At 22.0% G+C, this 143804-nt stretch overlaps 10 protein-coding genes and 1 long non-coding RNA gene across 21 annotated transcripts; 6 read left to right on the top strand and 5 right to left on the bottom strand.

Moving 5' to 3' along the window:
- Positions 1 to 570: 570 nt before the first annotated feature.
- LOC107996243 (diacylglycerol lipase-beta) lies at positions 571 to 14932 on the top strand. Its single transcript, XM_062072135.1, has 15 exons — positions 571 to 1068; positions 3969 to 4067; positions 6582 to 6794; positions 7699 to 8015; positions 9283 to 9426; positions 10326 to 10494; positions 11118 to 11241; positions 11322 to 11465; positions 11582 to 11693; positions 12499 to 12591; positions 12695 to 12849; positions 13523 to 13669; positions 14250 to 14368; positions 14455 to 14649; positions 14742 to 14932. The coding sequence occupies exons 2-14, from the start codon at positions 3973 to 3975 to the stop codon at positions 14630 to 14632; spliced, it is 2010 nt and encodes a 669-aa protein (XP_061928119.1). The 5' UTR covers positions 571 to 1068; positions 3969 to 3972; the 3' UTR covers positions 14633 to 14649; positions 14742 to 14932.
- On the bottom strand, positions 3042 to 4013 carry LOC133665751 (uncharacterized). Its single transcript, XR_009828998.1, has 2 exons — positions 3848 to 4013; positions 3042 to 3486 (listed from the first exon to the last, which is right to left on the bottom strand). It is a non-coding gene; the product is annotated as an uncharacterized LOC133665751 (long non-coding RNA).
- A 2282-nt stretch (positions 14933 to 17214) lies between the features above and the next one.
- Positions 17215 to 19932, top strand: LOC107996244 (RNA polymerase I-specific transcription initiation factor RRN3). 2 transcript variants are annotated; one of them, XM_017054204.3, is made up of 8 exons: positions 17215 to 17387; positions 17607 to 17810; positions 17926 to 18145; positions 18233 to 18341; positions 18457 to 18609; positions 18684 to 19166; positions 19240 to 19418; positions 19534 to 19932. In XM_017054204.3, exons 2-8 carry the CDS (start codon positions 17607 to 17609, stop codon positions 19863 to 19865), a joined length of 1680 nt encoding a protein of 559 aa, XP_016909693.1. In that variant the 5' UTR covers positions 17215 to 17387; the 3' UTR covers positions 19866 to 19932. The 2 variants fall into 2 exon arrangements, with proteins under 2 accessions (XP_016909693.1, XP_061926943.1); XM_062070959.1 differs by lacking the exon at positions 17607 to 17810 and having other exon boundaries at positions 17216 to 17387.
- Positions 19933 to 22190: 2258 nt separating this feature from the next.
- LOC107996242 (uncharacterized) lies at positions 22191 to 38187 on the top strand. Of its 3 annotated transcripts, none has more exons than XM_062072136.1 (20): positions 22191 to 22387; positions 24836 to 25222; positions 27038 to 27162; positions 27325 to 27491; positions 27564 to 28463; positions 28550 to 28716; positions 28831 to 28870; positions 31430 to 31597; positions 31814 to 31949; positions 32984 to 33181; positions 33289 to 33423; positions 33537 to 33713; positions 33785 to 33936; positions 34602 to 34684; positions 35020 to 35352; positions 35435 to 35702; positions 36119 to 36201; positions 36284 to 36503; positions 36753 to 37186; positions 37931 to 38187. In XM_062072136.1, the coding sequence occupies exons 2-20, from the start codon at positions 24981 to 24983 to the stop codon at positions 38058 to 38060; spliced, it is 4158 nt and encodes a 1385-aa protein (XP_061928120.1). In that variant the 5' UTR covers positions 22191 to 22387; positions 24836 to 24980; the 3' UTR covers positions 38061 to 38187. The 3 variants fall into 3 exon arrangements, with proteins under 3 accessions (XP_061928120.1, XP_061928121.1, XP_061928122.1); XM_062072137.1 differs by having other exon boundaries at positions 22197 to 22387; positions 24850 to 25222; XM_062072138.1 differs by lacking the exon at positions 24836 to 25222 and having other exon boundaries at positions 22197 to 22387.
- Positions 38188 to 38687: 500 nt separating this feature from the next.
- Positions 38688 to 42487, top strand: LOC107999202 (aquaporin-11). The gene is made up of 5 exons (XM_017058897.3): positions 38688 to 38970; positions 39444 to 39674; positions 40187 to 40461; positions 41106 to 41244; positions 41949 to 42487. The coding sequence occupies exons 2-5, from the start codon at positions 39494 to 39496 to the stop codon at positions 42143 to 42145; spliced, it is 792 nt and encodes a 263-aa protein (XP_016914386.1). The 5' UTR covers positions 38688 to 38970; positions 39444 to 39493; the 3' UTR covers positions 42146 to 42487.
- A 432-nt stretch (positions 42488 to 42919) lies between these two features.
- Positions 42920 to 49909, bottom strand: LOC107995199 (sentrin-specific protease 7-like). Of its 4 annotated transcripts, XR_009828999.1 has the most exons (15): positions 48211 to 49909; positions 47945 to 48114; positions 47829 to 47868; positions 47465 to 47585; positions 46449 to 46652; positions 46187 to 46321; positions 45897 to 46073; positions 45674 to 45825; positions 45486 to 45565; positions 44820 to 45152; positions 44485 to 44737; positions 44226 to 44308; positions 43915 to 44134; positions 43393 to 43716; positions 42920 to 43007 (listed from the first exon to the last, which is right to left on the bottom strand). XR_009828999.1 is itself a non-coding variant. In XM_062072141.1 (14 exons), the coding sequence occupies exons 1-14, from the start codon at positions 49240 to 49242 to the stop codon at positions 43474 to 43476; spliced, it is 3243 nt and encodes a 1080-aa protein (XP_061928125.1). In that variant the 5' UTR covers positions 49243 to 49909; the 3' UTR covers positions 43215 to 43473. The 4 variants fall into 4 exon arrangements, 3 of the variants coding, with proteins under 3 accessions (XP_061928125.1, XP_061928127.1, XP_061928126.1); XM_062072141.1 differs by lacking the exon at positions 42920 to 43007 and having other exon boundaries at positions 43215 to 43716; XM_062072143.1 differs by lacking the exons at positions 42920 to 43007; positions 43393 to 43716; positions 44226 to 44308 and having other exon boundaries at positions 43980 to 44134.
- Positions 49910 to 51422: 1513 nt separating this feature from the next.
- Positions 51423 to 66012, bottom strand: LOC107995208 (1-phosphatidylinositol 4,5-bisphosphate phosphodiesterase). 2 transcript variants are annotated; one of them, XM_062072140.1, is made up of 20 exons: positions 65700 to 66012; positions 65424 to 65483; positions 64939 to 65079; positions 64784 to 64863; positions 64196 to 64331; positions 63333 to 63433; positions 63083 to 63249; positions 62346 to 62556; positions 61107 to 61365; positions 60322 to 60510; positions 58146 to 58311; positions 56242 to 56399; positions 55260 to 55463; positions 54557 to 54755; positions 53834 to 54004; positions 53617 to 53757; positions 53040 to 53214; positions 52722 to 52925; positions 52128 to 52374; positions 51423 to 51909 (listed from the first exon to the last, which is right to left on the bottom strand). In XM_062072140.1, the coding sequence occupies exons 1-20, from the start codon at positions 65868 to 65870 to the stop codon at positions 51841 to 51843; spliced, it is 3249 nt and encodes a 1082-aa protein (XP_061928124.1). In that variant the 5' UTR covers positions 65871 to 66012; the 3' UTR covers positions 51423 to 51840. The 2 variants fall into 2 exon arrangements, with proteins under 2 accessions (XP_061928124.1, XP_061928123.1); XM_062072139.1 differs by having other exon boundaries at positions 51423 to 52374.
- Positions 66013 to 67616: 1604 nt separating this feature from the next.
- LOC107995207 (sodium- and chloride-dependent GABA transporter ine) lies at positions 67617 to 90862 on the bottom strand. Of its 3 annotated transcripts, XM_062071763.1 has the most exons (12): positions 90438 to 90862; positions 88713 to 89532; positions 84045 to 84241; positions 77427 to 77561; positions 76136 to 76361; positions 75682 to 75949; positions 74577 to 74805; positions 74124 to 74236; positions 73858 to 73998; positions 73114 to 73314; positions 71100 to 71276; positions 67617 to 71019 (listed from the first exon to the last, which is right to left on the bottom strand). In XM_062071763.1, exons 2-12 carry the CDS (start codon positions 89516 to 89518, stop codon positions 70849 to 70851), a joined length of 2664 nt encoding a protein of 887 aa, XP_061927747.1. In that variant the 5' UTR covers positions 89519 to 89532; positions 90438 to 90862; the 3' UTR covers positions 67617 to 70848. The 3 variants fall into 3 exon arrangements, with proteins under 3 accessions (XP_061927747.1, XP_061927749.1, XP_061927748.1); XM_062071765.1 differs by lacking the exon at positions 90438 to 90862 and having other exon boundaries at positions 88297 to 89434; XM_062071764.1 differs by lacking the exons at positions 88713 to 89532; positions 90438 to 90862 and adding an exon at positions 87493 to 88290.
- A 49-nt stretch (positions 90863 to 90911) lies between these two features.
- LOC107995202 (endocuticle structural glycoprotein SgAbd-4-like) lies at positions 90912 to 100306 on the top strand. Of its 2 annotated transcripts, XM_062071766.1 has the most exons (4): positions 90912 to 91031; positions 93130 to 93281; positions 95421 to 95833; positions 99406 to 100306. In XM_062071766.1, the coding sequence occupies exons 3-4, from the start codon at positions 95822 to 95824 to the stop codon at positions 99868 to 99870; spliced, it is 477 nt and encodes a 158-aa protein (XP_061927750.1). In that variant the 5' UTR covers positions 90912 to 91031; positions 93130 to 93281; positions 95421 to 95821; the 3' UTR covers positions 99871 to 100306. The 2 variants fall into 2 exon arrangements, with proteins under 2 accessions (XP_061927750.1, XP_016908048.1); XM_017052559.3 differs by lacking the exons at positions 90912 to 91031; positions 93130 to 93281 and having other exon boundaries at positions 94448 to 95833.
- Positions 100307 to 103436: 3130 nt separating this feature from the next.
- On the bottom strand, positions 103437 to 106544 carry LOC107995204 (larval cuticle protein 65Ag1-like). The gene is made up of 2 exons (XM_017052561.3): positions 106357 to 106544; positions 103437 to 104137 (listed from the first exon to the last, which is right to left on the bottom strand). The coding sequence occupies exons 1-2, from the start codon at positions 106366 to 106368 to the stop codon at positions 103745 to 103747; spliced, it is 405 nt and encodes a 134-aa protein (XP_016908050.2). The 5' UTR covers positions 106369 to 106544; the 3' UTR covers positions 103437 to 103744.
- A 15708-nt stretch (positions 106545 to 122252) lies between these two features.
- LOC107995203 (larval cuticle protein LCP-17-like) lies at positions 122253 to 124303 on the top strand. Its single transcript, XM_017052560.3, has 2 exons — positions 122253 to 122370; positions 123554 to 124303. Exons 1-2 carry the CDS (start codon positions 122260 to 122262, stop codon positions 123935 to 123937), a joined length of 495 nt encoding a protein of 164 aa, XP_016908049.2. The 5' UTR covers positions 122253 to 122259; the 3' UTR covers positions 123938 to 124303.
- Positions 124304 to 143804: the final 19501 nt, after the last annotated feature.

Below are 143804 nucleotides of genomic sequence, written 5' to 3' on the forward strand. Positions count from 1 at the left end.
CTAGTAAGTGAAATAGATATTTAGATATTATTATATACAAGAATTAAAAATGACTGCATACATTATAATTAAATTCTTTACATATCTACAAACGAGATAATTCATGATCATAAATAAATTCAAAATATTTTTTATCATATACAAAATATAATCATTAATCACAATAATGAAAATTTATCTTATTAATTAATTATTATTATCTCATTCATTTAATAAATAAGCATGATATACAAAAATTGTTAAAGAAAATTTTTTTCGGAATCATTTTTATAAAATTGATATATATATATATATATATTTAATCTTTCTTTCTTTTCATTAAGCAAAGTTAGCATAATTTTCATATTTTAGTGAATAATTATACATTTTCTATCGCATTAAAAAGTAAAAATAAATTTTTTATTTTTTATTTGCTCGATGATCATAATCATGAGCTTATTTTAATTTTTATATGAAACACAGCCACAAAAGTTGTCGAAATACTAAGGGCAATACTTGCTCCTACCATTACCTGTCCGTGCTATTGCTTTTTTTTCTTCTACTTCTTCTTCTTAAGCGAAAGAACGGTGTGATTGGGAGGAACGAAGGGAAAGTACTGGATAGTCACCGCCAACCAGCTCGCGAGATTCGACGCGGGATGCTCGCTACTCGAAACAAGGTGAACGGGTTTACGAGCGCATTGTGTGTGTGCGCTTTGCTGTCGCAAGTCGAAACTTTTTTCCGCCAGTCATGTTAAATCGCGCTTCCTTCTAATCACATCGGGCACATAAAATATCATTTAGCTCGTCGCATATTTTGCTAGATCAGCAACTGTTCATCGACATTATCACATTTCGGATTGTTCAAGTTCTATTAATCGTGAACGAATACGATTATGATATATATTTCGGTGCACGTGGGCTAAAAATCATCCCTTGTTAAAATATATCAAAAATTCGTCGTCTGAAAAAAGTTGAAGAAGTCTGCATCTTGTTTCTTGGCTGTATATACTTGAATACCGGATTGTTGTAGAAACTGGCACTCTTGTGAATGATTCAAAATTCTACAGTGAAACGCTTTGTTCCAGAGGTGAATATGTATTTAAAAATTTAAATGTTCTCATTTGAGTCATGTTTCTCATAATATGTCGATTAATGTAATGAAAATCGAAAGTATATAATATAAACGTAGAAATTCTCTGTCTTGTGAAGAAAATATTACTTATAGACTCGTTTAAAAAATGAATATGTATAAAAACTTCAAAAATTTCAAAAATTTCAAAACGAAATATGAAATAATAAATACGATACATATGTGCCATATTTATGTAGAAGATTTCGAAATTATAAGCTTTTTAAATAAATTTTTTAAATAAATTTTTAAATCAATATGTATAATATATATATCATTTATTTATATGCATTGATATTTAAAAGTATATATAAAAAATATTATTTATTTAAATTTAACAAATAACTTAATAACTTAAATAATAACTGAATAAAAAATGGAGTTAGACTGCATATTATAGCTTATTAGCATTTAATGTCTATTTATGATGTTGTATACGTAATAATTATAAATTATTCTAATGTATTCTAATGTAAATTATTTTTTACAATTATATTTATTGCAAAATAAAAAATATTTTTGTATGTTTAACAATAATATTGTTATTTTATATTATAATTTTTATATTTTATTAAACATCAAATAACATCATATAGCAACGCAATTTTCGAAATATGATTTAAGTAAAAAAAATATCTATACATTTCTTCTCATAAAAATCTTATTTTTATCTCAATTTTTATAAGAGAACTAAACATGTTGTACATATAAATATATATATATAATTTCACGCTTTGCTTAATGTTATCAATTCATCTAAAAATCATTATTAAAAAATCACTTCTAAGTTATGATTGTAAAAAAGATATTAAATATTCTTAATTCTTAAAATAAAATTAATATTCTTAACGAAATTAAATTTAAATGAATAAGTTACAAAAAAAATTATATTTAAATGTATAATTAGTAAATACTCATATATAATTCTTGAATATATGGATCATTCATAATTCTCAACATTTTTTTGTATTTTTAATACGATATTCAATAATAATTTTTATTAACTATTATTTTTATTAATTATATTAAGTACATACATATTATTAATTTTTTCTTTTTTTACTTTGATTATAGTTGTTTTAATTGTTTTTATCTGTATATTCTTCATTGTTTGATTTTATCAAATATTTAGATTTTTTTAATTTTAAATTAGTTTAATACGGTTCGGAATATAAAAAAAATAATAAAATATTGTGTATCATAATATATAAATTATTAAATTATAATATGTATATGAAATAGTTAATAATTAATAACATTCGTAATTAAATTTTGTTCAAATCTTTAAATTTTATTAATAATACGAAAAATGTTAAAAATTATGGTCTTAATTTTCAAAATAATTTTTTCCTTTGCAAATATTTTCACTTTTGCTTTGTTAACGAATAATTAATGAAAAACACTAGCCAATCACAGAACGCGTAAAATTATCGCGCCACAATTATAGTGTTAGGTATATATCGGCGGTGAGTCGTCAGACTTGAACAAAAAGTTGAAACAAAATATGTCGAGTCTTGTCGTGATGGTAATAAATGATAAAGTTGTTTGAAATCACACCAAGAATCATCAGTTATATAACTCAGGCATAAGAGAATAATTCAAATAACTGATCATAAATATAAAAATATAAATATAAACATAAAAAACTTTTTTCTACACTAATTATAATGATCAAAATAATTCTCTTAATTAAAGAAAATAGTTTCCTTACATAATAAAAATATTATTAATATTAATATTATATTAATAATGTCATTGGTATTGAAAGAAAATAGAATGTTTTCGAATAAAAAAGACATATGAACCTGAAATTATTTCTAGAATTTAAGATGTAAAATTGATCTTTATTTTAGGGTCAGGGTCCAGTTATGAATACCGTAAAGTTATGTCAATATTCTCAGATGTAGGATAGACAAAGACTTTCTCTCAAGCGCTTTCTCTAGTTTGTAATTTACTATCAAGAAAAATACATATATTTGCCATAATATATACAAAGGATTATCAAATTCTGAAAATTTATAATCATAAAATATCACTGCTTAATTTTACGTGTTTTTTCAATCTTTGAATCAGATATTGTAGAATTTTATTGATCTGATTTTTAAATATATAAATCTTTTCTTTTTGTCATTTGTTCCTTCTTCATGCACATAAACATTAAATTCTAAAGAACGCTACCCATGCAAGACTTAGACTATGAATACGTACATTTGAGAGTAAAACTCTGGAGAGTTGCTCTCATGAATATTTCTCGCAAATATACACTGCATTGAAAGTAACTATCCGACAGTAACTTTCATTAGTAGTAAGTTTATTTCCAATCAAAATTATTAATTGATAATTGATGAATTGTCATTTGGAGATCTCAATAAAAATCTAAAAACGAAAAAGAGAAAAGAGTTACATTAATAAAATTTTATAATAATAAAATATGTGTTCAATTAACAACAAAATATTTTAAAAAAAATTTTCAATCAGAGATTTTAATAAAAAGAATTGATCAAATTTTATATCGATGAAATATGTTTAATTAATAACAAAATATTCTTAAATTCACTTATTAAAAAAAAGTTTGATAGTTAAAGCTAAGTAACCTCATTTTTATTATAAATTTATTTCATATATCTTTGTTATTATAGACTAATAGAACTTATTATTATATATATTTATAATTAAGAATTTTTTCTATTTTAACCTTTTCAAATATTTTCAAATAAATCGAAATTTGAAAATTTACCTTGATAAAATCAAGGTTATAACTGAAAAAAATGATAATCTTCCACTTGCAAGAAATATTCTCGAAAGTATCTCCATCTTTGTAAAGAAAATAATCTTATAAATCGTTATATTCTCTACAGAGAAATGCCGGCGATAAAACTTTTCGGCAGAAAATGGTTGACTGCAACCGATGATTGTGTTTATCCAGGTCTCTTCGAAGTTTTCATTCGAATCGCTTGGTAAGTAATAAGTTGATTAATTGAATTTATTTCTATTTTAAATATAAGTAACATAATAATAGAATTACAACAATTAATAGTAATATAATTAACTATTAATAATAGAATTAAATCTAAAAAAAAATCTTCAGACATTGTAAAACCGATACGATAATTCCAGTTCAAACAAATCAAATTTAATGTAAAAAGTTTATTTAATATAAATTGTATTCGTTATAAATCTATTAATAAAAATAATTTAAAATGAAAAAAGTCAAAAATTATATATCAAAATGAAATTTCAAACATTCAATTAAATTCAATCATTTATTCAATACATATTATATAATTATGTGTTTTATAACTTCAAATTACTAAATAAAGTACATATAGTATAATTTGCTCATTATTACAAGATTGGATTAACAACATAAAAATTATTTTAACATTAATAATTACAAAAATTGCAGATTGTCAATTTGATCTTTTTAATTCTATCCAAAATAAGAAAAAAAAAAAATTAAATGTGAAATTAAAGAGGAAAATTCGACATTATTTTTTTACTGTTTGTAATACAAATTCATTGAATTATAATTGAATTTATTATCATTTTTATTTAAATTTGTAAAAATATAAAAATTTTATTTTTCGTATTTTAATGACTCGTTGTTAATCAATACTTAAAAGTTAAACATAAACATATAAGTCATTCATTCCATCCAAAATAATTTCAGAAATTTATAAAAATAATTTCATAAAATTCCATAACAGAAATAAAAAATGTATTAGTAAGATATTAATTATATCTGTATGAGTTTTGAAATCAAAAGCATTCGAAAGCTTTGGAATCAACTTTTAAATGAATAAAGTAAATAAAATAAGTAAAGTAAATTAATTTTTAAAATGATAGAATATTATTGAATATTTTAAAAATTTTATTTTAAAAATTTCAAAATTGATGATTCTGATTTTTATTAATTTTATATAATTTTATTGTAAGCAAAAATGAGCAGAATTATTATAAATGTTTTTTATCCTCTTCAATCGTCTTTCATATTACTTGTCTATGATTGAATTAATAAAATTGCGATAGAAATTTAAAAAAAAATAGTAAAAATTTACTATATAATTAATATTTTTAAAATTATTTTTAAAATATATGTTGTAAGAAACATTAAATTTGCTTTTTAAGTTATTAAATAATGTTATCTATTATTTATTTAAAGTCAGAAATTAAATGTTAAAATATCATATTGATAATAATAAATAAATCTTAAAAATCTCTTTTTATTTTACAATTTAAAAAAATAAATAATTTAAAATTTTTTAAATAATTACAAAATAATTGCAATAAATTCTTTAGAAAATTGTGCAAATTTCGTGCTAAAGTAAAAATATCCGTAAATTGTTGACTTCTTGTCTTGTTTACTTTATTAACAATGAATTTAAATTCATCACTAATTAATCACTAATTACTATCAAGTTTTTCTTATCACGCTTTTCATTCGAGATGAGAAATCATTATAACTTAAAATCATTATATAATTATCATATAATCAAATGATATTTATATATATAGGAAAGAGTAAAAAATATATTTATTTTTAAAACTATTAAAATCGATTGATTCTTATTTTAAATAATTATTAAATTTTTCTCACGAATTATAAATAAGACATTCTAAATATTTCATTAATTATATTGTCTGTATGAATATCTTGTTGTTTTATTTAATCAAAAATTATTCCAATATATCATTTTCATCTTTATTCATCATTTCATTAAATATTATAATTCTTCATATTAAATTTTAAATTCTTGAAAAAAAACTTGTAAATTAAAACTTTTAAAAAGAAAAATTATCTTTTATAAGTAATCCAATACTATAAATTTTTTATGTGATATCTTTCAAAAAACGAAGATGTTCTTATTTTTAATTAGAATATATGTTAAATATATAAAAATAAATATATAATGTGTTAAAATAAATAAAATAAAATTCAATCATGTGATATGCAGTGATTTTCAACGCAAAATATAATATATATATATATATAATATATTATATAATATATATAAATAATAAAAATTCAATAAACGCAGACAATAAAATTGGATATATATTATAAATATATATCCAATAATATATATATATAAATATATAATATAATATGATATATAAATATAATATGATATATAAATATATATATTATTCTATATATATTATAATTTCTAAATCTTTTCTATTTTGCTAACATTATAAATAAGGACAATAAATAAGTAGAGAAAAAAAGAGAGAAAAATTTTTATTTTTGCAACGAATAAAATGTGATGCAATAAAAAAAATTTCATTTTGAATTTCAAGATGAAAATCATTTTTATTTTTTTTTATTTACAGATTTTTATTTCCACTTCAAAAATCATGCTATAATATGCTCTTTATATTTATTTCATACAATTGTTAATATTCGGAAAGTTATTGAATAAATTCTAAATCATTTGAATTTTTATATAATTGATTCTAATTATTTATAGGTTAATCCCAATTATAATAACTTGCATCAAATATTACGAATATACATGGAATTGCCAATCGGGTGGAGTATTAGTTCGTGTGTATCTCTTAGGAGAAGGTTCATTTCTTATTATATCTATACTTCTTCTACTTATTATCATAAAATTGAGTTCAAGAGGATCTATCATGGAAACGCAGGCTCGTAAATACGTTGAACCATTTTTAGCAATTAAGTAAGTAAATATATAAAAATTATATAATAATTTATGTATCATTAATGAATTATTATTATTATTAACATTTATTATTATTGATAAAGTTATTCATTATAAAATATTTAAAATATTTTGTTTTATTCCAACATGTTTCATATTATAATATATTAATTTATGGTTTTATCGAATAACATTATCTTCTTTTAAATATAATTTTTTTTTAACAGTACTGAAATTACGCATTCTAATATAATTGAAATAAAAAATTTTTTTTATATCTAAGATTTATTAAGATAAATTATTTTTATGATATTGATATTTCATACATATTTCATATGCAATTAATGTATATAATAAAAAAGACATAATTTTTCATATGAGTAATTTTTTATATTAAAAAGCATGACATGAAATGTTATAAAATTACTTTTTATAATTTCATTAATTATTTAATTCTATTTATAGAAAAGTTGATATTAATATTCTAATAAAGAGATATTATATTTGCAATTATTATAAGAATTATGAAAGAAATTTCACATCTAATTTTAAACTAATATTACATTAAAATATTGCATTAAAAATTATTGTTTTTTTAATAGAGCATGTTTATTACATTAGATATTTTTAATAATTGCTAAATTATGTAACGAAAAATATTCTACATATTCTTCAATTACTTAAATATTTATTTTTAAATTAAAAAAAAAGAGTATATTTTCAGGTTTCATTTTTGAGAAAAATTAATTTGACTTAAAAATTTTTATTTAGAAATTATATTAAAATACTGGACAAATTTATCAATTCTTTTAGAGGCTATTTTTAAATAAAATACAAGAATTTTGAATATGCGATCAATCAAATTTCATAAGATTTAAATCATAATGCAAAATATATTTAAAAACGTATCTTTTGCTTACAGGATATTATTAATTTTACCTGAAATAGGATGGAACATTTTAGGAACATTATGGATGTATGGATCAAGCATCAAATGTAGTTACGAACACTATACGATGTCGGTTGTTCAAACATTGGTGTTTTTCGATTGGGTTCTTATAGGTCTTACTATTGGCGGCTTGGCATTGATTTTCGATCCGATAGGTTCATTAAATAAGAGATATTTAGAAAATTCAATGGAACATGCCAAAATCTCAAAAACCTGGTTACGGAGATTAAAATATTGCTGGTGGATAAAGAACGATGAGAGCGCTAAAGACACTCTTCAATATGCTGCTGGTGAGACATAGGTACGACTGGCCTAGAAAAAGTCCTGCTGTAATTGAAATTAAAACATCTATTTATATCATATGTTTTTTATTTTCAATACCGAGAAAAAAAAAGTCATTTGAAATTATACATCGTTTTTCTATAATTAAATAAGTAAAAATAAGTAAATTTAATGCTAATTAGATATTCAGATAATTTTTTATCAAATAGAAATTTAATTCATTTATCTATTTTATAATTATAATCAAAGTTATTTATATTCCAAAGTTATATAAATAAAAAAAGATAAAAGTTCATTGACTATTTCAAGTAAATAATAACTTTTATATGTATTGCTATTATTTCTAATAATAAATGAATAGCTTTTTGATATATATATGATATAAATTTATGATGTTATGATAGATGAATATTTTTAATTCGATTTTGAGTTATATTCTAACGATTCTTTACAAAATTGATATATTATATAATATAATATCATATACAAATATGCATGGAAATATTAATTATAAATAATAACATTTCATTAAAAGTCATGGTATTGATTTCTTTCTATTTATTCTAATTTTTTTTTAAAACACAGGACTTTTTTCCGAAAAATTAATGTATGCATGAAAATCAAAATTTTCCTTTTTAACAATAATGTGTATTATTCTTTATTAATAGGAAAGAAGAATATATAGTAAAATCCAACATAAATTGTAAATTAATAATATAATTTGCAAGTCATTCTTTTTTCTTTTATTTTCTTTTATTATGATAAAATTACAAAAATTTAAAAAAAAATTTCAACTTAATTTTGATAAATTAAGAGAATTTTTATTGAAATACATAAGATGAGATATATTTCTTAAAAGAAATATTATCACAAAAAAAATATTACAATTAATTTAATTAAGATTAATTTAATTAAGATATTGTTCAAAGTTTCAGAATGAAAAGGATTGTTTGCATTTGATTTTAAACAAAAAAATGAAAATAATAATTTGTAATTAATTAAAATTAATTGTAATTAATTAATTAATTTTTTTTCGTTTCAAAATGAAGTTTGTATATTAAAATTTTATTTAATAAATTATAATACTTATTTATTAAATTTTTTTTAAATATATGTGATAAATTTTTTTACGAACAGTATTTATATTTATATTTTATTATGTAGTAAATGTAGTAAAATATTATTTCTTACAATATGTAATATATTACATATTGTAAGAAATAATATGATATAATAATATCATAATTTTAATATTATAAAATAATTATTTTATAGCTTTGTTATGCGCTTTAAGCCGTGGGACGGATTTAATTCCTTCGGATGTAATCGCAGGACTTATCTTGCTAAGAGTTCAAGAAAAGCGAGAGCGTCATGAATTACGTCGAATAAATTTACACCCTACTCCAGTACGTACTTCCGGTATGTATTTTATTTTTTTTATTATGATTTTAATTATTATCAATTTAATTTTATTTTAAAATTTTAGTCTACAAAAATTAGTCCACAAAAATTTATGATGTATATGTATATTTAATTATGTAGAATATTCTATATTCTACAAGTAAATTAAGCAAAGAAAAAATTTTGTTTCATTACTATCTCTCGAATATTTAATTTTAAATCAAGTTACGTATCATGAAGTTGATTACATAACATGAAAAATCTCAGCTCGGATTAATTTTTTGCGGTTGTGAAATATTTATTATTACTAATATGAAATATTTATTTTTACTAATATTTTCAAAATATATTCTATTTTTAGAATATAATAATTTTTTCGAAAATATATAAAAATAATTTTATTCGAAAATATTTATTTAATAATATATAAAAATAATTTACTTAAAAATAGAATATAATATAATGAAAATTTTTTAGAATATATCAAAAGCTATATTTATTTTAAATATTATAATTTTTCAAATTATTTTTATATTCTATTTTTATATTTCTTTTCAATAAAAGTTTTATTTTTTATCACAAATATAAAACTATTCGAATTTATTGTACGATTTATTTTAAAAATTCTAAAATAAAATGATATTTTCATGATATACATTATATTTTTTAAATACTTTATAACTATTAATGTAATTAAATGTTTAACGTTTTAATGTATGTAAATGTTTAATGTAATTAAATTAAATTAAGTTAAATGTAATTAAATTACATTTTCTTTGGAATTTTAAAAGATTGTACATTCTATTCTAATTATATATTCTACAATTGAATGATTTGATGAATGTATTAAAAAAATATAAATCTTAAATTAAAGATATAAAAACGATTTAAAAATGATGTATAAATTATTATTCTAGACGCAGCTGTAATTTTTAAAAATATGCCAAAGTGGATGTCCTTGGAAAATGCAGTTCACTACATGATGCTTTCAGAGGCCATTTACGGATGGCTATTTATGTTATATTTACATAAATGTTCTGGATGTTTTTATCTTATGAAAAATTTGACTTGCTGCGGTTGTTTTCGGTAAGTGTACAAATTTTATATAACTTTATTATTATTATATATAAAATATAAATAATATTATAAAATATAAATAATATTATAAAATATTTTAAAAAGAAATAAATATTTATATTGTAAAGAATTTAAATATAATTGCATTTTTTGTTGTATATTACATAATACATTTCATAATATAAAAATCATTTCAATTCTTATATTTAATTTATTGATTGATTTCTCGATTTGAAAAATTTTTGTGTTTGTATTTATATATTATAAAATATAATAAATTCTATTATTGTTTTTATATTATATTACAATTACAATTCTATAATAATTTTTTAAACTATTTATAAATAATTAAATGTTTGAAAGATATATAATGACATAATAAAAATTTATAATCTTCTGTAATGAAATTTTTAGATTTATTTTTATATAAGATTTATAAAAAATATAAAAATTAAATTAAATAAAATAATGTAAAGATTCAATTAATAATCAAAATTAAAATATTATATAGTAATATTGTAATCCTAGAAAAAATGCAAATTTTTCATTTACAAATTATTAATATTATAACTAATTATATATTAATAACAATTATAATTTAATGAATAATTATGTATGTTGCTTAATTATAGAAGAAAACGTATTCCAATTAAGGGTGACAATTGTTGTTATTGTTACTTAACTGGAGTGAAATACTTATCAAAATTATCCACTGATGATATTCTATTTGCATCATTTAAAAATAATTTATGTGAGGTATTTAAATGATATATTACATGTTTATATGCATAGTTCATGTATTCAATAAAAACAAAATCTGTATTAAATACTTTCAGATACCATTTTTTGTAATAGTAGATGAAAAAACAAATAAAATTGTTATAATTTTACGAGGCTCTCTCTCGTTGCGTGACGTAATAACCGATATTACTGCAGATTCTGCTATTTTCGAATGTGAAGGTGTTCCACCAGGTGCTCAGGTAAATATCGAAGTTAAACATAAAAGATTTTTTTATTTGCATTTAAGGAAATTTATACATTATATTTGTTGAATTATTCATAAAGATAGTAATCAAGGAAATAATTATATATATAGGCACATAGAGGCATGATACAAGGAGCTAAACTGATATTGAGGCAGTTAGATAATCACAAAGTTTTAGAACGAGCATTTAATATGTATCCTCATTATGATTTATTAATTACAGGTAAATAAAAATATTAAAAGATAATAAATCTTGGAATTCAATTTATATATAAAATATTTTATATTTCATTTTTTCATATTTTTTTTTAACATTTTTGTTATTTTTATTTTTAAAATATTCATTATAATATATTAGATATTCATTGCATAATGTTTTTTGTATTTGATGATAATTAAAGATAATTGAAAATAATAATGAAAATATTTATGTATAAAAAATGTAGTATAAAAAATGATTAATTATATTTGACCATTATATTTTTTTTATTTATTCTTTTCACATTGTATATTTTCTATTTGGAGAAGTAGTAAATATATAGAATATTTATTCAAATATTTACATAATACATATAAAATACACATAAAAAAATGTTTTAGAAAACAAGAAATATATGCAACTAATATATTAAAAATGTTTATAAGATTTCAAATTTTTTTGAGGTTTTAACATTGAAAATTTTAATTTTTTACTTAAATAAAAAAAGAAAATATAAAAATAATAATAATAGGAAAATTGCATATTATATCTATTGTTATTTTTGAAAATGTATATGCATTTAATGTTGTAATTATTATTTATATTTATTTATATATTTCAATTTATTTTAATTATAATTTGTGTATTTCAATATATATATACTATTTATTAAAAAAAATTTTATATTAAATAGTGAAAAATTTTATATTTAAAAAAAAATTATTTAATATATATATTTAAATTTACATTTATGTTTTACTGATTGTGGAAGTTTTATGCTTCTTTTAAGCATTTTATATAATTTTTTATAAAAATGTTTTATTTTTAGGTCACAGTTTAGGTGCTGGTATAGGTACACTTTTAGGTTTTTTATTACGTCAACGATATCCATCTTTAAAAGTTTATGCATTTGCTACACCAGGTACATATTTTTTAAATATTGTGAAGTTTTATTTACATAATTTATCTTGTAATTTTTTTGTTATAACAACACTTTAATTAAAAAATAAATATATCCTGTTTAGCGGGCCTAGTTTCCAGAGAACTTGCTAGGATATCGGAAGAATTCATTTTCACAATAGGAATTGGAGATGATTTTGTGATGAGATTGAGCGTTGATAGCATAGAAAATTTACGAACACGTTTACTCATGGTACTTCGTGCTTGTCGATTACCAAAGGTACAATCATCATATTTAAAATATTTTAATTACTAGAGCAATTAAGTTTTGTATAGGGAATATCTTATTATAATTTCACAAAGCATAAATTTTGGAAGTCACTACAAGTATCGATTTATATATAAAAAAAAAAATTAATGAAATATTGATATTTATTTAATTAACATTTATTTATTTAAATTTATTTCAAACATTTTTTTATATCTTCTATATTTTCTGAGATATTTGGTAAGATTAAAATATATTTTATATATATACTACTATAAAACAATTCTTTTGATTAACTGATTAATTGATTTAATTAAATGATTTTATAATAATTAACGAAATCTTTGTATTTGAATATATTTTCAAATATTTTCTTGATATTAAATATATTATATATAATATCATTTAAATTTCAATTTTTTTAAATAGAAAATTAAATTATTATAAAATCTTTCATAATTTATTCAAATTCAGATATGCATGCTTTATTTCTATTTACAAAAACGAAATTTGAATTTGAATTTTATTCAAAATTGTATACATATAAAACATTAGAAATTTAAATGAAATTTAAAAATGATATTAATAATTTAATTTATTATTATAAATTTATTATTATAATTTATTATAATTTTATAATATTTCTAAATTATCACAATAAATATATGTCATGCCAATTTTTCAGTATAGAGTAGTATTAAATGGACTAGGTTACGTTTTATTTGGTATTCCTGAAAAAGATCTTGAAAAAATGTGGAAGCCCAATAGTGTGATAAAAACTATATCAGGAGAATCACCTTTACTCAACGATCGAAATATAAATAGACTAGAGGTATATACATTATTTTTTACTAATTTTTTTTAATGAAATTATTTTTTAAAAATTAAAACATAAATAAGAAAAAAATATTAAAAAAAATATTAAGCCAAATGGAATATTTAAAATTAGATATTTAATTTGTTTTGATAACTAGGTGTATTTTAATATTTTTATTTTTAATTTTAAATTTTAAATTATTAACTTAAATTATTTTATATTTTATTAAATTTTAATTTAATTATTAAAATTATATAATATTAATTTAAATTTAATTATTATTTTGTTGAAAATTTTAATTTTTAAATTTTATTTTATATTATATTAAGTTTTGAATTTTTTAAAATAATATAATATTCAAATAATATTCTATAAATGAATAATTTAAATATTTATTACATAATATTATATAACGAATTAATTTGATGCCTCTGGAAAATCAAGATTTCAAAATTTTATTAATTTCAAATATTATTTTAATATATATAAATGTACATATATATTAAGATATATTTTAGATATTTTGTTAGACAATGTATATAACAAAAAGATAGTATTTTATAATATATATAATAAAAAAAAATTTATATTATAGGAAAATAGAATATATGAACCTGATTTTACGAAAAGGAGATTTTCTCAAGTAAGATTATACACAAGCGGTAAAATACTCCATATAACTGAACGCAATGTTGATAAATCAGATGGCAAAAAGTATATAAAATTTATTTTATATATAACATTATGCAAAATTGAACAATATTTTGAAAATATTTAATATGTAATATTTTTTCTTGTAGAAAGAAATTAAAAATAAAAGAAAAAACATTTGAAATGCGATGGGCACAACCAGAAGAATTTACAGAATTGATTGTAATGCCACGAATGTTATTGGATCATTTACCAGAAAATGTAGGAAAAGTTCTTAATAGGCTGGCAGAACAACAAAAAAATCTATCACAAAATATTGATCTTTGATTTTTATGACAAAATATGTATGCAATGAAAAACAAATTATACTATTGTATATTATATTTTTGAAATCATATAATTTTTTGTTAATGATTTTTCCATTTTTTTTTTTTAGGAAAATATATATATATATATTTTTATTTTGTAATGTTTTGAATTCTATTATAAAGGAAGAATATTATTATACAAATCTCAGGGTAATGTTAATAATATTTTATAATAATATAAAAATGAAAATTAAAAATAGTTAAAATTGTAAAAAAATAAATAAATAAATAAATAGATATTTTAAGTTTCATAAAAATATTTTCTCTATTATCATTTCTATTATCACTTATTACTTTCCATAGAAGTCTGTTTTTATGCATTGACATTAATTCTATGTTTATTTAAATTTTTTTTTTCTATATTCTTTTTTATAATAAAAATTACTTTTTTTTTGTATTTATCTTATATTAAAAACCAATTTAATATTTCAATATATATTTGATTAAAAATTTATATTTTATTAAAAATGATATTCGATATTTGTAATATAATAATATTAATAATATTATTAATATAACATTTTATATCTGAAAAATTTCATATGTAATGTTGATATTTTATTAAAAACTTTTTCCAAAGAATTGTATTTCTCATGATATTGCGTTAACAATTTAAAAATGAATATATAATGTAATGAAATTAAAAAACAAACAAATCCAAAATTGATGACAATATTAGTACTGAATACTCATACAAAAATAAATTAGATATAAAAATTGGATAAAAATTCTTTCTTAGCTTTCATATTTCTAATAAAATATTAAATAATGAAAATATAATACAATCATACTTAAATTATTTTAATTATTTATAACGCGCTACTGGCTTTCAATGTATTTGATTACTCAACAATAAATAAAATAGGAAGTTATAAAATAAATGTATATACTTTAAATTATATAAAAATATAAAAATAAAATAAGAAGCATAATTCAATTTCTGGTTAAAAGATTTAAAGCAATAAAGTATAAACAGTAATATTTAAATAAACAATCAATATAAAATAATAAAAGTTCACAAATAATACATAAGTAATTGAACAATGTTTTTAATAATTTATAACAGGTACTTATCTTTATCGTTATATGTTCTGTTATCTGAATTTTCAATAAATAATGTTATAAGCATTGATTCATCTAGTAGCTTTTTAATTGGTTAGTGCAGTAAAGTTCGTCTATTCAAAAATTATTGCATAAATTGTATATTTCTAATATCCAATTTTTATGTTAAAAATCTATATATAAAAAATATAAATAATATAAATAATATATAATAAAATATATATAATAAATAAAAATTAATAAAATGAAAAAAGATTAAAATTTAATGAAAAAATTTCAAATGGAAATAAATTTAGAAAGATTATGAGTTAAAAAAAGCATCAATATATAAAATAATTAAATAAGATAAAAATTCAAAATAAAAAAAAAAATTTAAACGTATATATAATATATATTTATAATATACGCATACACCATATACAGATATATATCATACTTATAATATATATTTAGTAAAAACATAGTAATAATAATGTTCAAATCAAATCAATATAATTTATCACCATAATTATTATAGCAAGCATTAAATATTTAATATATTTGCAAATAAAAAAATTTGTATTATTTTTCGATTTAAATATCATTATATAAATTTCATTATATATATATATATATATATATATATATATATATGTGTATTTAATTGTTTATTATATTTATTCTTAACTTTATATAAGTAGTAAAAAAAGAAAGTGAAAAGATTTTTATAAAATTGAAATCATATTAAATAAATATACATCATAACAATCTTTTTTTTATGAAACTATGTATTATATAAAAATGTTATATTATATTAAAAAACTATATATTATATTATACATATAATAATTTTACTAACTATAGTATAATATATATAAAAATAAAAAAACTTTTTAAAATTAATACCAACTTTAGAATATGTAAAATTTTTCTTGTTTATTTAATATATTATTGATTAATATTATAACATTATTATATTTATTTATAATATAAAATTTTTAATTGATAATCTAATAATTAGCAAAATATAAAACTATATACAGAATATTTAAAATTTTCTTAATTTTTTTTATATTTTTTTTTTCAATTTTTCCGTTACAAGAATTTTATATTCTATATAATTTATTTTGTATTTGTGATATATGTAAATAAATATATATACAATATTATAATATTAATTATATACAATATAATATTAATAAATATACAATATTAAAAATTTTTTCAAAAATTAAAAATATGGATTTAAGAAAGAATTTCATAATATTTATATTTATATTTCAAGAATTTCAAAAATTTTGTGATATACAATTTTGAAATAAATTTTTAAATTTTTATTTTCATATTTTTATATATTTAAAAATAACTTTATATTTTACTTGAAATGTTTTTTTTATTAGTTTTTTTATTATATTTTTAACAATATTAAAAATTAAAATATTTCAATTTTAAATTTATCGATTTATCTATAGTATAAATCGATAATGTAGAAACTATATCATTACAAAACTATACATGTTCAATAGCGGTTATCCGGCCACATGTAAGAAAGTATATATAGAAATATTAAGAGCTATTTAATCAGTAATATAAATTCAAAATGTAAATAAATATATAAATTGAAATTATTAAAAATATTATCATATTAAAAAGTTATACATATACTTTTAAAAGTAAGTAGTTATTTAAAAGTTTATTACCTTATATCATAACCTTCTTATTTATCTTTTTGCACACGTGTGCTTGACAGAATTAATAAATATTAGATGTATTACAAGTTGTATTTTAATTATTTTAATAGCAAATACAAATATACATAATTTTATTGTATTAAAATAAAGTTTTTAAAAAAAATTATTTCAAGTAATAGATATATAATATTTTTTTAACAGATGTCAGTTGTATCTTCAAGAGTTAGTAGTGTTTCATCAATTTTAAAAACTCCTGGAATAAGATCACAACTTATTAGACAATCTAATAGAGTATATTTTAAACTTCCAAAAAATCTTAAAAGTATTATCTACAATTTTGAAATTGGTAATGGAACAAAAGATTACGAAGATTTAATATGTACTTTACGAGATTCAAATATAAAGGTATATATTATTGTAATTGTTATTAAAATAGGATAGCTATTATTATATTAATTTTATTTAGTTTAAAATATTTTAATATTTCTGATTTGTTTCTATTATTTTTTTTATATTTTAGGATACAGATTTAATAGAATTTTTATCAAATGTAAGACAATGTATATCATTACTTAGTCCTATTCATAAAGTATTTGTAGAAACGCTTTTACAAATAAAATGGACAAATCGTTCGTTAGATATGACATCTGCTTATAAAGCATTTATTGAAGATTTAATTTGTATGCAAATTCATTATACAAAAAATGTAATAGACAATTTAGTTGAACAATTTAAACCAGGTATATTTTAAAATAATTATAGAAATAATAATTATATAAAAAAATCTTAATAAATTTATTTTTAATCGAAAATTTTATTTTATGTAGATGAAAAGGATAATATTGAATGGAAAAATGGAGAATGTAGAGAAGAAGATATTCAAAGATTGAATCATATACATGATATTCTTCAAAAAATTTTAGAAGTTGTACCAATGTAAGGATTTGTTGAAATAAATATATATAATATATGGAATAATATGTTTCATATATAATATGTGAAAAATAAATAAAACTTCAAATAATAACTATTTATATGAAATCTGTTTTAGGTCTAGTAAAGTTCTACTACAATCTCTTAGAGCAAGATTTCCATATATTGTTCATGAAACTCATACACATGAAGTTTATGTATATGCATTAATTCAAATAATAGAATATGCACCACAATTACGATCTGATATTTTATCTCTAATTATTAATAGGTAAATTATTACTATCTTCAAATTTTATCAATTTAGAATAAAAGCACTTTATGATGAGTTTCTATTTGTAATAGATTGATGGTATTAGATGTAAACATACCACGTTTAGAGATAGATGATGAAGAAGAAGACTTGATGGATGATAGTAGTGAGTGTGACAGTACACTTGATACTGAGAACAATGTTGAAGAAAATAATATAACAGAAACAGAAAAAATACATCCAATAGCTCATAAATTGGATGTATGCATGGAACTGATTCTGAAATACATGCATAACTCTTGTTTTATTAATAAAGTTTTGCAAATAGAATGTTTAAAAAGTCTCTATTTTGACGTGTTACAAATATTCGAAACAGTAATATTACCTACTCATGCAAGTCAATACGTACAGTATATTATGTTCTATATTTGTAGTTTTAAAGCAGCTGTTATGGAGGCTTTTATAGATTGGTTATGGCGAAAAGCATCTGATCCCAATGAACCTTCAATTATACGACAATCATCTGTAGCTTACATTGCTAGTTTGGTGGTTACAGCAACATTTATTACAACTGGGTATATTTTTAGTGATATGAAATTTAATAAATATAAATGTTCATATATTTTATATATTTTTTATTTTCATTAGATTAGTAAAAGCAGTGCAATTTAAAATATCCAAATGGATACATAATTATATTAATATGCAAGATCATTCAAATTATATGGAAGACGAAAATAAAGAACACAATGTATTTTATTCTATTTGCCAAGCATTATTTTTTATAATTACTAAAAGACATAATGACTATCCTGATTCAAGAAAGTGTAAGTAAATAATTTATATTAAGTGATATATATCTTTTCAATATATATATATATATATATATATTCGATATATATTTTTATAAATATTATCAATATATTATTTATTTCTTTTCAGATATGCTTTATTTACAAGAATTAGATTTAGCAAAAATTATAACATGTAAATTAAATCCATTAAAAGCTTGCCATCCTGAAATTATGCATAATTTTGCAGAAATTACCAGAATATATCAATTAGCATATTGTTATACTATAATTGAAAATAATACTAGAAATCAGCTTCCTCTTTTTGACAGTAAAAAAGGAACAACATCTACAATAGAAAATTTTTTTCCATTTAGTTTTTATACGTTACAACGAAGTGGACAAAGAATGATTCCTATATTGCGTGATAATATTAATAATAGTGAGCACAGAACAACTATAAAATATAGAGAAGATATTTGATAGAATTTAGCAGTTTAACTTGTAATTAATATATTCACAATAAATTAAAATAAACTTACAGAATAAATTAATGTATGCAGAATGAACATACGAATACAAAACAGACAAAAATGTACGGTTTCACAAATAATTTATGTTAATCTTCATAGTAGTCTATAAAATTTAAAATACTTATTCAAATACAATATTCTATAAAAGCATATGAAAATGAAAATATGAAAATTAAAAATTCATAAATTTCAAAAATTTTGAAACAAATAATATTTTTAAACATTAAACAATCAGTTAAAAATATTAATTTTTCAATCTCGAAAGTTTCATTTCTTTTTATTTATTTTATATTTAATAGTTTTATTTAATATATCTTTTCTTTGTATTTTATTTGTATATCTTTTCATTCCAACTATTATTCTTCGAAAATAATATTTTATATCAATATATTAGTTTTAATTATAATATAAATTATTTTTGCTTAATTGAATTCGATTATTATGAATCATCAAAGCTTTTTTAACTTTTAATTTCTTCTTTATATTTGTTTTGTTTTGTATGTTCAGGAAGTTTTTTTTAAATAAATATTTTCCTTTATTATATTTAATAATGCTAAATATTTCATTATGAATGAACTAACAAATTTTGCTTTTTAGTATTCTAATTAAATTAATTTATAGAAATTTCTATATCTTCCATACAAAATTTTCTATCATCTATATCTTTGGCTCAATCTAAATCAATATAAAATATAATTAATTTTTTATTTTATTATAAATTATTCTATAATTTCTTATACTTTGTAAATACTTTGAAATATAATAAATATTGGATTTTTAAAAATTTTTTAATTTAGAATTAAGAGAAAATTAATGCATACAAAAAAATATCAAAAGAATTACATTTACTAAATAAAACAAAAAACCAACAAATTTTTATTATAGTTTATTGTATTATATTAAAATTTTAAAAATTTATTTATTGGATAAAATGGATTTTTTTCCCTTTAAATCTTGCCAAATCTCATATATTGTTAATATTTTTATTAAATTCTTATATTCCTTTTCTCTTTTAATCAAAAATATTTATTTTATCGATTTAATGATATACATAATATATATTTAATAAATATAGCATTTATTATAATTATATAATTATTGTATTTGTTTTCAATCATTATCGACTAATAAATTTTTTTGTTCATCCTGTTCGTTCAAATTTTGCTCTTTCACATGTATGCATTATATGCATTTGATATCTATTATATGCATTTTGTGATTTTTTTGGATTTTTTTTTAAATTTTAGATTATTTTTGCCATCTTGTATATTTCTTTTATATATTTCCTTTGAATTTTTTTCTTGGTAATTTTCTGAAATATCTTTAATAAATTTAATGATGTTTCAAATATCGTTTTATTTTTACTATTATTATCTTTTTTCAAATTTTAGATTCACAGTTCATATAACAATAAATTGAAATTAGGAAAAATTATTAAATTTAATATATACGAAAAAAATATACAGAAACAGAAAAGATTAAATAATACAAGATAATGCAAATAATATAAAAATGCAATTCATATTGCAACCTTCGTTCATAACAGTCTATGAAATTTATGGCGCGTTTATTCAAATTTAATATATAATATATAACTGATTTAATTTTTCAAATTTAATACAGAGTATATTTTAATATATTCTGATTTTATTTGCAATCATGTTTTCAAATGAATTAAATATTTATAAAAATAACAGTACTAAAAATAAATAAATAATTGTAAATAATTTACTAGAATTTTAATTCAATAAAAATATATGATTCACATATAAATTTCTGTCTTTAAATTTTACATATATGATTAAATTATAAACATATAAATATTTATAATAATTATAATAAATTATAGTTTTATTATTTATTAAATTTCTAACTATATTTGAATTTTATAATACATATTTTAGATATTTTAATTTTTATATATATTTATAAATTTTATTTTTTAATTTTCTTTCATATAAATAGAAAATTAATACATTTATAATATATCTTATAATATTTTGTATAAAAATGTTAAAGTTTAATATTAAATTATACTAGCATGAATTTATTTAAAAAAATTTAAGTTATTTTTATTGCAAGAACCTGAGCTATGTTCATTATTAACACTATTCATATGTATGAATTGAGATATGATTAAATAAGATTCTAATAATAAAATATCTATATCATAAATATATATTATATTATCATTGTATAAAAACTGCAATTGTCATGATATATCAAATTTCGCGCCATTAGTGTCTTAGAAAACCGGAGCCGGAAATTCTACTTCAGTGACGCAGTGGCGTAATCTTTTGCGGTCTATCGGTTGCTTTGCGATTCTTTCACGTAAACGGTAACGTAAAATGGCGAATTGGACGTGTTATTTACTTACGCGAAGTATAACGAAATAACTAGATTACAATATAAGGAATATTTGTTATTGCTAAATTTGGAATTGTGTATTTACTTCTCCTTACACAAACGACTGTAAGTATCATAGTTGTCAATTTAATAAAAAATTTATAACGTGTGCACTAGACGTCGGTTCATATTCAAGTCGGTAATTCCGCATGTTTTTCATATGAAATTGACAATAAAATTGCTTTATAGTATAGCAAAATGTAAATGTTTGTATTATTATTTCATTATAATTTTTGTTTAAGATAGTTCAAATTTTGAAATAAGGTTATGATAAAATTCTTAAACAATTTTGCTATCATATATCTTGCACGTTTCGAAGTTAAATTACATATATATTTTATAATACATTATAATATTCACATCGCTAATGCATGTGTTTTTATTTTTATTTGTAGTTTTAATTTCTTAATGGATATATAAAATCCAGATCGATTTCTTTCTTCATCTTCTAGGTTATGATTCTGTGAAATTTAAATATTGTTCATATTCAAGTTGTTTTAATTTTTCATTTTATATATTTATAAATGCTAAAACAGTAATAATATTGGAAACTGTAAAAAAAATAATCATTATATGTTCAAGTTTATTTTGTATTCACATATCTTATTACAATAAGTATTGCACTTTATTTATCAATTTATATCACATGTGTTACAAAATCTCAACAAATCATTAGAAAGATTTACTTATATTTTTTATAAAATATTCTTTATATTTAAATTAAATTTACAATTTGTTATAATTGTAAAATATGTATATTTAATTATTTTATCATTTAAACTAAATAAAAGTTAATGTAATTATTATTTATAAACAAATAATAAAATATTAAATATACATTTTTATTATAATATATTTTACTAATCATTTTTTTTTCTTTTATCTTTATTTTTTATAATTTTTATAATTATGATGTTTATTATTAAGAATATATATAATTATATATTCTATAGATTATTAAAATATATTAAAAAAAAATAATTTCTAATGCTAAGATTGTAATTTTAAAGAAATATTATTTTTGTTATTAATATAATATTTTAATTATTTATATTATTAGATGTAAAATATTATATTTTTAAAAATAATAGATATTTGTATATAAATATTTTTATTGAGAGAAATTAAAAAGAAAATAATAAATATAAATAAAATATTAATATTATAAGTTAAAATATCAGAAAAATTCAATTATTCAATAGTTATTCAATATCAAATTTATTATATTTATTAAATATATAATGAATTTATTGCATTTTAATAATATATGTTCTAATAATATATTTTTTTATATTATATGAATTGATTATAAATATCTTGAATGTTTGAAAATTTTTAATAATTTATTATATTTTCAATTAGCTATTGCTATTTATGCTGTTTATATGTGAATACGTATTACGTATTTAATAATGGAACGTATCACACAATATGAAACAAAATAAAGAAAAATATAATATTAAATTTTTTGAAAATAATAATATTAATACAATTAAATATATAATTTATTATTTTAATAAATCTTTTAATATGTTATTTTAATAATTTTAAAATTATAAAAATTCTCTTGTTTAAAATTTTGCATGTTAGGTATAAATTAAAGAAATGCTTTTGTTTAAAATTCCCAAAATTATTATTATTATTATTATTATTATTATTATTATTATTATTATTATTATTATTATTATTATTATAATTATTAATTCAGTAGTTTTTATAAAATTATTTATTAATAAATTTTTGTCTAAATTATAAATCTTTGAAGCACATATTGTACAATAATTTTTAAATATTTTCATTTTGCATAAAAACAGAAATTCACATTTAGATTTAATTTTTAATTATAACATGATATGGGGTGGTTTTATGCAATTTTTAAAAAAATTATTTGTAGGAGACTACTTAAGAAGTTTAACTTTTTACTTTATGTATATAAAATGAAATATTTTTATGCTTTTTCTATTTATTAATGTTATATTTTGTAATTTAATAAGATATATCTTGTTTTAAAATATATTCACTTGAAATATTTATCATAATATACATGAAATATAATTAAAAAATAAAAATTGTATATAGTAAATATGAAACATAATTTAATACAAAAAAATTTTATTTAATTATTTTATTTAGGAAAAACTATTTAATTTAGGAAAAAATCATGTTTTGTGATTTTTTTATCTTTAATTAATATAAATCATTTAATATATATATAATCTTTTATTATTGAAATATTTAATATTTTTATATATTTTTGTTTTTTTGTTTTAGATTTAAAAAAAATATTTAATTAATTAAAATTAAATATGATATACATTTTAATATAGTTATGAAAAAATATTAAGCAGTGTTAATTTGAACTATTTTAAAAGAGAGAGAGAGAGAGAAGCTCAATATATTTTAACTTAAAAAAAATTTTTGCATATACTTTTGTCTTCTCTTTTTCTAAATAATAATAATTTATATAAGCATATATTAGAAAAAACACAAGTAACTTTAAATTACTTTTAATAGGTTTTATTGTGCAGATACTAATTCATCGTTCTACAGATATGATATTGATGGACTGGTGTAATTCAGTGTAGTACTGACATTGATCGATTTTATCTAAATAAATTGACGAAAGATCATATTTGCAAGCATTTAAGTCTTGAATACTATGGCACAATATTATAATTTTGTGACCAATGCCAGTGGTACATTAACACTTGAAGAAGTACAGAGAATTTGCTCTGTAGAGGGACAAAGTGTACAATTAGTTGTTGAAGATATAAATAATGGTGGTAATGGTTCTCAACAATTTTTGACTTATACTACTGCACCACAAAACACTGGGCAAGCAATATTTTCACAGCAAATTAATTTAGGGAGTCAAATTTCTACAACACAATTGGATCAAGGGTAATTTGTGCGCATGTATTTTAATTATTCAAATATTGAAGTAGCAATGTGGTATCTTTTTGCTTTTTTATCTTATTGATATGTATATATTGATATACATACAAAAATATAAAAAATATTAGATATTCGAGGAAAATAAAGGGATATTGGTATATGATGCTGATCTTAAAAACTAAATACCAATTATTTGGCATGTTATTAGAGTATAAAAAATATTTTTTTATTGTTTTTGCATTGTAGAAATATATTTTATAGTGTGTTATATGTGATATAGTAATTAAATACTTTAATTTTATAGACAGATCTATATAATTTCATGTATATAATAATATCATGTAAATAATAATGTGTTTTATATATACAGAATACAATTAAAATTTTGTCAATGTTTAAAATTATGATTATAATAAATGATTATATTTGCTTTGATATGTATTATAGAAATATAACAGATTAATAAAAACTTCTTAAGATAGTCTTCTAATTATATATATATATATATATATATATATATATATATATATATATATATATATATAAAGAAGAAATAAAATATATAAAGAGTTTAAAACTGTTTTTATTAATAATATTTTAAGGATAATAATGCGTTATTTATTTTATATAGAAATTTGAAGTATATTATTTTAATATATTGTACATGTGTGCCTCAAAGAAGTCTTTTATAATTAATAAATTTTTAATTATTAAATTTTTATTTAATAATGAAACATTATATTTGGGTGATTTAAATCATTATAGTAAATTTATGTGAAATATTTGAAATCCATGCATATTGTGTAAGTTTCATTATTCACTTTATAAAATAAGTCATAAATATAAATGTAATTATTCATTCATTGAATGAAAATCAAATATATGAATATCTTATAATTATAAAATTACTCATTTATTATTGTATAATATAATTAAATATATTATTGTAATATAATAGAATAAATAATTTATAAAAAATGAACTACTTTTAAATGTGAAATATAATATACACTAATAAATCAAATATCTTTAAATATGACATAATATTATTATGACTTAAATAGAAAATTTATAAAACATTTATTTGTAACATAATTATAATATAATATTATATTTTGAGAATTTATATTTATATATAGTATATTAAATTTTCTATATTAATTTTTTTTAATTGTAATTATTTTAATAATTTTATATATAACTTTTATTTTTATTTTTTTGTAATTAATTATTCATAAAATAGTAATATTTTTAAATTAAAATCTTAGAAAATTTATATATATAAAAATTTATATAATTTATACATATAAATTATAACAAATGTATTTTATTTACAATTCATATAAAATTCTTTTTATATTAATAAAATATTATTTATAATTCATATAAAAGCACTTAGATTAAAATTTTATGGTGCAATTTTTATTAACATTTTATTTGTAATTTAAATAATAATTTAAATATATAAAATGAATATTTCTTTCAGTTATATTTTATGCAATGAAATGAGATGTACCAATGCACCCTTTTTTTTCCTCGTGCTTTTCATTTATAAACATAAATTAAATTAAACACATATAATTGATATATTATAATTTTCATAAATGAAAATAAATTTTCATAGAAAATTTTTATATTAGGTATTAATATATTTTCAATTTATTTAAATGTAAATTAAAATTGTAGAAAGGGAATATTTAATTGATTTATAAATGTATATTAATGAATCAAAAAAGTAGTTTGCATTGTTTTTTTGTTTTGATTTGTTAAAATATTTGTTATTTCAAATTTTTTCATTAAATAATATATTATTATTTTCAGACAAAATGTATTTATAATCAAAACAAATACAAATGAATTAACTTCACCTCAAAGTGTATTAAAGACTACAACAGTGAATGATAATACTATAGGAGGAAATATTGTAAACATTGTGGATAATAAAGGTAAATTTAGTGCAATTATATAACATTTTTTAAAATAAATACAATAAAGAATGAAATTATTATTAAAAAAATATAATTATAATTATTAAAAATATATTATAAAATAAAAAAATTATACAATAATTAAAAAGCAATTTATGAGAACATCATTTTGTTATTTAGGTTCTAAAACATTTATAGGTTGTAATAACGATGGACAACAGATACAATGGATAAAAATGCAAGAAAATAGTATTAGTGTAAATGCAGTTTCAAAACAGGGTGCATTGATATCAGAAAAAACTCAAACTGCCAATTTAAATGAAAATCAAAATAATACTTCTTCACAAGTAAGTATAAAAAACCAAAATAGTTTTATTTTGCAAATTATTAAGTGTAATATTAGTTATATATAATTTTAGAGTCTATTACATGGATCTTGTGAATTATCATCACAGAATAGTGAGCTTATAAAAAGGAAACCACTTAGATCATACCAAAACAGAAATCGACCAGTATCAAACAGTGTACAAACAGGAATCTCAACCATTGATAGGGTGAATGTAACAAATAATATTGGAACTCAAATATCAAACGCTAATGCGTCTAATATCAGAGTATCTGCACCTTCATTTTGTAGTAAAACAATTAGTCCTACTGGACAGAATGTGACACAAATTTCTACACAGATACATTCTCCTTTGAGTACAGTTCATATTAGACCTCAAGCTTCTACTTTGCCAAAAAATTCCTTAAAAATGCAACAGCCTAAAATGGAACAAACAAGATTAAAACAAATGCAAAATCAAAGACAAATACAAAATGATAAAAGATTGCAAGGAAATAATATGCAACGATTATCAAATATTGCTTCACATTCAATGCAAACTTCATTAAATAATCCTACACGACAGCAAACAACTACAAATTCAATACAACAAAAACAAATGTCATCTTCATTACAGTTACAATTTCAAAAACAAACAACACAAAAATCTCAATTTGAGCAATCATCACTTTCATCTCCATCTGAAAATGTTCATAATGCTATGAATGTTGAACCGTTGGAATCTTCAACAATTTGTGAAAAAGGTCCAACAAATCAACAAAGCTTTTCTTCACAAACTGATTCAGAAAATAATTTATCTGAAAGTGTTGCCTTTCTTGAAAAAATTATTCATAATCCAACAAATACTAAAGTTCAACATCAAATACAAGGAAATACAGCAAAAATGTTAGTTAAACTTTCTAATGGCGAACAGAGATTAATTACATTTGATATACCTCATGAAGATTGTACAGTTCAAGATTTATTGGAACAGGTATTTTAATCATTATAATAATAAATTTGATAAAAATGTTTAATCAAAAGTTAATATATTAATGAAAAAATTATTTGTATTTTTAGGCAAAAATCGTACTTCGTGGAAAAACAAGTGTTTCATTAATTTTTGATCCTACTTTGGGTATAAATTATATTGTAGAAGCTGGACCTGGTGCAGTTGTATCACTTGATATGGATGAAAATGATGGTTCTCAAGATAATACAAATAGTAGTTTAGATAATTCTCATAGGTGAGCTTTTCAATATATTCATTAAATATTTAAAATCTATATATAAATATAAAGAATTTTAATATCATATAATTGATATTAATTTATATATTATATTTATATAATATATTTCAGTTCACCTGATGAGAATAGTAATCCTGTACAACAAAATGAGGTGAGTTTTAATTTTTTTTCATGTTGATTTATATAATAACATTTATAATAACATTTATAATTTTAATGAAAATTTATTTAATTTATTTTTTTTTTTTAATTTTATATAATTTTATATATTTTATATAATTTTACATATTTAATAATGTTTTAAAATTTATAACTTTATTTAGGATGTTAATACATTCGTAAAATATCTTTAGAGAATTGATTTTAGAGATCAAAATAAAAAAAAGTTATAAAAATTTCAATCAAGATTTATTTATTACGTTATAAACAATTTATGTTTGAGTTATACAAAGTAAAATGAAAATAGAATATCTGTATTATATCTTTACATTATATTAATATCTTATTATTATCTTTACATTATCATCTCGTTCTGTTTCCATCTCATTTCATCTAATGTGAATTTTGATTATAACTGAAATAAATAAGTCTAAACCGATTTTTTTATATCAATTTTTGTTTTTGTTTCTAAAATCAATATTCATAAAATGTTCTTCAATATTGACATATCATATATTATTATAATATATTAAATAATATATTAATATATTAGTTTTTTATAAAATATAAGAGTATTTTAAATATGTTATTAAAAGAAGAAAGAAGAATATTAATATGTAAAGTTAATAATACATATTGATAATAAAACTAACAAATTATTTATGTAATAAAATGGAAAATCAAGAATTTTAAAAAATTATTTTTTAAGCATATATTTATGTATTCAATATATAATCTTTATAAAATATTTATGCAAAATTTTAATATTTATAAAATTTATAAAAATGATGAAATTTATTTATATGACACAAAGTTTTTAAAAAATATATCAGAATTATTATATATATTATATAAAATATGTTAGTGAAATTTTTATATGTTAGTAAAATTATTATATAAAATATGTTAGTGATTAAAATATATAATTATTTATATAATAAATATTATAATGAATACTAAAAATATTTATTTACTTTAATATTCAATTTGAATTTATTGCTATATAATATTGAAAAAAATAAAATATTGTATTCACTATTATATAATACACAAAATGCACTTCTATCTAAGATTCTATATCTGAAAATATAAAAGCTTTTTTTATCATTCAGTAACATTTTAATAATATAATGTAACATTTTAATTTAAATAAAAAATTTATTTATTTTTATGTAAGTGATGAAAATTTTAAATAATCATACTTTTACAATTCTGATTTATAATTTTTTTTAAAAATATATGATTATGTTAGAATTAATAAATGTTTTTTGAAAAAATTTTCAAATTTGCAATAATAATTAAATTGAATAAAATAATAAATAAAAATTTAAAATAATAAATAAAAATGAAAAAAGAATTTTGTTATGTAATATTATTACTGTATATTTTAAATAAATAAACTTTTTAGATAAAATTTGTATTAAAAATATAAATTATAAATATAAAAAATAAAATTTGTATTAAAATAAAAATATTTAATTTAAAAAAAAATGATATGAAAATTTTGAAAAGATAATTTTTGAATCTAAATTATATAATTGTTTCAAAAGTACTTATGTAAAAATATATGTACATATAAAAAATGAAATATATATAACAATGAAATAAATATTTTAATTTCATTAAGTAATGAAAAAAATTGAATTTATTACTTAATGGTAATAAAATTATATTATTAAATATAAATTAAATATAATTAAAAAAAAAAATTTAATATTTTAAAACTTAATATTTTATTAGAAATTAAATTTTATTTAAAGCTGTATTTAAAATCAGGAAAAATAAAATATTATAATAAAATTTAAAAAGTATCTAAAAAAACGAAAAAAAAAACATTGAAATTTTAAGGATTTATTTCACCTTCTCGAAATAATAGTTGACTAAAAAAAAAAAAAAATGCATATAATTTCGATATTCGTATTTTATAATAATTATGATAATATTTTCAAATAGATAATATTTGCATCTAATAATATCTAATATATATATTTTTATTATTTTATTTATAGCAAGCTTTTGAATATTTTCGTGAGCCATTTATATAATATTATGTATTTATTGATAAAATGTTAATATGATTTTTTTGTAATGTGAATTAGATATATAATTTTTTCATTTCCATTAAAAAAGTTTTTTGCATAAAATATAAATTTATAATTAAATATAAATTTTCATTGTTTTATTAATAATTATAAATTTTCGTTAAATTATATTAAATAACTTTTAAAATTTTTATAGAATTATTTTTAACATAAAAATATTTCTTAATTAGAAGTATCTCTTGTAGATAAAATTTGTAGATTAAAATTTTGTGATCAAAATTGAAGAAACAAAATAAAATATTAAAATGACTATAGTGCACACTATAGTTAAGTTAAATGATTCATATATCTTTTTCAATTTTAGTAATATTATAATTATCTTTTTTATAGTATAGGAATGTTTTTATAAATGATTTTCATTTATTTTATGTGTAATAAAAAAATATAATGTAAAAAATATAAATAAAATGTATTTTTTATATTCATATTATTTTTAATATATCTTACAGGAACCTATATATATAGAAGGAATGTTGGCTGTTTGTTCTCATTGTGGCATTAGCTCTATTGATTTTAATCGATGCCTAAGATGTAAAAGGAAATTACCAAAAGATGTAAAATCCATACCAATGACAATGGGTATGCAAGAAAAGAAAGAAACAATGATATCTGTTGATGTAAGAATTATGAAACTATATAAGATTATTTTATTGATATTATTATAAAACAAATGAAATTTTAAAACAATTTTTTAAACTTTTTTTGTATTTGAATTTTAAATATTATTATATCATTTTTGTATAAATTTAAACAAAGTTTTAATATATATTATTAAAATATGATCATTATATAAATTTTTAAATTGAATGATTTACTTATTTAATCTTTTTCAGACTTTTTACAAGAAAAATAATGAACGTAATTCATCAGCAAAATTAGAAAAGTTGGAGCGAGATGGATCTGTGTATAAACGTGGTAGAGGAAGAGGAAGGGGTGTTTCAAGATCAAGGCCTATTCATAAAGAGCCAGGTAAAAAAAAAAAAAAAAAAAAAGAAAAAAATATTTTATGATTTTATTTTAAAGTATAAATCTATTTTGTGTAAGTTTAAATAATAGATATATAAATAATATATAAATAATATAAGAGATATATTAAATAATATTCCTAAATATAATATAACAAAATTCTAATCAGTTTTCTAAAGGAAAATATGATAATGATAAATATGATAATTATTTTCCTCAAAATCATCAGTATTTTCTTAAATAGAATTGTGTATTTTGTTTAATACTTAAACTAAAGAAAAAAAAAATTAATGGTATATATTTATCCTTTGTCTGACACATTAGAAGATGTTTAATGTGAAAAATATATAAAAATAAATGTTTAAGCAATGATAGTTTAGATTTATATTCTAACTTTTTTTCTTCACTTGTTATTTGAGATGTTATTCAGATAATACAATTTCTAATACAATTATGCAATTGGTATATATGGTATAAATTGGTATATATATATATGGTATAAAATTATATAAAGAATTCAACAATATCATAAATGGTAATTATAATTGTGTGATATTTTAAGTGTAGAATAATAATTTTTTCATTAATAATAATACAATTCATAGATAACATTATATATTATATATAAAAATTATACATATATTATATATAAAAATTGTTATATATATATATTTTTATTTTTTATTATAAATTAGTCTTTATAAAATTATTTAAAAAAATTTTAACAAAATCTAAAAATAAAAAATTAATAAAATTTGTATTTCTAATTTGTTCAATTTCCAAAATTTTGTTATATTATTCTTTTCGAATTATAAATTAGATCTAATTTAGATTTTTTAATTATATACTTTATAAATTATTAATTCCATTTTTAATTTATATCTTAAAGATATATATATAAGTAAAATATTTCTATTATCATATTTTTTCTGAATAATTTTCATGGCTGTAATTTAAAAATTCATATGCAATAGAGATTTTTAAATAAAATGTCTTATGGAATATAAAATACTTCAGATGTGATATTTCTTATTCAGAATGTTTGACAATATCATCTGATGAAGAAGAAGAAGGCAAAAAAAGATCGGATTCTAGTAACAATATATTTTCAAATGATATGAGTAATAATTATAGTGATGAAATGGATACTATTCTTGAGAAAGAACCAATAATTACGAATAATTCTGTTTCTGATACAAATCCTGATTATACTATGGAGAGTGAAGATATTAAAGGTAATTTCTAAATATATATTGATATTGATATATTTCTATTTAAATGTTGAATAATAAATTAATTGATTATATATTAAAAAAAATAAATAAAGATAAATATCTTTTAGATAATACTATGCAATCTCCACATACTTCTTTATTGTGTAGAACGGTAAGGATAGGTTCTTATAAATATATTCCTCGGGATAGAGTCTTAATCTCGCAAAATGGAGTAAGATTTGGTGTACCTTTATTGGAAGATGGTATTTATTTTACAAATTACAATATAATATTTATAATATAAAATAGCATATTATTTTTATTATAATTATTTTGATAAATATTTATTCCATACAATTATTTACATATATTGCAGAAAAAACCTTTGTAACATTAGATGTTAAGGTTCGAGATATAGTAAAAGTACTAATTCATTTTGGTAAATCAATGCCAGTGCTTTTCTTTTATACATCTATTAATACTGGAGCTATGATTCGTGAATTATTAGGAATGCAGGATCCAAAAGGACCATACTATGATCCGGCTGGAAAAGGTATCAATTTTTTTAAGCATATATAATTTATATTATAAATGAAATAAAAATAAAAATATAATAATTTATAGATCATACACATAAACGAATAACTTTACTGCCAGAAAAATTATCAGAAGAATCAAAAGTTGTATTAAAAACATTGTTTACGCGAAGAAACTTATTAGAAGAATTAAATGCAAAAGAAGCAAATGATATTCTTATACGAGCATCACCGAAAGATGTATGTATTATTTATATATTCTTAAATATATAAAGTTATTATTTAAAAAATTTTAAATAAAAATTATAATAGATATTCATTAATTCGGATAATTAGTTTTAAAATTTGGATATCGTTTTATTTTTTTATGAAAAAATAAGTTTGTATTTTATTTACATAAAATTAGTCCGAAATCTTGATCATTAAAAATATATTTACTATTTGCTATAAATAAGATTTTCTTTTTTTTATATCATATTATGTTAATTATATTTTATAATATATCTTTATTGAATTTGTTTTTATATTTTCTATGTCCAAATTTTTTATTACATCATATTTTTTTTAATTAGTTTAATATTTTTTTTAATATTTTTTTTTTGTTGATAATAATAAAATATATTATACATACATATTAATTTCATGTTGAATGATTTTAAATAGATTTCATCTTACAGAAAAAAATAAACATATATGTGTATATGTTTACTGTTTTAATAAAAAAAAATATTATTATATAATATTTAAATTATAAAATATTTAAAACACTATATTGATATAAAACTATGGATGTTCAAACTACAGAATACTTAAAAAACACAACGTTAATATAATGTTATTTAATTTTAATACTGAAGGTTTTACTGTATTTGTGAAAAATTTAAAATATAATAAATTTTTTCTAGAGTTTGCAAATGCAAAGTTTGTCAAGAAGAGAACTTCAAATGGGAACAGCAGCTAATTTGAATATCAATGGTGGTATACAAACGTAAGTAATAAAGTTAATTATGAAATAAAAATTATTAATTATACTTGTACACACACACACGCGCGCGCGCCAAATATTAGTATAAATATAATATATAATACTAATAAGGATAAAAATATTTATGCTTATAATATATTTAGTATATAATATATTTGCAATGGACCTATTATTTTTTGTATAATTTTCAGAATATTTTGTTTAAAAATTGTTAAATAGATACTTTTTAATATTTTTCAAAATTTCTTAGTATTTTCTATATAAATATTTTATTAAAAATATTATTGGTATTTTTATATAAATCATAAATAGTGTAATATTATATTTGTTATTTATAGAATAACTGTATATCCGCCACCACCTGCTAAAGGTGGTATAGCTATTAATACAGAGGATTATTTATGTCTTGGAGAGGATCAATTTTTAAATGATGTAATTATAGACTTCTATCTAAAATATTTGACATTGGAAGTTCTATCAGAATCTGATCAACAGAGAACTCATGTATTTAGTTCGTATTTTTATAAGCGATTGACAAGTCCACACACTCAAGCAGTTGAAAGTAATGTGCCTCTTACACCTGCTGCTAAGAGACATGCAAGAGTTCAGAAGTGGACGAAAAATGTCAATATATTTGAAAAAGATTTTATTATAATTCCTATAAATGAACAGTAAGTTTATTGCACATTTTTTTTCTATTTTTCTTTAAATTAAAATATTAAATAACAATTCTTATGTATAAAAATGTTACAGTGCTCATTGGTTTTTGGCTATTATTTGTTTTCCCGGATTAGTGGGTAAAGTTTTTGCACAAAGTAAACGATCTGATGAAAATGATATTCGTAAAACTGTACAAAAAAGTAAAAAATTAAAAGAAGTAAAACTTCAAACTGTTACTATTGGAAGTACAACTCTCAAACCAGTGACGACTACTGTAACTATAGATCAGGGTGATGATGGTTCAGAAAGAGATGAAGCTGAAGGCGATGATGAAGAAATGGAAATGGATAGCGAAGATGACGTGAGCAAATTAATATACTTTTTTACAATTTTTTACAGATATTGAATACATGAGTATATTTATGGAATATTTTTCAAATATCAATTTTAAAGAAAAAAATATAAAATATATAAGATCGATAAAAAAAATATTGTTGAGATTAATAACGTAATAAATAAGTTTATGTTAGACGAAAGAAAACAGAAATAGATTAAAATGATTCCATTTTTTTATCTTATGTAAATTAAATGGCGTATAATTTAATAAAAAAATTCAATCAATATTTTTATATTAGATCATATCATAATCATATAATTTATATTAATTTTTGGTCTTTAGAATCGATCTTTAAAATTTTACGAATATATTAGAAATATATAAATTAAATTGTGATAAAGTTAGTAATACGAATATATTATGAATAATTTTTAATACAGGATGAATTAGAAACAACAGAAAATAAAAATTTATCTCCGAAAACGGAACAAAATGTATCACAAGAAAAAGATACTGTAAAAATGTAAGTATTTTTAAAAAGAGTTTTAAAGAATTATGTTTCAAATAAAATATATGATTTATTCATTTTTTTTTTTTTTTTATAGACCCTGCATATTAATATTTGACTCTCTTGCGGGAGCAAGTAGAGCACGTGTAGTAGCCACATTAAGAGATTATTTAAGTTGTGAGTATGTAGCAAAAATGGGATGTGAAAAAGTATTTTCAAAAGATACTATTAAAGGAGCATCGTTAAAAGTTCCTCAGCAATCAAATTTCACTGATTGCGGATTATATGTATTACAATATGTAGAAAGCTTCTTTAAGGTAAATTTATTTTTTGAATTCATATTTATATATTTATATATAATTCTCTCTATTATTAAAATAAAATTTTTATTAGATTAGTTATTAATATTTTAGAAGATAATTGTGTATAATAGGGTAATAATTCAAATAGAATATCTTATTTATTTAATAAATTAAATTTTATTTTAATACTATTGATAAAAATCATTAAATAAAATAAGAATTATTGAATATATAATATGTAATAAATTTTTATTATTTTTTTAGAATCCCATTAAAGATTATACTTTGCCAATAAAAACATTGAAAAATTGGTTTGAGGAAATAGTAGTAACAAGAAAAAGGGAAGAATTATCAAAATTATTAATTAAATTGATGAATGCAAGAAAAGGAGACAAAAATATAACAATACCTGCTGTAAACTTTCCTACTCAAGATGGTAAACTAAAAATTAAGGCTGAGAATCATGTTGATACGAAATCTGTAAAAACTGATGTTGAAGATAAAAAAAAGCCTACTTTAGATGGAGAAAATCGTACTAGTAATAATATACCAAATCAAACGGAAAGTGCTGAACCAAGTACTGAGGTAGTTAATAGAACTACATACCAGATCATTCCGTGCTCTCCATGTACAAGTTCTAGTTCGTCTGAGAGTAATTCGACAGAGATGCTGACTGAGACTAAAGCTCCTCATTCGAGGTAAATTTATAATTTTAAAGAAAGCTAAATATTTTAATTATTCTGCAATTAAATCGATATTGTATTTAATGATTTATTCCAAACTTATTCTAAACTAAACTGATTTATTCTAAAATTAATTAAAAAACTAAAATTATTTTATAAATTAAAAATCAATTCCAAATTCTCAAATATTTATTAATATAACTCATAGAAAAATGCATTAATATAATATAACATTTAAAATTAAATACATAACATTAAATATTCAATTTTATAATATATTTTGTAGATATTATAAATTGATAGATATTAACAAGTATATTTTATTGAATTGAATTGATTTTTTCATAAAATTTCATTAATTTTTTGAATTATTCTTTAAATTATTCTTACAAACAATATATAATATCATTATTTTATTAATCATATTAATATTTTATTTCTAAATATAATAAATATAAAAATAATAAATATAAAAAATTCTTAATATAAAAATGAATTCAATTAAAATGAAGTCTTTTATTTTTGATATTATTTAACATTATAATTTATACAAGTTTTTTTTTCTTAAAATAATTTTTTGATTTTTTAATGTTTTCTAAATTTTTTGATTCCATTGCAGAATATATTATATAATATAATTATATAATATTAATAATGATAATTATTATAACATAATAATAATTAATAATAACATAATATACATAATAATTTATATTTATGGTTTTTAAATTTATTTAATAGTATTAATTTTCATTTTAGATCATCAAGCGAAACAATGTCCTACTTAAAATCGAAACGGATTTCCAGGTTAATGTTAAAAACAGAGAATCAAGGTGACTCTCAAATGGCCAAGAAGCACAAAGGAGAGTCTTTTGATTCTTGTAAATAAATGTTACTTTCTTTTTTATAATGCTAAAGTTATCCCACATTCATAAACAAACATGAAATCATTTATCTATGTAATAAATGTAGTTAATACTTCATAAAACGAATAAAAACATCCAATCATAACTGTATATGTTGTAATTAAAATTTTTGCCACTATCAACAAAAGAAAAAGACTATATTATAAAATTCATTCTACATTATTTGTATTTAAAGGTATTTTTGAATTGATTTTTGAATCATAACATATCTTTAATAATTTTGATTGGTTAAACGTTTAATATATTTTCAGGATATCGTTTTATTTCATTCAAGTCAATTAACTCTATTAAGAATTATTGTTGGTGCGTTAAGTTTATTTTATTCAACATTCCAAATCGTCTCGAAATAGGAAAATATAAAATTAAAAAATATATAAATTTTATTTTATTACCAAATAGATAATTGTTAAAAGATTATAATACAAAATAATTGTTATAAATATAAATTAAACATTTATTTTGTGTTTTTTGATTTTTAAAACACGAAGCAAAGTAATAATATAAAAAAAAATAAATTGAACAAAATATTTTTAAATAATTGTAATAATTATATTATACTTATGATATATTATTATTAAAATTATATATTTACAAAAATACTACTAAATATTTTATGTTTTGTGATTGTATTGAAAAATAGTTGATAACCATCGTGATCTGAATGTTCAATCAGATAATTTGAGGGACTAGCTATTTAAAGCCACGCGACATATTCACACAGATATATTCAATTATATTCGTTCGTTTTAAATAACAGCTAAGTAAAATCTTGTGTGCAAAATAAAGGAAAAGATCGAAAAATAGATATTGATATTGTGTGAATATTTGATTTGAAAGAAATGGTAAAAGTGAATAAAATTCGATGATAAATATGTAAGTTAACATTTCGTTACATGTTTTTTGATCACTTAAAATTATAAATTTGAATAATGTTTTGCATAATGTTTGCCATTGCATAATGTTCTTTCTTCTTTTAGTTCTATAATTCTTCTTTTAGTTTGCTATTACTTATATATTACATACGTATATATGTGACATTTATCTATAATTTAAATAATAATTTAATAGTTTAAATTAGTTTTAATTTAAGTAATAATTTATAAGTTTAAAATTAATTGTATTTTGATATATTATTTTACGTTTTGTTTTAAATTAATATTTGTAATACATGTAATATACATGTACATTTTGTTGTTATAGTATAAAATGCAAAATAAAAATAAATTTTTAAACACAATTACAGATTAGAAACAATTACAGATTAGATTAAATTATAGATTATAAAGAGACATTATAAATATAATTGCATTATAATTTCTAATTTCATGATTTTATTACTTTTATAGTTTCTATCTTATAACATTAAATTTATATATATATATATTCGATCACCACCATGGCTGCAACAATAATTGCTCTAGCAGTTTCTACATTGTATATTATACTTACAACTCTCATAGCTTATTGGATGAGAAGATATACCGACTATTATATACGTGATCCATTCGTAAGATCCCTATTTTTAGAAGCCATTGCTACCGGTGAACTTTGTGGAGCATGTTTCGAATTAATAATAAGTAAGTAATATAAATAAGTTTATTGAAGACAGTTTACTGATTTTTAATTACCAATAACTAAGATTAATCTCAAAGATTTGTATTTATATATGATATAACTTATCTTTTATTATGGATTTAAAATTAGTGAGAACTGATCTTTAATTAATGCAAAGATATGATTTTTGAATTTAATAAATATTATTTTTTTTATTTATCATATATAACTTATCGATATTTATTCATTAAAAATAATAAATTATTTAATTAATTAAAACAAAATATCACTATACAATACATTTGTAATAAAAATGTTAAATATCATAAAAAAATTTATTCAACTAATTATTTTTTACTATATATATATATATGTATTGAACTAAAATTTAATTGAATAAGAAAAGTATAAAAGTATTATATTTTTAAAATTAAAATAAAATTAATTAAATTGTAAAAATTTTTTATTTTTGAAATATATGTGTGCTTTTTATTATTTATTATATATTATTTATTTTAATTATATCATACCTTAGTTGCCGACAACTGGGGTGTTTCTATGTATGGCGTATATTTATTTGTACTGACGATTTGGTGGTCTTTAAATTGGGGTGATGCTACCGCTTGTCCGTATACACACATCGAAGAAGTTATCGAAGGAACAAAATCGGTACGCGATGCTTTCCTTTTAATATGGGCCGAACTTGTAGGTGGTCTTGCCGTTTTTAGATACATCCAATTTCTTTGGGCGCTCGAAATCGTTTCGACGCATAAAAACAAAGCATTCGAAGATTGTACTACTGATTTACAAGTAAGTAAGAGATGATAGATTATAAATTTATATAAATAATACAATAAATAATACAATAAAAAACTGATTATACAATAATGATGCAAAAAAAATATTAAATATATCATAAATTTTATTATAAATGTTTCAAAATAATATACTTTATAATAACATAATTAAAAATTAATAATAATAATAACATAAAGAAAAATATTAAATTAAATATACTTAAATATAATATTTAAGAATAATGCACAGTAAAATTCTTATAATACAGTATAACTCTTATTAGAAAATACTACATTTTTAGATTACATATATTTTTAATCATAAAGTAGAAATGATCATGGATATAATATAATAATATAATTTGTTGACAAGAATAGAATAAAAAACTATGTACTATAAAATATACAAAGATTTATATAAATATGTTCAAATTAATATTTGAAATTATATATGATTAAATTATATTATGAATTACAATTATTGAATTATTAAATATCGAAATATTATTTGAATTTTATTATAGTATCTTGATAATGTTAGAAATTAGAAAATATGAAATTAATTTACTTTACTTTATTAATTATTAATTAAGGTACAATATATTATTTTGAATAATAATGAATTTTTTTTTTTATCATTTTCTTTCTATTTTTAAGGTACCCGTAATATTTGGAGCATTTATCGAATGTGTGGCAACTTGTATATATAGGGTAGTTTCACATGGTTTGAACGAGATAAATTCGAGGATTAATGTTATTATCGATTCTTTTATTGGAACTACTTTAGTTATTGCAGGTTTGATTAATTGATATAATATTACGCAAAATTATATCAATTTATTTTATTCATTTTCATATTGTTTAAATTTTTGTACCTAAAATAGCTAAAGAAATGAGGAAAAGTTTTATGAATTAATAATTAATAACAAATAGATATTAGATATTTTACATGCTTTTAATAAATTAACGCATATAGAACATTTAATATTTGATATTTCTATTAGAATAATGGATAACACCAATGATGAATGAATTCTTTTTGAATTAAACATCCTTTTGCTTATTTATTCTTCTTTTTTTAATATATATTATATGTCACATATTTATCATCAAATTTTTCTTGAAAAAAAGGTGCAATCAAAATATTTAAAATTTGAATATAAATTTTTAAGAAATATGATGAAAATCATTAATAAATTATTCCAATATTAAAAGAAAAAAAACTTAGAAAAAATAAATAAGAAAATTTAAGTTATTAAATTATATTTATAAATTATTTAAATAAATATTTTCTTATTAAAAAAATGATAAAACGTAAATTTATAGTTACATTTAGTCCTCAGTTTTCTCTATTCAAGAAAATTTTTACGAATAAATATTCAAATAGATTTGTTGTATTTGATATTCAATATTGTATTGTATTCATAGATTGGATCTTTTATTTCTGAATACTTATCAATGTATTCATCGATATTTGTTTTATTTTCACATTGATTTCAGCTTTCGATTATTCCGGTGGCTACTTCAATCCTGCACTGGCCACTTCTTTGAAATACGGATGTTTGGGAACTTCCTTCATGGAGCACGTGATAGTCTATTGGGTCGGTGCGTGCGCCGGTTCCATCGCCTCTTTACGAGTTTATAAATCACCGTTCGTTCAGCAATATATGGAACAGTATAAGGAAAAAATGCTTTAAGTTTAGGCAAAGATACAGCGGATCATTGCTCAAGTTTGTTAAATTTGTGTTCACTCGATTTTTCTGTTATTTAAATGCGTTTTCTGTCTGCTAATTTAAATGCGTTACCATTTTACAAAGTAGCATATAAATTTATAATACGATTGAAATAGAGATTGTTATAAGGAATACATTTATGCACAAAATTAATCACTTTTATCGTATGTAAAATAGAAGCGTTTTTTGGATTTACAGGGTGATAATTATACAATTTGAGTTCAAATTAATATAAATTTGATCATGTATATAATGATGTTTGTAATGAACTATAATTATATAAAGAAATAAAGTTATTTTGAATAATTTGTGTTAATTATGTAGATATATTGATAATTTGATTATTTCAAATTATTTTTAAAAATTATTTTTAATGATTATTACTTTTAATAAAGATTAAAAATTAATAAAGAATTTATGAATATTTTATATTTTTATATTATATATTTTAGAAATATTTATAATTGTAGATTTTGTAATAACAACAAATAATCTAAATAATTATTTAAATTTCTTATTAATTTCAAAGAAGATTAAATATGAAATAAAAATTCTTTTAATTTATAATAATTTTAAATACATACAAGACTTAATATCAAACAAATTACGTACATGTATAAATATTTAAAAATTCAATAATATGAAGTATTATTTAAATAAAGTTAAAAAACAATTAAATAAAATTTGAAAACAATAACGAGATATATTAAATAAATATTTATTGAAAGCATATTTTTAAATTAACTTTCAAATAGAAAAACTTAATTTAATATTTAACATAAAAAATTTTGTTTTAAATATATCCATTTTTGTCCGTTTCAATAATCTGTAATAAAAATATAGACATATTTTTAATATATGTACTTAAAACAATATGATACAAAATTAACAATTGAATATTAAATGATATCAATCTAATTTCATTTTCTTATAATTTATATAAATAAATTTTGTAAATTTTATGATAGAATTCAAAATGATTTAGCATTTACAATATTTAAAATAAATATTTTTTGTTTCAAATAAATCCCTTAATATATTTATATCGATCTCTTAATATATATATAAATTTCATTGTAGAATAACTAATTATTTAATTAAATAATTAGAAATTTATCATCAAGGAGTTTTAAAATCAATCAATTTCTATCAAATTATTTTCAAATGAACAAAAATAGAATGCATGCAATCTGATTTGTAGTTTTATTTACCATTTCAATAATTGATTTTGTATTTTAATTTGATATATTATTATTATTATTTATTACGATTTTTTCCATCTAAAATAGACTTTATTTATCTTTAACATTAGTTTTTACAGATTTCGCATCAACATGATTTTTAGCCTTAATTTTTAGTTTACCATCTTGAGTAGGAAAGTTTACAGCAGGTATTATTATATTTTTGTCTCTTTTTCTTCCATTCATCAATTTAATTAATAATTTTGATAATTCTTCTCTTTTTCTTGTTACTACTATTTCCTCAAACCAATCTTTCAATGTATTTATTGGTAAAGTATAATCTTTAATGGGATTCTGAAATTAAAGATTAATAATATATAAAATAAGATTTCTTTTGAAACATTTATTTATATAACTATAATATAATTTAAAAAAAGTTCTATTTGAAATATATATTTGTAATATTTTTAGAATAATAGATAATTTGAGAGATAATTGTATAATAATATAAATGTGACATTCCATATATATGAATTCAAAAAATAAATTTACCTTAAAAAAGCTTTCTACATATTGTAATATATATAATCCACAATCAGTGAAATTTGATTGCTGAGGAACTTTTAATAATGCTCCTTTAATAGTATCTTTTGAAAATATTTTTTCACATCCCGTTTTTGCTATATATTCACAACTTAAATAATCTCTTAATGTAGCTATTACATGCATTCTATTTGTTCCAGCAAGAGAGTCAAATATTAATATGCAGGGTCTAAAATGATTATATTTTGTATTTAATTTGGAACATAATCATTTTTTTCGATTTTTTAATTTTTTAATTTTAATTCATTAAAAATACTTACATTTTTATAATATCTTTTTCCTGTAGTACATTTTGTTTCATTTTTGGCGATAAATTTTTATTTTCTATTATTTCTAATTCATCCTATTGTAAATTATTTGTAAGATGCTCTAATAGTTTATCCGACTTAAATTTTATATATATATATATATATATATATATAAATATAATATATATAAATATATATAATATATATTAATATATAAATATATATAAATATATATATATATAATTTATGAAACTTAATTTAAAAAACTTACGTCATCTTTGCTAATTATTTCCATCTCTCCATTATCCCTTTCTGAACCATCATCACCCTGATCTATAGTTACAGTAGTCGTCACTGGTTTGAGAGTTGTACTTCCAATAGTAACAGTTTGAAGTTTTACTTCTTTTAATTTTTTACTTTTTTGTACAGTTTTACGAATATCATTTTCATCAGATCGTTTACTTTGTGCAAAAACTTTACCCACTAATCCGGGAAAACAAATAATAGCCAAAAACCAATGAGCACTGTAACATTTTTATACATAAGAATTGTTATTTAATATTTTAATTTAAAGAAAAACAGAAAAAAAATGTGCAATAAACTTACTGTTCATTTATAGGAATTATAATAAAATCTTTTTCAAATATATTGACATTTTTCGTCCACTTCTGAACTCTTGCATGTCTTTTAGCAGCAGGTGTAAGAGGCACATTATTTTCAACTGCTTGAGTGTGTGGACTTGTCAATCGCTTATAAAAATACGAACTAAATACATGAGTTCTCTGTTGATCAGATTCTGATAGAACTTCCAATGTCAAATATTTTAGATAGAAGTCTATAATTACATCATTTAAAAATTGATCTTCCCCAAGACATAAATAGTCCTCAGTAGTAATGGCTATACCACCTTTAGCAGGTGGTAAGGGATATATAATTATTCTGTAAAGAATAATTTATTATTATATCTCTATGGTTTATATAAAGACATTAAATATATTAAAAAAATATTTATATGAAGAAAAATTGTATGATATTAAGTTTTACATTTATTTTACGAATGTATACATATATTTACGAATGTTTCAAAAATTGTGCGAGAAATATTAGTATATTGCATGTATGTATAGTTACTGTAATAAATATTATACTGTAATACATAAAAAAAAATTGAATAGAATAATATATAAAAAAATATAGAATTGTATGAATATAATGAATAAATTTTTTTTAATAAATTCTTTTAAAAAATAAATTAATAAATACATTCCTTACGTTTGTATACTAGTATTATTTGAATTAGCTGTTATCTGTGTTTGGATTTTTCTCTTCGATAGGTTTTTCATTTGTACATTCTAGAAAAAGTTGAATTATTTAAAAAATTTTTTTAATTAATTAAGATTATATTTAAGATTCTTTCAAATAATAATGTTTCATATTTATCGAAAATATACAGTACATACATTTTTCGGCGATGATCCTTCAAAAATATCATGTGCTTCTTTCGCATTTAATTCTTCTAATAAGTTTCTTCGCGTAAACAATGTTTTTAATACAACTTTTGATTCTTCTGATAATTTTTCTGGCAGTAAAGTTATTCGTTTATGTGTATGATCTATAAATTATTATATTTTTATTTTTATTTCATTTATAATATAAATTATATATGCTTAAAAAAATTGATACCTTTTCCAGCCGGATCATAGTATGGTCCTTTTGGATCCTGCATTCCTAATAATTCACGAATCATAGCTCCAGTATTAATAGATGTATAAAAGAAAAGCACTGGCATTGATTTACCAAAATGAATTAGTACTTTTACTATATCTCGAACCTTAACATCTAATGTTACAAAAGTTTTTTCTGCAATATATGTAAATAATTGTATAGAATAAATATTTATCAAAATAATTATAATAAAAATAATATGCTATTTTATATTATAAATATTATATAATAATTAGTAAAATAAATACCATCTTCCAATAAAGGTATATTAAATCGGATTCCATTTTGTGAGATTAAGATTCTATCCCGAGGAATATATTTATAAGAACCTATTCTTACCATTTTACATAATAAAGAAGTACATGGAGGTTGTATAATATTATCTAAAAGATATTTATCTTTATTTTTTTTCTTTCAATATATAATTAACGAATATTTATCATTCAAAATTTAATAAATAGAATGTATATATTGTAAAATAATCATATATGAAATATATTTAAAAGTTACCTGGAATATTTTCTATTTTCGTGCATCCTGCATAATCGGAAATTGTATCGGAAATAGAATTGTTCGTAATTATTGGTTTCTTCTCAAGAATGATATCCATTTCATTACTATAATCATTATTCATGTCGTTTAAAAATGTATTGTTACTAGAATTTGATTTTTCTTTGCTTTTTTCCTCTTCATCAGATGATATTGTTAAACATTCTGAATAAGAAATATCAGTCTAAAGTATTTCTAAGACAAAGTATTCTATAAGACAATTTGGCGTACAAACTCTTAAATCATGAAAATTATTTGGTTTTAAAGAAAAAATATATAGAATAATTAGATAATAATAATTAGATTAATTAAATAAATAAGAATAATTAGATAATAAATAGATAATAGAAATATTATTTTTTCTAAGATTATTGATTTATGTTTTTTAATATAATTAATATTGAATCGAAAAAAAAAGAATACAAAGAAGAAAAGAAAAGAAAAGAATACCAATTTTATTTTTATTATTACATATTTATATAATGTAATATATAATGCAAATAATATAAAATCAATTTAGACATAATGAATTTTTTATAAATATATGATATATCGATATATTTATAAATTAAAATAATGTATAAAGTATATTTATAAAGTATATTTATAAAATAAAATAATACCAATTGGCAAAATATCAAATCAAAAGTAAAGTTAGAATATAAATCAAAATTAGTATTTGTTAAACATTTATTTTTTTATAATTTTATTTTTTTGTTAATTTTGTAGTCTTATATTGCTATTTTTATTTTTTTTTTGTATTCAAATATAAAGATATGTGATTTTTAATTTTATATTTATTTTATTTTTTTCATTAAATAATTCTAATTTTATCATTTTAATTTTAAATAATTCTATTTTTATTTTATTAAAGATAATTAGATTTCTTTTACATTTTTTCTATTTTGTATATTTAATATTTAAATTGAAAATTAAAATGTATTTTTTAAAATAAAATCATAAAGTTTTCTTTTTACCTGGTTCTTCATGATTCTGCCTTGATTTTGAAGCAGTTCTTTTTTTTCTTTTATGTTTATGCATAGACACATCTTGTTCCAATTTTTCTGATTTTATTGATGAATTATGCTCATTGTTTGTCTTGTAATAATATGGAAAATGTAATATAATAATATAAAATAATATGGAAAATTAACATGATAATTCAAACTTAAAAATATAATGAATATATTTTAACAAAATATATTAACATTTTTTTTTAAATTTATATTAAAATGATATAGCAATTCCACAAAAATTTTTAAATATTATCACAAATATTTGTTATAAATGATTGTATAATTTAATTGTATTATTTCATTTTTAAAAAAAATTAAAATTTACCTTATTTTGTTGTACAGAATCAATATTTTTATCTGGTAATCTGAAGTGATTAATATTATATTTGAGATACTTTATATATGAATTTTATATAACTAAAAATATATTGAAAAGCTTACCTACTAGAATTATTTAAACTATTATTTATATTATTTTGAGAATTATCATCATTTTTACTTATGTCAAATGATGTAATTGTATCAGATCCAATTTTTACTAAATAATTTATATCCAAAGTAGGATTAGAAATTAATGAAATACTTGATTTCTCAGAAAGCATGATATTTGCCTAACAACAGAAATAATTTTTAATCAACATATTAATCTTTGATTAAGCATTTTTATAACTATTATAATAACTATATTTTGATAACTATTAAAATACCTGTTTCAATAAATCTTGAACTGTACAATCTTCGTGAGGTATTTCGAATGTAATTAATCTCTGTTCACCATTAATAAATACAACTAACATTTTTGCAATATTTCCTTTTATTTGATGTCGTACCTTATTATTTATCAAATTATGAATATTTTTTTTAACAGAAACATCGTTTTCTGAAAACTTATATTCTGATTCACTTTGTGAAGAAGAACATTGTTCATTTATTGAAATTTCACAAATCGATGGAGATTTCAAAGATTTAACATTCATTATATTATGTTTATTTTTAGTTAGAGATTTTTCTTTCGAAATTTCTTTTTGAAATTGTAACTGTGACGAGGATAATATTTTCTTTTGGTGTACTGAATTTGTAGTTGTTTTCTGTCTTTCTTTCAAAGATTCGATATTTATAACACTATGCACATTTTTATATGAAGATTTTTGTTTTGTAATCTTTTTTTGAAATTGTGATGAAGATGACAATTGTTTTTGTTGCACAGAATTTGTAATTATTTTTCGTTGTGGTTTCAAAGATTCAACGTTACGCACATTTTTTGATGAAAATTTTTGTTTCGTAACTTTTTTTTGAAATTGTGATGAAAACAAATATTTTAATTTTTGTTGTACCTGATTTGTAATTGTTTTTCGTCGCTTTTTCAAAGATTCAACATTCATAACACTATACACATTTTTAGATAAAGATTTTTGTTTTGTAGCTTGTTTTTGAATTTGTAACTGTGACGAGGGTGTCAATTGTTTCTGCTGTACTGATTTTGGAATTGTTTTCCGTATTTTCAAAGATTCGATATTCATAGCATTATACACATTTTTAGATGAAAATTTTTGTTTTATGATTTCTTTTTGAAATTGTGACAATTGTTTCTGTTGTATTGAATTTGTAACTGTTTGGTGTTGTGTATAACTATATAGTGAACTTCGTATTTGTTGTAAAGCAATATTTGATAATCGTTGCAACTTATTTCTTTGCAATATTTTATCATTTTGTATCTCTCCTATTTTTGTTCGTAACATTGTGAACTATTCAAGAATTTGTTGATGAAATATAAGCTTGAGATGTAGTGTGAGAAATAAGTAGAAGAATATTTGCCTAGCAATTTATATCATATTTTATCCAATAAGATTAATTGTTTTAATTTATACAATTTTCAAAATGAATACGCGCTTGATTAAATGCATTAGCGTTTTATTGTTTCATAATTTGAATATTATTTTTTATGTTTACGTTTATCAATTGTATATTCCTGTTTTTACACTGTTTGAATTAATAGTTAATTTTTGTTTTAAAAATCTTTAATTTTTATAAAGTTAAATTTCGAAAATAATGTTGTAATTATTATAAGCCACAATTATCAAGACCATACATGTCAAATTTGAAATGAAAATCGAATAATACTGATTCACTTAAAGGTGAAAGATGTTTGTACAGAGTTTTTGTAACGAATGTTATGATTGACAAGCTCATTTCATAATAAGACATCGTTCAGTGAATTTCAAATTATAATTGTGGAGAATTAAGATGTAGAAATTATCAAAGTATCTGAACTAGAAAGAAGAGATATAGAAATTTTACAATTTTTGTAAAGAAATTATTTGATTTTGCATTTGATAGAAGGAAATTAATGTTCCTTTAAATTATTAAATTGAAATATGTGAATGTGTAAAAATCATCAAAAAAAAAAAAAAAAATTAAATTTCTGAGAAGAATTGTTGAAGAAATAAAAAAAATACAGGATATGTTAATTTTGAAAATTTTAAACGATTTTTATACGATGCATTTGTACAATATAATGATAATTTCCATGATGGAAGAAATAAAACATATATTAATAAGATAAATTTGAAAAATATATGAATTTCTGACAGACGTAATTATTTATATAGAAATCATTTTGATGCAAAAATACAAGGAATTCAAAAATTGCATTACCGATTTATAAGTAAGTAAATTATAAATTATCTATAAAATTGTAAATTAAAAAATATTTCCAATAAACTAATTCTCTTCATTGGAATCAATTTTTTTTTGAATCAAACATATTCCTTTGTTCAGGTAATAATAAGAAATTCAAATTTGAATTCTAAGAAACAATGAAAGTTTTGAATAAATATTTTCATGTTACAAAAAGAGAAAAAGAAACACAAAAATTGTATTTAATTGGAAAATTCGCAAATTATAAATAAATTATAAAATATTCTTTTATCAAAAAATAGTAAATATAAATATATTAATATTTTAAACTTTTTTTGAAATTTCATTAAATTCATATTTTTAATATCATTAAAGAGACGAATAATATAAGAAAACGTAAATTTATAGTCTTCTCATAACCTATTAAAAATTCGCATAAAATATTTAAGTATACCCAATTGTTTTCACCTTTTGTTGTATTCTCTCAACCATGAATTCTTTTGTTATTTTAGTTTTTCTCTCTCTTATTTCATTGAAAAGTTTCTTTACGACTTTACATCACTACAATTCTTTTATCTTAATAAATCTTTCGCGCCTTAAATAAAAAAATAACTTTTTGCGATTCAAGAAAATTTCTATGAATAAATCAAATATTTAATCTACGTTCTAAGTATTTGATATTCTACATTGTACATTGTAGTCATTATATAATACATCGAGTTATAGAAATTTTTATTCTGAATATTCATCGATGCTTGTTCTATTTTCTGATTTCAGCTTTCGATTATTCGGGTAACTACTTCAATGACGCCTTCTTGAAATACGGATGTTTGAGAACTTCCTTCATGGAACACATGATAGGCTATTGGATGAGGCTTCTGCCTGATCGACAGCCTCTTTACGAGCTTACAAGCTATCGTTTATTCAATGCTATGTGAAACAGCATAAGGAGAGAACAGTTTAAATCACTGGCAAAGATATAGGTCATTGCTCGAGTTTGTTAGTTTTGTGTTCGTTTATTTAACTTACTTGGTGTGTTCATGTTATCACTTTACAGAGTATATTTATAATGTTTCAGTTTGCTACTAAGGGCACAAAAAATGTACAAAAAAAATCTTTTATAAAGTGATAATTCTAACACAATGATTTAAATTGAAATTAACGGTATGTATCGTTATATTGAAATTAAATGATAATGTTTTACGGAATTATACGGAAAAATAGTAAAAGTTATTCTGGATAATTTAATGTTTTATAATTGTAATTAAATGTTTGAAGATTATTACTTTTAGATTCTTAGAAATTTATTGAAATGTGATTTCATAAAAGTTTACAATTGTAGATAAAATTTATTTATAGTACTAAGAAATATTCTAAATTTTGATTAATTTTAAATATTAGATATTAAATGTTCGTATAAATCTTCTACACATTATACTTTTTTCGAAAATTTCAAATATGTAATTCGTATAAAGAAATATCAAACGAATTATACATGTATACGTGTAAAGATTCATAAAAAATGATTAAAATGTTATCGTATGGAGTATATAAATAATACAGATAAAATATATAAAAATAATCACATAATATTTAAAAACAATAAGATAAAAAGTAAGATCAAATAAATATTTAATGAAAATATGTTTTTAAATTAACTTTTAAATAAAAAGAAAAACTTGATTTTAATTATAGATAATTTAGACAAAAAATTCTGTCTTAGACGACAAGTCCAAATGTATTACTTCGTTCTTGTACATTTCAATAGTCTGTAATAAAAATACATTCTTATATATATCATATTCAAGCTAAATAATTTAAAAATATTATTGAAGAAAAAACAAATTTAATATACTTTACAATTAATAATATTTAAATGTTTAATATAGTAATTGATTGCAAGATATATTTTGTCTATTATTTTTTTTTCATATTGATAAAAAATTAAAAAGAAATTATTTCTTGAAATAAAATTATAAAATTTTACCAAGTCAATATTGGTATCCAATTCTGCTACTTGTTTCTCATGAATTTTTGTTAATTTTTCCTTTTCACGTCCTTGTTTGATCTGTACAGTTTTTCTTTCTTGCATGAATTTTTTTGTATTCTGTTCCTTTTTTTCACGAAGTCGACGATCCTTGTCTCCCTTAGTCTTTAATGCCTTATCGTTCATTACTTCTTTAGCCGTTTCCACAGATATTTTTGCTTGATTCGCGTTCATGTCTTTCATATCTCTGAAATTAGAAAATAATATTATTAAGTTTTTTATTACATATTAAATAATACAGACCAATATCATATAATAATAATTAATATATATTAAGAAATAAATAACGAATAAAATTATAAATATGTTATTTATCAAAAAGATTAAATTCACAAATTAATTAATTAATAAAGCAATATTTATAATATATAATTTTATATAATTTTAATTTTACAACTTAAGTATCTAAAATTTAAGAATTTCATATCTCAAATATATTTCCAAAAAGTTTAAAAAATTAATTTAAATACGAACGAAAAAATATTTACAAAAATTATTAAAATTAAATGAAATTAAAGATAGTATCTTGCATACTTGTCATGTTTTGCTTGTAATTGTTTAACTTGATTAGCTTGTACAATATCAATTAATCTTTTGAATTCGTCTCGACCAACTTCTGTATGACTCTTCAGCATTTCCCATTCTTCTTTCCGTTGTCGTTCTACCATGGCGGACCATTGCGCGGTTTGTTCACTTATAACTTTTTTCACATTAGCGTCTTGGAGCAGCGCATTTTTGCTAAATTCAAGATTCATCATTATCAAATTGGATTGAATATCAATAATTAATAGTGAATATTAATGATGATAATTTTTAGTTAAAGAAATCCAAAGTTTTCCCTTGTTTACATACTCTTTTCCCTTCACTAATTTATCTATGGCACTGCAATGATTTTTCTGCATCGTCTGTCGTTCCTTCAAATGTTTCTTTCTCATTGTATCCAACTCTTTTTGTTGCTTCTTACCAAATTTGTACGTTTTTTCTTTCTTCAGCGTTTCTATCGTAATCGGTTCTGGCTTGAATTCCTCTGAAAAATTATATAAGTGAAAAATTTTATAGAAAGATATATAACTGATAAAAATTATAACATATATTGTATACTATGTATATATATATTGTTAAACTTTGCAAAAATTATTTAGATAAGAATTAATTAAATTTTTATATTTGATCATAAGTTTTTACATATCTTTTATATTTATATTTCACTTGCTTCATATAATCGTATGAAAATCTTCTACTAATAAAAATATTTTTAATTTTCAATGAAATTTTCATAAATCGATAAGAACTTTGATAAATTTAAAACTATGAACGAATAATTTAATTAATAATGACAATTATAAAAATTTACCTTGTAAAAGCTTTGAAATAATCGTTTTTCGTTTTAATCTTTATAAATATAATTTATTTAAAAAAATATATATACCCTTTTTAGCCTTCTCTTCTTCCTTCTTTTTCGCCTCTGCCTTCGCGTCGGTTTGCTCAATTCCTAATCCCTTCATAGTCTCTGCTTGTTTCTCTGCTCCCTTACTAAATGCACCCGGATCAGACAGAGCAGCCATGAAATCTGCAAGTCGAGAAAGCGTGCTCGAATCACAGTCATCGTGATATATTTCTATTTTTGTTCTTGCTCAAGGTATTACCTTCGAATCCATCGGGTACGTAAATCTTTAGCTCAATGTTGCAGAATAACATTGGCAGTGCCATGGGGAAATTCGCCTCAGTCTTCAACGAAATATGTCTATATCCGGCTTGAAGGCCGTCCAGCGGCAAAATACGTTGACCCAACAATTTCCCGCTCTCTTCGTATACACCTATCCGAACAATAAATGTCAAGTGAAGAAATCAAAATTATACGATTATTTTCTGATAGTGGAAATAACTTGCTTCTTTAATCATTATTAAATTTAATGTTAAAAAATAGTATACTCTTTTGTTAGAAGAAAAAAATGATATGAAATTTTTTTTTATGTATTGCAAGATCATTATACTGGAACAATAAAATTCTGAAAAAAGATTCATTTAGAAGAAAAGTATTAGAGAGGTAATATTTAATGAATGTTAATATATAAAGAAAGGATACGAATGTAAAGTTTCATATCAAAATTCTGAAGAAAGATTCATTTAATGGAAAAGTGTTCAAAATAAAAATTGTTGAATTTAAAATATGATTAAATTAAATTTATAAAGTTAAATAATTTTTTTTAACAAATCGATTAATTCTAAAAATAATCTCTTATATTGTGTACTATATTTACATTAAAGTAAAATATCTAGACATTTTATATCTATTGCAACTTATTGATTATAAATATTTCATAGCATAAATCTTATTAAAATTATTATATATTGAATATTAAAATTACCAAATCTGAGTACAGCCAGATCGGGAAGTACAACTTTTCGAAATAGAAACGGTTCTTCATTGTAAACTGGATTCAAACCATTTCCAGGCACCATTCGAGTTCTAAATTCTTTTTTTATCGTGTCTGCTGGCAAACCGTACATATCCACTTCAACGTAAGTGCCGACTTTTTTGTCAGACAAGAATTGTCCTGCTATAACCTGATATATAGAATATATAGAATATAGTATTAATAATATTAATAATGGTAATAATAACAATTTATTATTTTTTTAATTATAAATTGTTTTTTATTATATATTGTCTCTATATTTATATAATATTATAAAAATAGAATTTAATTACATAAAGATTCAAATTCTTTAAAAAAATTAATAAAAATTTATAAAAATTAGCTAAAAGAAAATTTTGCTATATCAATAATTTAGTTAAATTTGTGACAAAATAAAACAATAAATCATTTTATAAATGTACTATATCATAAATAAAAATATAATATTTTAAAAATTTAAAAAAAAAATGAAAAATTAAATAGATTCTGTTGTATTTTCAGTAAATTATGTGGTTAATTATAAATAATAGAGTAAAAATAAAATTCATCGATGTATATAATAATAAAATGTTGATTATCTTCTTATTGTTGTTAATACATGATTATTTATAATATTAATTTATAATAAAATTAAATTTTTATTTGAAATTACTTGAACGGAACATTGGGCTGTGATAACTCCGTCTACGTCTTCTGAAAATGGATCGAAGCTTCTATCCGGTCTCCTCATGAAATCAGGCTTCAGTAAATATCCAGTTGTTGCATTATATTCGAATTTTCCTTGATTCAATTGCATAGGCAAATCAGGTGTTTGAAAATTTAAGGCTACCATTTGACAGCCTGCATTCCAGAATACCTAAGAAATATATAAATGATAGTATAATCTTTATATTTGATGAAAATTAAGAAAAGAAAAATAAAAAGAGGTAGGAATTTTTAATATAATAATTATTCTTTATATTTTCGATTTTTTTTTCATTTAGATTTATTTTTCGAGTTATAGTATTTATTTTGTACTTTATTATATTTTTATTATATTTTATTTATTTATATTTATTGTATATTTTAAGAGATTATTTGTTTAACAATAATTCCTGTCAGTTGGATATTAAATATGTCAATTAAATAAAAAAAATATAGCGGTGACCAGTAGAAAAGATATTATTTTTGATAAAAACATCAGATTTCATATTTCAATAAGATAGTAATATATCGAACTTTTTACAATCTCCAATGCTTGATAATTTTATTTTTTATACAAACTAATGCAAAATAATTTAAATACATTAAAATTATTTAAATAAAAAGATTATTAGATTTTAATTCAAATATGAATCATTTTTATTTATCTACTTAATTAAAAATTTAACCTATTGTTCGATTATCATTTATTTTAATCTTTGAAAAATTATTTTTTTGTAATAAGAATATTCAAATACTTTATACCAATTATAGTTTGTAAACAATTTTTTCATAAAATAAATAAATGGCAACAATAGAATAAAATAAATAATTATATAATAAAAATATATCATTTGATAAAATATTTATTGATACTATAAAAATTTTAACTTAAATTTTTTTTAAATTTTGTGATAAACATTTCAAATAACACGATATAAATAATGACTCACTTGTGGCATGTAATTTGACGAATCAGCTCTAGTACCTTTTGGATAGATTCGACTCATTTGACGTTTATTATAATTAACAAATTCTATGGCATTTGTTTTTAGGTAGTTGAGTGCTGCGGTCTCCGAAAACGAGGACATATTATGATGAATATTCTTTTCTGCAACAATAATGTTTTTTTTTTTCTTTGATAAGTATATTCAATTATTGAAATTATTATTTTATATATTAAATATTAATTGAAATTACATAATTATTAAAATATTTTTAGTTCGCAATATCAAGAAGAAAAATATTTTCCATTAATTCAACTTCAAAAAATTTAATATTATTTTTCAGTTTTATCAAATAATTTTTTGTTTTTAGAACCTTGTTTCAAATAAATTATTCAAGTCTATTATTACCTAAGTAAACATCAACGTCCTGCTTTTAGAATATTTTCAAGAAATTTATTTTTAAGCAACTTTGAAATCTGGTTATTTTTAAAAGATTTTTCTTGTTTTTTTATTTTATTTTTTTCTATCTTTTTATTTAACAAAATCAAAACTATATATTATAATGTAAAACAAAGTAAGATAATTTTTTTATTAATTAATCTTTTTAACTTTCATTAAATCATTTTATTTTTTTCTATTAGATTTTATCTATTAAATTTCCTTGTTGCGTTCTTTAATTTATTTGAAAATTTAAAATAATATATCAACGAAATTGATTTTACTTTAAATTTTATCAGATTTTGTGTAAAATAATAAATTATAATTTAATGTATTTATCATAATGCGTTCAATTGCTTTTTAAATATTTGTAAAATCTATATGAAGAACAATTCTGTTAACATTTTTGGATAAAAGCAATTGGATATTTATATATGCAATATAAATATAAAATATATATATTATATATTTTATTCGTCTATTTCATTTTATCAATCAAAGAATTTAAAATAAGCAAATATATTGCTTATATAAAAATTAATAAAACTTATTAATCTTATACTATTATTCATATAGTATAAAAAATTGATATCAATAATGTCAACGTTCTATATTAATATTTTGAAAAAAAAAATTAAAAAAAAAATGATTAATTTTATCTAACTGTAATATAGATTTAAATTTTTATTCATGTATAAGAAATAAAAAAACTAATAACTTTTAATAAATTATTAAATGTAAATTTTAACATTACTTGTAAAGTTGTTTCTTTTTATTATAAATAAATATATAATAATAATATTATTATTATTACAGTATTATTATAAAAAATATCAGAATATAGAAACAATTATATAGATAAGAATAAACCATATTATATTTTAAGAATATTAATGAAAAAGAGCATAATGAATACAACGATAGAAAATATAACTACAGACGAAAGTTTAAGACTATTTTCTAAATATATTCATTTAATTAACAGTAATATGAAAGTAATTTTACTTTTATACAATTTTTTATTTATTTTAATATTAAATTATGAAAGCATACACTAATTAAATTTCAGAAAATCATATATAAATAGGAATATTTTAAATTTATTTTTTTTCAATACATTATACAATTATACATTGTATGGTTATATTTAATTTATTCATAATATAAAAAAAATCATGTTTGAAATAATATGTTTTAAAAATTTTAAGAAATCGATTATAAATAAAATGCAAATATGTATAAAGATAAATAGAAAATAAATAGAATGATATATGTATGATTATAATTTCTAATTGTAGATTGTTATTTAATATCTGTAATATAGTATAATAATACATAAAAAAAGATATATGTATGTATGTATAATTGCTTTAAATTTTTGTTCGATATTATATACCATACTTTATCAAAAGATTATGAAATATAATGCTTCTATATGTTACTATGGAAAAAAGAAAATATACTTTACATACTTTCCGCAGTTTCAAAGCTTTGAAATTTCACTGGCTGTGCATAATTAATCATAGAAGAAAGCCAAGGATGGCAGGCCATCGTGCTACCAGTATATTGAACTGGAGGCGCTTCTCCTTCAGCACCTCCTTCACCTGGGGGTGCACCTTCGGCCGGCGCAGCTTCTTGCTGAAATGTTTGAAAAATATTTTCAAATAGAATGCATAAAGTATTATAAAAAACGATATAGATAGAATCAATTAATAATGTATTACATATATATATATATATATATAAATGAATTTTTCGAAATTTGAAAGATTTCGATTTCACGAACTTGAAAATTTTTTACTTTTTTCGTGAAAAATAATTTATAATTTACAAGAATTTTGTAACGGTATGAATTTAATTTTATTTAAATAATAATAATTCTGTGACATAGTAGCAATCATATAAAGATCATGAAAAAAATAAAATTTGTATTATTTTTGTTATTTTTTTTTGCAAAATTTTTAAAACAAGTTTTTTAAACAAGAAATGAGTTTACTTCAAGACTTCTATAAGTTTTAAACAACTAGTCAGTCGAGTTTCTAAAACAAGTAAAATAACCTCTTTTGCTATGCAATCTATTTCTATTAAGAAAGTTATACATCTAATTAAAAACATTCTCAGATTAAAGCAGTCTATAAGGAATTCACTGTGAATCTGTTTACAAAATTAATAAGAGTTGTACTTCCTTAACTATCATGTATAGGGAAGTTGTATAGGGAAGAAATTATAAAATTTTTTTAACAAAGTAAAAGACAAGATATAAAATCATAAATTGTAATTAACATTGTAATTTAAAAAAAGATATGCGTTTTTTAAAATTTTTATACAATAAAAATAATTTTATTTTATATTTAAAAATTATTTTAAATATAAAATGTTAAATTCTTTAACAGAATTATAGAATAAAATATATTAGCATTAAAATATATATATATTTTTTAATAAATAAAAAAATTTAATTCGATTCTTATATCAACATATTTGACAAATATTATTTGTCATTATTTGTCACTGAGTTATTTTTTTCTGTATAATTATTTCAATAATATAAATATCATTAATTTTATTTTAATTTAATATCGAATATTATTTAATATCGAATATATAATAATATATTCGATACTAGTAACGTAATAATGTAACAATATTCCTTCCCTCGAGCTATATCTTTTTTATAAGTTTTCAACAAAGCAATTTTTTCAAAAGTTATTTTTTATCAAAGCTTAACCAGAAAATTAATTACACTGAAAAATAAAAGTAAACCGCAGCTCGTTATATTCTTCCACAACCTGTACATGAAAACTATTTAAAAGAAAAATTATTCGTGGCAATAAAAATTAAAAAAAGTCGAAAGAATTCATCCTAATAAGCATATTAGCAAATGTAAGAAAAAATCATATTTTAGAATAATTCAATTTATGTCGATTTAAAATTTTAGAATTAATCTTATTTTATATTAATTAAAATCTCAAAAACTAAAAATTATTAGTTATATCAATTATGAATATGATGATTTATACTGCAATGAATTTATACTGCATCCAATATTTTGATATGTATCATCTCAATTATATAAAAATAGATGTATTCATATTATTTTTTATATATTTTATATTTTTACATATATACATATATATTTTGTATTTTTGTTAACAAATTTTTATATTAACTATGATTTTTTTCATCTTATTAGAAATATAGTCCAATAATCGGATATATTTAATCAATAATTTGACATGATCGAAACATCAAAATTTCATTATATTAATATTACAATAATATAAATATTAATCATTCTTATATTATTTATTTATAATAAATTCATGTTCTAAGAAAAAAATAAGAAAGATTTTTATCTATAAAAATTATTATCAAGATTAAAAATCATTTATAAGATTACCAGCTGATTATTGCTCATACTATTGTATTATATATTTAATTAAATTATTCACATTCTAAGAAAAGATGAGAAAGATTTCTATATCTATAGTTTACAAAGAGTTCATAGATCTATTTATCGATAATTTTCATATTTCTATTATTAATCGTATTATAATTAAACTACTCATCAAATTAGAAAGATTTCTAGAAAAATGTAATTAAGCTCTAATAATAAATATAAATAATAAATATTATCATATTGTTAACCTTTGGAGGTTCAGCAGGAGGTGCAGCAGGTGCGCTGGCATCCTCGACAACTTCGTCCTTCGCTTCGAATTGCCCAGAGCGGAATAACTCGAGCTCCACCTTCTCTACCTCCGGCTTCAATCTTTTATTCTTGATTAATATCTTTCGCTTGAGCGCGCTCGGCGGTGGTAGTGGATGCCCGGGTTCAAGCTGCGCCATTTTATTTACGATTTACAAAATGAACGTATTTCTCGCGGGACATTCATCCACGCGATAAGCACACTCCTCATTTTTTCATTTGATCTGTTCACGTTGAATCCGGTGAACTCGTATTTTTTAACGGTACTGTTAAAAATTTACAAAATTCCCCCTAGCATCATCCCCGCGTTGGGGCCAAAACACGAGTTGCACGGGAAAAATGAAATATTTCTGCGTATTACTATTTTTAACGTCGATACATTTTTAAATAAATTCTTATTTGATTTTGTAATAGTAATTAATAATTTTTTATTGATTATTCTTATTATTCTTTAAAATAGATTTGAGTATTATTTAAATAAAATATTCGAGAAAATGATCATTGAAAAATAATTATAGTCTTGTTTATTTAAATAATCATCAATTTGAAAGAAATATGAATAATTTTAAATTTTTAAATTTTTCTAATTTAATTGTTGCTTGTATATTTCGTTATGATAATTCGATTTTTTTTTAAATTATAACAAAATTCATTTTCACATACATGATACCAACCATACTAAATCTTTTGTTTATCGAGATTCAGCAAAAAAGAAAATAGCACATACCGGATAATCTGGCAAAGCTTCCTTCAACAGCAGATCACCAAATATTTCATCGCAGTATTTTGCTAACTTATATTGCTGTTTCAGACAACAATGATTTTCGAAACTTAGAATTATAGGATATTCCGAAGTGACGAATGCTGTGTCTCTTATAGCGTATATCACATCTTTGAACAGGATATCAGTACACATAGCTTTGCCGTGAGTTATGATGGGTTCTTCGTCTTCCCCTTTTCCATCCCAGCAATCGAGCTCTACGCATCTGGTGGATCATTTTATTAACTTTCTTCAACTTATTTTTTAATAAATTTATTAATTAATACAATAATATATTAGCATTTTTCATAATCTCAATATTTACTCATTTTATTATATTGTTGTATAATAACGATATAATATTTGCAAACTTTCATTTAGATATTTAAATATAGACAGTTTTAATAAATTTATGAGACACTTTCGAAAGCTCTAGATTCTAGAGATAAAAATATCAATCGAAGTTCATTTATTAAGATATTATTTATCATATAATTTAAGTTATTTTATTATTAATTTAATTATTAATAATTTATTAATTAAGTTATTAGTTAATTTATTAATAATTTATTAATTAAGTTATTAGTTAATTTTATATTGGATGAAAATTGGCAGAGACAGATAGTGTGACAGAAATAGAATTTTCTTGTTAATGCAAACTTAAATTGCTTGTAAATTAATAAATAATCCTCAACTGAATTTTTGTATATTAATTTTCATATTCGTTTTAATTTTTAGAATTATTTCTCTAAGATGGAGGATATTTTACAGAATATATTAATATCTTATATATGATGTAAGCAAATGATGAAAGATACGCCAAAGATACGTGTATCATTCGATGGAAAAAGAATATGTGTGTGCAAAATAATTTAATTTTTAAATAAAAGTATTAATTTATTTATTTATTGATATATAAAACATTTAATTATATAATTTCTATATATTTTTGATATTAAATCATTATTAACGATCAATTTATAATAAAATCAAGTAAGTACAAATTTTTTGTAAATATGAAATAAAATAAAAAATATATAATAATTTAGTTCAATTTTAATTCATTAATAAAATAAAATAATATAATTTAAATTTATAATTATAATCGAAGAATTAATTATAATTATAATTAAAGAAAAATTTATGCGCAGTATGAAAATTTAAATTGGACTAAATTATTAATAAATAATAATCATATGTACATACCTGCAGCCTGCTAATAATACTTGTCTATACATCTCAACAGTACTCTTACCACCGATTTGTCTGCCACTTAGATAAGTATTATGACTGGAATTAATATAATAATGAGCAAGGGGTTGATCCATGTCCATCCATTCTTCCAATTTGTCCAAAAACACAGGTGCGTTTTCGTCCGACATTAAGTAACGAATGAACCCTTCTTTAGTTAAAGATTCTATATATAAAATATATTTTTACATATAAGTTTGTTTGTTTATTTGTTTCTTTATTTTTAATATAATAAATAAATATTAATGAAAACAAAATAAGAATAATTGAAAAAAAAATATAATACAAGTGACAATATTTCCAAACATAAAAAACTTAGAAAGTTAAAAATTGAATTTAATTTGTAAAAAATTAATCTATCATAAAAAAACATAAAAAAGTTTGTTATTTTAATTATTAGAAGAGATTAGATATCTAAATATACTTAAATATAAATAATATCTATCATTTATTTTTAAAAAAAATTTATACTATTCTTTCATAGAGATATTAAAAAAATTATAATAGATAATATAATATATTTATCTTTTAAGTAATATGAATATATGTTGGTTTTTTTAAAATCGACAAAAAAATTTCATGAATATATATATATATAATAATATAGTATATTTGATAAAAAAAGAATAACAATATAAAAATATTTCCATAATTTTTAAATATAATCTATCTCTGTTTAAAAATAAACTCACTGTTAGATTTTGCTTTCTCATCTTCTTCATAATCATTGATTATTTCCGTGCATCGTTTCTCATCATAAAGAGGATATAAAATTTCGTTCAGCCTAGGATCTCTTTGTTTTTCGTTCATAAATTGCACTAATTGTCCTAGACTGATTGTATCCGATTTTCCTTTCGTTCTGAAAAATAGCATTTGTAGCCACTATAATCATTATTCAGAAAGATTTATGATGCAATTCACAACGATGCAATTATTACTTACATCGATTGGAATAATTCCTCGATATCGTTTCGAGGACATATTTTGAAGTATAAATTTTTAAATTTCTCGAACGTAAAATCCTTTGGCTCAATTTTATCGCTCTAAAAATAACAATATTTATGTAATTATTTTTCTTAACTTTTCTCGTACATTTAATATTTTATTGTTACTTTTTTTATTAGTTTTCTGACATTTTTATCATGGATTAGTCCTGATCTTTCTATTGCATATAAATATATAATTAATTTTAATTATATATATATATATATATATATAATAAATTAAATTTTTATTCAATTAATTATATATTATATTTTATTAAAAAAGGACAAAATATTATTAAAAATTATGTTAATAATATTTAAATACAGAATATCAATACGAGATTAATTAATACTATATTATTAATAGAAAAATTAAATTGAATAAATATATAATAATAATAATAATAATATAATAATAATGTGTAGATAATATTAAATAAAATATAATAAAATAAAATAAAATAAAATAAGATAAAATAAAATATTACATGATTAATTAATGAAAATAATTTTAAAAATTCGTTAATTTATATTTACAGAATAAATTTCCTACTTAATATTTAATTAAAAATTCAAAAATTATAATCTAATTGACATAATATAGTTTTTAATGTTAATTTTCAGCAAATATTAATTATTTGATTTAAAATTGTAAAAATTTTAATTAAACACGATATTGAACAGGACAAATATTTGTATATCTTTGTACAAATTTTTTAATTTTTACAAATTATAAAATTAAATATAAAAGAAATTTTAGAGGTAATTAATTTAAAATATGTAGTTTAAGAATGAGTTTGAATTGAAAGTGAAACTTACTTTTCCACTAGGTAAGCCCATGTCTGCCAATCCTTGATAAACAAGTTTTTCCGTTTTTCCAGAGGCAAACGTTTTCGATATAACTTTCACTGGCACTTTTCCTTTAGGATCCACTTGAAAACTCAATCTCATCCAACTGAATAATAAATATAAAAATTACAATTTAAAGTTCATTAATATTATAATTCACATTAATTCTACGATTTGCAAAATTTTATTAAATCAATTTTCAATTTAAGATACCATTAAAAAAATTAATATAACTAAGTAAACACTAGATATTTTCGTATAAAAAATTTAATATATACTTATAATGCATTACTTAACTTTTATAATTAATTATGATAATTAATTGTATTCAATATTAAATTTTACTGTCATTTATTTCGAATTAAAAATATCTATAAAATATTATATATATAATATATAAAAGTATTCCTAAAAATATTATAATATCCGGTAAAAAAAATATAAAGAAATAACTGATGTTAAGTGATAAATATATATTTTTATGTCAAATGAAATATATGAAATCATCATAGAATTATAAAAAATTAAAAAAAATAAAATTTAACGCAAGTTACATACTGTTTCATCAGTTGTATCGTTGGACAAACATTTGAAGCTTTTGTGTTGTGCGTGATTAAACGTAAACCTGCTTGCCAGTCCTAAATCAGAGATGTTAATTTGAAAATATATTGTCCAAATATTCAATGATAGATTTTTCTTGTTATTGCAATTACCTTAGCCGTTTGTGCATCGGAACAAACAACATGTTGATAATGAATGTTAGTGTAATCAATACCTGAACATATAGTTAAACTTTTCTGATCTATTTCTTCCATCGTTCCGTGTTTACCTATTTTATTACATAATTTTGGATCCTAAAAAATTTTAAGTATTTAAAATAAATTCTAAAATATTTTTACGCTTTGCAAACGTATCTTTCGATTTTTTTCTCAGTAATATAGTCTATGTAAAAATTATTATATTATAAATTAAAAAACTTGAATGTTAAGAATAAAAAAAATATATATATCGTTTTATGAAAATTTTATTATTTAGAAATTATTAGAACCTAATTTTATTATTATTTAACTATAACTTATGCCTGTGATAATTTTTTCGCAAAAAGTTAATATTTAAAGTAAATGAAAAATTAATCGAATATTAAATGCATAATTGTTGTGAACAGATATTGCAAACAAACAATCAAAGTATCATTTACCTTAGGCGTACCGCCATAACGGATATCACTCACTTGAGCTAATTCTATTACATCGCCATCCTACATAAAAATGTTTCTAATTACTTAAATGAAAAATTAACTTAAATGAAAAATTACTTAAATGAAACTTTAAATGAAATGAATATATTATTTAAATTTTTTTTTACACTGCAACTTTTATATATTTTTTTTTGTCATATTCATTTGTCAAACAAATTCATAATTTTATTTCTTTTGATTGAACACATATTATAGTGGATTATTTTTTTTTTATACCTTGCCTTCGCTCTTCCAATAAATAAAGAATCCATATTCATCGACTTTGAATAAACAATTAGGTTCGTATTCAGTCGTTTCCTTATCTTCAAACCATCGATCGAACGTTGAACCATTTCTCAACAATTCTGGCACTTCGATTCGCCAATTAAACTCGAATTTCTTTGTCATATTGCCGACTTTATTTTAGTTTATTGTCGGCAAAGTGGTTTAATTTTTCTAGGTACTTTAATGTGAACTTCGAATGGTACAAGACTCGAATGATTCCATTCTGCCGAGAACGGTGCTCGAAGACTCATAATGGGATTAGAAAAATCCAATTTAACGTATGAGGATTAACTCGAGATCGGGGAGAAATTATCGAATAACAGATTTTTGACTTATATAAGATGCGTTAGTTTTTATTTAAAATATATCGTTAATAAATAATGATTTTCTATTTCAGGGAAAAAAAGAAGAAAAAAGAAATATTTTTTTTCATTATGTTTTATAGTTATATCAATTTCTTGCATATAGATATTAGCTTCGTATTTAGCAATTATAAACAATCTTATATAGTTTTAAATATGAAGCTAGATAAAATTTACATTTTTTATATATTATTTTCAAATATATTTTGAAGATAAAATATTTTAGAAACAACTTTAAGAAGAAAATAAGAATCAAAGTTTAAATTTTTACAGATATGGTGTTAATAAGAAATAATAATAATTATTACGTGACTAAATTAATTAAAAAATTAATTAATGACATTAAAAAACAAAGAAATGTAAAAAATTTAAAAATTCAATTCATTCAATTTTGTGAAGATTAAATCATTTTTGAATATTTTTACATTATATTTTTTAGAGATAAATTATGAAGTCAAATTTTAAGAAAGAAGAAGATAGTAAAAAGTTGTATAATTATGTGTTTTATAGTAATGTAATTTTGCTATTTTTTTCTATTTCTGTATTTCATTGTTTTTATATGCCAAAAGATATGTGTTTTATATAATTTTGATATTTTTTTCTATCTTGGTATTTCATTATTTTTATATGCCAATAGATATTATCTTTATTAATTTAATTTTTTTTTATTAGTGCAAGATTTTTTTTTATTATTGTAAGATTTAATTCATTTCCTTTTCTATTCTATTTATATATAATTTTCTAAAAAACTAGAAATTTTATAATAAAAGGATTTTTAAATAATTAAAAGATGATAGAAACTCATAAAATGGTACGTATATTATTGAATATTAAAATTATTTAATAATAAAGAAACACAAATTAATATATTATACAACCAAATAATATAAAATTTAAAAAATTTAGCTAATTATACAATTTTTTTATTTGCATAATTATTTCATATTGTAAGATACTGTTTAAATATTAATTTAAATTTTATGCTTTATACTTTATACTTTATACTTCTCTGCCAAAATTTCAGAAATATATATAATACATAATAATAATAAAAATAAAAAAAAATATTATATAAAGTTTGTGTATAAGTATTTTTTCTTTACTAATTTATAGATTTATATTTAATAAATAACATAACCTATGCATGTGCATGATAGCAAATTCTGTATTAAAGAATATAAAATATTAAAATAAGAATTTAAGTATTTCAAGTGATCTTTAAAGAAACATGTTTTATTTTCATAATCCTTAATCGTGTTTGTTTTACATTTATTATAAACAAACTTGTATTTAATATTAATATAATATATAAATTGAAAAATATAATTCAATAATATTTTTTTTATTATTTTCAATATAAATATATTATAAATATAATATATATAAATATATATTATAAATTGTATTTAGAATTACAATTTTATCAAATATCGTATCTCCATAATAAAATAATAAAAGATAACAGAAGAATATAAATATATTTAAAAATAAAATAAGGAAAAAGTAATATGAGAATAAAATAATTTATTAAAATTCTGAATTAATTACAAATCTAAAGTGCTCGATGTCTTTTTCTAATTGACAATTTAATTTTGTACATTAACTTATTATTTTTTATATTCGGCATACGACGTATATCACACTTGATGATATTTATTCTTATCACGTGTACAGTCACGTTGTTAACAAGCTTATGCAGCTAGTTCTTGTTGCCTTTGCGTAACAATCGTTTTTATTTGTGCTACTTATCCAATAAAATATAAAAGTACGGGAAATTAGCATTTGTACTCATTATTATATGACATATTCGTCTAAATTTATATCGATCGTTAATCGCAATGTATCGAACGATTATTATTCTATTTCTGTTCAATGCGTTTGCATTTTGATATTCTATCAATATATGCATCTATAATCAGTTATAAAAATATTCGTGTTCTATGTTACAAAAATTTATTTATTTATTTTATTCTTTTTATTTAAAAAAGTTATTATTTTTTTTTAATATAAATATTAAAAATTATAATTATAATTATTTAGAGGATAATGAATTATACATATATGATAAATTTTTTTAATGAAATATTATTTTAATGATTAATGTTCAATTTCATTTTTTATTTTTTCAAATATAATTTTATAATGATATGAAATAAATTTTAAATTAAAAAATAAATAATCTCAAAATTTAAAAAATGTTGAAACTTTTTTTGATGATTGAATCTCATTTTTAAAATTTTTTACCAATAAAAAAATTATTCCATATATTATAATTTGTCGTGATTTATATATGTACAAAATAAAATCAAAATTCTTTTAGAATAGAATACGAAAATAATATAGGATACGAATATTTTTAACTAACTATATATTATAATACGTACATATTTATGAATGATATCTAGTCGAATAATATCATTTTTAATACGTAACAAATATAACAATATAGTATTTCTATTTATTTTTAAACATATATGGGAACTAATTATGAAGTACAATGAAATATCAAATGTCTTTATGTTTATAAAGCAAGAAAGAATCATTGACTCATTTCTATGTTGATAATTGTAACTAATTTTTTTTATGAATGATTTCTATATTCTAACTTAACATTATATTATTCAATTTTTCTATTTCTTAGATTTTTTGTCAGTTTGATCGAACTAATAAAAGATTTTTATCTTTTATAACGTCATGTAACAATTTAGAATGATTCTAAATATTACGAAGTACAGATTATTTTTTAAGTAAATAAAAGAATCAACAATAAGTAATATTATTAATTAACGATTATATTTAAGTATTATTTTTTATTTTCTATTTACGTAATCTAAAATATTTGTTATTTCATGTATCTATTTTGACTTAACGATATTCGAATATATCAACTTCAATTAATTAAATCGAATTTTGAAAAAGATTATATATTATTTTGCATATATAAAATGTGTAAAAAAAATATATAAAGTATAAGAAATAATTGTAAAATATTAGAAAATATAGGTTAAAATAAAAATTTAACCTTTTTTTTCTTTTAGCAGTTTTCTTTAGTTTTACTTAAAAAAGAATCATAGCAGGTTTAGAATCATCTATGTACGAAGTATACTTAAAGATACGTATATGTAATAATACCGGAACACATATAATTAAAGTATAAAATTGTTGATGCGCAACAGTTCTCACGATACGATTATGATTCATTTTTAATTATTCATGCGACAAATTTGATGTGTGCGTAATGGTTATAAGTATTTCTGATTAATCACATTACGTATATCTTTCGTAGAATAAATTTTACGATCAATACACATAATATCGATCTAATTACGGGTATTTGAAAAAAAATTTCCATTTCAAAATGAAATGTTAAAATGTAAAAACGAGAAATGTATGCGAATGTTTCTATATGCGTAAATTATTTTAATTGTCCTCTACTAGCTTTGTAAAATATATCATACTGTTTTACTTTTTTCACGCATAAAAATTTTACAATAAAATATTTAAATATCGTAATTCGATATCTCTTCTCGTTATAAAATATAATTCAGAGTTACATTTTCAATTTTTTAATAATTTAAAAAAAGGGGAGGAGAAATTTTCATTAAGGTTCAATATTGCATTAATATAGCATTTCATTTGTAATTTTTTTTTTAGTTTAATAGTAATGGATATAATAACTGTATTATTTTTTAAAATTATGAAAAGAATTATTAGATTTTAATAAATCATTTATATGTCTTTTGCGCTTCTATTTTACGTATTGGATTTTCATTTGAATCAAATTTTAAAATAATTCTAATACTCAATGCATTATTTAGAAAGCGTTTCAAAAATCCAAGATCATTTAATTATAATTATTGCAATAAAAAATGTTTTGAAATTTTAAATATATATATATGATAATTGATAAATAATCATAAAAATTTATATTACTTTGTCCTTAATGAAGTAATCTTATTAAAATTTCATTTTCTATACTATAACGTCGATGTTGGAAGATTTGAGCAAAATACTACTTTTCTACATAATCCATAAAGTTTGTTTTCTGTAAAACTCGTATCGGATGCGCCAAGTTTCTCACAAATATTCTTGAATTTTCTTTTATATATAACGATGGATATAGTATATAAAATTAATTTTTCTTGAATAACCATTATTTCAAGCATTTAAAAATGTTCATAAATAATTGCGAGTATTTATATTTCGCAATGAAAAAATATTATAATATTGCAAGATCATAAATTATCTTATCTTTTATCTTAATCTCTAGAATTCCAAGTAGAGTGAGTGCGAGTCACATCATAAATTAAATATTTATAACTTTTTTGTAAAAATTTTTTCTTGTGTTAAGTTATTTATATTTTATTTAACATTGAAAAATATCCTCCGATCTCGATAATATTTTAATATGAAAAGATCATCAGTATCCAAGGATAATACTTTTTTGTTAATAATAAAATTGTTTACTAAAATTGTTAAATATCGATCTTAATATTTAATTTTAAATATTTTTTATAATTTTTGTGTAATAAATTTACAAAATTTGGGATTCTAAAGCTTAATTTTTGACAAATACAAATAACTAAACCACGATAAATTGTATATTAAACAATAAAGAGCAAAAAATCAAATATCAATTTTAGCCAACGTTTTCGGTTAACTCCATTTTCATTTCCAAAAACATATGTATATATATATATAAAAGATACCCGTGTTTTCAAACGATTAACTTTATAGTTTTACGTCTGGGATTTCGACAAAGGGGGACTGATGCTCAATTGTATCGGACTATTTGCGTCCTGTTGTTCCTTGATCATATCCTCCTCGAAATTGTGCATGGACTCGTTACAGTATTCTTGGCCGCAAATTTTACACGCTTCGAAATGCGGCTTAATAGAGTTCCGTAATTTCTGAAAGACAAAGTAGGGAAATTATGGTGGGGCGATGGTGCGTGGAATGAAATTTTAATTGGTGGATCGCGTTATCGTACCTCTGCACAAGTATTCCCGTTGGCTCTGATGAACTCGTAGATAGCGAAAGCGGGAATGCAAATGAGCGAAAGAGAGGCTATTCCCCAACCGATCGCCTCTGCCCACCACGGGTACTTGTATTCACCATTGTGGTAGGTCGGTGGTTCATAATCAATTAAACTGAATACCCACACAGCCTGAAACAGTGATTTATGTGGTGTGTGATATCACAGTTAGTTTTCATATAATGTTTTATTATGTTATATGTTAAGAAGATAATGATATGTGAATTGACAGGTAAGAAATGCGTGGTAAACGATAAATTCCAAATTGATTTTCGTAATTAAATAGATAATGTAGTGTTCATATTATTAGAAGTATTACCAATTATTTTTTTATAAATAGTAAATTAAAAAAAAATAGAAGTTTCGCAGTTTCTTATGATCAATGTAATATATAAATCTTTTATATTTGTAAATATTTTTTTGAGAAAATGATTTTTTAATGTTACGTATCTTTCATATCTACGTTATATATTTTACATATTTTGTTATGTCATAAGAAAGTATGTGTCAAGGTGAATTCGTCCATGTTATATTAGTGTTTCCTAATATTTTTTAGGACACAATCCACTTTTATAATAGTCAAGATGTGGTTTGGTTTTTTTTCTCATAATTATAAAAGAATGTATTTTTAATAGATAAAATAAATGTAATATTTTTTTTTCGAACAATTTCAATAAATTGCACATATAAGAATCAATGATAAAAAAATTGATAAAATAATAGCAGATATAAAATATTTAATATTCTTTCAATACTCGTGATATAATATAATTTATTCTATAATCAAATAATATATTAAAATAAGTAAATACATGAAAATTTTCATGCTAAAATTATCTGTGTAAATAAAATAGAAATAATCTTAGTGATTTCTTTAAAGATCGTGACTCATAGGTTAGGAAATATCTTAGGAATGACCTTCAAAATTCTACAAGGTTAGAAATGAAAGAAATATTTTAAATATTTTGTCAATGCTTGAATAATATATTTAATATCATTTATTTATCTTTTGTTATTATTTACGATCAAAGCATATACTTTTGTTTTTTCTATTATAAAATAATTTTAATATTAACATGAGTTTTTTAATATTCATTTTTTCTTACATTTACATAAATTTTTTTTATTTGTGTAATAATATAATTTATTTTCCTCAAATATTTAAATACGTATTTATTAACTATAATTTATTTATTAACTATATTCGTATTTAAGTATATGTATTTAAATATTTATATGAGTATAATTAAACAATTTAAAATAATAAATTTATAGTTATTTAATAATTATCAAAATTTACTTTTTAAGGATTAAAATATTGACAAATAAAAATTTTTAGTTTTAATATTCATAATATATATAAATAAACATTGAAAACTTTGTGTATCTTATTTATGTATGTCATAAAATATAATTTATGACTTTATTTTTTAAAATAATAATCTTTATATAAAATAATCAAATTATTTTAAGAAAAGTGACCTCTAAAATATCATTTATATATCTTTATTCCAAAACATATAAAATTGTTTTCAAAATTTTGTCGTAACTTATCAAACTAGTTTGCTATATTAATAGATAACATATAAACATTGAAATATTAAATATTAATACAATGAAACATGAACTTGATTAATTTAATGAACTTGATTAATTTTGAGTGATAGTAACATTTTTATAATTATGATTTTTATATGATATATATTTTATTATGCTTTAATCTTTTAATATTTTTTCATTAAATATGAAATATATTTGATAATAGAATTTTGAATAATGTCAAAAAACCAAAAATGCAGAAAATTGATACGAATGATAAATAATAATTTTAATTTTTTAAAAAATAATTTATAATAATAATAATTTCTAATAATTTGTTTCAATAATTATTTTAATAATTGTTAATATTCAACTTATTGCAATAATTCAGTTCTTTGCTTATTTTTAATAAAATTGTAATTAACTTTACCATGATAAGAAAAGGTGCAGCGATGAGCCAACAAAATCGAAAATATGAGGACGGTACACGTCCTGTCATTTCTTTCACATTATTGCACAATCTTCGTACGCCATAAAACCAAGATATCGCAATTACTTCAAAGAAGGCTAAAAACATTATCGATATCGAGGCAGCATAATGATCTATCAATTGGAAAAAATAAATTCCACCCTGTAAGTAGAAATGATGCAAATTTGATTAATAAAAATATAAATAAAGAATAAAAGACAGAGAGAGAGAGAGAGAGAGAGAGAGATTTTGCATAGTAAAATAATTTGTGATACAAAAAAAATTTGAATATTTCTTTATGAATGAATTTGTTATTCATAATAATAATAATAATAATAATAATAATAATAATAATAAATTTAATATTTTTTTCTCCTTCCACTATTATAATAAGAACCAATAAAATTATAAAATATTATAGAAATAAAAATATTAAAATAATAATATTTGAAAAAAATATTGTTAAAAATAATTTTGAAAATGTGAATAATAATCATGTTATATAGATGATTTAAAAATCACATATGATTTAAAATTGATTAATATAATATCGACTATTAATTCATAAGATAAAAAAAAATTTTTATTTAGAAATTTAAGAATTTAACAAATTTAACAAATTTAACAAATTTAAGAATTAAGTTTAAATTTAAGTTTAAGTTTAAATTGGAGAATAAAATTCATTTTATTAAAAAAATATTTTACCTGTGAGATGTTAGGTAGGCCAAACAAAAATGATATAACGCATACTAAAAGTACTAACATTTCATGACACGTTAAATGACGTTTTACCCATTTCGGAAAGCCATCTTGTATCGATGTTACAACAACTTCCACTATTGCAAACTGAAATTATCGTAAAAATTATAATATAAAAAGCAAACTTATTTATTCATCGTTAATATTATCTATTCATTAATAATATTTTAATTATACAAGTGATATTAATTAAATAAGAGATCGTCACGTACCTGACTATTCAAAGAAAGGCAGACTAGCATAAAGAAAAATAACACGGCCCACACTTGCGATGCTGGCATCTTGGCTAACGCTTGCGGGTAAAGAACGAATACGAGGCCAGGTCCTTGAACGGAAATTATGATTTGTCTATAAAATTGTAGGAGAAGTTAATCTGACATTGATTGACACCAAGATAAAAAAATAATTTTATTATATTTTATTAAATAATTACTAATTGCATTATGAGATAATATTTTATTTTTGTTAATAAAATATATATTCAAAAAATATAAAATTTAATTTTCCATTAAATTTATCAAAATAAAAAATACTATTATCATAATTTAATCTTTATGTTTATTTATGAATATATCTAACTACAGTACAGTTCTTTGTTCGATAATATAATATTAAGATTATATAAAATTATAATTGCTAAATAAGAGATACAACTTTTTACGTACCATCTGTTAAAACATCTTCGACAGACATATTTTGTTCGAGAGCAATATTTCCGATAGTAGCAAATGAAAATATTCCAACAAGTAAGCTGCTAAAACCGTTTATGAGCGAAACAGCCATAGTGTCTATTAGGATAGTATTATGGAATTTGTTGTAACTCGCGAAACATATCATCGAACCAAACGCTATGCCCACGGAATTGAAAATTTGAGCGGTTGCGTAGATCCAGACCTATACACAAGAATGATTCGATGAAATAGTTATTATAATTTATATTATTTTTTTTAAATTCATTTTTTATAATCGTTACGGATTATATATTTTAATATTCATTATATTTCATTATTAAATATTTTATATATCATTTGATATATTATAATTGTTAATATAAAAATTTTTATTTAAAAAGACACGGTATTATTATTTTTAAAGATTACGAATTTTGAATTTTCTTATAACAATTTTTTAATTAAAGAAAGAAATTATTCAACATAATATATAATAAAATATATTTTTTGATATAACACTAATTATCTAATTAATCAGAAAAAATAAGCTGATTCAGGAATATTTTGTTCGTTTTTAATAATATTGAAAAATGTTTCAAATAAATATCGAATAATGCAAAGAAGCATATAATTTGATTAATAATTTTTTTGTAAAGATATAACATATAAACATATCATACGAAAGATGACAAAAAAAATGATATCTTCTTTGTTTTTCATACAATAATTTATAAAATAAAAATGTATCAAATTAAAACATTCTCTAAATTAATAATTTCGCTTAAAATACTTAAATTTCATTTCAAGAAAAAAAAGATGATCATTATAATATCTAATTAATATCAAATATATCATTTTTATATATTTATAATATAATTATAACATATTGAATTAATTTTATCCTATTAATGTAATTTTTCATATCAACTTTTTTTTTGTCACGAAAACCAAAAGAGATGTTCAAGATGATCAAAGTAATTTCGTTCGCTCTGTACTCGATACAGAGTATCACGTTTAAAATATCCCAGATCTTGCGTAATATTTTATCAAGTAACATAGTACGTATCATCAAAGAGCGAGGGAAAAATTCTTGGATTACCTTCGCGTCGGCGAGCAGTTCCCAACGAGGGCGGAAGAAAAATTGCAGACCCTTGTCAGCACCTTCAAGGGTAAGGGACCGCATGAGGAAGACGACGATTAAAAGAAATGGCAGAGTCGCGGTCAGGTATCTCACTTGTGCCGATGATTTGATGGACTTCCAAACGGAGAAATATACCATGATCCAAGCGGTAATCAAACAAGCAATCAGTTCCCATCTTAATGGCCCTGATTCTTCGATTCCATTACTAATTTGGAGTACTTTGTTGCTAAATTGACGAACGACAAGAAAGAAATAAATATTCACGATCGATTCTAAATGTATTATGATTATAATTCTCGCACAGAATATTTATAATTAAATTAATATTGAAAAAATTAATTTTGACTCGTGAAAATTTATTTTATTAATGCCAGAATGTTTCGACAAGTGATTTTATAATTAAAGAAATTACTCGAAAAATTCTTCGGCTGGAGTTCTCGAAGCGTTTGGTCTTGTTCTATTATCGATGCCACTATAAGTAGGTAACCAGCATGCCAATGTGTTCCATGAATTTTCGCAGTCGGACCATGGTTGTTTTGCTCTGAACGCCGTAAAGAAATAATATATAGCGTAGGCTATTATGACGTTATGGTAAGTCGACATCAAAAATGATATTACTACCGAAGACAAGCCAGCTCCTGTTTTGAAAGATAAAATTCGTTTTTTATTTGTTCTATGAAGAAATTATATATCAATTATAATATTACTACAAACAAAAATGTCAGTATATATTTTGATCATATATAATTATATTTTGTAGATATATATGTACTGATTTGCAAATCATATAGAAAATTTTTAAAATTATATCTATAATTAAAATTTGTATGCTATATTTAATTATTTATTTATATTTATATCTTATACATTTATATATTATTATAATATATTTAAAAAAAAAAATAAATTACTGAATACTATTATTATTTCATATTTTTATCATTAAATTGTATTGTGATTAATAATAAATACATGATAAATCATATAAATTCTTACAAATTATTATGTTTAAAGCCATTATTATGAACTTTTTTTTTGATTGCAAAAATAGAAGCTAATGCTCATCTTTGGTGCAATAAATTTTCTGAGAACACTTAGAATATATAAACTTTTTAGATTTTTATTATACTTCATTATCTTTGAGATACTCACTTTTGTTATTGTAAATTTATAATTTATAAAAATTATTATTAATATATTCGTGAAATACTTTTAAAATTTTTGATTGAGGCTTATTTATTAATTATAAATTATAAGCAATTTAAGTTTATATTAAATGAAGACGACAGTGTAACAAAGATAGAATTGTCTCACTCTTTCAACTTCACTTCATTTAACTTCAATTGCTTATAATTTAATAAATAAGCTTCAATCTTCATATTTGTATCTCAACATTAATGTTTTTAATCTCTAAAATTTAAAAAATATCTCATGAATATTTTAATATCTTATATAATACTTTCCTTTTAGTATTTAATTATATAATCTAAAAATAGATATTTGAAAGTATATTAATGAATTTTTTCAAAATTCTTTATAATGTAAATGCACAATAAATTTAAAAAAATAATTTTTTATTCGATGAATTGAGAAAATAGTACATTATTATAAATGTAATTTATTAATTTTTGTTATTCAAATGCTTATACATATTTCTCTAAAACATCCAATATTTTTATAATTTATAAAATTATTGCTAATACCTTTAAATAAGGGACAAATTTGACCGAGAGCACCGATCGGTCCTCTTCGTGTAAATTGTCCAATACTAAGTTCCATATACAATAATGGTACTCCACATACTACAAGTATTAAGAAGTAAGGTATCAAGAACACACCTGAAAAATTTCATAAATTTCAAATTCAATAAATTTTATTAAATTATAGATTTTATTAAATTATCTGTTTTCGCAATTATTAAAAGCATATAGCAAAATTAATATTAACTTTTGTTAAGATTGACTTGTGATTATTAAGAGAATAATTATAATATATGTGCATAGTTACAAATTTAAATTGAATATATATAATTTCTAATTCATAATTTATAATTTCTAGTATTAAAAGGAACTCTATATGAATATTTTTAAAATTATTGATAATAATGCAAAATATGCATGATTCAATATAAATAATTAATTTATAGCTGGATTTATAGAAAACTTATGAAAATGAATTTTATTTCTTTAAATATAAGAAATAAATTATTCTTGCTAAACAATTATTAGTTTAAGATGTGAATTCTCAGTTTATAAATCGTAATTCTCAAGCAGATTGTAAAATAAAAAAATTATTTTTATTTATAATTATATAAAAAAAAATTATAAAAAATTCTATAATGAAAATTTTCAATATTTGTTTACTTCAATATAATTATCTTTCATTAGTATTTTTATTGAAAATATAAAAGTATATATACAATATAATAAATATAAAAGTAATTTATAATCTATTATAGTGACATTGAAAAAATGTTCAAAATTCATAATATAGTTCTATATTAAATTTAAAAATTCATAATTTTGCTTTAAAATTTTATATCCAAGTTTAATTCATATTTATAAATAAAATGTTATTTACTTTATCGTACTTTATCTTATAAAAAATGTATTTTTATGTAATTATAAAAAAAGAGAAGGATGGGATTAAAAAATCTTTTCAATATTTTAATTCGATTCATTATGAATCATCATAGTAAAGATTAAGTTATTACGTTTTAGTGTAACGTTTCATATATTTTCTCACAGAGGAGGAAATAACAACTTGGATCGTTTAATGAATCAAGAGATACATATATGATTCTATTTAAGAAGACATATTTGACCTTTGTAGATCTTGTCCACTTACAAAAACATTAGTAACAGCAAATTATATTTTGTCTGAAATCATTAATCTTTTAACATATAATTGACATATAATTTTTATCTGAAATATTTTTCTTTATCAACAACTTTGAAAATAATCACTTAATTAAAACATTTTTTAATTATAGATATGATTCTTCGAATTGTGCACGTTCAATTATTTAATTTTTTGATAAATTTTTCAATACCAAGATATTTATAAATTACACATATTTTTTGTTGAATCCATCATATATATATTTTGGATATATTTATATATATTATATATTTTGGATATTATTTTTTCCTCGTATTTTTCTAATTATTTTAATTTTTCTAATTTTCTAATTTTAATCTTTTTTTTTATTTATTTTTTACGTTATTAATAAGATATATCGTTTAAGTTTATTAAGTTTTTCTAATATTTTAAAATGACTTCAAAAAAAATCTATAAAAAATTCTGTGTTATATTTAAATATTACAATATAAGTAAAGTAAATATAAATATAAATATAAAATATAAGTAAATATTACAATATTACGTGTTAATATTAAAATTTCTCAAAAGACTATGAAATAGTAATAAAACATATGCTTTAAAAGAGAAATTTTGATGAAAAATTATTTAATTAATAAAATCAAATAAGCATAAATTTATGTCAATGAATCAAGAATATAATCTATTCACAATATTATATACGCATGTATAATTCTTATATATAGTATATATACAAAAATAAAGCTCTTAACATTAGATTATTTTATATATGAAAATTCTTAGTATTATTTAAAAAAAAACGATTGTTCTACAATTTTTTATTTAAAAATTTATGAACAGAGTTAACATTATTCAAACACAAAAATTTTTATTTCAAATCAAATTTCAATAAAAGAAATAAGATATACAAGATAAAAAATTTATAAATTTACCTAATTACTAATTAAATATAATACATTTTATTACCATTTTTTATATTTTAATCCAATTTATAATTAAATTGAAAAATCGATTATTAATTCGAAATTTATTTTATCGTCTTAAAAATAATAAAAGTCTTATCCACTGATAATAGCATGTTTCAACGTTATAAATAATTCATCATCTTATGATCCAATATTTCTGCGATTAAACGTTTCCTTCTTCAATTCTTTTTATTCGTACATGAAATAAAAACGCTGTTACTAAATCTGCGTGTAATGTGGATTTATTAAAGGTTGCATTAAACACGACTCATACGTAATAGTACTCGTCGTTAATCGTCATTCTGTGGGCAGTAACAAGGTCACTGGATGTAACTCTTTATTCGTAATAAACGGTGATCACAGTCCCGTGGATTACGACTTAATTTGGGAATAAGCATTTAGTTCGACTAAATTGCTGAAATGTGTTATTGTTTTTCATAACAGGTTCATAACATATTGTTTTCATATCATATCCACAAATTTTTCTCCCATATCAGAGATCATCATATCAATATATTTTCTATTGTCATATGTAATATTAATTGGTGCCGTAAGATTTAATCTCTTGAATTAGGAAAATTTATTCTCTTAACGAATGTATGAATTTTTTTGTGTTAATGAAATCTTTCAAATAATAAGAAATTATTATTGAAAAAATCAATTTAAAAAAATCGATTTGAAAAAATAAACTTTGAATAAAAAATTAGAAATATTTTATTAAAAATTATTTTTGATATTATTAATTATTGATATTCTTAGCTAACAAAATTATATTAATTATGATTATTTTCAGCAATATTTCAAGTAATAGAATGTCCACATAATTAGAAATTTTATTAAAAAAAATATTTATAAGTAATAAAATTATTAAATTACTTATTTTGTTTTATTATTTATTCGAGCTTTTTCCATTAATTATTTATATAAAATATCCTATGATAAATTCAATATACCTATCGTAAAAATTTGCTTTCTGGATAATATAACCATTGTTTCCGGTTGTATCATTGAAATAATTCGTACCGCATCAGTGCGCCTCACGCATATGTAAATTAATTCTACGAATATTGTATCGTGCCAGTCGGACAAATCAGATAGCAGTCTCTGATTTGACTTTGTGATTCATGTTGTAATTTAATAAGATAACCATTTCGATGGACATTGTAAATTTACGTTATAACAACGATACTTTCATTCTTTATTTCTTCGTTTAAGCTTTGAAAAAATTTTTTTTTCTCACGTATTATACTGATAAGTTCATAAATATCGACTGAGATTTAATTAATTTCTTAATCATGCACAATAAAAAAAAAAGAATCTTGAATAAATTTAAAGATTTTCAAAAAAAATTTAAGAAAGGAAAAATTTTTACATCTAAAAGCATTAGTTTATTTTGTGTAATTGATAAAAAAAAAGAATAAATAGATATCTGCAACGATTTTGAAGAAAATAGCTTTTAATACTTTACGTAAATCACCCTGTATATCTCTCCAAATAAAAGTGATAACGTTAATTTCCGTAGAATTTTCGTTCCTTCCTTTCAGCATGAATTTTCCCACGAGAACGTAAATGAACACAGGTCGTATAAATACACCACGAGTTTCATGCAAATCAGAGTACTCTATCTCGTGTTCTACAAATCTTCGTTTCATTTAACGCTCTTTCAAAAACATTCTTTATAATTCTTTTAGAAAAATAAAATATTTATATGATGATATAATCTTCTGAGAATTAAAAACAATACAATTTTTCATCTTCATTAAAAATGTTATATTATAAACAAATTTTTTTTTTTAATTAATTTTAATACAATATTCAGTACTACGAGAGAAATAAATAATTTGTTTTTAATAATAAATTTTATTTTATTATTTTAATAATAAAATTATTACTTTTTAAGCTATATAGCTATATGATTTAGGCTAAATAAAAATCATTGCAACTTAAAAAGAAATACTAATTGAAAAAATATATTTTTTCATACAATAATTAATAACCATTAAGTTTTAATTTTAATTTTTGACGAAACTTTCAAACTATCTTTGATTTATAATATAAAAAAAATTTTTTTTTTATTAATGATAAAATATAAAACATACAATTCATTAATTTATTGCTATTTTATTAATAAAAAATATCATTTTTAAAAATATCATTTTAAAATATCATTTTCTATTAAATGCAATAATGTATTCTTATTGTACATAACAATCCAAAATCTATCATAATAAATCGTTTTTGTTTTTTATATTTGCACTTATCATCATTTGCATTATATCATACAATAGAATACTATATTAGAATATTAGCAGCAATAAATAAAATAAAAATATTTACTACAACTGCAATACAGAATATTTTGAGCAACATTTTTGATCAATATTCCCAAAAGAGATTTCACAACTTTATTTCATTACCTTCTTATGTATTATCTAAAGTAAAAAATCACATGTTTATATTACTTTTAAAAACGAATCCCCTCCTATTCCAAGATCTTCAATTTCGTTTCCAACTATTCGAATCGTTTCATTATTCCATTTAATTTCGTTTAATCAAAAACATAATATTTCAATTACTAATCACACATAACACTAACAGCCGGTTTCCGCTCGGGCTTCCAGCCTCGATTTCCATTATACTTATGGCAATTAAGCCGAAAGTTTGAAGCCTAACCACCATCACAGCTGGATCGCAGTTTGTTATTATGAAGGGAGCGTGTCAGTTGGCCATGCTGAAATCAAACCGTGCCACACGCTCTGGTTTTCCGGCCGTCCAATTTAAATGGTTGGTCGAAATGATACTTGACCGATTACTTCCACCGGTGTCATTGAAATCATTTGCTATGCTCGCCGGTTTAGCTACGTTCCGGCAAGGTCATGTATCAAGTTCCGCGAGCGAATTGCTCCCATGTCCGGGCTCAGCTGAGATGCTCTCACAGACTTTGAAAATTACCAGTAACACGAGATACCGCAACTCGTGTTACGGTTTGCCGAACCGAGAGAATGCATGCCCTTGCTCTGGATACACGTGCGCCATAATGGCGAGCAAAGAGGGATGTTGGGAAAAAAAAATGGCGGCGAATCGCCTTGACAGCTGACAATTTCAAACATTTCTTCCACACGGGGGGATATTCTTTTCGAGGATAATATTATGATCGTTTCTTTGTTTCGCGTTTTATAATTGGACAAGTGGTTCTTTAATACGTGTTCATCTTCTTGATTCTTGTTTTTATATGTTGTAGCATTGTACGATTGTTTTGAGAAATCTTTTAATTAAGAAAATTATTTTAATTTAATTAATTAATTAAATTTTTTGTTTAGTTTATTCATAATGGAATATACAAAAGATAAAACATTGTCCAAAATGTTCTGTATTATAATATATATAGTATATGTTCTGTATATAATATATAGTAATTATTAAAATAAATGTTTTTATTTGTTAAATTTTATTGCATAAAATATCTTTTGAAAAATAATTTTATGAAAATATAAAAGTATGTGTACTTTTGTTTTATCATTTAAAAAATACTGAATTATAGCGAGAAATGTAGCGAGAAATATAAAAAGTTTATTACAGTTTTAAAACCTCGAAGAATTTAGATTGAATAACACAAGAAAATTATTATTCTGTATTATTTTTTAATAAATTATCTATTAATTATATCATTCAACTCTTAGTAATTTTTTTGTAATATCAGAATGTTAACAATACTAAATACTTGTTTTATTGCGATAAATATTAAAATGTTCAATACGACCTTTCAAGTCAAAGAATGTTTATCATCATAATATTAAGTATGTGTTATCTCGTGCAGTATTGCGTGCTACTGCACATGAAGAAAATTATTTTGAAAATTAGTAATGTTAATCAAATACTTCTTTTTTCTAAATAAATTTTTTTCTTTATTATTCATATTGATAAAACATATATACTATATTTTAATTTTTATCAAGAAAATAAATAGAAAAGAATAATTATATTAGGTAATTGGTGATCTGAATCTCGTAATCAATTTTTCAAACTCTTGGAAATAACATTAAGACTTCGCATTGTACAATATATTTGATTTAGAACGATTTTCTAGTTATTAGTTCATTTTTCGCTTAAGTGATACGTTTCACACCGGCAATGTGAATAATAAACACGTATTCTTATCACTGGCACACTAATCGTAACAGACGTATGTATGTCACAACGCAACATCTAGCACGTACAAATTTGTTTTAAACTATCTGTTTGAAGTGTCGTATATATTATGAGAGAAACATTATATACAGTAGCTTTCTCTGATTTTTTTTTTATTTTTATTGCCATTCACGTGTTTCTATTTTTTATTATTAGAAATTAAGCAAATTAAAATAATAAATTAAAATGTATTGTTATAGAATATGTATTGTAAGAAACAGCGGAATTCCTAGATTTTTATTTTGAGTAAAATTTCCATGAAGAATATTTGTTACCTTTTCAAGAGCATTTACAAGTGAAATTATGCAAACGCATGCAGATACTCACCACCGCCACTTTTGTAACATAGGTAAGGAAACCTCCAAATATTACCGAGGCCAACAGAATAACCGATACAAGCAAGGACAAATTGCATTTTGTTGGCCCAATGTGGTCGTCTAGATTGTCTGTAGTCTCCTGGGTCCTGAGCGTCATCTTCAGCATCGTCGAAGCTGGTACACACGGACAAGTCATCTTCGAATGATCTGAAATCAGGTCAATATTACAGATATGAATTATCTACAACAGAGAGTTATTAATTTTTATAAAAATATATATTTTTCATAGAAACATATTCTATAAAATTTTGAAATAAAATTCAATAAAAAATATTACAAATGTTATAAGTCAATATCTTCTTAAAATATCAGTCACAGAATATTCTTATATTACTTACTCGAAAATTCTGATTTTTATTGAAAATTTGTGTATATGTATAGAGTAATGAATTATTTATGGTTGACAAGAAATCTCTTCGATATTTTTTATAACAAAGTAATAGAACATTAAAAGTTAAACATTTTAAAATTTAAAATTTTGCTCTATTTTTATATTACAAAGTTATTTAAGTTATTTAAAAAAACGAAAAAAATACTGAAAATTTCAATTTGATTAAAATTAAAAAAAATTTAAATAAAAAATTTAAGAGATTAAATTTAAAATATTTAGAACAATATTTCTGTATATATATATATATGTATATATATATATATATATATATTTAAATATTTCACGAATTCTATATAAATGAATGAATTAATTTATTTTTTAATTTTTCAGGAATATTCATAGACAAATTATTATCAAAAAAGTAATTTAAAATATTTTTTATTTATTTTATTTATTTTATTTAATAACACAATTGCACATTCTATTTTGGATTAATTTTTTTTGAATTTTGTTAAATCTAATTGTTAAAAGACGATAAAGATCGCTTAAATAAAATATATATTATTCAGATAAATTTTTTTTATAAAATCTATTATTTGATTTGCATGTAATAATTTATTATATGCATTCGATACAAACTACATATTGAAGGTAAATTGAATTTACATAGAATATATTATTGTAACAAATGATTGCATTTATCATAATATTCAATACACTTTGCTTTGCATTCCATCTGAGAATAACATTACATAACATAACATATTTTTCATTAAATGATAATAATATTCACTACGTTTTACGATTGAATTTTCATTAAGAAAAATAATGATAATTTGAAATTGAATGAAATTATTTCATTTAAATTATATTCACAAATTCTTTTTATATATATATATACACACTGAAAAAAGTTTCGAATCCTATTTTCTTTATTTTTTGCAATTTTTATTTTCAGCAATTTTCTAACAATTTTATTAATATTCAAAATTAATGATACACATTTATGTATTTCAAGAAATTTTGTATAAAAAAAAATTTTCTGCGCTAAACAATATCCTATCTCTTTTTATATCTTAAGCAATACAAGCAATTTTAAATTGGACATAATTTCAAACTTCTGATCGGTAGTATAAGCCCTTTTCTTACGAAACCTTTTCTGGCAAACCGGTTACCTCGAAACACGGTTTCTCCTACAGGGAAAGAATCCTAAATCAACGGAAGTTTTGAGTATTTGATTTATCGTGGTCGTTAAGAGGATGTGAAAAAAAAATTGATCATGAACGCGTTTTGACGGACATCAGGATGAAGAAAGAAGAAAATCGAGGCTGTAAGGGGCCCATATTATGATTAACGATCGTGCGAAACACGGGATGGTATAACGGTAGCGATGAACGACCTTGATATCCCGGCTATTATATAACCGGTATGAAAGAATGAAGAAGAATTTTTACGAGTTTATCATGTATCCACGTGTATCCGTAGGGCATAGTGAATGCAGAAAATGCCGCTGTAACACGGTGAGAGTTATGGCAATTGGCAGACCTCGATAATAAATACGATACACCTGTGTAAATTCATCGACTACTTCGCAATGTAAAAACAATACAATGTAATGGGTACACGACCTATATGACAATAATAATAAGTTATTACATATACATATTTATGTGTCATAACTAAATTTCGAACGTAGACGTAACACATTGCACAATTTCAACGTGACGTGTTAACAGTTGTAAAAATATCCGTAAATATAGAATTTTAAATTTTCACTTCTCTCTCTCTTTCTCTCTTTTTTTTTCTTTTTTTAAAAATACGTGAAATTTAATTTGCAACTTCCTCAGACGTGATAATGAGTCGGTGTGCAATTTTTGAAAGACTGTAAACGTCAATTATAGAAGCATATAGGAATTCGCATATATGGCGGATTTTGAGAAATGAAAAATAATTTGTAGATGAATTTATTAAAATAATAATAATATTATATGTTTATATATGTTTATTTAAATAAAAAGCGCATGCATATGTGACAGTGATTGTAAAAAGAAATAACAATGATTTGAATTAATTTTAGAGGTTACGAATTAATTTAAAGAGGTTACGAAACTAGCATAAATTTTAACTGGAAACAATCAAACAAATATATATATATATATGATTAACATATCGCGGTAATAAAATGACGTTTGCTTAAGAATTGCGAATGACATAACTAAAATTGAAATCAATCAATTTATGATGTGTAAACTCATTTATCACACGTCTAATTAAACGTCTGGTTATTGGTTTAATAAAATTTATTTTGAAGTTATACGGATATAAAGATAAATATTTCCATCTTACACTTTTATCCTGTTTTTTACTTTCAAATATTTTGAAAACTTTGATCAAACCTAATAAAACATAAGTTTTTTCGTTTCGAAACAAAATTAAAGTAATATTTCTTATAATTTATTAGAAATGAAACGGTTCGTTTCTTATGAATTTCATATGAGCAATCTTTTCGAGACGATAGTGATGATTGCAATAAAGAAAGCTTAATAAAAATTCTATGTTTATTAGTATTCTAAATGTTTTAAGCGTCTTAGAAACTATCAATAGTGAACAGTGAGATATGAAAGTATAAATTTCATTCTTATATTGATTGTAAGAATAATGAAAGCTGCTCGATTGAATTAATCTAATCAAATTAAATCGATTGATCTTAAAGAAACATCTTAAAGAAAAATTTCAAACAAATCAATAATAATTGGCTCCAATATTTAAACTCATTTAAACATTAATGAATATTTGTTTCTCAACGAGAAATAATCCCGTTGAAAAGATTCTGAAACAACACAATAACGACAGGTGAATTAAATGCGGGTAATTAGAAGAGTGATTTCGCGTCGAATTCATTACCGCCTCCCATAGAAATTTCAAATGTGGAGCAGCAATTATGACCCTTTAAACGATCCACTCCGATTTCAATGGAGGAAGCGAGGCAGCTACAACAATAATACCGCATGAACACCTACTTATAACAAAAGTATGGACTTACATTGTACACCTATTATCCACTTACGTCTCTGGGACAATACGTTGGAATTGCGGTGCCTGGATGACGAGACCACGCTTCACAAGCAGTTCGGATGTACGCGGCATCTCTTGCCACCGAAATCTTGACTTAGACATGCATAACAATTCGATTCACACCGTGGCTACGTTTTAAACAAGACGAACAGAGGAACTACGTCCCTCACTTATACTATATGTATATTCGTTCGTGGCGTACACTTCGTTTCAACGTGAAATGCAATTGGCTAGATACACTATTTTTCAATATTTGCTTTATGAAAAAGAGTTTAAGATAACTGGAGCGTATTTCAGTTATCAGGAGAGAGATGCAAAGAGCGAGGCGCGTCTTTTGCGAGTCGAACGAATCAGCGAATGCATCGCACTAGTCTCACTTTTATGAAATCAGATCACGGCTAGGAAGGGAAAATAACGTCTTCTGTTGTTTGCTTTTATCGTTAGGTGGCAGATGCGAATCGTACTACGAGATCAAGTCAAATATTCGACTTCGACTCGTTCAACTCGAGATTGATTACGCTTCCTCTACATGGAAAATATTTTAACCTTATAATGATATCTATATTATCTAATTAAATAAGTACGTGATTTGATTCTTTTAGATAATGATCATCGATGAAATGAAATTGAGAATTTTTGTTCCTTGAAAATGAAAAATATTCCAATAATCGACTTCGATATATATCGTTGTATAACACAAACAAAGATATAATGATATAACGATCTGTAATGATAACTTTCAACGTTCCATACATTTTCGTTTAACTTAATAAAATTTTAATTAAAGTGAACTCACTTCATTGCCATTCCTCCTCTAATAGGCTCCATTCAAATTGCATTCGTTGTTGCACGAGCGAAGAAACAAACAAATGATCAATGATCTTCCAACTAACATCATCGTCAATTACCAATTATCACAACCATCACCAATTATAGATCCAACTGCCAAGATAACACCTATCTTATCTAACATAGCCTAGCCTAGCCTTCCTAGCCTAGCCTAAGTAAAACCAAATTCTCTTCCGGAGCTGGATAATCCCCGGCCAGAGGTACAGAAGCCTTAAACTCTCGGGCTAATGTTGAAGGCATCGAACGCAAAACCGCATGCGGAGGAAGTTGGACAAGGAGGAACTACGGAACATGATTCATAGCCCGCTCCTTCCGACGTTTCTCGTGGCGAGACGCGCGCGTTAGATAATGTGGCTCACTTACGGCGGCGGATGTACCATGTTAAGCAGCTCCGACGGCGAAGTGAGAACTCTACGTATAGTGAGCTTCCGCCCGTTTGAAGAGCCCATGCCGATCGATGCTAGAGAGCGTATAGAGACGGAATCGGGAAGCGTGCGGACGTGGGTTTGCCCGTTTCCGTCCGAGAACACGATCGATGCCCAGCTGGCCGCCGGTGGATGATACTGGTGATGGTGTTCATCCATCGTCGGATTAGATTTCACCGATCTCACGCTCGAGCAACGATACCGTCCACCACCGTGCGAGTCGATTCCCCGAGCGGACGATCTGAGTATACCCTGAGGATTGTCACGATTCAGAAGCCTCGTCTCTGGTTGACCGACCTGATCCCCGGATCTCGATTGTTGGAGGCGGGAATACGCCCTCTCGTGGATGCTGTTCCCGCTGTCGTTACGGGGGATGGCCTTCTTCAAGCCGTTACAGTGGTGGAGGTTGCTCGAGCTCGAAGGGGTAATGGCGATCTTTCGATGATGGGCAGTGGTCGAATCGGTGATGCTCAACAAACGGCCCCTTTCCTCGACAGGGGAATCCGAATCGGCGTCGTGATGATGCTGATAATGATGCTGGTGCCCTATCCTTATCACGTCAGGATCCATATCGTCCGAGGCATCCTCCTCCTCCGGCATCGTGCTCATCTTGCGCACGCAGCTGCTCTGCTTGCCGATCACGCTCTGCAGACGAACACTGTTGCCGTGCGCGTTCGTCTTGGCCGCGATCGTGTTGTTGCTGTCGTTGCCGTTGACGCCGCTGTTGCTGTCCGTGGCATTCATGATGGCATGGCGATCTAATGGCAGAAAGAGAGAGGAAGAGAAGAGCGAAAAGACAGAGACGCAGAAATAGCGATCGAGTCAGAGAGCCAGGTGAGAGAGGAAGGGAGAGACGTTACGAAGAGACGAGAATAGGGAAGGAGGAAGAGAGAGAGGAGGGGGGGAGAGAGAAGAATTTACACGGAATACTTGCACGAACTTCCGGTAATTTCATCGATGTAAGGAAACGCGAAAACATTCACGTATGGGTTCGTTAAGAGATTCGATTGAATTCGACTCTTACCATGTAGAATTCCGATGAAAAACTGTTCGAAACTTTTGCGGTATTCATTTTTATATATCCGACGTTTCAACGGACAACAATCGCTTGGAATTTTGAATGAATTATCAATTTATATGATGATTTATTGCTATAAACTTTTATAATTATCGTTAACAAGAGCTAATTATTCTTATCTCATTCGATGAACCCATTTAACGCATATTTGTATATTTATAATACAAGTGCACGGAGATAAAGTAGCATTAAACGTGTATAATCGCGTAGCATTGAGATTTATCCGTGGTGTACCAGTCACAATAGTAAAGATCGAACGAAGAGAACCGGACCTATCATCGTTTCACAACATTCATAAACGTCGAGCTGAATGAAAACATCGAGTCTGAATCGTTGCAGCAATTTCATTCAAAAATAACTCGAACAAAATCTCTTTCTCGTTTTTTTTTCTTTTTTTTTTTATGTGCAGTATGAAAAGGGCGCGGATAAATGATAAACAATAGATTAGAAAAGAACACATGCACTTTCAACTAAAAATGATTATAGTCTAACTGACGGAATATCGAGTCAGACGAAAATATCAATAAGAGAAAGATACGCATATAACAGCGAAGCGACAATGATCACGTGTTATCGAGCCAGTACCTGTCAGATCGAAGAGGGCCTCGACCGGGTCGATTGCATTCCTATGAAGTCACTGAGACCCATCGATGTACAGAGAGCTTGATAACAGGGGAACCGTCCACGTGGAACCGTGACGTTTGTAATTGACAAAAGTTTCGTTGCCCGTTCGGGGAATTGAAACACGTCCCCGTAGAATAATCGCGAAAATCGGAACGATTTTGTTGCTGCGGTTGCACGCGATTACGGTACGTCGACGTCGCGTCACGACGGTGTTGTGTATGCCGATTGTGCGTCAGCACCAGCGACAAACGCACACATGTACGCCTATCGCGTTTTCAATTGACAGTGCCTTCTTGTGGACATTGCGTGTACTAATGATACGAAACTTGGGACTCGGACCTGGCGCGCCTCACTCGGAATTATTCGTGCATCTTCGCCAGGCCGATATCCCCACCACTCGATGATCCAACTTCACTACGATTTTCTAGTTAGTTGAATCGAGATTTACTTGTACGATGTTTTCCATTAGTCGATGTGATCGATGGATGCTTCGAGAGGTGCAACGAATGAGAGAAGAAAGTCAGATTGTGAAAGCGACTGGTAGAAGATAGAGTGGTATTTGGAAACTTTGCTACGAGAGAATTTTAAATAAGATAGTCATAGCGAGTATGAGAATGATACGAGAAAATGCAAATAGAAGAGATGGATAAGGAAAATGAAAGTCTGTTGAAATTTTTGTCCTGATTAAAGCTTAAGATTAAATAAAAGTTTTAAAATCAAATATTATGATGAAAGAATGTGGGCATTCTTCTAAACTTATTTATAGATTTATGTTATAGAAATCGTTTACCAATTCGATTTCTTATAAAATAAAATTAACAAGTAAATTTGATGAATTTAAATTGTAGAAAAATTATTCATTCACGGATTTGCGGAGTTTTTTAATCATTTCTTTGTAATATACATTTATAGAAAAAATAAAAAAAATGAGCAGTCGAATTCTAACGATCTTGAAAAATCAAAAAAAAAAAAGAATTAATCAAATTTTGAAAGGAATTAAGAAAAGAATATTAGTTTATGCTTTGCAAATATTATTAGATATATTAGATATATTAGAATATATTAAATATTATTAGAAATAGGATTAGAATTGGAATAATTTTTAATTCGTAGAATTTTAGAATTTTTTAAAATAAAAATATTAATAAATAATAATATATTATTTTGTTTATTATGAATTTTATTATTATTACACACATGATTAAAAAAAACTTAAATTATCGTGCGCCGATTATATTAATACTTGTAGATAGACAACCTATTCTACTTATTACAATGTTACTCTTATGTATGTCAGTAGAATCGGTCTCATAAGTCAAACATAGTTTAACGTTGAAATTGAACGACGCAAAATAGCAAATGTCAGAAAATTTTATATCATCAATTTATTTGAGAACTTCCATTTTTGTAATATAATTTTGTTTACATACGTTAAATGATGTATTAACTCAATAAATTAAGATATAGTAAATATAGCCAAGATATATTATATACAATATATGTAAAAAATTTTAAATAATTTTATTTTATTAAATGAGAAAACAATATCTTATTTACTTTTATTCGCTTATTTTATATATTTTTATTTGTTATATTTTAACAGTATATAACATAAAATTAAAAAAAATAATTATGTAAATTTATAAAATATAAGATACATAAAGAAAAATATTTAAAATTCCTATTGTATAATTTTAAAATGAAAATTGATTTTTAATAATTTTATTTTATAATGTTTATTAATATAATTTTCTCATTAAATAATTATATTCAAATATTTATAAATATTCTTTACAACATATATGTATATAATATATGTGTATACATGTATATAATGAAATATAACTGATTGGCTTAAACAATGTAAACAATGTAAAATCATAAAAAATGAATTTGTGATCAGTAAGTACAACAAATTTTATGATTGTAACAATATTTGATGAAATATAATAAAATCAGTAACATTCATAACATAAACTTGGTTTGCTACGTAAACTAAAAAAAATAAATGTATTCAATGAAAAGTAGTAATGCTATTATTTATTTACTCTATGATATGATATCGCTTTTTTTAAACATATTATTATATAATTATATTTATTGTATATGTATACATATTTATTTGAATAATCTGATGACATATAGATGCACATATGCATGTATACACTTTCTTTTCTCTTGTAAATAATATTTAAATTTTTTTAAAATATTAAAAATTTTTTTAAAAATATTATTATATATTCAATAAAATTTTTTTCGTACACATTTAATATGATTTTTCAAATAATGTAAAATAATTATTTAAATATAAATATATATATCAATATTTAAAATCTTTTAACTTTCAATTATTTTTAAATTTTAAGTTTACTTGGTTTCGTCTAACGTACGTGTCTTTCGTCATGTGTATACGTATCCTAACAAGAATTTATTTACAATTACGAACATAAGCTAATAAAAGATATATAATATATACATAAATATGAAATTGTTATTAAAACAGAATTCGTAACGAATAAGTTTTTAAATTCATAAATATTTGTTCAACTCTTAAAATTATTTTTTTTTCTCTTTTTATCAGAATACATAAAGATTTTGTCTTTCATTGAAAATTTTTCTTTTGCAAATAGAAATATTGATTTGTATACATTAGGTAGCGGTTAATGCAATTATGTGAACGCTTGTTGCGTTCATAGCAACACTAAGGATCACTATGCCAAGGACTTGTATACGTAGAATTCTCACAGAAGTGCAAGTAACTGGTGTTTAAGACGTCGATGTCATTATCCCCCTGATAAATAACAGGTACAATTGAATGTAATATTTCTTGCTTACTTGCAACTCGATAATGTGAGCTCAGCGTGTTTTACGATCGACTAAACAATTCGTTTTGTGCAGATTTTAGCACTTTTCGATCAAGATAAAACAATCGTAGTTTCAATCGTACGATTCTTTATACGAGAATATTGGATTAGTTTTTAAAATTATTAATTAATAATTTTTAATTCTTTTGTTTTTATTTATATCAAGTTGTTTATATTGTTTATATTGTTTACATTTATAAAATTATTTATTATGAAGTTTCTAATTTAATCGTGATTGATTTTATGTGATATTTTATATATTTTTTTTTTATTTTGTTTTTCACAAGATTTTTAAAAATGTAATAAAAACATAGCAAAAGTGATATATTGTACAGGAAATTTATAATATTAGAAATTTAAATTTAAATATTATTTGTAAGTATAATTTAATAAAAATATAAAAAATATGAAAATATTGAAAAATGAGAGATTATTTTTTATTTAAAAAAATAACATATAAAATCAATTTAAAAAAGAATTAAACAAAGTGATATCATTTATTGACATTTATATTTGCTTCTATATAAAATAAAGAATTTATTTCTTATATTATTATTCTTATATTCCTTTATTATTATTATTAATCTAGGAAGGAAAATGAAATTTTTTTTTTATTTTATACAAACATTTATATTTTTATTTATACAAGCATACTTTATTTTATACAAATGTATTTATTAACTTCATAACATATTAATTAATAATTTATTGCAAATGAAATCTGTAGATTTAAAAAATAATTTTAAAAAAATAAAGAGTTATTAACTTTTTTGTTATTTATGTTAACTTTATAACATATTAATTGATAATTTATTGCAAATGAAATCTGCAGATTTTTAAAAAAAAAATTTCAAAAAAAAATAAAGAGTTATTAATTTTTTTATTATTAACTTTTTAATCAATAATTAATGTTAATGAATTTATTCATTTTCTTTTGTAATTTGAAATTAGATTATATATATAGATTATAGAATTATAATTGTTTTTTTATTTATTTCTTTAGTTTTTGAATGTATTTGATTCTCTTAAGAATACACATACTGTAAGTCACAATGAAATGTAAATTACATTAAGAGAATTTAATAATGGTAAAACATAACATTGACCTAAATTAGAAATTTATTTATTATGTTATTTACTATAAGCATCATTGCACCTTAGATTATAAGAAATAGCGAGTTAAGATTCTCTTAAATTGCAGTTTAAAAGTTTGTTTGCATTTGACATTAAAGTTCACATAAAGATTTATGAAATTTCTTTTTTTTTGAGTACATTCGATCTTTATCTTCATCGACATTCTTAAATGCTTCATGAATTTATTCATAAAAATTTTATTAAGAATATTGATGCTAATTCAAGGAATTGTCACGTCTGAACGTATTTCTAGCTGTTGTCAAGTATTTGCATAAAATGTGTTCATTGTATTAAAATATTAGCATCGACGATGTGTTTTATTATAGTAAAAAAAGTTCTTTCTCTTTTCCATTATCTACGGTGACGAATTAAATAACCATAGATATTAACATCCGACTATTAACAATACTTCTCTTAGTTATTTTAAAATTACGTAAATTTCTTGTGTTGAAGTGCCATTGGGCTGCTATCATTTCTCGATATATATTCCAATAAATCATTAGACATTTAATAATATGTTTTAAAATAAAAAACAAGAAAAATGAAAATTATTACTTAATAATTAATTCATTAAATTCGTTTAACAATAATATCCAATATTATTGAATAATTTATATTATGTCAAATCCTAAAAACTAAACAAATTTAAAACAAATACTTTAATTTTATAAATTACAACGTATAAAATTATTAATAATTTAATAACTTTACGTATACAATAATTTATAAAATATAATTTCATCTGTGAGCGTGGATCAATAATAGACGTTCGAAATTAAAGATGTCAGTCCCATTTCATTTACAAAGGATCGATCGCATTCATCTCGCATCCCAGTTGCATTGTTCGAATTCACCGAAAAGGAGATGACATCGGTACCTACACATTCGCCATAATTACGCAAGTAAAAGATTACGCAAACTCCTCTCTCTCTGTCTCTCTCTTTAGTGGATGTTGGATGGGGAAAAGTCAGGACGGATGACAGTGGCGGACAGCGGTCGGTAAAATCTCATTATAAAGCTGCGCGCATGCACGATCGAAGGATCGATCATCTCTGCTCCTTTTTTCATATCGGGGGTGTGGATCGTTCGGCGGTTAGAAGTGCTCTAGAGCGAGACGTGGCTATCCCGAAATAAACTTTCTCGGGTTATGTAAAGGCTGGCAACTGGCTTGTAGACTCGCCAGTATAAAGGTCGGCTGTTCCTCCAACGATCCAAGAGTTGCTCACGAACTTTACGCCAGCAACGATCGGTCGCTCTATATGTGACGTCTGAAGCCTTTTTTATCTCTCCACACACATACACACACTATCGCAATTTTCTCGTGGGAGCACGTGCAGTTTCGGCAACATGCGTTCCTTGGTAAGTATCCTCTTCTTTTCCACGTCTTGCGCACCTGTTCTCTTCTTCCCTTGCTTCCTCTTTTGTTCGTCGCTCGGTGATCTTAACACTTTATCTGTTGGTAAGCTTATTCCTAATGCCTATTGCTTATCGAACAATGGCCTATTAATCGACCCCTCGATTTGATCGAGTCGTTAGTGAGTGAGTAATCTTAATCAGGAGCGTGTAGATAAAGTGTTAACATGTTCAATATCGTGCTAAAAATCAAAGATTGGATGTTCCCGGTGTTAATTTTAAGAGAATAATCGTAAAACTGTGAATATCCCGAAAAATGGCTGTATATATTTTATACAAGAAATGAATAAAAAGAAAAATTAGATGTGTGAAAAATGAATTTCTTTTTTTTTTGGAAAAATTTATAACGCGATCGTACACGCCAATTACCATGGAATAGGAAATTCTCATTTACGCATGCAGTCCGTTATTGGTACGTTTTAATAGAAGATTTAGATTTTTTTTTAACTTTTTTTTCTTTTAAAAAACGCGATAATTTACGATCAAAATCTAAATAAGAACCGAATGATTACTTTTGATGACGTGACAAGGGTAAGTCAGGTCAATGGCATTGAATTAGTCGTTTAAACTTGATTTTCTGGTTTATTTTTATAGTAGTCGAAAATATTGCGCATTTGTATTTATAATGATTTGTATTTTTATTACTGATAAAATTTCTTGATGTTTATTAGAAATGAAGATAATTTGCAATAAATAATGTTAATTTAATTGATTATTTTTTATTTGAATTATAATTATGATATGAAAACGAGAAAATATTATTATTTATAAGTTATTGTCATTTGTATAATATATTATAATGCGAAATATTGATGTTTATATTTTTAATTATTATTTAAAATATAATTAGTAGAATTTACTTAATTAAATGTAAATTTTTATGAAATACACATATATAATATACGTAAACAATTAATATTAACTTAAAAAAATTTTCTATATTAATTTTTGATTATTATTAGAATTAGAAATTATAAAAAACATTGACAAAATATAATTTTGATTATAAAATATATAAAAAGTTTTATTAATTTATTAAAAGATTTATATAAGATTCTTTAATTTTATATATATAAAATACATGGATTATTAATTTATCTTTTTCCTTATTCAAATTATTTTATTAATCTTTTTGATTTGCAATGATTTTCTATATTAACAGTATGTATAATATTTATTAGTATATATAATAATATTAGTATATATAATAATATTACTAAATTATTTAATACTTTTATCTAAAATTTCATCTATAACATATATATTATTCATCATATACAATTTGAGAATTTATGGAAACATTAATTAAAAATTACAAATTTTATATATTAGTTATATAAAAAAGTTATAATAATAAATATAATAATATGAAATTTACAACAAAATTATTCAAATTAAATACACTTTCACGAAGAGAAAGTATCAAAATTTTTGTTTAACATAATTCTAATATAACTTCACCAATAAATTTTCGATTAATATGTATCATATAACAAATTTAATATTGTTAAATTAATACGATAATAATAAAATAATATCATGAAAAAATATTAATAAAAATTTTCAAGAAAAATAATCAATTTTAGAAAAAAATTACATATTAATTAATTATTTAGTTAGATTTTTTCATTGATTACGTGAAACAACATTAGAGTCGGGTTTGTCCCTTTTACCGTTTGCAATCATAATGAATATTCTGACCTACCTTCTAACACATTCGTCTTGCCCTGACCTTTCACGGGGAAAGGTATCTCAGCAGATTTACAGGACAAGTATGATGAAGATTGAAAACATATTTATTTCTTTAAAGTTAAATTTTAGTTAGAAATTTACAACAATTAAAAAATGAAAATAAATAAAAACAAATAAAAAATGAAAATGACGAAAAGACGATTGAAAAATAAATAATTATAATATGAACTGAAGAAGTAGATTACAAGATTTAAATAAAGAATTTAAAAGAAGATTTTAAATAAATGAATAATCTATTGATTAAAGCATTCATATATATTCATATATTTTATTATAGACTTTCTAATGTTTTTATGTGATATTTTGCAATAAAATAAGAATTGCATATTTAATATGAATTGTTTTTATTTGTTACTTAGAATTTTAATTAATATTATTATAATATATAAATATTTATATACAAGATTTCATTAATTTAAAAAATCTTGTACCTACTAAAAATCTTATAGTAATACTACAATTATTTATTTTATATGAAAATATAAAGTAACATTCTTTATGATTTAATTGTGAATGAAATAGGCAATAGAAATTAAAAATATATAATTTATATTTAGAATTTGTATTTAGAAATTGATTATTTCATTGATCATAAAAGAATACTAATAGCTAACATTAGAAATTAATTCTGAAGAAAATATTTATATTTAAAAAATTTAAAAATCATTAACATTCATTTTATCGTATAATGCAATCATAAACATCATCGTTAAAATATGAATAGATATATTATACAACGAAAAAAATATTTTCATGAAATTTTAAATATTCAAAAAAAGAAAAAGGAAAAAAATTATTATTCTATTGATTTACACAGTTCGACTTTTCTTAAGAAGCCATTACGTATGATGTAAGTTACATTAGCTGCTTACATCAATCACTGACATAGTAATCATAACTCTCTCTAATCGTACTATTAACTACCTACTTGTCTAGACAGTCTCTATCAAAATAACGTTGGCATATTAAACATATTTAATATGTTCTTTAACTAATCGAACGTTAATAAAATGGTACCAAATATAAAAAGCATGCCACAAAGGATCATCATAAAAAAACATATGAAAAAAGATTTCTTTTTGTTTATTTTTTATTGTTATATGAAATAGTATACAATTTTTGTATACTATTTTCAAAATATAGTTTATCAATCATTATTTCAAAAATGTTTTCAAATTTCAATAAAGTTAAATAATTTATAAAAGTATTATAGTATTATTTATACAAAAATTATTAAAAATTATAAAAAGTAAACAAGTTGTATAGTTTCAAATGAAAGTTAGTTTTTTATATTTATTTATATTTATTATATTTTTTATATTTATTTTAATTACAAGAATATAATAAATAAAAACTAAAATAAACATTAAAAATATAATTCTTAGAGAAATATATAATTTAAATTTCTAAATTTGGTAACTAAATTCTATTTAGAAATTTAATATAAGTTGTTTCCTTTTCGTTAATTAAAATAATCAATATATTAGCTTATATTCTTTTAACATAATTAATAAAATATTTTATGGAATAAGGAAATCTGTCATATCACATGTATAGTATTTCTTACAAAATCATCAATTCAATTAATAATTGAATCAATAATTGCTATATTTCAAATCAACAAATGCATTTGTCACCATGAAATAAACATCATTTCATTATTTCTTTTTTCCCTTACTTACTTTTCAAATATTATTTCGTCAAAATTATTTCAATGATTATTCTCCATATTTTTTGCTTGAAATATATCCAACATCCTTTTTCAGATCTTCCTCGCTCTTGTTGCAACGGCTCATTGCCAGGAATATTTCCGGCAACCGGAAAAGATCATAAGCGAGAATCGGAACCTGGGCGACAATCGTGGCCACTATTCGTTCACGTATGAGACCGAGGGTGGTATCGTGCAAACGGAGACCGGAAGTCGAAAGTATGCTGGCACACCATCCGAGACTCAGCTGATCCAAGGCTCTGTGCAGTATAACGCCCCAGACGGAACACCGATAGCGATTAGCTGGACCGCCGACGAATTCGGCACTCAAGTTGCCGGTACTCACGTGCCAACACCACCCCCAATACCGCCAGCCATTCAAAGGGCCCTCGACTGGATCGCGAAACAACCCTCGACCCCGGAACCCGAGGAGGTTGGCAAAGATTCACCAAGCCAACAAAACGCTGTTCCAGCAAGCACTAATCGGCAATACAAACCGCCACGGACGAATCAACGAAACTGATTGTTCGTGATCCGTGATTCGTTAAAATACCTCCTTAGTTGTAATATTCTTGTCTAACATTTCTATATAATTGTAAGTTAATATTTCTATCTCGAAAGATCGCGAGATTTTAGGTTAAGTTTGCGAAAACTTTTAGGTTAAGTTTACTTATTTGAGACATATATGTGAGAATTGTTAATAATTGAATTGTGATGTGTTGTTGTTATTAGAAAACATTGGTTAAAGCAAAAATTTTAACAATTTTAAATCTTTGTGAAATATATAAGGTTTTCTAATTTTGATTAAATGACACAAACTTCGAATATTTGAATGTATCTTAAGAAATGGAAATGTTAGATGAAAAATTTTAATTAAGGAGGGAATATCTGTTAGAACAAATTTTCATGTTAGTTTTTTTTTACAATGTACAAAATAAAATTTATATTTTCATAGAAAATTCATTTGGTATGAATTTGATTCATTTGATTGACAAACGTTCATATTGATTTTTTTTATTCAAAAAAGTTAAAAGATATAAAAATCGGTATATTTTATTATGATCTCATAAATACATTTAGAAAGAAATTATTATATAATTTTATACAATTTTTTTTATTTTTTTTTTTTTATTTTTGATTATAATAGATTTTTCTGATTATTTTTTCTTTTCTTTTCTTCATGTTATAATTTTTAATCGTCTTCCATTTCTTGTCGAATATGCTTTTAATAATGTTTATTAGTCGACAAATATGCATTTAATACCAAGAAAAGTTTCATTTTTTTCAAATCAATTGTCATAATAAAATAGAAATGAATAATTTTCTATTTTTTGCAAGAATTTTCCATTTAAAAAAAAATTTTTATATAATGTACAGAAAATAATTCTACACATACATAAATTAACATACATAAATTAATTGCGAATAAATAATGATATATATTATTTGTATTAATATCGCGTGACTCGGGCAGTATTCGAATGAATCACTATTTCTGTGATGTTTAATTGTTAAATACTTTTTTCTTAGTCATTTTATAAATAAAAAAAGGAAATATTAATTATTCTTTTTTTAATCATTTTATAAATAAAAAAAAAGAGAAAAAATTTAAAAAGTTTAATATATTCAATATATAAACATTTTCAATTTTTTTAAAAATTAATCAACATTAATTACATTCTTATATGTATGCATTACGAATGTATTCAAATTTTGTTGAAATTTGAAAACAAATTTGAAAAACAATTTTTTAAATTTGAAAACAAAATTTAATTCAAACTTTAAATAGAATAAAATAGCGAAAGAAAATATTGAATAATAAATATAATATTAAACAATTTTATTATTCTAAAAATTTTTTTATATATTTGCATTAAAAATTAAAATTAAGCTTCAAATTATTTTTTTAAATAAATTGTTTTTCGTTTTTTATTATTTTTGTTTAATTCTATTTTTTATAAAAAGATAAATTTTTTAGAAAATATTTCAATTTTTTTTATACAGATAAAGATAAATCACAATTATGTTTATTTACTATTTCTATCTATTATATGAAATGAATTATAATTATAATTATGGAATGTATAGTATTAATTATATAAGATATTATTTAAATCATTTTATTACGATATTAAGGATAATTAAATTAAGATAAGGGATTCTAATTGTTTAATATATATATATTTATTTTAATACTTTTTTAAGTGAATTTTAAAAATAATTAATTAATACGTTTAAAATACATTTAACTTTACTTTAAAAAAAATATTTCTTTTAAAATTAACAATTAAATTTAAATATGATTTTACTTGTTAAAATAAAAATTTTTAAAAAGAATTAGCATTTTTTAAAATTTTAATTGCTTTAATTATAAATACATAACAGTTTGTGTACTTTAAACAATATAGTTTGGCACATTAAAATAAATTTTCATTTTTCATATAATAACAATTACATTCATGAAATATTTTATGCAGAAATAGATAGTGAAATAAGTATTGCTACTAATAAATCATTTTATAAAAATCTGATTAGATTTGATTAGAGTCAAATTTATGTCCAGAATAATTAAATATGCACTTTTAATACTATAATTCTAATAATTTAAAATATTAAAGCATTTAAAGACAGAACTTCAAATATTATTAATTTTACATATTTGCAAGTAAAATTGTAAAAGATTAAAATATAATATAATTTAAAAGTATTTTCATATATAATTACTTAATTACTTAAAATATACATTAATAACATTCTTTTCATTTTGATAGAATAATAAATTATTTATTGTAAAAAAATATTATTTTAGTTTTAATTTAAGTTTTAATTAATTTAATCGAATGAAGAGAAACAAATTTTGAAATATTAATACGAAGTACTTTTTATATTAAAATAAATATACTAATTGCATATATTAGAATAATTTTCATAATTAGTTGAATAGTTTTTCTGCCCATTATGATAATTAATTAAATAATTTCATAAATATAATAATCGTTTAAATAATTTTTCATTTTATATCTGCATAGATTTTTTTAATGACTTATGGTTTTCACGAAAAAAGATATTTTGTCACCATTCCGAAAGAACAATGAGTTCGTGTTACAGTGAAAAGTTTTCTAACGAATTGGTAGAAGAACTGAACAAACAAATTATTGCATATATACTATATGTTTTTCTTATACGTGTTTTTTTATAAATATTTCTGAATTATTCGTCAGGAAAACGCATTTGTTATAATCTCAGTTTAATGTAACTAGAAAATATACTAATTGCATATATTAGAATAATTTTGCAAATTTTTAATTAAATATTGATTTCATAAATATTTTCAATATAATAAGTTTTTTTTTATTTTAACAAATTGTTTTTTTGTTTTCTTAATTTAATGATATTTTAATTATGATATTATAATAAGAATTTAATATACTAATGTACTAAAATACTATTGGAAACATTTATATAAACATAATATATAATATAATTTAAAATTAAATAATTACATTATTATTAGAATTACTTTGTTTCCAACAATGATATATTATACATTATTATATTTATTTTGTTTAAAATAATAAGTAAAATTGATTTCTTTTTCATTCCGTGAAATATTTTTTTATTGCAATTTTGCCATTATTCTTTCAAATCAGTAATATATTATTATTATCAAATAATTACTTATAAAAATAAATATTTATGTAAGAAGTTTTTATACGATTATTTAAATTAACTCAAAAATTGAACAAAATTTCAATAATTATTTCTAGATTCTATGAAAGTAATTATAATGATAATAACATAATATGTATTATAATATTATTATTATATTAAGTTTATTATATTAATTCAATTGAAAAACGTTCTATCTTTTATCATCGATATTTCATAAATATTCAAATCTATAGTATCCGTAGTATTCAGAACATTTACATTATATCTTCAAATAATCTTTGTGCATATTGGCCGATTAATTAAAAATTAAAACTAGTTCAACTTAATCATTAACAAAACTAATCCTTAACAAAAATTAGAATTATATGCGCATACGTCGAAACATTTCTTCGATAATTCAATAATCAACAAAGCAAATGAAAAAAAATTCGAATGTACAATTTATTTACAATAATTCTCTGCATTGCTTCACAATTCCGTATAAAAAAAATAAGAAATCTAAGAAACATAATAAGTCATAAATTAAAAAAAAAAAAAGTAGCGTGAGAATCGAGTCTCAAATCTCCTCTCCCTACTTCTTCTTTTCAGGAGGGCGCAATCGAACAAATCCTTTCGAACAAAAAAGGAGAATATTCGATTTCCCTTTTTTCCCAAACTTTGGCTCAAATATTGTAGTAATCGTCGAGGAGATTCGAGACCGATCCTATTCCCTCGTTCATCCCGTTTCATTGCGCGCCGTAGTTATTTTGTTCGGGGTGAGCTGCGTTGTACTCGAGCGCCTTGAGGATGGCCGGTGGTGTTTGGGGGATGTGACTACCCTGGGGTTGGAATCCGTTCTCGTTAGCCACGTAGTTCACTTGGACAACTTCACCGTTCGGCGCGGTGAAGGTGTAACTACCCTGGGCCTGTTGGACCGCACGTGCCTCCGTCTGGGTGCCCACATAGTTAACGTATCCGATTTCCTGCGCCTGGATGCCATTCGCCGTCTCGTAGCTGTAACTGTAACTTCCATCTGGATTTGGACCGTCCAAGCTCTGCCTCAGAATGGGAATGGGGGTGGTGTATCCGGCTAAAGAGGCGGCGGTTGTCATGGAAGCGAGAGCACAGAATACGATAATCTGTAACCACGAGTGTTTGTTTACATTTTTTTTCTTGGTAAAGGATAGCTTAGATAGGGTGAAATTGTTTCTGGAAAATTGAAGTATTTATAAAGCTTTTTTTTTGTGATTAGTTAGGCGTCGCGAAAGATATATTTTGGGAATTTTTTAAATATATATGCATTGATAATGGCATTAAAAGTTTTCGATATCTTAGAATCATTTACTGTTTTTTTTTGAAACTTATTCGTTATTTATTAATGGTAGTTGTAGTCGAAAGGTTAATATGTTATATTTATTTTTATATATTTTTTATATGCAGCCATTTGTATAAAGTTTTTGTATCGAGTTCTGAAATAGTATAATTGTGAATTATTGTATTGAATTCAGTATGTTTTCTTCAAAATTATATCTTTAAATTATTATAATATAATATAATATATAATTATTATATTATTATTTTATAATATATTATATTATTATAATATAATATAATATATAATTATTATAATATTATAATATATATAATTATAACTTAAATAAATTATAATTTCGAGAAAAAATATGACAATTTATTTATTCATTTTAATATTTAATATTTAATATTCATTTTAAAAATTGAATTACTTAATAATTTTTTATATTAATAAACAAAATAAATAATTAAAGATAGTTTCTTCCTAAAAAATTTTTGAGAATTTAAATTATTCTAATAATTCTAAATTATTTTCTAAAAATAATAGCAAAATAGTAAAATTTATAAAAAATTTTGAATTATAACAAATTTTGATTATTATTATAATTTTAGTTCTAATTTTAGTTTTTTAATTACAAATATAAAACATGTAAAATTAAGAAAAAAGTATTATTTTTTACTTGAAATTTAAGTTTTTGAAAAAAAAAGAAAATTAAAATATTATTAAATTAATGAATAGAAAATTGTTTTCTAAAATTCTTTAATTTTTCAAAATAATCAAGCAATATAGTTACTAGAATGCCAAAAGTTATTTAACTAGAGGAATATGTATGAATTTCAGAGTTTCAGATTTTAAAGAAACTTGGGTTACACTATGAATAATACATAATACTGCTTGAAAGTTTCTTTCAAGAAAAATGAAAATAATTTATAATTTCTGGACTAAATATATCATATACATTTTGATTAAAATAAATAATTAAATTTTTAATTTTAGTGAAAAAAATAATTTTAATTAAACTTCTGTATGTGTTGACTAAAAAACTAATTTACAAAATATCTTTAATTTTTATGAATATTAATTTTACATAAAATATATTGAATTATGCATATAAATTTTATAAGATATATTCTATATAATTATATATAGAAAATAACTAATTTTATGTTAAATTATTAAAAATAAATAATACCAGAATATAATTTTAAGAATGAATACAATTCATAGATTATATATATCTTTTTTAAATCATAAAAAATTAATTTATTAATTATTATTTATAGATTTCTTTGAAAAATAAATTTTTTCAAATTTTTTATATATTTCTTTGAATAAAGAAAAAAATATTATTTTTCATTCCCACAATATTTAAATATAATAAATTTTAACAAAAATTAAATATTTTTACATATCTCTTACAAGATTAATAAAATTTTGAATGAAAAATTTCAAAGATAAATATTTTATATTAAAATAGAAGCAAATATAAAAATTTTTTCCTACTATTCATATTTTTATTTCATGTTTTTTAAATAATTTTTAAATAAAAATTATCTTAATAATATTATTTGAATTATTAAAGTATAAATTTTATCAACAAATTTATATTTATGATTCAGCAAACTATTTAAAAATTACTTTCATTTCATAATTTTATAAATTTTTATGCTGTAATATAATTTATCAATAAATTTATTTATTATCTACAGATAATTTTGGATAAAGAAATTCTAACTAGATTACTGATTACTACTTCTTTATAAAATAAATCAATAAATTTATAAAACTAAATAAATTAAAAGTAATCATATAATTTTAAATTTTTCACTTTATATGATTATTTCTTCAATATTTTTGAATCAATCTTCTTGAATCCAATCATCTTATATTACACAATCATTTTATATTATGTCTTATAATATGCCGTGTTACGACATAATATCGATTCTTAAATTCCCATATATCCTCATTGAGAAATATATATGTATTCAATATCCCATTGAAAAATATATCGAACATTATACACCAACACTGTTAACTCACCAGCTTGTTCATCTTGATTCTTTATCAACAAAGTCTGAAAAAGGAATTGTGATTCTTCCGCAAGAGGTCCTCGCTACACTGACTTGCAAGATGGGGCACAGGATCCCTTTATATATCCATCAGCCGAACATTCGGCGAATTTCTGCCAAGCTGTTGCCTTATTTAATCCCCCTCCATCCCTTTATCTCCCACTCTGTGAACAAGATACCTTCAAATTTTGCGGATGATCCAGACATATGGAATGACAAAGTGTTCGAAAGTTGTGAGATATATCTTCTATCCTTTGCATTTTTTTTCAATGTCTTTTTGCTTAGGATATGCATAATAGACGATGACAAATATCTCGATATATTAATTTGGAAAGATCGATAAGGAAAGGTGAGTCCTCGATGTGTATTCCGAATGAAATTTTAAATCGAATTTCACATCGGGCGAGTGAGAAGAGAATGTTAAAAAATGATCGAAATTTGAATAATCTTTGGCACGTATCATTATTCGTTATAAATTCCAAGGAATTGTAATAATTAAATTTTATTATATAGATTATTATATAAATTGTAGTTCCAGAGAAATATAATAATTATTTATTAATGTGATGAAAAAGTTGAAAAAAATGGATAATGTAGAAAGTGTAAATTAGGAATCATTTATTTGAAATGGTCATAATTTTAAAATAAACATATGAAATACAAAAAAGAAAGACACTACTTTATAGATAAAAATCAAAATTTATGTTGTATGTAAAAAAGAAGTGACAAAAATATTAATGAACATTCATAAAAAGCGATAAAGATTATACATATAAATAAATTATAATACAAATTATTTTTATTTTCCACTAGTGGTATTCAATATTTTTATTAATAATTCTTTTAAAATATAAAACATAAATAATACAAATATTAATTTTTCTATCTATAAAATGATCTTTTTAACAAGTTTTTTCACTTTTCACTTTATTCTCTTTTTAAATAATTTTCTCGTTATTTTCATCACATATAATTGTGCCTTTTACAATTAATTGCCTCATCATGATATTTTAATTGTCAAGAACTACCCAAATTATAAATTATATATATATTATATATTTTTTAACATTCTCCTTTCCTTGTGTCAAACGTGTTATTATTATGATTAATCGGCGAGAGTGAAATCAATTTATAAATTAAAAGTTGTTATAAAATCAATTTGATCTCGTAAATTCTCCGACACGCATCTTCGTTTATGGGCAAATGTCATCCCGCAGGTGTAAAATCCGGTACATTTGCGTACTTGCGTAACATTATATAAGAGATCTGAGAGCGTAATGTTCCGATATTTTAAAGCACGTAACGCGTAAGAATTTGTAACACGGGAAACTTTTAATCTCGAAGATGTTCGCAATACATAAACTGCCAAATTCAATTGGTGTGTGTAAAGTGTATATGCGAGTTACAGCTTGATCTTTTGAATTTGAATGAAAGAGAATTCTCTTTTTTTTTTTTTACATACTCTGTACAGCTGATTTTTATCAATTTCAATTTTTCATCAATTTCTGTTTTAAACTCTTGACGGAAATATTGATAACTTATTAAGAAAATTATCAAGTATTCCAAATTAAGCGATTGTCATTGATAAATGTTATTTTGATATATTTTCGAATTTAAACTAAAATTGATATGAATTTATAATTGAAATTTGGAATATATGTAAAACTGTAAAAAAAAAAAAAAAAATAAAAATTCTAAAAATATTATAAGATAAAAGTAATTTTTAAAATAAGAAAATTATTGCAAATTATTAAATCAGGTAAATGTTTAATTCTTTGTTTTAATTTAAGATTTTGATTTTTAAATTAAGTTAACAATACGTTTAATATAATTCATTTTTATTTATATTTTTTTAAAGTAAAATCATTTCTCTTTATTTGAATTATAATATTATATGGAATTTGGACTTGCCATTTAGTAAGATAATCTTCTTAATATTTGGTAAGCTTTAATAATATAATAAAAAAAAATATAAATTTTGTAACAATAAATTTATTATAATCTTCTTGTTTCTGAAAACATATGAAAACAACAAGCATATGTATTTAAATTTTATTACTAAAAGACAAGATAAATATTATATTTCTTACTTTATTTTCATTTGTATATTCATAATATTCATTTCTATATTTTTAAAAATAAACGATACATCTATTTTTAATTTTATATAAAAGTCAGTATATTTAATATATTATGCGTATATTTTTATACGTGATTCTATTATTATATCTTTATAAGAATTTAATTTTTATAATGATAAAACTTTATTGAATTTTAATAATTAAATTTTTTAAAGTAAAAAATTTATAAATTTATATTTTATAAAATTTTAGTTTATATTTACCGATTTAATAGCTTAAACTTATCAATATTATAAAGCCTATTATGCAATCTTATTTACATAAATTTCGAACAGAAAGAATTTTATTAATGTGAATATTATATTATATATATTAAATATAATTAAATATAAAATTAAATATAAAAACATAAAATTTATGATACATAATTATCACAATATAATATTGTGTCATTTATAATTGAATTTTATTATTATAAAATTCAAAAAAAAAAAATAAAAACTAATATAAATTCATAAGTTTCTCTAAAATTTTTATTATTTAAAAGCATAATGCTAAATGACTTTTTCACAAAATATTTAAAATTATTATAGAAATTATATTAATTTTATGGAGCTCAATAATTATTTACATATCATACAATAATATTTTTACATTAATTTTATATTAATTTTAAATATTAATATTAAATAATTTATTTTTTAGCTTTCTTTCGAGAACTCTTAACCTTACTTTCTAACCTTCGATCACGCACGAATATTCGCATCTTTCCTGGGAATTATCCACACGAACTTGAAAAAAAAAAATCACAGAGAATATCCATATTCGTGATCTTATATATGATCATTGGAATAGTGGCGTAATTCGTAACCTGTGGTCCTTGACGTAGAAACAGAAACCGGAAAGTTAGTGAATAAAAATACATAGTTGCTTTTAGTATTATAAAAAATATAAAAATTTGCTATCATCATCTAAGTAAAATAGTGATATTTAACTGTTATTTTTAACTTTATCAAATTGTAGAATTATTTGCAATATGGTAAAAAGAGGTTCTTTAATATAAATATGTTAAATTTTTAGAATTAAATATTTACTGTATTAATTACAGCTTTTCTTAATATTTTAAGGTAATTTTATTAATTCTTATTTATTTATTAATTCTTTTTACAATTTTACGTTAAAATAGTGTAATATAATATAGTATTTCAATATTCAAAATTGTATAACTAAATCTATGGTTTTAACTATTATGATAGATATTCTTTTTTTTCAATCTATTAAATTATTTAACGAAAAAAATATATAAAACTTTCAATATTCAATGTTTTCTGACTAGTGTCATAAATATCGTATATTCGAGTATCTCACGCAGAAAAATCATCTTTTAAATCTTGTAAATGTTTGCACATGCTTTAAAAAAAAACATACAGTCCCATAAAAATAGTTTTATCCTATTGTTTCAAATTTTTTATCAATTTCGTGTAATATTTATTTTCTTAAAATATGTAATAATAAAATAGATCTCAATCGTTGTCAAAATGTGGAATGCACTAATTTCTTATAAAAATGTTGCAAAATTTTAATAAAATGGGCTTAAATTTTTTGAGGGATGCGTATAATATTTCACGTTTAATCAAAAATATTCGATATTTAAATTTATTTGTTATATCAAGTTATTGATACTATAAATTGATTAAATTGACAATAACTATGACATAAAGATAATTTTTTTAAGATTCAAATGTATTGATAAAAATATCGTACAAATTAAATTATTGGAGATAAAATAGTTAATTTAGTTAATAAATCAATAAAATCAAAAATACAACTAAATCTATCGTTGAATAATGTTTATTATATATTTTTACTATAAAAAAGTAAATTGTTCTCATGATATAGTTTATGATTATAGTTTAACATTGAGTGGTTTCTTATACAAGTTTAAAATTATAGAAGTTAAAATTATGAAAGTTAAAATTATAAAAAAATTGCTATTAATAAAATTTTCGAAAAAAATTAAAAAAAGAAACAATCTTCCATTGATATTACAAAAATTAAAATTGACAAATATAATCGTAAAAACAGCCAATTAAATTAAATTAAACAAATCAATTGATTATAATATTTTTTATCCTTGCTTATGATTTATTGAATTTGTTGAAATCATTTTGACTGATATTATTTTTAATAAAGTTGTAAACATTAATAATCTTATTAAGAATTTGGCCATTTCATTTGCAATAACCTAATATTTTCTTCTCTATCTTTTTATCAGTCAATTATATTAGCGATAATTAAAAGTACTCGAAGATAAAAAAAAATGTTGCAACTATGATGTCAGAAGAAGTATCAGTAATTTGATTTAATTCACAATCATAAAATTTCGTTTATTCATTGTAGAAGATAATTTTTGCGAGATGATTAATAAATCTGAGTTACAAGTCGATTATTCAATCAGAAAATTTATTACTTATTCCTAATTTATAACACGATATTGTAATTAAAATATAATTAGAAAATTGAAGATCTAATTAATTAGAAATCATTTATCTCAAGATTATCATTTTATTCAAGGCTAATGTTTATGTAATAAAATTTCGTCATGATTCGAAATGATTATTAGTGAATTATCAATTTTTATGAATTTATAGAAAATTTAAATGTTCAAAATTATATAAAATATATAATAAATATTTAAAACAAAAAAATATTTAAAATAAAATATTATTATAAAATGAATATGTGGAAAAGATAAGATTTACGTGAAAAAATAAATCGAAAATATAGAATAAAATTTTTTCATTTGAGATTTCATCATGGAATAAATCAAATTTGAAATTTTTTAAAATATAATATATGAATGAACTTTTTTTTACTATTAATAAATAAATATTAGATACATATAAAAATAAACAAAAAATATAGAATAAAATTCTTACTTCTAAAAATTGAGATTGAATACATATAATGAAAAAATCGTATTCTATATAAATAAAATTCGTTTTTCTCGAAAACTAATTTTTAAACAAAATAATATTAATTTTATATTTTTTGCTTCTTTTTACATGTAGAATAATCTATCGATAAATCTTTCGTATCCAATTGAGAATTAATCAAATTTCACTTATATGAAAATTTTGAAAAATTTTCAAATCCAAAAATTTTTTCGAAAAAATTATATTTTTTTTTATTTTTCATAAAGTATCGCTTATATATATATAAGTAATATGTAAGTATATATATCGCTTATATATATTATTCGATTGAATCATAGACAAATGAATTTACACATTTAGCTTTGATGGATTTTTCTCAAACAAATCTAATTTCTAAATAAAAAAAATATATATATTTTACATTTTTTTCTTATTTTTTCACGTAGAATCAGCCTGACACTTTGTATAAGGTGTAAAATAAAAGATGAAATCCCTATTTCCAGATTAAAAGGTGAAATTCCATTTCTTTGATTATGTTAATAAAAAGTTTTAATTTGCATAAATATTCATAATCCAATTGTTATATATATATATATATATATATATAATACCGTTTCAATTATTTGTGATATTCACGAATGAAATTTCCACGTGAGATTTATGCAGATTTCTGAAAAACGAGATGTATACGAGATTCATTTGGAAACGAGATTTTGATGCCGCAAAAGTGTTTATTGCCTCATCGCGACAGATTGTCGTGATAGGATTTTATGACTACTGCAATTACTACTTTTAAAAACCTTCGGACACGAAAAGAAAGATAGTTCTCACGAAGGACAAAATCTACATAACCAAAAGAGGATGGAATCATTAATCGATCGTGTATCAGATTTGTAGAGTCTTGTATAGAAATTAAAATTTCAATATTCTTGTTGATGCAAAATGTTTACAGATGTTTGAAAAGTGTTATTTAAATAAGAATTGATTGATTTATACGAAACGTTTCTTTCATTTTTTTTTTTGTTCAAAAATAACTTCCACATGATTTTATTACATTTTTCTCTCCCATTATATCTAATTCTTGAAAGTTCTAAAATTCAAAAATTCTTTCGTTTCGAAATAATTTATTTGAAAAGATACAAAAGATGAATACTAGAATAACAGAAAATTAATATTCTCGAAGAATAATTTTAAAAAACCTTAATTTATAATGTTATTTATGAGTTTTTTTAAATAGTGAATTTTTTTTTAACAATTTTTTTCGCACTTTTTTTTAAAAAGATTATTCGAATATTTTGATTATTCATGATAATTGATAAGAAAATTCTAACATTTCTATTATAAATCTTCCTGAAACATTCGATACACGTGTACTACATAAAATTTCTTCTTCCTTAATGTGATCGATATCAGTCGACGTTAGCATGAAATTTAATGGATGGTATTGGCTTCATTAAATTCAAGCTCCGCATTTTATTTAGATATAATAAGATACTTAAGAATATGTGATTAGTTATTTCTCGAAGAAATAAAAATTTTTCTAACAAATAAATAATAAATAATAACAAATAAGAGATATATTTTTTAGAAAATCAAATTTATATTAAAGAATGAACGAATCCATCAACTTTCATATTATCTATTAAACGAAGAATTTGGTTACATTTTTGTAAATTATGATAAAACAAACTTGTAATTTTAATTTACGATTCCTTATGTGCTATTAAAAGGAAGTAATAACGCAGTGATAATATCGTCATTATAAAAGATGAAGCTGCAATTCGATGAAGTTTATAGAGAGAATTTATATAGTTGTGCCTCTTCTGACATAAACGAAACGATATTTCATTTCATTCAATTAAAAAATTCTTTCCAATGATCGTAAAATATTGATGTGAAAAAAATCTGTATTTAATGTTTCGTTAATTCGTGGATCAATCAATTTTCACTTATTCCAAATTTTCATTATTCGAATTTTTTTTTGAAATTTTATTATTAAATAATATCACTTATTAATCAATTTATGTATTGAAGAAAATTGAATGAATTTATCATTCATCACGATTTTTTAGAATGATATTCATTACATTGATATAAGTTAAATATGTTTCTTTACCGCAGATAAAAATTTCATGAATCTAAATCATTTGACCGTGGAATATTAAGTAACACATAATTAAAGATTTCGTTTCAGCAGAAATACATAATTCAAACGTTTCTTCTCGTAAATACACGAGATAATAATTGAAATAATTAATTAAAATTCAATATGGATTAACATTATAAATGTCACAACATTATAAACATGACTTGACAAAAAATTTCATTTACAAGAATATTAATAATATTCTTCTAATCGTACTTATAAATATATATATTTCAAATAATGTTTTATAAACGTTTTCTCATAGAACAATTAATCTTTTATTCTGTTTCGTGACTGTTTCCAATTTATTTTATTTCTTCGATTTCTTTTTTTTTATATGGAAATCAAAATTTGAATTTTATTTAAAAAACATGTTTCGAAACAAATCAAAATAATTAGATTTTATTTAAATAATATTAAATTAATTTAAATTAATTACTTAGCTATACACACAATACAAGAAAAAAAATTCAAATTATTTCATTAAAAAAAATAAAAAATATTTAAAATTAAATTTTTCAAGAGACAAATAATTACTTTCCAACTGCTTTCCCTTCAATTCAATGAACACAAAATAAACAAAATCCCCAATACCTAACACGAACAAGGAAAAATTTTCTTTTACCATTTACCTTCTTTTCATTATCGTCTTTCTTTAAAAAAGTTACTGAATCCATTCACTTACATACAAACAATACTTCTTACTTCCCATAATAGACATCCCCATTCCTCGAACCAATTGTATTAAAACATCTCTCGTTACTCGCTATGTCTTGTTATTAATTATCCCGATCAATAATATCGGTGAAAGCAACCTTACGGCATCGTAAGATTTAACAAACGTACGATTATCATCGGAAGGGAAGGAAGGCGGAGAAAGGGGGAAATATTATATCGAGGGAGCAAGAATATTCAACAGAGTGAATTATATCGGCCAAATTACAGAATTATTAAAAACCTGCGTGCAGTTCGATTTATCAATAAATAAGTTTCGTCGTTCATCGAGACAATTTACGACACCCGATAATTAAAGTGCCCTCGGGGCACCTCGCACTTTGATCCTTCCCGGCTTTAGTTACGTGCACGAAGAAGAAGGGCCCTGCACGCGATGGAAGGCGAAGAAGACACCATAACTCGTCGCGCGGTGGCCATCTTCGCTAACCTAAATACTCCATACAGTATTTTTACTTTCACGAGGTGGATGAGCCCGAACTCCCTTCAGCCGGTCCAACGAAAGTTACGTGGTATCAGACGATTAAGGAGCCGCATACGACGAGTTATGATAATTTATCACCACCATTCAAGGGGATCCGCCTTCGGCCAACGAGGCCTCCGCCTTTATTACGGCTTAACAGGCATGAGAAATTGTGTTCCTCGATTCCCTTATCAATTTTCACCCGTACGCGTTAATTTTGAAAATGTCTGCGATATAATCTGTGAAAGAGGATGATTGTCTCTTCGCGGAATTGTTACGATGTATCATGTTATGCTGACGTGTGTGAAATTTATTTAAATTTTCCACTTTGACGAGTTAATTTTATATATTATCGCGTTGTTGATTGGGCGGGTGTTTAGATTATAGTGTTGGAAATGTTTTGAAAGAGATACTTGAATAACAATGTTGATAAACTTATTTTTTTTAAGTAATATTCAAAATAGAGTCTCAAAATTATTATTATTATTATCTATTAAGTTATAACGTATTATAACTTAATAAAACAAATTATTTGTAGAAGGTTAACTCGTGATTTTTATAATTTAAATTATCAATATAATTTTTATTGTGCATAAGGATGTAAAAAGTTGATGGAAAAATATGATAAATAGAAAAATAGAAATATAACTTTCAGAGAAAGGTGGAAGAAAAATTCGCATAATATTATATTGCCTCTTATGCAAGTATCCAATAAATAATTCTTTAGAAATTAACTAGATAATAATAAAGATAATTACACTACTCATAATATAAATAATATTAATAATGATACTATTAATATGGAAAGGAGAAAAATATTATTATCAGAAGGTATCGAACAATTATCTTTTTTGCATGCTAATATGTACAGTTATTTACAAAAATATTCGTACTTTAAATTTCAATGAAATCCATTTTATCCAAAAATTTTATTGAAAATTTGTACGTATATATTTGAAGCAACGCTTTTATCGACGGAATATCTCTTTGAGTGAAATCAATCCCAAAAATTCTAAAATTTTTTCAATTTTGGATTATATTTTTTTCAATTATAATTATAAGATACTTTTACCACAATATACTAGAATATATTTAATATTACAAAATTATATTTACAGTTGAAATTAAGAATCATATAGGCTTCATTCTGAAAGAAGTCAGAGTTGGAAGAGTTTTCACAAAGATTTAAGTAATATATGACGCATTGAGGGATGACAGTAATATAAATTCACTGTTTCCTTAAAAGTTACGTTCCTGTACTATGTATTACAACTATGTTTTCGTATCGAGATAATTTATGACTTATTGTGAAGAAAATTTGAAAGTTTCAGAAACTATGAGTATTGAAATAAAATTTGGACAGAGATGAATTTATTGTTCTTTTATTATTGTTAATTAATATCGTGATTGAAAAGGCAGATGTTAAATTTTAATAGGTTTATATTATCATAATATAAACTTCTTATTCTGAAATTTTTGTTGATATCATGAAATTGTTTATATTTATTATAAATCGATATTTTATGTGTTTCTTTTTTTTTTTCATTTAAGTTAGATTTTATTTTCTATTTTAGATACTGCATGTTATTAAGAATGTTATTAAGATACTTCTAAAGAATATTTTATTAATACTAAAATTAAATAGGTTTAAATAATTATATTTATTAATAAACATTACTATATAACGTAAAGAAATGATAAAATTATAATAATTATGATTTTCATTTATTTGATTCATAAGTTTTCTTATTTTTTTATTTTTCATTTCAAAAAATATTTTTAAAATTCCAATTATATATAATAATTATATATAATAATTTGTCTTTTGAAAATATTGAAATATCTTTAAGTTATTATTTAAATATTAATTGTTATTAGAATATGTAATTTATTTGTAAAAAATATATAAAAATATATATATAATATATAATATATAAAATATTATACATATATTATTTAATATATATGTATAAACGAACATTTTATTAATATAAAATATATAATTTTAATATCATTTTACTACCAATATTTTAATATTTTAATAAATTTAATATTTAAAAAAAAACATTAATTTCAACTGATCAATAATTTTTAATTTTTCTCAAGTAATGTCAAAACTAAAAGAATGTAACAACTTTTTTATACATATAGACATATAAATCTCATTATTTAAAATAGAAATTTATAAAAAAATTCTTACATTAAATTTTTTTTTAAAACCTTTTTATTATTTATTACAATCAAATACAATTGTCTATCTTACCGACAGTAAAAGACTGGCTAACAATCATACGCAGAAACTGGTAGATGACTCAAAAGGATATTTCTCAGCATCCACTCGGGCCCAAACATTCACTAACCAAGTATCTTACAACGAGGTGGCACAAAGAAGCGTTGATCAAATAAGAATCGAGGACGAGCTTCTTAAAACGACGATATTATATATATATATATATTTACAATTAAATTCTTATTATGCACAAAAAAAGAAGAAATAATAATAAATTATAATCACAAATACAAATGAATTCATATTTCACGTGCGCAAGTAACAAAAAAAAAATCTATCGAAATTATTGTCAAATCATGATGAGAGCATCAAATTTTAGAATTCGATGAAATGACGAAACACACTATGAGAGGATGACCTATTACCAAATTTGATTCGTCAAAATACCGCGTTTACCGGTTTCTTGGACGTTCGTTTTCGCGTAACCTTAGAAAAAGAAATCCGATAGCCGTGGGTTATAAAGGACATCATGGCACTCGCTTACATCTGTTGCACGTGATCCTTTGACTCTCTCCACTCCTTTTTTTCCCGGGCCAAGAAGAAAGATTTATTGCCAAATTACAGAACCATACAGACGACACATGCATTTGTACAGGGGGAGACGTAGGCGTAACACGAAAAAGAAATGGAAGTTTCGCCGTTTAATGGTGAAATTTGATGAGTAAACAATTCCATGACTTTTTTTCAAATAGTTACGAGTGAATTAATATTTGGACAATTATTCGTTAACTCTTTCATTCTCAATATTCCGCATGCACGATATAGTCGCATGTTGATTATTAAATGATTAATTTTAATTGCCAGTCTAACTAATAATAGTCGATCATTCATTAGTTATTTGTTAAAATATTTTTGAGAATAAAACTCTTGAGAGTTGCCCTCGACAGTTATTTTTTTCTATAATGGACATTGTGTTGAGAGTGAAAGTTACCCTCGGGCTAAGTCCACTTATGAAAAATACCCCTCCGAGAACAACACTCGCGAGTTTTATTCTCAAATTTATTTGCACACAACACATTATTTGCACAAATATAATTAGTTTTTTTATTAAACTAACATACATTCTTTTTATTTTATACTTTTGCAAAAGAAAAAATGTTTTTATTAATGATTGAGCTTTTTTTTAGAAGAATTCCTCTATTCTTAAAAAATTGTATTTTGGAAGAGTTAGGTAATAAAATGTTTTGAAAACCTTGGAAAGTTCGTTCGAACTTGCGAATTGAGATTACAAGAGATTCGTAGACAAACATGAATTCCCAATGTTAAAATGTTTAATTTCGATCGTTTAAATTCTGATGCTTAAGATATTTTTTGAAGCGACATATTTTGATGCGTGTAACTAAAATGAAGTTTCATTGGAGAATTGCGTAACATTAAGAATTAAGAGACACTGAAATTGTATAAAAATAGGATAAAAATCTGAATTTAAAAAACTATTAAATTATAGACAAATTAAAGTTATATTATCCTCATATATCACTCTCTATATTATTCTCTCATTATTCTGCTATTCTGTCTTATTATATTACCAGTTTCTACATACAGTTAAGAATCTAAAGATTAAATAGATAGCAAAAATTATTTTATTATTAAAACATAATTTAAAGTCTATAGAAGTTATTTAATATTAATTAATGAAACTTTAACATTTTGATAAGACTAATATTAATAAATAATTAATTTTAATAATTGATTGTAAATTATTTCATAAATTATGCTTAATCATTATAATTTATATTATATTATAAATATAATTATATTAAATATTTGAAATATTTACTTTAAATCATTAAATTATAATTATATGATTATAATATAATTATATGTGATTAAATACAATAATGTTTTTACATAAAATAAATACAAGTATTCAATATTTTGAAAAAAAATGAATATTGAAATAATATTAATATAAATAATTATAAAATATAAACATATTTAATATAAATAATTAAATGAAAACAAATTGAATAGAATAAAATAATTCAATGTTATTTAATAAAAAATGAATATAATATATTATTAATATTTAATAATAATAGGAATTAAAAATCTTTATTCAATGATTATTATTTTGATTTATAATTTTAAATATGAATTAGGAAAATTTATGGTTAACTATGAATGTATAAATGAGATGAAGAAAAATGACACTCTGATTTGAATTAATGACAAGCAGAAGAAAAATGAGACACGATATTGTATTCGAATTTACAGCAATTAAATAGGTTAACATATTCTCTGCCAAGTCAGTTCTAAGAGATTGTCATTTTGAGATTATGTATAAGTTGAAAACGATACAAATTATAGGATACAATAATAAATGTGTAAAAATTATCTATTATTTTTTATAAGATAAAAATTTATTTATAGAATAAAAATTTAAAGTATAAAATGTATATAAAATGTAAAGTATAAAATGTAAAATAAATATTTTTTTAAAAATTAATTAGCATTCTAATAATTTCTATTATTTTTTATATATTTATGATTTTTATTTTTTTTATTATTTTATATTTAAATATATTTAAATCAACTAATGAAACTCTGGTAATTTTTCGTTTATTTTCCAAAATTATTCCAAAAAATTTCGTACATCTTAAATGATAAACTTATTATTCTTTTAATAAAACATAATATAATAAATAAAAATAAAGATAAAAATTTGTTAAGAAAATTTCTAAATTTTATCTGCTAATTATAAAATTGAATAAATACACATTAAATAAATACTACTAGAAGAGATTATTTCATTTAATGTTTAAATCATTGACAAATACTATTTATTATTTATATTAACAATTTATATTTTATATCAACATTATTATTTATATCAACATAAATAATACTTATTTTCCGATTAATCAAAATATAATAAAAATAAAAATGACTATACTCATGACATGTTTATTTCTTGACATTAAAAATAAATTGAACGTTTTATATATTATGTTAAAATAACGAGTGTAATATATTATAGTAATAATTAAATTAAAAACTACTTATTAGAAGTATTATTATTTGAAATATTATTTTTTGATATATCAATGAACACAAAGTAATATGTGTTATGTGTATTTGTGAACATAAATTAATATTAAAAAATACATTTGATATATTATTTCTTTACGTAACTACTATTTCAAATAAAACAAAATTCTGTATCATTTGAGGACATATAAAAATATATGTTTCTAAAATAGATTATACAATAACAGAATTATCACACGAGATCATATCTGAAAATATTCACATTCTAATTTATGTTAAAAAATGATTAATTTTTAAAATATATCTCTTTTATCCAAAAAATTTGTGTATTTCAAAATTATTTATTTTTTCTAATTTTAATAATCTAACTAATTATTTTGATTATATTCTATGTATTTATTCATTTTTTGCTAGTCCTAAATAAAAAATTCAATGTATGTACACTAAAAAATGATACGCGTTAATATTGCAGGGAGTGCATAAGAATGGTCAAACAAATGGTGCATACTTCCTGCAGAAAAGGAATTTTGGCAGCGATCCCCTTGCCACGGGTGAAGATAGATTAACTTTATATATTCGGTTCGCGTACCGCGACCAAGGCTCCAGAGATTCGTTACACGGCTGAATTTATAACACACGCGAAATACGAAAATTCGCACAAAGGGATCACCGGGTCAATGGAAGCATTGAAATTGAATCCCATATTTGGAAGTTCTTCTTCGAATTCGACTTATGTCCTTAAAATGCATTTCAAAGTATGACATCCGGTCCCCTGTCCTTTTTTATCTTCTTTTCAATCTGCGACGAATCACGAAATTACGTCTCTTTTTGTGTACAAAAGATGAAACTGTCGAATGAAGATGAAATATTCTTTTCAAAAAATGATAATTTGTAGTAATTTGGTTGGTTATTATTATTTGGTAATAATAATGGTAATAAGAGTAGTAATACAAAGGAATTAAATTTTTGAATTGATTTAATTTTATAAATGTGAGAAGTTTGAAATTAGAATTGATTTAATTTTATATGAGAACATTAAATATGAGAACATTAGACGAAAGCTTCAAAAAGCTTCTTAATCCAATTTTGTTCATTTTCATTCAGTTTGAAAGCAAAAGATAATTTTAATCTTTTCTTCAAAAATAGGATAAAAGTAACGAAATATATTATATTACATATTTATATATAAAATATTTTTTATTTTTATAGAACTTCTAAATAATTGATTTTAGAAAAATTCTTCAGAGGCTTTCGTATACTTTTCACTTTATTCTTAGACAATGAAAACATTTGAGATATTATAAAAGTATTATAAGATTTAAAGGAAAAACGTAAGTTTTGAAACAATTTCTTAACAACCATGAAATATTATAATCATATTTAATTGAATATGACAAGCAGACATTAATAACGATTAAAAAAATGAAATTAACCCTCGCTTTAAATTATAAATTGTAAAAATATACAATTTTTTAAATTATAAAATCAATCTTTGGGAAATATTTCTTTTTTTTATATCACTTATTTTAATATCTGAGTATAATATCTGAATATAATAATAGGATAATACTTACAAAGGAACATCGATGATTGATACACGCTGATTTCAATGAAAATTTAAATACTTGTTCAGTAGATTAATCTAAGAATTTTTTCATTTTTCATTTTCATTATTTTTTTTATGAAAAAGATTTACCTTCTACTTTTTAGAAAAAATTTTTTATATACATTTATAAGTTCTTCGAAACAATAAATTATTGATATCTTTTCTTACAATTTATAAACAATTTATATACATAGACAAAATTTCAGTTTTAGTTAAAAGAAATAGCAAAAATGATGAAATAATAGTACAAAATTTTATTCAAATCGTTATAAATATCAATCACCAATGTTCTCTTCTTATAATCATTATTGTCTCCTTCTTACATAAATTTCAATAATAAAAAAAAAATAAAAGCATCGTTTCTTTTTTTTTTCTTAAAGTAATCATTTGAATTATACTCACAGTCATACGATGATTGGTAAATCTCTTCAAATTTTCAAATCGATGAAAATAAATATTTTCGAATATTTTCCCCAAAAAATATAGAGACACGATGTTATACGTCGATGAGACGTCGAACGTCTGAACTGTACAAGTGGTCAACACCTATGCGTGCCCCCCTATTAGACCCCCTATCTGAAAATTTCGTAATGTTTGCCGGTGTCTAAGTCTTGGCCAGAAATCTATCAATGGGAGAGAGGTCCTCGCACCTCGCAAGGTTTCGGCACCGCTATATAAACGCGTCCATTAGACTAGCTCTTTACAACCAGAAAACAACTCCGGTCAACATGAACACTTTGGTGAGTTCCGTATGGTGTTGGGTACTTTGGACCATCTACCTAGTTTGTTATTGAAATTGTGTTGTATTAACAGAGATTTTTTTCGTTCAAGATTTTCAATGATTAATTTTCAATTACACGTAAATTAAATTCACAAATTTACCAATTAGAAATGTATTAGAAGAATGATAACTAAACAAAGAAATTTTTCTTAAAATTAAAATTGTTTGTGAGGGAATTGTATGTAAAAGTTTTCGAAAATTTTTGAGATTGAGTATGTAAAATTTATTTTTTGAAATAATAAATTGATTTTTAGATCGATTATAATGAATGTCAGTTTTTGTTAACTATTTCGTATATTTTAAAATTTTTATAATAATTTTAATGAGGAATATTTATTGACAATAGTAATTTTTTATCAAGGATATTAAACTTTATCGTTTTTTCTTTATAATATTTGAAAATAATTTTTTATTTTTTTTATAATATATATAAAATTAAACAGTATATTAAAACAGTTACTTAAATTCTATATTGCAATACATATCTTTTTGTATTTTTAGTATATGTTTATCTACAATTTTTTGATTTATTAAATTTTTAGTCTAAATAGATTATGCAAACCTATAATTATTTTTATGACAATTCTATTCTATTAAATTTTTATTATTTCAATTAAATGTACAATGTGAATCATATTTAAAATCATAACAAAATCTCTCAATACTTTATATTTCTTCTCTTTGGAATTAAAATTTGATCTCTATCATATTGTAAATGAAAGATTATTATTCATGGATATATATTTTTTCAATTTAAACAAAGAATTTAAACAAAAAAATCTTTATTATAAATATATCATCTACTATTCCTTTAACTAATTATCTCAAACAAGAATATAGAATTTAATATCAAAACAAATTTATTATTTCTCAAAATCTCAATTTTCAAAAATATAATCATATTTATTTATATATCATAAATTAATCAACATCAAATATCTATATACTTATACAATTCAAAAACAAAATTTATATTTTACAATATCAAATATCTCAATATCTCTTTTCACATCTGTATAATCTATCCACAAAAACTCCATAAAATAACAAAAAAAAGATTTATCAAATTTTTGTCCATATACAAATACCAACAACATGGTTCAAAACGCAACAAAATTTCAATAGAAAAATCAACTTTCCAGATTTGCGCTATCTTCGCCGTCATTGCGGTTTCTGCATCCGCCGCACCAGTTGACAACACACCAGTGCCTATAATAGCATATAGCGCCGATGGACCGAACGCAGATGGCTCGTATGTCTTCACCTACGAAACTGGAAACGGCATTAAGGTGGAGGAGCACGGTCAATTGAAACAAGTGAACGATACGAATTCGGTAGTGGTCGTTCAAGGATCGTTCAGTTATCCAAATGCAGAGGGATCTCCTGTCGCATTGACGTATGTCGCTGACGAAAATGGTTTCCAACCGCAGGGCGAACATCTTCCAACCCCTCATCCGATCCCGGCCGCGATTCTCAAAGCTTTGGAGTACATCGCAGCCCATCCGGAGCAAGACAATGTACGCTGATCTACGTAATACGCGAATAACAATAAAAGTAGAAATAAGGCGTAATTGACCCGACGATGGATCGAGTGCGAAAGTTTCGAGACTCATCGTTACGCAGTGTATTTTTTATATATATACATATATATATAAGACTTTACTTAATTTTTCAATTTTTTTTTCGTCGAACCGTCAGAAGTCATTATTAACGTAGTGAGTCGTGTGAAACAATGCGATATTGCTTGACATTTTTTTTTTTTTTTTAGAAGATATGGATATGTAATTAAAGTTACAAGTCGTGATTCGATAACGTGATTGATACCTACAATAATGGTTGTGTATAAATATTTGTCTCAATTATACAATAAATTTTTAAGCGTTTAAATTGAACTCGTATCTTCTTAAGTCGTTTTTTTCTTAAATCTGATCCTTTCTTACGCTCAAATATGTGATTATTAAATAGAGGATTCTAACGCATCAATTGTGAATGAAGAATAGTTTTTTTAAGAAGAATTAATTTTAAATTTATTTAGATAGAAATTTGAAACTCTTTTAAAATTGTCGTGAATATAAAATGATAAATATATATTTAAGATCTGTTTACTGTAACTGGTTTTCTGGCGTTCTTAATCCTCAATTGAATAATCAAAAGTGATTAATTAACAATGCGATGAAACAGTTGTTAATTTAAATTTTTTCTTTAATATTTTACATAATTTAATCATGGAATATGTATATTGATATTTATCATTTTATCACATTTTTTTTCAATCATACATTGTTATTCATAATATTTCAGATCGATTTTTACGAATGTGTTTCATAATGATTAAGAGAGAACAAGTTTATAATCGATCAACTTTTATTAAGATGAAAAAGTCAGTTTTATCGTGTTACGTCAAAATTTTGTAACGCATATATACACTAAATACTAGTGTATTATGGAACAATATTGCATAATTGCATAATAAGATGATAAATTACGCTTGTGTTTAGACGTACAGATTCGATTATTCATGCAGATTAGTCAGATCTTTCTTCAAGGAACTGATTAACACTTCTTACGTCACGAGCATCAATCGTAAATGAAGTGTATAAAGATTTAGAAACTGATTATTAAAAAAAAAAATATAAATTTTTTAAAAGAATAAACACCTTATTATATTTATTTTTACGTATCTAATAATCTTTAACGCTTAATCAGAATGTTCTGTTACTTCATAAGATTACCTAAAGAAGATTATTAACTTGACTAATTAATTTTAACGTTCAGTATAAAATTTAATCCTACGAGATAACATATCGATAGTTAATAACATACACATGAATAATATTGTTAATAATTATGCAATGTTTATACAAAATTTAAATCTAAAGAATATGGTATGCAAAAAAGCAAGAAAATATTCAAAGTAATAATACTCATTATGATGATCGAAGAAGACAAATATAATATATAAGACAAATCTTTATTTCTTTAATCAATATAAATTTTATTTTGTATGAACATCCAGTTTATTAATGAAATATATTGATTTTATAAAACTTGTATAAGAAAGCTTGTATAAAAAAGAGAAAATTTATTTATATATCATTATGAGTGAGAAAATAGAAATTTCAAGAATATGTATAAAATAGCAACATCCATTTCATATCTTAAAATATGTATGTAATGTCAAGGATACCGGTAAGTAGTTTAAAAGGAAGAGGAATTTTAAATATCGACGAAATTATAGTGAAAATAGCACACTAATACAGACCGAGAGAAAAGGAAATATATCATGAAGAAAGAGATAAAAAAAATATTATAATTTTTCATAATCATACGCATTAAAATTAAAATAATTAATTATAAAATTGAAACATTTTGAAATATAATTAGATTCAAATCTGGTGAAGTATGGACAAAAATGCAATGAGTTTCGTTTACTATTATAATAAATACAATGATGAACATTTTATGTAATAATACTATAAACAAATAGACGAATAAATATATTAAATTTGTTTTTCGAAATGTTAATGTCTAATTAAACCAAAGGATGATTGTTGGTAGAGGAAAATCAATATCTATATAAACGTTTTGTCCATGAGTTCCGATAAATGGAGTTCTAGTGTATTGATTATTGAAACTAATTAAATTTGGTTAGAATGGGTGGTGATCGAGCGAATGCAAATTGACGTGGTGATGTGTTTGCAGGGATACAATGATCGAAAAGCATAAACGGAATGATTAGAAACTGTGTATGTAGAGTAAATGCAGTTGATTGTGAGTATATCTGTGTACAATAATTTGTGAAAATGTTCGAACGTTTTAATTCTTAATTTTCTTTTCTTTCAAATATTTTTATAAAATAATGAAAAAGAACGTGGTCTTAAGAACAATATTAAATAATATCAACTTTTATCTTCTTCCAGAGAAACAGAAAAGAATTGTAAATTTTCATAAGTTCATAAATTTATCATTCAAAAAAAAAGTTGAAAGAACATCTGAATGAATATGAATTTGAAAATTGAAAAGATATTTCAAATTAAGTCAAATGACAGATTTGAATTAATAAAATGATTTCAAGTTACTTGACAAAAGTTATTAGTTAATTGATAAATACAGGAAGTTCAAATAATTCACATTGATCGAATAACTTTGAGTTATATGTACAATACATATTGCATGTTCCTATTTTTTTTTTTTCACTTTTTCGAAACTGTTTGTTTTCATGCTCATTTCTCAATTAATTCGTCCATATTTTCCAATATTCCGAGCAAACAACAAAGGAGAAACAAAAACGGAGGAAAGCATCAAGGATCCGTGCAGAAGATACATGGCTACATTCCATGAACGTTGTTCGGTGTATGAGACTGATGATGTCATTAACCATTGACCGACATCAGTTCAGAGTTGTCACACATTACACGTAAAACGACAGTGATGCATGGCTCGACAGGGGAAAAGGCGAGTTCCACAAAAGTCGCGCGTGTTTCACGTGACACGCGTTATTCAGAAGAATTATAATTAATATAGCCGCAGTTTGGTTGACCGATTTCTAGGACTCAATGAGAAAAAAAAGGATCGAAATAGAGAAAGACCGAGATTCTTCTTGAAAATTGCTCTATGGATGATTGATAAAATTTTTATTATATTAGGAAATTGTAATATTTATTGATAGATTTAATGTATTGTTTATTTATTGTAATAATGACTTATATAAATCAGAATTTATTGGAATGATAAAACAAAAATAAAAATGTAATTGTTAATCGTTAATTAAATATATTATAATCGTTAATAAATATATATAAATATATTATATTTCTATAATAATGTCAAATTATTAGTAATGTTAATGTCAAATTCTATAGTAATGTTAATATTAAACATTACATGTATCATTATTTTCTGCTTTTATAAGAAATTTATTATATCAATCTTTTTTTGGAATTAATTTTATTAATTGTAATAAAATAATTTTTACTTACAATTGAAATTATTAATAAAAACTTTATTATTGTTTTTATAGATTTTGTTTTTGTTAAATATTTGAATATTTGTTGAATATTATGATCTATTGAGACAATTAAAATATAATATTATATATATTGTGATTGTTGTTTAGTTAAATATAAAATTATCACATATAAATGATAAAATAATAATTAAATATAAAACTTACTATATATAATAAAATTTTTTAAATCTTATTTTTAAGATATCTTTCTATAAATTTTTATATTTGTCTAGAATGCAACCCATGAAAATTAGTTTAGTTATATGTGGTCAAAATGCATCGTTGTAATTTATTCTTGGTTTTAAATTTTTCATTTGCAATTCTTCATTTGTTTTATGTCCTATAATTCCATATTCGTTCAGTTCAAACAGATTAAATTCCTTTTCATCAGCAAATATTATATTGTTCTATCACGTACAATCTTTACGACTTCGCTATAAATTTTTTAATAAATATTTTTTCAAGAGATTTGGCTTCATTTATAGTTACATAAATATATATAATATATTATAACGATTATAGGAGTATAATACAATTAAATATTATTAAGCTAAATAAATTAATCTATATATATATATATATATATGTATATATGAAATTTTCAATAATCATGAAATCAAAAGTTAATCTAAATCAATTAGTTAAATTGTTTTTAATAATTAGTTATAAATAAAAATAATGAGATTATAATTTATTTATAAGAAATTATATAATAAAATATATTATTATAAAAAGTAAAATATTCATAAATAAAGAAATTATTATATTTAAAATGTAATTCAAATGATAAGTGAATTTCTCTAATTGAAAAATTTAAAAAGTGGTATTCTTTTAAAAAAATTTAAATTAAGAACAGAATACTTTCAAAGAAAATAATTTCGATAGTTCATAAACAAATATTTTATTATTTATTTTATAATAAATCTCTATTGATAGAAAGAAAGAAATATGTTATATTTCATAAAATTTATAGACATAAAATATAAGAATTATTCATTGCTTAATATAATAATAAAATAATTAATTAATGTAAATGTTTTTTCCTATTTTGAAAAATAAATAATATCTAATAATGAGAAATTTAATTAAAAAATTTTATTAGTAAAAAATACAAATAATGATAATTTTTTTCTATCAATTCAAAAACTATAAAATTTAAACTATTATAGAAATATAAAATATGAAAATGATATATTATTTAAAAAAATTGAAAATGTATTAAACATAAATTTTTCTTAAGATATAAATTTATATCCAATTTTAATAATAATTGTATTCAATATTTAAAAACAAATAGTTGAATAAATGATGTTTAAATACAATAATCTTCGTAAATACTTAGACGATATCCTTGAAATTAATTCATTAGGTATTTTCCATGTTTAATATATCGCCAATTAAAGCGATTAAATCACCGATTTGTTAACTATGATTAGCTACTGCATTGTATTCGTGGAACTCATAGTTAAGAATTGTACGAAATTATCATTGATAGATAATTCTTTGATTTGCAATAAATATTTATATAATGCTCGTGAACATTTTACATGCAATTAAAAATTTCATTGATTCCTAAAAAAATTTACATATAAAATTTTAAAAGTTAATTTTAATTTCTTTTAAAAATATAATTTTTAAAAATTTAAAAATTAAAATATTTATAAAAGGATATTTTTATGTGAAAAGTATATTTAAAATATAGAAACATATTTTTCGAATTTTTTATTAATAATAACTTCTAATTCAAATTGACAATAATTTTTGTATAAAAATTGTTTGACATTGATTTGATTGGAGAAATCTAAGAATTGAGGATCTTCATTGTATTATTAGTAATGCAGTTTTATAAGTAATGAAAGTGGTAATAAGTTGTAAATAGGACGCTGGTGATATAACTTGAAAAATTATGCAAAATAAATGCTATAACTAAATATGTACGTAGTGTGAAAAATACGTTTGCATGTGAAACGAAAACATTAATTAGTTAGATATTAGTTATATTATATATATATAAAAAAAATTGCATGGTATTATTTGTAAAATTATTTGTATAGCAGAGAAATGAAAAAAGAATTAAATTAGAAAAGTAGAAACAATAAAATTTTTCTAATATTTTATTACATCTTATAATTTTATAGAATAAAAATACAAATAAAAATAAGTTTCGTTCTATTTTATTTTATTTCTATTAATTAGAAAAAAATAATAAAATTAAAATTGACAAGAAAAAATCTAAATCTAAAATCAAAAATATTTCAAAATTCAACATTATTATATATTAAAAATTTTATCACAAAAAATGATAATTCCAATCTTTTAAATATAACGCGTAAAATTTTAATTAATTTCAGTATAAATAGAAATACAAAGATACAAAATATCTTATAAAAAGATTTTCACAAAAGATTCACAAAATTTTCACATATCTTTTATAAATTTAAATTCCAATAAAATCAAATTAAACAATTTTTTCTCATTTTTACAATTTTTCACGAAATGCATATAAAATTCTCTTATAATTACTCTAAGACGCTATTATAGCTCTTTTTCTGGGTTGCAGACAAATGAGCAACCCAACGCTAATAAAACGTTCTAAAGAAATACTATAAAAATACAGCAATAGCATAGCTCCACAATCAATGGGTACACAATTCACCCTTTGACCATCCAGTTGTACATTCTATTTATCAAATACGAACTTTGCTTCCTCAAATACAAAACAAGTAGAAACTTCGCATTCGAGACTCATCGAACCATAGATTACCGATATCTTTGCACGAATCTTCAATTGGTGGGGGGCAAATTACACGCGAGATGGCCGTAATTCGAAATATCTAATCGGCGCTGTGATCATGCAGCGTCTTCTTCGTGGCTAGAGGTCGCATCATTGTACGGACAGAATAGTTCTAAAGTCGTGCAACAAGTTGGATGGCCAAATTGCATAACTAGACTAATAGATCTAATTGCTCGTATTTGATCGTTCCAATAGACAGCCAGACGGAGAAAGTCTCTTATTTCTTCGCGATTCCTCGCATATTTCGTTCTTCGCTTCCTTGTCACGATACAACGCCTTCTGGATTCCATATTGATAGAAGAAGAGGTCACCGTGATCACGCGTGGACTTGGAATGGTAGGGTATTTGTTTAATTTTGAGATTCAATTATAATGATTCATGAAATCTTTCATATATATGCTATGTTAGGTTCAATTAATCATCTGATAATTCTGATTTTAATGAAATTTTTTAAAATTGATTGAATTATGAAATTTATATTGAATACGATTGAAAATATAATATGTTTTGGATGTTTTTATTTCATGTGTATTCTGTAAAATTTTGCATACATTGTATTAATATATTCGTGGGATATTCTTTAAAGGATTGATTCTAGATAAAGTCGAAGTTTATTTATTAAGTTATAAACAATTGAAATTTTTTTGTATTAGAAGAAATGAGATATAGATAGCTTTATTTTCATCATATAGCTGTCTCGTTCAATTCTTCGTTTCATTTCATCTAATGCAAACTTCATATCTTTATAATTTAATAATTAAGTCTTAAACAATACTTTGATATATTAATATAGAAAAAATTTTTTTATCGACGAGAAATATTTTTAAAAATGAAAATTAATGCTGAAAGTTTCAGCATTCTTTCATATTTTGAATGCCATTTTGTCTAGAATTTTTTTTGCAAAAGAAGGATAAAACATTAAACATTTAAAAATTAAACATTTTTTTATATTTTTTTTTTTATAAAAAAGTATTATAATAAAAATTAATTACTTTAAATAAACTCTTATTTTATAGAACAAGTAAAGATTTACAAAATACAATTTCTAAGAAATTGTAAAAGTAAAGAGAAACAAATAATAAAAATATATATCAAAAAGTGAAGAAAAAGAAATTATAATTTGCAAATGTAACATTTAACAGATTTATGTTAGATTTATATATGATGTTCATTATAGAATGAGATAATAAGAAAGAAAATTTAATATCAATAATAGCTTAGTATTAACATTGTAATTTATATTCATGAATGAAGACCATGAAATACTAATATTATTCATACCCTGACTTTTCAATTACATATCATTACATTCTCTATGAATTCTAAACAAAGTAGCATACTTCAAATTCATACAATGTATTTATTATAATTAAAAATTATAAAATATTATTATTTTTATTTATTCAAATATTCAAATATAAATCAATTTACGTTTATTTTATATTACGTAAAGTATACAAATTGAATATTTTATTAATGAATCAATTAATATTTTGTTTATTATAAAAACATTTTTTTATCTTTTTTACTAGATAAAAGACATTTGTTGAATTCATTTTGATGTATCCCTTAATTAATTACATTTTTTAAAAAATTCAAGATAATCTTAAAAACTTATTAAAAAATTATCTTTTATAAAAAATATCAAATATTATGTTTGCAGATTCTTTGAAATTATATTTTCTATAATAAAACAATTTTATTGGTCAATTAACGATAATTGAAAATGATTGAGATAATTCATTATCATTTATCATTATAGAATATTTATTTACTATCAAGTATTAAATATTGGCTTGAAAAAGAAGTCTTGAAATATATTATAGAACAAAATTTTATAATATAATTTATAATATAATTTTATTAAATTAAGACATAGACAATTAAAATATTGCAAAACCTCATTATCCTTATTATCAGTATCACTTTCATGACATATCATAATAATGATCAATTTAAAAAATGTTATTATGTAATACATAAATCATTGATATCTGTAAGCATTCGAGAATCTAATTGTTCTTGGAACAAAAAAAAAATTGATGACTAATACTTTAGAAATAATCCATAATGTCGATTACATTCATTGACATATTAATTAATCAATGACCAATGATTATTATTTATACAATAATTATTCAAATGAATCTTAATTAATAAATTTGAATTTCAAAAATTTTCTAAAATATGAATTTTTCATTAAAGAAATTTCGAAATATGAATTTTAAATAACATAAATAAACATTACATATAAAATATTTAACATTTCATTTATAAGTTTCACATTTACTTATGAAGAAATGTAGAATATAAAATAAAAAAAACAATATTATTTTTAAAAAATATGAAAAGTGAGAGAAAAATTTCCATTGATATTGATATTTAAGATATAAGAAAAAATATATAAATAAATGATAATGAAGAAATAACACACAGTGACACATAGATGCACAAATTTATGAACCGACTTAATGATCAGATAAACGTTCCTCGAATAGGTAATGACGAGGATCTTGTTTGATTCCACAAATTACACAAAAAGAAGTATCATTCATGCCATTAACAATGCTCATAATTGCAACATATGATAAAGACTTACTCAGCGACTCGTTTTTTAAATGTCATCTGTTGAAGACAAGATGAAGCGAAATTTCTGCAACAATCTTGGGTTATGAATCTATCTAGTTTTGATCAAATATACGAAAGATTTTCGAAACTTTCTATGAGAAAGTAATGTGAAAAAAGAAATCTTTTTAATTTCTTTTCAAAAAATGATTCAATAAAAATAAGTTAATGAAAAAAGAATTATATGATTGAAAGTAATAATTTTTTCAAATGCTTTTTAACGAAATGATTAAGTATCAATGAAAAAAAGAAAAAATATAAAAGAAAAAAAAAGAATGATCATTTTAATTTTTTCTTTAAATATTTTTTCAATAAAGAAAATTATATGAAAAAAACAGAATAAAAAAAGAAATAAAAAAGAGTTTAAAATACAAAAAAATATTTTTAATTTTTTTTTTCAATGAAGTGATTAATCTTCAAAAAATAAAATTTAAAAAAAGCAGAAAAAAAAACGAAAAAGAAAACGAAAAGAAAAATTTGTTTAATTTCTTCTTAACGAAAAAATTAATCATCGATGAGAAAAAAGAAGAATATAAAAGATATGAAATGAATAGAATAGAAAAAATCTTTTTGATTTTTTCTCAATAAAATGATCAATTTTCTATTGTAAAAAAGAAAATTATACGCAGAAAAAAGAACAAGAAAAATAATAATTTTTCTATTTTGACGTAATATTTATATATGTTTTTTATATCGATTTAAAAAATCTTTAAAAGTTATTTTTCCTAAAATCCTACTTTTTCAATTATTATTATCGCATGTGCGATACAAATCTCAATGAAAAAGAAAACAATATAGGAAGAAGGGGAATACAGGAAGGAAGTAAAAACGAGTTTTTTTTTATTTCTCAGTTTTTTACACAAATACAAATAGTGCAAACATCAAATACGTCGTGAAATATCGTGACACAACGGTTCGTGTCTCGTTCATTTTATTACATAATCGAAGGTGTGTAGAAAATCATTGTCACGTTATGCAACGACAAAGTAAATAATGCGAAGTTTTTAAAGATACGCCATCTCGAGTGAAGCTGGCTTGTCACGCCTCGAAGCCTGGATAATTCTTGTCCAAAGAGTAACCGAAATTTCGGAATAATTTTATGCGAAAACTGAATCTTTGGATTTATGCGCTTAAATGCAGAACACGTAGTAAAGTTGATAGCGCATACGTGTTCCTTTCGGATAAGAACGTATTAAGTAAAATACATTTTACTGTATATATTAGTAGATGGCGCCACATTTTAAAATGGAAGAAATAACGCTTAAAAGCAAATTGTTACTCACGTTTCATTCTAAATGTTCTTTTGTTCGAGTATTAATTAGAAATCAAATGTATTATTCAAGTAAATATGTGACGTATGCTGAATTACATAGGCGAATAAATTTTGACTTCAGCAATTGACATTTTAAAAAACAATAGATATTTCATAATATAGTTGTTATTGTTTTTGTTTATTATGTTTAAAATATATTTTATTTAAAAATAGCAAATGTCTTATTAATTTTTTTTAAAAAAAAGGTATCATATTTTAATTTTATTTAGTTATTTAATTATTTAATATCAAATATAATTGAAAAACTAATTCGAACATTAATATTGGATTTAAAACCTATTTCGAAAAAAATAATAGTTTTTAAGTAGAATCTAAACAAATTTGATAAATTTGAATTGTATGCAAATAATTGTAATACAGTAATTTGATTTTTGTAATACATAATTATAATATCGTGTAATTCATAAATATAATTCTAGAGAAATTCTGATGACACGAAATGAGATGAAAATTAAAGGTACTAAAATTAAGTTGAAATGATAAGTTTCAAAAATAAGCAAATTTATATATTTGTTTAAAAGTAAGAATATTATACGAAACAATAAGCAGAATAGAATAAATCATGTAATATGACATTTTAATCTTAGGATTTCTTAGAATATCCAGTTAGAATAGATTCGCTTAAAAACGATTGGGGTATCTCGATCCATTTGAATTGCAAAACATTTACATTCATATATCTGTAATTTATTTAAATCTGTATGATTCATGTATTATTTGTGATATATAAATTCTATTTATAATACAATTGAACGATAAATTTAATATTATCGTTTTTTTTATTATATTATTACACCATTACTAAACAATCTACATGCAACAATTATAATTATCTTAATTCTTTCAACAATTTATTTATAATCAATTGTAATTCTTTTTTTCATAAATAAAAAAAAAGACTAATGAAAAATTATTACATTATCATAAATTACTAAATAAAAGATCATAAAATAAAATTATGAATCAAATTCAAATTTTAATATCTTCAATATTATTATAAAAAAATAACTTTTATTAGTCATCAGCAGTACACAAATAGCAAGAAAAAAATTATCAAAATTATCAATTATTACACTATCATATTCAAGAATCATTAAATTTAACCAACCATGTATACCTTTCATAGACATTTCTCCTCTAATGCGCAATTAATAGGATCCGCGGTATTTCCACGACAATGTCGTCGTGGACGGCTCGTCATTCAACTTCGATCACGAAAAAGACGTTTTAAATTGATCGATTGGAACAAAACGTTGCATTAAGAATTTTCTGAAGGAGATGATCGATAGCGGCTACAATCTAACGGATTTACGCGAGTCCTATGGTGCTTCGGGGCATCAAAGGCGCACGTAATGAGCGCGCACAGCAAATAAATCGTAAAACTGACGAAGAAGTTATGGTAGAGGGCGACCTTGACATATAAGTGTGTATATACCGCGAGCATTCTAAGAGAGCGCCTACCCGGAGGCTAGAAGACGTAACGCACGCCAAATTCAATTTCACTTTCATCCAGGTGGTGCAGGTGGCGCGCACATCTTTGTATGTATTCTTCTGTCTCGAAGGTAGGAATCGAAAAAAAGAAACATATCCCGTTTGGAAAGCCAACGATCGACTCATGTTTGCTCTCGTGGGCCTGACGAGAAAGTGATCAGATGTTGTAGATGAGAGATATGGTAATTCAAAGCATTAAAAACGATGCTTAATGTATTATGTACTTTAGACGAGGAAGTGAATGGTTTTTTCGAACAAATTGATGGAGCTCAGTCAATGGTTGAAGTTATACGATACACGAATATTTAGAAACGGATATTACGGAAATAAATTAATTTGTTTTATCTTTTCCTATTTTTATTCTTTAAGATTATATTGATTGGCATATTGATTGGTACATTGATTGGATTATAATAGAGTATAAATTATTACAAGTTTGATTATTTAAATTATCCGAATATAATATGAGTACATATTTCAACGTATTTAAAAGAGATTAATTTATTTTTCAATAAATTTTTTTCATTAAGTATTTTTTTTTATTCGTAATAAACAATATAAAAATATTTGAGAATTGTTTAATTTTTAGTTTAGTAGTTTAGTAGAATTGTTTAATTTTTAATTTAATTGTTTTATTTAGTTTCATTAGTTGTTGATTTGTTGATTAATTTGCTCCTTCTTGATCAATTATTTGAAATTAGAATTTGTTCCTCAATTAGTTCGGATAATCGATATTTTCCTATTTTAGTCATATTAAAAGAAATTATATTATATTATTATTATTATTTATATTATATTATTATTATTATATATACATTTTATATTATACTATAGTGTCCTTTAAATATTGTTTTTTGATTTTCTTTTTTTTTTTTTTTAAATATTGAGTATTTGAGAAAGAAATTTGTAATTTTAAATGACAAACTTTATGATGAAAAGTGAAAATTAGATGTCGTAACTTTTATAATATACAGATTCAATATTACACCTACGAAATAGTTTAGAATACATGTGAACTTTAGTGAAGCAATCAACGATGAATCAGACGTCAAATTGAAAGTGTTAACGTTCCTTTCTAAGTCTTTAAAATATTAGTTTCCCATTTATTTTTCCGAGATTATAATTCAAAGAAGTAATTCCTTGAAACGTTCGTAGCTCAATAAATCAGTTATTAATTTTTTCAAAATTATAGTTCTGAGAATTATAAATATAAAGGATTTAAGTTCTACTTAAATAAAAATAAAGAAATATATTACAAAAGAAAGCTGACTTGTGTAATATTTTTCCAATATCCTTCCAATCATTTAACAATAAAAAAAATCATCATCTTTTTCTTATAACTTAATTAGTAATTTTTGAATTTTTGAATAAATATTAATAAAATACCTATCATTAAATAATTTTTAATTAATTTTTGCGATATTTGAAATAAATTATTCTTTTAGCAAAAAATATATATGATAGTCATAGACAAAAATAATTAATCCATTTTTATTCATTTTCTATTATAGTAATTAAAAAAGATACTTTAATATGAATTTCAAAATGAAAAAAATATATTTCAATTTAAATTGAATACAGTTAAAATAATATATTTATTATCAACTTAGAAGATTTCAAAATATAATCATTTTAATCATAAAATATACTATTTTATATAAAAATTTAAAAATATAATTTAAATATCAAATTTTTCTTCTATAATATTCTTCAATTTTATTGACAAAAAATTTTTATTTATTTAAAAAAGCAAATTCTCATATGTATCTTTTTCTTTTTATAATTTTTCTTATCTATTATCCTATTATATATTTTTTCTTATATCTTATCTACATATATATATTTATATTCAAAGAAAACACAAATTCACAATAAATCAAATTTAAATGTGAATAAATCTAAGAAATCTGCAATAAATTCTTTAAAAAAGAAAAAAGAAAAAGAAAACATAAATAAACATAAATAATACGCATATTACAACAAAAAAAAGAATAAATAAATAAATGAATCAAAAGAATCAAGAAAAATCGTATCCAAGGGTTCGATGGCACTGCGTTGCCTTTCTTCTTTCGAAAGATGCTGAAGGGAAGAGCAGCGAGGAAATTTGAAATATCAGATGGCAGAAGGCAATGCATTTCCAACGGCCTTATAAGTACGATACGCGGCACGGTTGTTGCAATAGAGGTTTTATATTTACACAGAAAGGTTACACGCGCGGATGCACTTACGAGCCCTGCGCATCCTGAAGAATGCGTACTTGAATGAAAGCCCCACGCGAATGTAGGCAGATCCAGGAGCCGAAGTGGGAAAGGCGACCAGACAAAGGTGGAAATAACCTTAAGTTACGCGCCATGGAAGAAGATGAAAAATGAGAGAAAGAGAGAGAAAAAGAGAGAGAGAGAGAGCGAGAGAGAAAGAGAAAGAGAGGGAAAGAAAGGGATGAATTAAAATGAATACGAGTGTTTGAAGTGTGGAATTTATAAGAGAGTTGATAAAAAAGAAAAAAGTAAAAAAATAAGAATAACTTGAGATTCTGTGAATCGGAATGAGAAAGAATCTGCAGAGGAGAGAAAGAAAGAGAAAGAGAGACAGACAGACAGAAGATATCAGCCGGATCGAACAAGAGAATCAATGACAATTATTGAGAAGTTGAAGAGAATTGACTTTATTGCCAGTCTGTCACATGATTGTCTTTTTTTTTTTTTTTCAATGAACTGAACAAGAAACGACAAGAAGTTTCTATGAGAGAAAAGTACTCAGCTCCTTGAACACTCTTTGAAGCCCTCCTATTCACCGTTGACATTTTAACGATGATCAATACCTTCGTCTATTTCTTTTCGAAAAATTTCTTTTCGAGGCCGAGAGGAAGAGGTTCGATAATCGATTTTGTAATATTAGGAAATTACTAGAAAATACTTAGAAAAAAGAAATCATCGGTTCGTCAGTTTGTTAATTTATCCTTTAAATAGTTTGAAAGTTAAATATTGATTCTATTGATTTTCATTTTATAGAAATTTTTTATTGTGGGATAAAATATTTATATATCAAATTATTCTATATGATGATAAATCTCATTTAAATATTGCAATAAAATAGAGCATGAAATTGGAAAGAAAAAATTTCTCATTTTAATTGTTTCACGATTCAAATATTTAACTTTGAAATATTTTCTCTTTATAGAAATACAACTTTGTGTCATCAGAGATTCATTATAGAACAATTTATTCATCGATTAATCTTACTTAAAGAATGAGCATAAAATAATAGCATAAAAGTAGCTAATATACTACCTATAAACATGGTAGTTTGTAAGAATGACAAATAATTCTCGTTATTGTTTTTAAACTGCAGTTTTGTCATTCTCGTTTAATCAATCGCCCCCAGCTATAGTATTTACGTTATTAATCGGATTTATATCAAAGTGCAAGGAAGAAGATACGGCGAGTTAAAAGATCGCCGTGTCGCAAGTACGTTTGATCACTCTATACGTGTTAGTTATTCCCTCGGAAGACAAGATAATGCTCGAACTATTGCATCAGTAAAATATTATATGTTTAAGTGCATGTACGTATAACCTTTCGATGTACAGTTGACTCTTAAATTTAAATTCTGCATTTAGAAAATATTTGCGTAATTTCGCTGGACGAGACGCATAATATAAAAGAAAAAAAAAAGAACGTCAAAAGAAACAGGATGCTAATGAATAAATAGTAAGTATGAAGATAAATATGGCGAAAAACGAAAATAGTATGAAAGATATATCGTGGAATTACTTTGCAACTTTGTTTCAAGATTCTCGTTATAGATATATGTATAGCATTTACTCATCTAAACATGAATTCTAATTTTAGCAATGATGAATTAATAGATTTTTAATAAAAAAAAAATTTATTTCTTGTTTAATCCTTGAGCTAAAAATTTTGAATTTTTAGAAGAAAAAAATATATCCTTCATTTTGTAAGTTGTTTAAAAGTAACTAAGTCTTTAATTGTATTGAAAAATGATATAAGTTTAAAATAATCAAAATGATAAAAATTTCAAAATAGATATTATAAGATATTGTAATTATAATAGCTAATTATAATAATAATAAAAATAATAATAATAATAAATCACTCTAATGAAATTCTTTTTTCTTAAATAATAAAATAATCTCAACATAGATTGCTAAAATAAAAAATTAGATAATTATAATGTTAATTAGAATATTATAATGTTAATATTATAATGTAATATTATATAATATTATATAATATATGAATAATATTTTGTTACATTATTCTAACTCTTATTAAAAATTAAAAATTATTTATATATTATTTCTTAGCTCATTGTGATAATTACAATATATACGAAATTATTATTGCCAACTAATATAAACTTCAATTACCACAAAAATTAAAATATATTTTCAAATGCCAACCATAATTATCTATATTCATCGAATCAATAAATAAAGTATCACAAGTTATGATCAAGTCCTTGCTTAATTATTTCAATTAATATCTTATTGCTTATCAAAAATTACTTAAAAATTCTGTTTCTAATTTTATTTCTAGACTCGAAAAAAAAAACTTCCTCCGATCCGATTAAAAAAAAAGAAATTCCATAATACATAAAAATAAGTTTCCACAATCATAGAAATTTATAATTTAAATTACATTACACAAGCCAATAATTATTCTCGATCGATTCGTATTTTATCGAGTTGATAAATAAAAATACCAAAGATCTACCAACAGATCCTTATTAAACGTTTCCAAGGTTCGCCTCTCGGCAATTCCCGATGATTCTCGGTTATTTCGAATTTTGACGGGAGGAGGAGGGGGGAGGAGAAAAAGAAGCAAGTTGAAAAGAGGAAATGCAAAAGCCTTCGCCGCAGCGGAATAACGAGAGACCGCCGAGCATGTTTAATCACCAATTAAAAAAAAAAAAAAAAAAGAAAAAGAAAAAAGAAAAAATCCCACCGCTTCGTTAGGGAGACGAAAATTCACGAGGATTCCTCCGCATCGGTGGGCTTCGTGTCGTTCGGTTCTGTTGCTTGCGTGGGCTGACATTCAAAGCGGTATAATTTACAAACCGTGAATTCAGCTATACCCCGAAGTCCGGGTATTAATCTCGAAGAAGTTATTCCGCGAACGAGTCACGGACGGTGTGCGCTGAATGCGAAATAGCTTGCCGCTATGCTTCTTGAACTTTTTCACTTGGAAATTATAGCGATATAATTTTCGATGCTGTTTTTATTGTTGTGCGCGCGCGCGTGAATATTTATTTTCGCGTCTTTCGACAATTTTCTTTTTTTGTTACGTACTTAGAAATGGTAAAAATGATCTTTTCGTGTGGATATTAAATGATATTTAATAAACGTGTTTATTAAGATTGAGATTCGATTTTGAATAATGGGATATTTTGAAGGTGTATGGGAGTAACAGTGTGGAAAAATTAAAATAAAGGAAAAAATGTGGAATCTCGAGTTATTCAAAGTAATTGAAAGATAAAGCTCGAATAGGAATTGTTTTAAAGTTTGTAAATATATAGAGCAAGAAATTAAAAAACTTTTATTATGTTAATAGATGTAAATAAATTCTAATTATAAATAACTAAAATTCGAATATTTTCAATGATTTGAATCAGTTTATAAAATATATTTAGAATTTAGAAAAGAAAAAGAACATAAAAATCAAAATGAAGAAGAAATAAAATAAAATTTTACTTGGTAAAGAATTAAAGAGACATATAGAAAAGTGAAAAAAAAAATTCAGAAAAGTATAAAAGTATAATCATCAAAAAGAATGTTAATCAAACAATAAAAAATAGAAAAAAGTTTTTTTCGTAATCATGATTTTATAGAACGTGATATAATTATATAAAAAAAAAACTTATAAATGAAATATTGCATGAATGTTTCTTAATAGATTCAAACAAAAATTTGCAAATTTATCTCGATTATTCTGAATTTCAAGCAAAGAAACATGTTTATCTTATTATAAAATAAAAAATAATTTACAATTGTTATAATGTAAACAATTAAATTTTCGTATAAAATTTAATCTGGTATTACTTAACAATAAAATATAATTAATCAATTAAACAATGTAGAAAATGATTTTTATTACATGGATGATTGATTTAAAGAGTTATATGTAGCATTGTGATCTATAGAATATGTATACTTTCTCATCGACGAAGAGTTGATCAGAGTCAACATCTGTATTATAACGTGTCAGAAAACATGAGACATTAATTCGAACGTAAAAACGAATGTACCAGGCAACAAATTCTCTAAGTTTTACACCCTCATAAATTCTCTCGTATTCTTATAAGTCGTACAATATTATGCCCGTTTGTTTTTCTGTAAAAGAAATATCCATTTTCCAAAAAGTTTCTAAATGGAATAAAATCTGCTCAATAATAATTAATAGTCGAAGAATGAACAAACTCAATCACAAAAATCATATAGTGATGTAAAATAAATGAGTTTAATTAATAAATTATGTTATGAATAACAAATTTTTTTAATGCAATTTTGTGAATATATAATGGATTATTTTATGATAAAATATGATATTTAAAAAAATCAAGTAATGAACGAAATTGCATTAAAGATTTTTGAGAAAATCATATTTGAATACATATCAAATACATATGAACTTTACTAATTACCAGTTAGATGATTAGATAATTTGAAAAGAGTTATCAAATTGGAATACGTGATTAGTTAATCAGTGGACACGTCGAAATTAATCAAATATATATATATTATAAATTAAATAATCAAGTTAAATTTATTGAATGAATTTCCAAATTTGGTTTTTCAAAAAAAAGGAAGTTGTGAACAAAAATATTGTGCTTTTATTTATTCTCTTATTTATTATTTATGTATTTGTAACCAACTAACAATAAAAATAAATCATGTATATTAGACTTAAATTTTCAAAAAAAAAGGAACTAACATAATTTTATTGTTTTAGATTTTCTTATTTTAAGTCGTATTTTCTTCGTATTATGAATTTTGAAATATTATTTTCGAAAAGTGAAATTAATCTTGTAAAGTTTTAACATTTTTTTAAACAATAATTTTAAAGAGATAAAGTATTAAATATGAAATATGTTCTAGTTTGTATATTCTATCACTTTTTTAAAAATATTTTTAAATATATTCATTTTTAGATATATTCAGTTGTTTTCAAAACATTTCAAAGAGATATTTCACAAAAAAAATTAAAACAATTGTTTCATGCACATTATATTTTACATATATACATAAAATTTTATTTTATTATAAATTATTCTATATTTTGAGAAATATAATATATTTATTTATAACAAAATTGGAATAATAATAAAAAAACAGATTTATATTATAAAATTAAAAATCCCATAGATTTTCAGCTGTAAAATTACATAATTACAAATATAAAAAAAATGTGTATCTTTCAAATGATTTTCAATTCCATCCTTCCATTTTTTAACTGATTCTTTAACATTAAGTTTGGATATCTAAAAATTAATCAAATGTCAAATTATATAAATTCAATTTTTTATTTGAAATATATTTTTGTATGTACACACACACACACACACACATATATTTTTAATAATTTGAAAGATATTCAATAATTGAAAGATATAAGTGGATTGATTAAAATGATACACTCTATATACTTTTATCAATTCTATAATATTCTCAAATTTCTATCAAAATTTGAAATATCAAAGTTGACTAAAATGTTGATTAAAATATACACATAACATAACAATTTTGTGAATAAAAATAATGCTAATCGTTCCTTCCTAATGTAAATGCAACAACTTGATTCAACCTTCTAAATAGCACGCTTCGGTCACGTTCAATTCAGAGCATGATACTCTCAAAAGATGTTACCTAGTTTGTTACTTTCACGACTGATATTTATTTGCGCATCTTTTGTGTGCATTGGTCGTATTACGTAATCCAGCTAATTAAAACTTCAAACATATCGCGACAAACTTTCCCCTATATTTGACTGTTATCTGTGTGTGTGGTGTATTTGTTCTGCATCTTAATGTGTCAATTTGTGAATTGTGCGTAAGATGATTTACAACTTTCGTTGTTCGCATTTTTTAATCTCAATGGATCGTGACAATTATATTAACATAGAA

The sequence above is a fragment of the Apis cerana genome, linkage group LG2 (assembly GCF_029169275.1).
Source record: "Apis cerana isolate GH-2021 linkage group LG2, AcerK_1.0, whole genome shotgun sequence".
Taxonomy (NCBI): domain Eukaryota; kingdom Metazoa; phylum Arthropoda; class Insecta; order Hymenoptera; family Apidae; genus Apis; species Apis cerana.

Coding starts and splice junctions, on each gene's coding strand:
- LOC107996243 (XM_062072135.1), top strand. CDS start 3,973: ATGCCGGCGATAAAACTTTTCGGCAGAAAATGGTTGACTGCAACCGAT. Junction 8,016..9,282: donor CACTCTTCAATATGCTGCTG/GTGAGACATAGG, acceptor ATTATTTTATAG/CTTTGTTATGCGCTTTAAGC. Junction 11,466..11,581: donor GTGTTCCACCAGGTGCTCAG/GTAAATATCGAA, acceptor TTATATATATAG/GCACATAGAGGCATGATACA.
- LOC107996244 (XM_017054204.3), top strand. CDS start 17,607: ATGTCAGTTGTATCTTCAAGAGTTAGTAGTGTTTCATCAATTTTAAAA. Junction 17,811..17,925: donor TACGAGATTCAAATATAAAG/GTATATATTATT, acceptor TTTATATTTTAG/GATACAGATTTAATAGAATT. Junction 19,167..19,239: donor GCAACATTTATTACAACTGG/GTATATTTTTAG, acceptor TATTTTCATTAG/ATTAGTAAAAGCAGTGCAAT.
- LOC107996242 (XM_062072136.1), top strand. CDS start 24,981: ATGGCACAATATTATAATTTTGTGACCAATGCCAGTGGTACATTAACA. Junction 27,163..27,324: donor AAACATTGTGGATAATAAAG/GTAAATTTAGTG, acceptor TTTGTTATTTAG/GTTCTAAAACATTTATAGGT. Junction 35,703..36,118: donor AAATGGATAGCGAAGATGAC/GTGAGCAAATTA, acceptor TTTTTAATACAG/GATGAATTAGAAACAACAGA.
- LOC107999202 (XM_017058897.3), top strand. CDS start 39,494: ATGGCTGCAACAATAATTGCTCTAGCAGTTTCTACATTGTATATTATA. Junction 39,675..40,186: donor ATGTTTCGAATTAATAATAA/GTAAGTAATATA, acceptor ATCATACCTTAG/TTGCCGACAACTGGGGTGTT. Junction 40,462..41,105: donor ATTGTACTACTGATTTACAA/GTAAGTAAGAGA, acceptor TCTATTTTTAAG/GTACCCGTAATATTTGGAGC.
- LOC107995199 (XM_062072141.1), bottom strand. CDS start 49,242: ATGTTACGAACAAAAATAGGAGAGATACAAAATGATAAAATATTGCAA. Junction 45,566..45,673: donor AAGGATCATCGCCGAAAAAT/GTATGTACTGTA, acceptor AACTTTTTCTAG/AATGTACAAATGAAAAACCT. Junction 44,309..44,484: donor AAATAATTAGCAAAGATGAC/GTAAGTTTTTTA, acceptor AATTTACAATAG/GATGAATTAGAAATAATAGA.
- LOC107995208 (XM_062072139.1), bottom strand. CDS start 65,870: ATGACAAAGAAATTCGAGTTTAATTGGCGAATCGAAGTGCCAGAATTG. Junction 62,557..63,082: donor TGAGAAAGCAAAATCTAACA/GTGAGTTTATTT, acceptor TTTTATATATAG/AATCTTTAACTAAAGAAGGG. Junction 52,375..52,721: donor TTACAAGCAAAACATGACAA/GTATGCAAGATA, acceptor TTCTAATTTCAG/AGATATGAAAGACATGAACG.
- LOC107995207 (XM_062071763.1), bottom strand. CDS start 89,518: ATGAATGCCACGGACAGCAACAGCGGCGTCAACGGCAACGACAGCAAC. Junction 84,242..88,712: donor AACATGGTACATCCGCCGCC/GTAAGTGAGCCA, acceptor ACCTGATTTCAG/ATCATTCGAAGATGACTTGT. Junction 71,277..73,113: donor CTGCACCTTTTCTTATCATG/GTAAAGTTAATT, acceptor TCACTGTTTCAG/GCTGTGTGGGTATTCAGTTT.
- LOC107995203 (XM_017052560.3), top strand. CDS start 122,260: ATGGGAGAGAGGTCCTCGCACCTCGCAAGGTTTCGGCACCGCTATATA. Junction 122,371..123,553: donor CGGTCAACATGAACACTTTG/GTGAGTTCCGTA, acceptor TCAACTTTCCAG/ATTTGCGCTATCTTCGCCGT.